Source organism: Stomoxys calcitrans, chromosome 2 (genome assembly GCF_963082655.1).
Source record: "Stomoxys calcitrans chromosome 2, idStoCalc2.1, whole genome shotgun sequence".
NCBI lineage: Eukaryota > Metazoa > Arthropoda > Insecta > Diptera > Muscidae > Stomoxys > Stomoxys calcitrans.
The window spans coordinates 45154672-45271750 of NC_081553.1; the positions used below are offsets into that span (position 1 = coordinate 45154672).

General features: G+C 38.1%; 1 protein-coding gene across 1 annotated transcript; it reads left to right on the plus strand.

The window, feature by feature from the left end:
• The first annotated feature begins 18766 nt into the window (after positions 1-18766).
• On the plus strand, positions 18767-109291 carry LOC106088176 (trithorax group protein osa). The gene is made up of 4 exons (XM_013253562.2): positions 18767-19241; positions 81137-81182; positions 101039-103409; positions 106400-109291. The coding sequence occupies exons 3-4, from the start codon at positions 101058-101060 to the stop codon at positions 108683-108685; spliced, it is 4638 nt and encodes a 1545-aa protein (XP_013109016.2). The 5' UTR covers positions 18767-19241; positions 81137-81182; positions 101039-101057; the 3' UTR covers positions 108686-109291.
• The last annotated feature ends 7788 nt before the right edge of the window (positions 109292-117079 follow it).

Here is a 117079-nt window from a genome sequence, read left to right on the forward strand (position 1 = left end):
ATAATGCAATAAAATGGTCATTGGTTATCCGATTCTCTCGAAATTTGGCAGAAAGGAGTTTCTAATGACACTCGACACCAGTGTCGATTTCCTTGAAATTTGCCACTGGTGTCGAGTGTCATTAGAAACTCCTTTCTGCCAAATTTCGAGAGAATCGGATAACCAATGACCATTTTATTGCATTATTATTGCAAATCAGACGAACATATATCTGAACCGATTTCTATGAAATTCACCTGTAATGTCGAGAGTCATAAAAAAAATCTTTCTGCTAAATTTCGAGAAAATCGGTTAACAAATGACCATTTTATTGCAGCATTACTGCAAATCGGACGAACCGATTTTTTTCCAATTTCAATAGACCGAAATTTCTAGGCCGAAAAACACGCCCATATTAAAATTGAAGACGATCAAATGAAAATTGCGACCTGTAGTTTGTACACAAATTAACATGGACAGACTGACGGACGGACAGACAGACGGACGGACAGACAGACGGACGGACAGACAGACAGACGGACAGACAGACGGACAGACGGACGGACGGACAGGCAGACAGACAGACGGACAGACAGACAGACGGACATAGATAAATCGAATCAGAAAGTGATTCTGAGTCGATCGGTATACTTATCAATGGGTCTATCTCTCTTCCTTTTGGGTGTTACAAACTATTGGTTGCCCAAAAAGTAATTGCGGATTTTTCATATAGTCGGCGTTGACAAATTTTTTCACAGCTTGTGACTCTGTAATTGCATTCTTTCTTCTGTCAGTTATCAGCTGTTACTTTTAGCTTGCTTTAGAAAAAAAGTGTAAAAAAGTATATTTGATTAAAGTTCATTCTAAGTTTCATTAAAAATGCATTTACTTTCTTTTAAAAAATCCGCAACTACTTTTTGGGCAATCCAATAATTCACTAAGTTATAATACCCTGTACCACAGTAGTGGTGTAGGGTATAAATAGAAGTTTGGTATCCTTATTTAAGGTGCGTAATCTAAGGGGGGCCGCGCCACCTCAAAAACCCGTAATATCTTATATATTGTATAAAAATCAATTTGTGTTTGTTTGTATGTTTGTGTGTTCCTTATAGACTCAGAAACGGCTGAACCGATTTTCTTGAAATTTTCACAAATCGTGCATAAAGTCCCCGTGCTGAAAATAGGGTACTAAATTTTTTTGATATCTGAAGGGGGGCGGACCCTCCCCCTTACCCTAATTTTCAGAAACGCCAGATCTCGGAGATGGGTGGTGCGATTAAAGCGAAATTTTGTGTGCTCTCATATAGTACCCTAAAATTAAAATTTTGGTATCCAAATTTTGGATGGGGTACCCAGGGGGGGCTGCCCCACCCTAAAACCCACCAAACATATATTTATAACAATCACTACAATATGGGATTCAAATGAAAGGTATTTAGGATAAGAAAACGTATCTGATATCCAATTGTCGGACCAAGTGATATTGGGACCACCCTAAAACATCCCCAAATCGGACATATTTACCGACCATGGCAATATGGGACTCAAATGATAGGTATTTGCGAGTAGAATACGAATCTGACATCCAAATGTGGGACCACGTTGCTGAGGGTCCACCCCTTTCCCAAAACACCCCCCAAACTGGACTTATTTACTGACTACGGGAATATGGGACTCAAATAAAAGGTATTTGAGTGTAGAATTAAAATCTGATATCCAAATATGAGACCAAGTATTTGGGGGACCGCCTCTCCCCAAAAACCTCCCCCAAAGGGGACAAATTTACGACCATAGCCACATGGGGCTCAAATGAAAGGTCTTTTGGAGTAAAGCACAAATCTGATCTCAATATTCGAGAAAAGTGTTTATGGGGCCACCCCACCCCCACAACACCACCCAACCCCCAAAACACCCCTAAATCGGACATATTTACCGATCATGGCAATATAGGACTCAAATGAAAGGTATTTGCGAGTAGAATACGAATCTGATATCCAAATGTGGGACCACGTTTCTGGGGGTCTACCCCCTTCCCCAAACAAGACTTATTTACTGGCCATGGGAATATTGGGCTTAGATAAAAGGTATTTGAGTTTAGAATTAGAATCTGATATCCAAATATGGGACCAAGTGTTTGGGGGGCCGCCTCTCCCCAAAAACATCCCCCAAAAGGGACAAATTTACGACCATATCAATATGGGGCTTAAATGAAAGGTCTTTGGGAGTAAAGCACGAATTTGATATCAATATTCGGGAAAAGTGTCTATGGGCCACCCCACCCCCCCAACACCACCCAAATAGTAAGTATTTGCTGACTTTTGCAATATGAGGCTCAAATAAGAGAGTTTTTAGAGTAGAAGACGAATCCTATATATTTTTTCAAGGCCAACTCACTGAGTGGCCGCTCATCCCCCAAAACACCCCTCAAGCTAGTCATGTTTGCCGAGTATGGAAATATGGGGCTCAAATTAAAGGAATGTGGGTGTAGACCACGTATCTGATATCAACATTTGAGGCCAACTATCTAACAACCCCCAAATAGGACGTATTTGCTCACCAAGACAATTTCGGTCTTAAAGAGAGTGGAACTAAATATTCATAGTTTTTAGGGTCAATACCCCAAACCGGACATATATGCAGACTTTTGCAATAAGGAGTTTAAATGTGATTAGAAAACGAATTTGACACGCAATTTTGAGGGCAATGGCAATATGGGGTTCAAATAAATGATATATTGGTTTTCCCAAAAAGTAATTGCGGATTTTTTAAAAGAAAGTAAATGCATTTTTAATAAAACTTAGAATGAACTTTAATCAAATATACTTTTTTTACACTTTTTTTCTAAAGCAAGCTAAAAGTTACAGCTGATAACTGACAGAAGAAAGAATGCAATTAAAGAGTCACAAGCTGTGAAAAAATTTATCAACGCCGACTATATGAAAAATCCGCAATTACTTTTTGGGCAACCCAATATATGAGAATAGAGCATGTTGCTGATATATTTTCCGGGCTTAGTGTTTGGGGGACCACTCCAATCCCCAAAACACCCCTAAATCGGACATATTTACCGACCATGTCAATGTGGAGCTTAAATGATAGGTATTGGGGGGGTAGAGCAAGGATTGATACCCATTTTCGGAACCAATTCTCTGGGCGTCTACCCCTTTCCCAAAATACCCCACAAACAGCAATATTTTAGTGACCATCGCAATATGGGGCTCAAATAAAGGTATTAGGGAGTAGAATACGAATTTGATATCCAAATGTAGGACCATGTATTTAGGGCATCACCCCTTCCCCAAAGGGTAAACATTTTTCGACCATGCCAATATGTGGCTCAAATGAAAGGTATTTGAGATTAGAGAACTAATTTGATAACCTTTTTTGGGGCCATGTGTTTGGGGGACGCCTCATCCTGTAAACTCCTCTTAAGCCAATGGCAATATGGGGTTTAAATAAATGATATTTTAGAGAAGACCACCATGCTGATATTTTCCAGGCCCAAGTGCCTGGGGGACCACCTCTCCCCCGAAAACATGAGAATATCGGTAGATCAATAAAGATCATATAGGATTCAGACAAAGGCACTTATATGGCTAAACTGTTAGTCAAGCTAGCATGGTATTTCACTATACGATCTTTAATTGTCGAAAATAAATATTCCAAGGAAACTTTTGTTCCATATAAAGTAAAAGAAGAAGGTGCAGCGGAGCGGGCCTGGGTCAGCTAGGGGAAATATAAACCAATAATGACAGTGGGCTCAAATGAAAGGTATTTGTGGCGAAATATCTAAAAGGCCATACCAGCACCCCCAAACAGGACTCATATCCTGACCGCGCCAGTATAGGACTCAGATAAAATAAGAAAGTGAAAGAAGGCGCAGCGGAGCGGGCCCTGCCCAGCTAGTTACAAACTAAATTTCGCAGTGTCCATGTATACTCACGAATAAGTTAGTGATGTTCTCGCAGCGATTTTAATACCTAAGCCTTTGGCACATTAGGCGGCATTAACAGAAAAAAAATCTGTTTTTTTCCCACACTAATCATTCGGTCTAATTAATTCCTTAAATGTTTGATATTATTTGAAAGAAAGACTTATATAATCCCCCTAATTGTGGTCTAAATCTTTACACAAACATGACAAATCACAATTACCTCAAAAACACCAAAAAAAAAAGAAAACAATACATAATACCTTCAATTGAGACCATTAACTTGACTACGATGAGCATTACATTGCAAGTAGTAGTATGACATTTTGTGACCGGTCCAGCCCAGTCGACGCAACATGAAAAGAAATTTAAATGCTTCCCCTCCTTACCGTCTTACACTGTGGGCTAATTGACCACCATTTAAAAAAAGGGAGTTTTGGTGGATCTCTTTGTGGTTTTTCGCCACACGAATTGTCTTTTTTTTTCGCCTTTGGTTTGTTGTTAAAACTTGAATAATATTCAATGACGACGAGCAGCAATGAAATTAAAACAAGTGCAGCTTTTGCAAACTCAATATTAGCTGGTGGCCTGTGTATGAATGGGAATAGTAACCAAAAAAACAAAAAAAATACCTTCAGTCCATTGTCATGGACAGACGACAGCAGATGGATAATGGTATGACCAACCAGACGTGGTCCCATACTACAGTGAAGTGATAGTGAAAGCGGAAGTCACCGTTATGATTGTTGCGACCGCAACAGCTCAATTCAATTCAATGCTCATCGCTGTAAGGTGGCGGGCAATGTCATCAAAGAAAAGTTCCCTACCAAAAAAAAAAAAAAAAAAATAAAGAAGACATAAACGAAAAAAAAAAAACTTAATCATTGGTGATTTAACAGTTTTTGTTGCGTTATGTTTGCTTAAATGCCAATTACAAATAACTTTTTTTCACAATGATTGGAGCATGTTTGTAACAAATTGAATGTGTATACCCAGAGGAGTGGATGCATGGTGAGTGTTTGATGGTTTGAAATGTAGGTTGTCAGCTTCGTCATCAAAACAAAAAAAAATTAAAACAATATACTAAAAGCAGATTAAAAATATGTTAAACAAGTAAAAAGTCAAAAAGTTCAGCCGGGCCGATCTTTGGATACCCACTAGCTCATGTATACACATTTCGACAAAATCCGGTGAAAATTCACCATTTATGAACCGGTACTATGATCCGATCTAGGCCGAACCCAGCAAGAGGGTCGCCGAGAGTCTAATGCAGTTCAATAATCCAAAATTTAGCGAAATCGGATAAAAGTGGGCCTAATGGGGGCCATCATAGCGCAGAGGTTAGCATCTCCGCCTTTGACGCTGATAGCCTAAATCCTGGCAAGAACATAAGAAAAATCAGTATACCCTAAAATTATATTGGGTTGCCCAAAAAGTAATTGCGGATTTTTCATATAGTCGGCGTTGACAAATTTTTTCACAGCTTGTGACTCTGTAATTGCATTCTTTCTTCTGTCTGTTATCAGCTGTTACTTTTAGCTTGTTTTAGAAAAAAAGTGTAGAAAAAGTATATTTGATTAAAGTTCATTCTAAGTTTTATTAAAAATGCATTTACATTCTTTAAAAAATCCGCAATTACTTTTGGGGCAACCCAATATATTCGGCAAAATATTGGTCTTTTTAGTAGCTATATCTAAAAATAAACCGATCTGAACCATATACAACATGGATGTCGAAAAGCCTAACATAAGTCAATGTGTCAAATTTCAGTTAAATCGGATTATAAATGCGTCTTTTTTGGGATCAAGACTTAAATCGAGATATCGGTCTATATGGCAGCTATATCCAAATTTTGATCGATCTGAGTGAAATTGAAGAAGGATGTCGAAGGGCCCAGCACAACTCACTGTCCCAAATTGCGGCGACATCGGACAATAAATGCGCTTTTTCTGGCCCCAAAACCTATAACCGAGAGATCGGTCTATATAGCAGCTATATCCAAATCTTGACCGATCTGTGCCATAATGCAGAACTATGTCAAGGGGATTAACCTAACTCAATTTCCCAAATTTCGGCGAATTCGGACAATAAATGCACCTTTTATGGGCCTAAGACCCTAGATCGGAGGATCGGTCTATATGGCAGCTATATCCAAATCTGGACCGATCTAGGCCAAATTGACGAAGGATGTCGAAGGGCCAATCATAACTCACTATCCAAAATTTCGGCGACGTCGGATAATAAATGCGCCTTTTCTGGGCCCAAAACTTTAAATCGAGAGATCGGTCTATATTGCAGCTATATCCAAATCTGGACCGATCTGGACCAAATGGACGAAGGATATCGAGGGGCCTAACACAACAAACTGTCCCAAATTTCAGTAAAATCGGATAATAAATGTGGCTTTTATGGGCCTAAGACCCTAAACGCCGGATCGGTCTATATGGCAGCTATATCCAAATCCGGACCGATCTAGGCCAAATTGACGAAGGATGTCGAAGGGCCAACCATAACTTCCTATCCCAAATTTCGGCGACATCGGATAATAAAAGCGCATTTTATGGGTAAAAAACTTTAAATCGAGAGATCGGTCTATATGACAGCTATATCCAAATCTGTACTGATCTGGGCCAAATTGACGAAGGATATCAAGGAGCCTAACATAACTCACTGTCTTAAATTTCAGCAAAATCGGATAATAAATGGGCATTTTATTGGCCTAAATCGGAGGATCGGTCTATATGGCAGCTATATCCCAATTTGGACCGATCTGAACCAAATTGACGAAGGATATCGACTGGCCTAACACAACTCACTGTCTTAAATTTCAGTAAAATCGGATAATAAATGTGGCTTTTATGGGCCTAAGACCCTAAATCGCCGGATCGGTCTATATGGCAGCTACATCCAAATCTGTACCGCTCTGGGCCAAATTGACGAAGAATGTCGAAGGGTCTAACACAACTCACTGTCCCAAATTTTAGCAATATCGGATAATAAATGTGGCTTTTATGTGCCTAAGACCCTAAATCGGCGGGTCGGTCTATATGGGGGTTATATCAAGATATAGTCCGATATAGCCCATCTTCGAACTGCTTATGGACAAAAAAAAGACTCGGTGCAAAATTTCAGATCAATATCTCTATTTTTGAAGACTGTAGCGTGATTTCAACAGACAGACGGACATGGCTAGATCGTCTTAGATTTTTACGCTGATCAAGAATATATGTACTTCATAGGGTCGGAAAGGGTTATTTCGATGTGTTGCAAACGGAATGACAAAATGAATATACCCCCATCCTTCGGTGGTGGGTATAATAAAGAAGACATATAATATCCTAAAATTATATATTCGACCAGTAGATATTTGTATATGAGTATATATAAATCGGAACCGACATTTTCGAACAGATCATTTGAAAATTGTTGTTACTACGGCCACATAAGTGCAAATACGGCGATAAATATATATGGAAGCTATATCCAAATCTGAACCGATATCGATGAAATATTGCAGATATGTTAAGATCGGCAACAAACAGTCCATGCCAAATTTTGTGCAGATCGGCTAAAAATTGTAGTTACTACAGCCATTAAAGTGGAAATCTGGCCATACTTATATATAGGAGCTATATCTAAATCTGAACCTATTTTGATGTAATTTTGTAGATATGTTAAGATCAGCAATAAAGCAATCCGCTCCAAATTTTGTGCAGATCGGTTGAAAATTGTAGTTACTACAGTCATTTTAGTGTAAATCGGGCTATACATATATATGGGAGCTATATCCAAATCTGAACCGATATTGATGAAGTCTTGCAGATATGTTCAGGTCACTAGCAAAACTATCCCTGCCAAATTTTGTGCAGATCGGTTGAAAATTGTAGTTACTACAGCCATTTAAGTGCAAATCGGGCTATACATATATATGGGAGCTATATCTAAATATGAATCGATTTTGATAAAATCTTGCAGATTTGTTAAGTTCGGTAACAAAACTATCCGTGCCCAATTTTGTGTAGATCGGTTGAAAATTGTAGTTACTACAGCCATTTAAGTGCAAATCGGGCGATACATATATAGGGGAGCTATATCCAAATCTAAACCGATATTGATGAAATCTTGCAGATATATTAGGACCAGTAACAAAACAATCCGTGAAAAATTTTGTGCAGATCGGCGGAAAATTTTAGTTACTACAGCCATCAAAGTGCAAATCGGGCGATACATATATAGGGGAGCTATATCTAAATCTGAACCGATTTTGATGAAATCTAGCAGATATATTAAGATCAGTAACAGAACAAATATGACCTGTAAATTGATTACAAGAATACATCACAGACGGAAATAGTTAAATTGAATCAGAGAGTGATTTTGAGTCGATCGGTATACTTATCAATGGGTCTAGCTCTTCTCCTTTTTAGCGTTGCAAACAAATGCACAAACTTATAATACCCTGTACCACAGTGGTGGTGTAGGGTATAAAAACAATTTTCAGGGGTAGTTATCCCCTCCTAAAGCTGGCGTCATTTGTGAGGTACTATGCCACGTAAAAACTTCTCCCCAAATAGGTGTCACACTGCGTCACGCCGTTAGGACTAGGCTATAAAGAGGAGGCCCCTTTTCATTGAGCTTAAATTTGGATCGGATATGTGAGAAGTTTTCCCCTGTTACATATTTAGCATAATCGTTGGAAGTCGTAACGGAACACTATGTACAAAATTTCAGGCCAAGCGGGTAATATTTGAAGCTTCTAGGGGCTCAAGCGACTTTTGGATGTTCAAACCAAGCAACGGTTCTCATTGCCTGAGATAAAATGTGCTAAGAGTTCATCTACAGAACGATAAAAAGATGGGCACTGAAACTATCCGTGCTGTTGTATGGCCCGAAGCATGGGTGATTGTAAAAGCAGTTGAGGCGGTACTCAGAGTGTTTGAGAGAAAAATTCTTCGTAAAATATTTGGTTGCCCAAAAAGTAATTGCGGATTTTTTAAAAGAGAGTAAATGCATTTTTTATAAGACTTAGAATGAACTTTAATCAAATATACTTTTTTTACACTTTTTTTCTAAAGCAAGCTAAAAGTAACAGCTGATAACTGACAGAAGAAAGAATGCAATTACAGAGTCACAAGCTGTGAAAAAATTTGTCAACGCCGACTATGTATATGAAAAATCCGCAATTTCTTTTTGGGCAACCCAATATATTGTTCAGTCTGCTTTAATGGAGAATATAGGCGTCGTAGGAACCAGGAGATGTATAATGATGATAGCATAGTTAAACACATCCAAATACAATGGTTGCGTTGCCTAAGTCATGTTGTCAGAATGGATAACGAAGCTCCAGCAAAGAAGATATAACTAAATCCGAATCCAAATGACCCATTTGCAATCCTCAACGACCTACATCAATAAGAAACTTAAAGCGGCTAGCTCTACGTGTTGGACCCCTATTCTGATTTTTAAAGGCGGACGGACGCAAGGACAGCTAGATGGACTTAGAATGTCAAAACGATCAAGAATTTAAATGTGCTTTATAGGGTCCCAGATGAATATTTCGAAGTGTTACTGTAACAAACGGATTGACTAGATTAGTATACTCCCAACCTATGATGGTGGGTATAAAAATCGTTTGTTTCATCTTCAATATATGTAAAAAAGTTGCGTGGCTAACTGACTGACTGATTAACTGACTGATTGACTGACTGACTGATTGACTGACTGATTGACTGACTGATTAACTGACTGATTGACTGACTGATTGACTGACTGATTGACTGACTGATTGACTGACTGATTGACTGACTGATTGACTGACTGTTTGACTGACTGATTGATTGATTGATTGACTGACTGACTGATTGGCTGACTGATTGACTGACTGATTGACTGACTGATTGACTGACTGATTGACTGACTGATTGACTGACTGATTGACTGACTGATTGACTGACTGATTGACTGACTGATTGACTGACTGCTTGACTGACTGATTGACTGACTGATTGACTGACTGATTGACTGACTGATTGACTGACTGACTGATTGACTGACTGATTGACTGACTGTTTGACTGACTGTTTGACTGACTGATTGATTGATTGATTGACTGACTGACTGATTGGCTGACTGATTGACTGACTGATTGACTGACTGTTTGACTGACTGATTGATTGACTGACTGATTGACTGACTGATTGACTGACTGATTGACTGACTGATTGACTGACTGATTGACTGACTGATTGACTGACTGATTGACTGACTGACTGATTGGCTGACTGATTGACTGACTGATCAATCATAGCCCAGAACAAATGGCTAAACCTAGAATCATGAATCTGAAAATTGGTATTGGGTCATACGCACGGGACAAGGTTGGATTTGGTGATATTCGTACTTTTAAGTACCAAAAAGTACGAAATGATACATATTTGCCCATCGCGAACGGAAAGGGCTAGAATTATGTTATGATGAAAAAAAAAATTGGGAAAATCGTACCGGAAGTGGGAGAAATAGTAAATTTAGAACCGCTATTGGTACTATTTGGTACTTTCTTTGAATTGAACTAGAACTAGAGAAATTTGGAACTTAGGTACACTATGGCAACCTTAATAGGGAGATTTTGGAAATGTGTACATTTAGGTACTAAAAAAAGTACCAAAACGGTACGAAATGGGTGAACTTTGTACAGGGCGGATTCGAATTTTGGATGCTCTCCACCACGGATATGTCTTATATTTTCAAATACAATGCAAATTTGCCAATGTGCACTCCGTTAAGGAACAGGTACAAACTTTTCAAAGGACTAACGGACATAGCTTTTTGAGTTTTACTATGATCAAAGACATATTCACTTTGAAGGATAGGAAATCGATATTTCAATGTGTTGCAAGCGGTACAAAGAAATGAATAAACCTCCTATTCTTTGATCGTGGGTATAAAAAGCAAAAGTTGGCTTCCCATATTCTAATACAATAGAACGCGCAGTGGAGCAAGCTGGTGTTTTATAAAACACCAAAAGCCCCACTGTTACCGCTTATTACAATTCGCGGCTCATACCCTTCACAGCGTTTAATTTATTATATTTGGTTTTCTCTGTATAATGTCTTACTTAAAAAAAAAAAAACACTTTGTGACGGTGAGATTTTTTTATTTACTTTGTACATTATACAACAATGACACCATCAACTTGAACGTTTTCGATTTACCATTAAACTGACCCATCATTGTAGTAAATTTGTTGAGAGTTGCGGATTACCCAGTTCATTTGTAGGAATATTGTGGGTTGAATCAACAGTATATCGCTATAAAACAACTTAAACATGTGCCTTATGTCGACAATGATGGGAGCAAATATTTTGACAGTTATACATTTTTATTGTATAAGGGGTTAGTAATTAAATTACATGCCTATTTAACCTTAATCTAAATTAAACAAATGGGATTTAATATTATTTCAAAGTAATTAAGTTATTTGAGTAATTTAAGTGTGGAAAAAAGACAAATTTGGACAACATTTAATATGGACATTAGAAATAAAACAAGTAAAAAGACGTTAAGTTCGGCTGGGATGAACTTTGCATACCCACCACCTCGGGTATATATGTAAACCACCTTTCGGCAAAATCCGGTGAAAATTGCATACCTTATGCCCCGTAGCAGCTATATCGAAATATGTTCCGATTTGGACTAAATACTAATAAGTACAAGTCATTGTTCAATTCTGTGCGTGCTAAGTTCGGCTGGGCCGAATCCTCTATACCCTCCACCATGGATCGCAGTTCTTTCCCGGTATCTCTTTTTAGACAAACAAAGGATAAAAGAAAAGAATTGTGCTAATTGAATTGAATGTTGTAGACTACAGCAGAAGTCTATGTGTAAAATTTCATCCACATCGAAGAAGAATTTTGCATTTTAGGGGATCAAGAAGTAAAATGGGAGCTGTATCTGGCTAAAAACCTATTCAGACCGTATGTTGGAGGTCATGGAAGAAGCTGTTGTAAAAAATTTCAACCAAATCGGATAATAATTACGCCCTCTTGAGGCTCAAGAAATCAAGATCCCCAATCGGATTATATGGCAGCTATATAAGGTTATGGACCGATTTGAAACATATTTGGCACCGTTATTGGAAGTCGTAATAAAACATCTCGTGCAAAATTTCAGCCAAATCGGATAAGAATTGTGCCCTCTAGCGGCTCAAGAAGTCAAGACCCCAGATCGGTTTATATGGCAGCTATATCAGGTTATGGGCTGACTTCAACCATACTGAGCACAGTTGTTGGAAGTCATAATAAAACACCTCATGCAAAATTTCGGCCAAATCGGATAAGAATTGTGCCCTCTAGCGGCTCAAGAAGTCAAGACCTCAGATCTGTTTATATGACAGCTATATCAAAACGTGGACCGATATAGCCCATTTACTATCCCAACTGACCTACACTTATAAGAAGTATTTGTGCAACATTTCAAGCGGCTAGCTTTACTCTTTCGAAAGTTAGCGTGCTTTCGACAGACAGACAGATGGACAGACGGACGGACATGGCTAGTTCGACTTAAAATGTCATGACGATAACAAATATATTCTTTATAAGGTCTTAGACGAATATTTCGAGGAGTTACAAACAGAATGACGAAATTAGTATACCTATGGTGGAGGGTATAGAAATAAACCGATCTGAACCACATACAACGCAGGTGTCGAAAAGCCTAACATAAGTAACTGTGTCAAATTTCAGTGAAATCGGATTATAAATGCGCCTTTTATGGGGCAAAGACTTTGAATCGAGAGATCGATCTATATGGCAGCTATATTCAAATCTGGACCGATTTGGACCAAGTTGCAGAAAAATGTCGAAGAGCATAACACAACTCACTCTCCCAAATTTCGGCGAAATCGGACAATAAATGTGACTTTTATGGGTCCAAAACCTTAAATCGAGAGATCGGTCTATATGGCAGTTATATCGGAGTATGAACCGATCTGGGCCAAATTGCAGAAAGATGTCGAAGGGCCTAACACAACTCACTGTCCCAAATTTCAGCAAAATCGGATAAAAAATGTGGCTTTTATGCCGATTTAGCTTATAGACCGATTTGAGCCAAATTGAAGATGAATATCGTTGTCCCAAATTTGGGCAAAATCGGACAATAAATGCGCCTTTTATGGGCCCAAGACCTTAAATCGAGAGATCGGTCTACATGGCAGCTATATCCAAATCTGGACCGATCTGGGCCAAATTGCAGAAAGATGTCGAAGGGTCCAACACAACACACTGTCCATTTCAGCAAAATCGGATAATGAATGTGGCTTTTATGGGTTTTAGACCCTAAACAGTCGGATCGGTCTATAAAACAGCTATATCCTAATCTGAACCGATCTGGGCCAAATTGCAGAAAGATGTCGAAGGGTCCAACTCAATACACTGCCCTAAATTTCAGCAAAATCGGAAAATAAATGTGGCTTTTATGGGCCTAAGTCCCTAAATAGGCGGATCGGTCTATATGGAAGTTGTATCCAAATCTGGACCGATATGGGTCAAATTAACAAAGGATGTCGAAGAGTTTTACGTAACTCACCTTCCAAATTTCAGCAAAATCGGATAATAAATGTGGCTTTTATGGGTCTAAGACCCTAAATCGGCGGATCGGTCTATATGGGGGCTATATCAAGATTTAGTCCGATATAACCCATCTTCGAACTGAACCTGCTTATGGACAAAAATGAATCTGTGGAAAGTTTCAGCTTAATATCTCTATTTTTAAAGACTGTGGCGTGATTGCAAATGGAATGGAATGACAAAATGAACATACCCCCATCCTTTGGTGATGGGTATAAAAAGCCCAGATGCAGTATAAAGTGCAATTTTTATTTTAACATTATTCGATTTAGAGAGAACAACAAGCCGATTACTGGCTAAGGTATATATCCATAGTGGAATGGGGCGGATTTATATCCCCACCCTCTTTTCATCCTATTCTAAACTTATCAGATTTGGCTCAATCAAAAGTCCAATGACCTCATATATCAATAAGTTTTTGAGCCTATCTTAGAGTCTTAGGCGATTGTGCATATTGAAATTGTTGCAAACCATACCCAATCCTATGGATAACGGTATGAAATAGAATTGAATGTTATATATTGAGAGATTTCCTTTCATTAAAACCCTAACTTACATTTTTAAAGGGATAATCAAAAGACTTAAGTAAAAAACTTTCAGTTTTATTCACCAAACTTTATGTAGATTTGAAACAGTTTTATTCGACAGTTCTATAAAGGAAATCTGTCAAATAAACCTATTTCAAATCTACATTGAGATTTGTGAATAAGGCTGTTTGTCCCTAGCCTTTAAATCTTTATGAATTTTATTATCAAAAAAATTAAAATCATACAATTTGACACTAAACTGGTAAATGTATCTGTCGCCTATGAGTCAAAAAAACTGTGAGCGATGAATCATGCTTAAATATTTAAAAATGTTGTAACTTTGCCAAACAATATCTTATGTAGTTTTTGTTTTTTCGCAGCAGCATTATGAAATTTCGAGTGATTATTTTGAATTTTGCATCTTTTTGCATATTCGCATTTTGCCTAAAAAAACATAAAAAATTGGATCAGTGATATTACTCATGAGTTATGACGTCACAAATAGTTTTAATGGCCATGAAGCATAAATCGCAAAGCAACCAGTAACAGAAATTATGCTTAAAATCGAGACATCTCTGCAATAAAACTTATAGGGTAGCATCATTTAGTTTATTTGAATAGGGCAACAATAGGCTAAGTTGACATTCTTCTTGCCGATATTAATCTTCCTCATGCCTCTATGGACATGAACCTAAGCCAGTAATCGACATGTTGTGCGCTCTAAATACTAAACAAAAGCGTGGTAAGTTCGGCCGGGCCGAATTTTGGTAACCCACCACCAAGGATTCTGCTATCTGCTATCTTATATATAAAAATCAATTTGTGTTTGTTCGTTTGTATGTTTGTGTATTCCTTATAGACTCAGAAACGGCTGAACCGCTTTTCTTGAAATTTCAAGAAATAATGATCATAATGATCCCGCGGTGAAAATAGGGTACCACATTTTTGATAACTGAAGGGGGGGCGGACCCTCCCCCTTACCCTAATTTTCAGAAACGCCAGATCTCGGGGATGGGTGGTGCGATTTTTGTGTGCTCTCATATAGTACCCTAAAAATTAAAATTTGGTATCCAAATTTCGGATGGGGTACCTAGGGGGGTTGCCCCAACCTAAAACCTACCAAACATATACTAAGACCAATCACGACAATATGGGACTCAAATGAAAGGTATTTAGGATAAGAAAACGTATTTGATATCCAATTGTCGGACCAAGTGCTAGGGGGACCACCCCAAGTCCCAAAACACCCCTAAATCGGACATACTTACCGACCATGGCAATATGGGAGTCAAATGAAAGGTATTTGCGAGTAGAATACGAATTCTGATATCCAAATGTGGGACCACGTTTCTGGGGGTCCACCCCTTCCCCACCCCAAACACCCCCCAAATAGGACTTATTTACTGACCATGGGAATATGGGGCTTAAATAAAAGGTATTTGAGTGAAGAATTAGAATCTGATATCCAAATATGAGACCAAGTTTTTGGGGGGCCGCCTCTCACCAAAAACATCCCCCAAAGGGGACAAATTTACGACCATAGCCACATGGGGCTCAAATGAAAGGTCTTTTGGAGTAAAGCACAAATCTGATTTCAATATTCGGGAAAAGTGTTTATGGGGCCACCCCACCCCCACAACACCACCCAACCCCCACAACACCCCTAAATCGGACATATTTACCGATCATGGCAATATGGGACTCACATTAAAGGTATTTGCGAGTAGAATACGAATCTGCTATCAAAATGTGAGACCACGTTTCTGGGGGTCCACCACTTTCCCAAAACACCCCCCAAACAGGACTTATTTTCTGACCATGGGAATATGGGGCTTAAATAAAAGGTATTTGAGTGTAGAATTAGAATCTGGTATCCAAATAAGGAACCAAGGGGACAAATTTACGACCATAGCAATATGGGGCTCAAATGAAATGTCTTTGGGAGTAAAACACGAATTTGATATCAATATTCGGGAAAAGTGTCTATGGGGCCACGCCACCCCCACAACACAACCCAAATAGTAAGTATTTCCTGACTATTGCAATATGAGGCTCAAATAAGAGGGTTTTTAAAGTTGAACACGAATCCGATATATATTTTCAAGGCCAACTCACTGAGTGGCCGCCCATCGCCCAAAACATTCTCTAAACCGGTCATGTTTGCCGACTATGGAAATATGGGGCTCAAATTAAAGGTATGTGGGAGTCGACCACGTATCTGATATCAACATTAGGGGCCAACTGTCTAGCGGACGTCCCACCACTATAACAATCCCCAAATAGAACGTATTTGCTCACCAAGACAATTTGGGTCTTAAAGAGAGTGGAGCTAAATATTCATAGTTTTTAGGGCCAATACCCCAAACCGGACATATTTGCTGACTTTTGCCATAAGGAGTTTAAATGAGATTAGAAAACGAATTTGATATCCAATTTTGAGGCCAATGGCAATATGGGGTTCAAATAAATGATATATAGATATATGACGTTGCTGATATATTTTCCGGGCTTAATGTTTGAGGGACCACCCCAATCCCCAAAACACCCATAAATCGGGCATATTTACCAACCATGTCAATGTGGAGCATAAATGAAAGGTATTAGAGCAAGAATTGATACCCATTTTCGGGACCAATTTTCTGGGGGTCTACCCCTTTCCCAAAATACCCCACAAACAGCAATGTTTTAGTGACCATCGCAATATGGGGCTCAAATAAAGGTATTTGGGAGTAGAATACAAATTTGTTATCCAAAGGTAGGGCCATATATTTAGGGCATCACCCCATTTCCAAAACACCCCCCAATATGTGGCTCAAATGAAAGGTATTTGAGATTAGAATACGAATTTGATAACCCAATTTGTGGCCATGTTTTTGGGGGACGCCTCATGGTTTTAACTCCCCTAAGCCAATGGCAATATGGGGTTTAAGTAAATGGTATTTGAAAGAAGAGCACGATGCTGATATTTTTTCAGGGTCAAGTATCTGGGGGACCACCTTACCCCCGAAAATACCCCTAAATCAGTCATGATAAGAGTATCGGGCTGAAGTAAAGTATTTTAAGAATGGAGTACACCTTACATCAAACCTTAAATTTGTAGACCAATAAAGATCATAGGGGATTCAGATAAAGGCACTTATATTGTTAAACTGTTAGTCAAGCGATACACTATTTTCGTAGCATGGTAAGATCACTAAAGATCTTTAATTGTCGAAAATAAATATTCCAAAGAAACTTTTTTTCCATTTAAAGTAAAAGAAGGCGCAGCGGAGCGGGCCCGGGTCATCTAGAGTTAATATTGGTTGCCCAAAAAGTAATTGCGGATTTTTCATATAGTCGGCGTTGACAAATTTTTTCACAGCTTGTGACTCTGTAATTGCATTCTCTCTTCTGTCAGTTATCAGCTGTTACTTTTAGCTTGCTTTAGAAAAAAAGTGTAAAAAAAGAATATTTGATTAAAGTTCATTCTAATTTTTTTTAAAAATGCATTTACTTTTTTTTAAAAATCCGCAATTACTTTTTGGGCAACCCAATATAAATAATTTAGGGTTTATGGCAATAAGTTTTGTGGTGCTTTTCGTTTTTCGGTCTTTCACATAATTTTGATAACTATAGGCATGTTTGTGTCTTAAGTCTTTTGTATTCTTCATATTGATTTGATTTGGTCATCAACTGATTTGACAGACCTTGAAACTCAATTATATTTGCTTTCTTACCAGCTCTATTATATATGGCAATCTAGTGTAAATTTAAGGCCAAAATATCCAGTGTTTAAAAATTTTCACACCTTTCTAGTTATTAATTTCCGTTTTTAATATTTATTACCTACCTATTTTGAAGTTGTGGAATATCTAATATCATCCCATTTATACTTCTCTATTAGATTTTAATATTTTACGATTTTTGGGGGAAAAATATACTTTTATACATTTTATTCGTTTTTTTTAGTTTTTTATTACTAAGCTATTTCACAAGAAAGTTCAGGTAGAATAATTTTAATTGCACTTTGTTTAGGTTTCTTTCAACAAGAAAGTTAATTATTATCTTCAAAAAAATAATTGAATTTATGAGGCATGAAAACGAATTTAGGCCTCAATTTTTTTTTGTGTTTCAAAATTTTTCATGGCATATTTCCTGAAAAATAAACACTTAATTTCGTTCAAAGTTTATTTTCAAATTAAATTTTTACGATAACTCTTCATTGATATTGCATTGTGTTTGCAGTTACTTCATTGGGGATATGAAGAGCTGGGCAATAACTAAAACCTCATGATGAAGTTTGACATAAAGCGCCACACCAACCAGTAGCTGCTGGTAACTCTGCCCAGCCGAAAAGGTGGTGGTACATTATTATGGCTTGCAGTTAAATCAAAGACAACAACGGCAGCGTTCAAAAATAGCCTGAGGCGTATGCGTCAACTGCAAAAATGCGGTATGGTATGGTGCGATGATATAGTGGGGAAGATTCAAAAGCAAAGGCAACAAAGCTGCTGTCGTTCCCCGACAACAGCAAAGCAGACTTAAGCATATAGCCTCACAGACACACACACACAAACACACTCACAGAAAATAAGCAAACCAAAACGTAATACAAACATAAAAAGTGGTGTGCTTTCTTTTTAGTAAAAAAACACACACACACACAGAAAACACATTTCTTCAGTTCGAAACTTACAAGTTTCATTCAGTACGCGACCATACGACAATACGGTCGTATTTGACGGTCTAAAAATTGCTAAAGAAAAAATAAACGAAGGAAAAATCATTACAAAAAAAACATCTAGAGAGTGAAAGAAAATTGGAGAAATAAAACGAGAAAAATATTGAGGAAAAACTTGAGATAAAATGTACGCATGTGGAGACTGCAAGAGCTAGAAGAGAACAAGAAAAAAAAAATCTAATTGAATTGCAATAACAACAACAACAACTAGTACAATAATTGTTAAATCAAGAAACGAAATCAAAGAAAACTAATCGAAACAACGGTAGTTAAATGCTAGTAAATGTCCGAGCAACATAGCGCTAATATTTAGATTGGCTTTAGGAGAAAAGTGTTATAATGGTGTTTATGATTATCAACAATCTATCAACTAAGCTATAAATAACGTCAGTTGCAGTCAATACCCCAAAAACTAAAACCAAGGATTATAAGCTGTTGACCGTCTCAAGAAAGCGAAAAAGGTAATAAACGTTGTTTTTTCTTTTCCTTAATTTGCAGAACTGTGTCAACCGTAAGTCAAAAAAAAAATGGCAATTACACTTGATGTGCCGCAAGCAAGTTTGTGTCTTAAGTCTTTTGTTTTGCCATGAGTTAAAGAATAAGGTACACTCGTATGACCTTCACCAGCAAAGAAATGTTAGTTTATCACTTGAAAAAGACATAATGAAGAAAAAGGGCTTGAAAACGAGCTAAATGAAAGGGATTTACAAGATGATACAAAAAACAAATTGGATTTTCTTAGAAATTGAATTTTTTACTTGTGAAATTCAGAGTCTATTGCATTATGCGTCTTGTCTTAGATTTGCATAGGGAAAAAAATAATTCATACCCCTTAGCATAATAGTCCAATGCATTGTCAAACTAATGTTATCGATATTTGATATATGCACATTGAATGGAATAAAAATATCATACTGCTAAATCAAGAATTGTAGGCTGAACTTGATGTTTAGATTGCATAAATTTTTTTCACATATGTGGAATTTTTCATCCTTAAGCTATGATCACTCTACACTTGATGTACTGAAAGCAAGTTTGTGGCTTAAGTCTTTTGTTATTCTTCTAGTTTAGTATAAATTGTGACAGTTAAACAATCGACTCTTTTCACTTCATAGACGATTTTGAAGGAAAATTGATATTTAAAAAACATTTCGTTATTGGGAAATAACAAATATTGCAAAGCACTAGGACGATTTTATTACCCTCCACCCTAGGATGGTGGTATACTAATTTCGTCATTCTGTTTGTAACTCCTCGAAATACTCATCTAAGACCTCATAAAGTGTATATTGGGTTGCCCAAAAAGTAATTGCGAATTTTTTAAAAGAAAGTAAATGCATTTTTAATAAAACTTGATCTTCTTCTGGATCTTCATGGCATTTTAAGTCGATCTAGCCATGTCCGTCTTTCTGTCCGTCTGTCCGTCTGTTTGTCTGTCGATAGAACACTAATTTTCGAAGGAGTAAAGCTGGACGCTTGAAATTTCGCACAAATATTTCTTATTAGTGTAGGTCGGTTGGGAGTGTAAATATGCCATATTGGTTCATATTTTGATATAACTGTCATATAGACCGATCTTGGATCTTGATTTCTTGAGCCATTAGAGGGCGCAATTTTAACCATTTAGGCTGAAATTTAGCTCGAGGTGTTTTGTTATGATTTTCATCAACTGATTTTCAGTATGCAAGAAATCGGTCTATAACCTGTTATGGCTGCCATATACATCGATCTGGGATCTTGACTTCTTGAGCCAATAGAGGGCGTAATTTCTATCCCATTTAGCTAAAATATTGCACGATGTGTTTCGTTACGACTTCCAACAACTGTGATAAGTGTCGTTCAAATCGGTCTATAACCTGCTATAGCTGTCATATAAACCTATCTGGGGTCTAGAATTCTCGAGCCTCTAGAGGGCGCAATTCTTATACGATTTAGCTGAAATTTTGCACCACGTTTTTTGTTATAATTTCCAACAACAGTGCCAAATATGGTTCAAATTGGTTCATAATCTGGAATAGCTGCCATATAAACCGATCTTGACTTTCTGAGCCTCTAGAGGGCGTAATTCTTATACGATATAGCTGAAATTTTGCACCACGTTTTTTGCTATAATTTCCAAAAACTGGTTATGATTTCCAAAGATGGTTCAAATCGGTTAATAATCTGTAATAGCTGCCATATAAACCGATCTTGACTTTCTGAGCCTCTAGAGGGCGCACTTATTATCCGATTTGGATGAAATTTTGTACAACGGCTTCTCCCATGACTTTCAACACACGTGTCAAATATGGTATGAAGCGGTGTATAGCCTGCTACAGCTCCCCTTTAAACCGACATCACTATTTTACTTCTTCAGACCCTAAAGGGCACAATTCTTATTCGAAATTTTACACAATTATGGTCCGAATTAGGCCATAACTTGATCTACTCCAATAGCATAGCAATGATTTTCTTTTATCCTTTGTTGGCCTAAAAAGAGAAACCGGGAAAAGAACTCGACAAATGCGATCCATGCCAGAGGGTATATAAGATTCGACCCGGCCGAACTTTTACTTGTTTCGTATGTTCTCGTTGGGATTTGAACCCAAGCGTTCAGCGTCAAAGGCGGACATGCTAAATTATGAGCTACATTCTAGCCTCGCTTGCATTCCAGTGACTTAACCAAGTTTCTTTTTAGCCCTTTTAGAGATCATACAAAATTTGTGAGAGGGGAGGATACCCATTCGTAACCGACACAAGGGAGAGATTCATTTCAGACTTGGCAAGTACATTGGCCTTTGCATTACCCTCTATATCCTTGTGCCCTGGCACACAGCACAGGATCAAAATATGATATTCCTGTCGACGCATCAGTAACTCCCGATAGCGGACCAGGACTTTGGATCTCACTCCCTTACAGATTAATGCCTTTAACGTTGCTTGACTGTCGCTAAAAATATGAATTTCCAATCGGCTGATATTAATAGACAACACAAGCGGCGCTGTTACAGCCCAGCCTCGGCTTGAAAGATGTTGCAATCATCCCTCATTCGTAAGGAGACATTGATATCGAGTTCTCTGCAATAGATAGCACACCCAGTTCTATTCTCCATATTCGACTTATCTGTAAAAACGTTAATGCCTGAAAACCTAGCCCGCTCTTTCTGCCACTCTGCCAGATTAGGTAACTTTATCCACAGTCCTCTATCCATCAAGTCAATTTCGTCTGAGAGACCGCCATGTCACTATCAAATATACGTATATAAGTCTCGCAGTTGACCCACGAATGAAGTCAAGCTGCGATAAGCTGTTGTTTTCCCTATAAACAAGTCCATAGGCTGAATTCCCAACATAACCTCAAATGACCCAATCGCAATTGTGCCCAAAACTGCAGACCCAAGTGCGATTCATCCATTTAAGGTTACGGACATGTGACATAAAATTAGTCATCGGTCACCAGATGTGGCAGCCATATGCCAGGACTCGCCGCTCCACGTCCGAGAACAACCAGTGCATAAGCCTGGGTCTCAAACCAAACTTGATCCAGCTATGTTCTTCTGTCTATTGAATTCAGCCAGAGTTTTTAAAAACGAAGATATTGAGCTGAAACTCTTAACAGATTCCGTTTTGTCCAAAGTCTGGTTAAGTTGGGCGATGGGCTTTATCGTTCTATATCGTGATAGAGCCCACACATGGGCCGATATCCCGATTTAAGGTCTTAGGCTCATAAAAGCTGTATTTAACATCTGATTTCGCTAAAATTTGACACAATGTTTTTTTTTAATATCCTCCACAACAGTAACGAATATGGTCCAGATCGGTCTGTCTTAGAACGATAACCCGATATAAGGTCCTAGGCACATAAAAGCCACATTTGTTACCTGATTTCACTGAAATTTGTCAAAAAGGTTTGTGTGAATATCCCCAGCAACCGTGCTGAATATGATTCAAACATATAGACCGATTGCTCAACTTAGGGCCTCAGGCCAATAAAAGATGCATTTATTGCCCGATTTCGCTGAAATATAACACAGTGAGCTGCGTTCAGATTTCGACGTCGGTGTCGAGTATGTTTTAGATCAGTCCATTTTAGGGTTAGCTACCATATAAAGCGATATACCGAGTGACGGTCTTTCACCCATTAACATTCCCCGATTTTGTTGTAATTAGGCAGTGCGTGAGATTTCTTTAACCCCTAAACATCGTCCCCGAATATGGTGCAGATCGGGCTATATTTGGATATAGCTGCTATATATAACGATTTCCGATTAGCGGCCTTAAACCCAAAAGACTCTTTTTTTACCACATTTCGCTGAAATTTTTAATGGTGAATTTTGGCGAGTTTGGTTCAGATCAGAGAATATTTCATATAGCTGATATAGGTTTTGAAGATGTGAGAAGTTTGTCCCTGTGATGTGTTTATATTATTGGGTTGCCCAAAAAGTAATTGCGGATTTTTCATATAGTCGGCATTGACAAATTTTTTCACAGCTTGTGACTCAGTAATTGCATTTTTTCTTCTGTCAGTTATTAGCTGCTACTTTTAGCTTGCTTTAGAAAAAAAGTTTAAAAAAAGTCTATTTGATTAATGTTCATTCTAAGTTTTATTAAAAATGCATTTACTTTCTTTTAAAAAATCCGCAATTACTTTTTCTTACTTGTTTGGTTTATAATATTGAAATTAAAAAATTAAGAACTACTAACAGATTCCCATCTTGAGAAAGTGGAAAACGCAATTAACTTTTCTTTTCCAAAAAAACACAAAACTGTGTGAACCACTACCCAAAAGCTACCAGTCACCAGCAAACAAGTTTGTGTCTTAAATCTTTTGTTTTTCTTTCAGTAAACACCAAGATATGACCTTCAAAAGTAAAACAATTTTATTTTTCTTTTGAACGATTATATTTTAAGTAAAATGTTTAGAAGACAACGAACTTAATGGGAATTTTAAAACAGGAACCGACAACAAAACGATTTCTTAGGAAATTGGGATTCTAATGTTTGTAAGATGAGCCACACTCTCTCTCTCTCTCTCACACTCTTTTTGTTTATTAGTTTCTTGGATATTTAATAACTCTTCTTGAGAAATGAGTCCATTGCAATTCAAAACTGTTATATCAAGTCTGCATTTCTTGGTTTTATGATTATGGCATTCGTGTTTTTACTCTATTTTTTCTTAAATATACCGCTTTCTTGTGGCCTTTTCCCATTTTTTTTCATAATTTTGCTTGCTTTCTTTAACATTTAGATAGTTGCGTAAGTTCCTCATAACAAATCAATTTGAACATACTTGTTGTGTGATAGCCAACAGTAGCAACATGAATGTTCGTGTTTAAAGAGTACTTTTTTTGGCATCATTGTTATGTAGAACAAGTAAAAACGCATTAAGTTCAGCCGTGCGAGAACTTTGTACACCATGGAAATATTTATTGTTTTGTATTATTATAACTCTACTATGTCCATATTTACATTCAAATATAGGAAGATTTGGATCATATTTAGTTCAGGTGTCGAGAATCCTTATATAAGTCAAATTTTCAAATTTCTGCAACACTGGGCAAGCCAAAGTATGATATTCCTGTAGATGCATCAGTAACTCCCGACAGCGGCCGCGGGGCTTGGATCTCACCACACGTATTGCTTAATGCCTTCAACGTTGCTTGACTGTCGCTAAAAGTATGAATTCCGATTGGTCGATTTCCATAGACGAAACCATCTCCGCTGCTACAGCCATCGCATACTCCTCTGCTTGAACGATGCTGCAAGCATCCCTCATCCGTAAGGAGACATTGCTATCGAGTTCGCTGCAATAGATACCACACTCTATTCGATTCTCTATATTCGATCTATCTGTAAAAACGTGAATGCCTGAAAACCTCACCCGGCCTTTTTGCCAAGGTAGTTGACGTTATCCACATTTCTTCACGTCCATACCTATCTGGAAGTTCGTCTGCAGGACCAATGTCTCACAGCTGGCCCACGAATCAAGTCAAGCTGCGACCATCTGAGAAGAGTCTTCTCCGAAGTTTCCCTTATAAACAAGTCCATAGGCTGAATTCTCAACATAAACTCTAATGACCCAGTCGTAGCGGTTCGCGTAGCCCTGGACACAAATCTTAATGTGACCCTATTCACCCTGTTAAGGTTACGGACATGTAACATAAAATCCATCACCGGTCACCACATGTGGTGGTCATATGCCATGACTGGCCGCACTACCGCCGAGAACAACTGGTGTATAAGCCTGGGTCTCAAACCCCACTTGCTCCCTACGAGGTTCTGATACGAATACAATGCCGCAAAGGCCTTTCAAATCTTTGTTCCAATCCAATTTGGTGTGTAGAATCACCCCTAAAAATTTAGCCGACTGTGACAACTGTAAAGTCACCCTCTGCAGAGGGGATAGCCCAAAAGCCGGTTAAAGTTAAAAATCTAAAATGAAGGTCAAAATATCCTTGAAAGTTAGGAAATTGACCTAGGGACAGACAACAGTGAACCCTCCGACAGTTTAGGCAACCGTTGCCGAAGTACAAGGTCCACAGGGACCTTGTACTTTTTGTATGGAATTTTATATGAAAACACATTTTCTTACATTTTTTAGACATTAATGGAAAAGTCTCTGGGGACGACTTTAACTGCCGGAGGGTTAAAGACGCAAAATTGCCTTACAAGGAGGGAAAATTGTGTCTGAGTCGAAAATCCTTTGTACGATAAAAAGTTTTGACTCCTTTACATCGCCAGGTCCTGATAATGTATCACCTGTTGAACTGCATGCTGTGTCCAACAGACTCGCTCCATGGCTTCGGGTCATATACTTTGCTTGCATCAGCATGTCGTTTATACCTGTGGATTGAGGGACGCAAAGGTTATTTTCATTATAAAAGCAGACAAAACTTTACCAAACGAAGGCGAAAGATATTCGTCCTATTAATCTGTCAACCTTTATGCTAAAGACTCAAGAGAGGTTGATAGAAACATTACGTAGGACAGAGATCCCTGGAGATAGCTTTTCTCGGCAACAGCATGCATGAAGTAAGGGTAGGTCTATTGAAACAGCCCTTCACCACCTAGTCGTCTACATTGAGGTCTTTCCCCCAGGGATGGCAACTTAGTGCTTTTCGCACTAGATTTAGTGCTTTTTAGGTCAATGCCAAAGGAAAAAAGTCACAAAGTGGACGCTTTTTATACCCACCACCGAAGGAAGGGGGTATATTCATTTTGTCATTCCGTTTGCAACACATCGAAATATCCATTTCCGACCCTATAAAGTATATATATTCTTGATCAGCGTAAAAATCTAAGACGATCTAGACATGTCCGTCCGTCTGTCTGTTGAAATCGCGCTACAGTCTTCAAAAATAGAGATATTGAGCTGAAATTTTGCACAGTGTCTTCTTTTGTCTACAATCAGGTTAAGTTCGAAGATGAGCTATATCGGACTATATCTTGATATAGCCCCCATATAGACCGATCCTCCGATTTAGGGTCTTGGGCCCATAAAACCCACATTTATCATCCGATTTTGCTGAAATTTGGGATAGTGAGTTGTGTAAGGCCTTTCGACATTATTTGTCAATTTGGTCCAGATCGGTTCAGATTTGGATATAGCTGCCATATAGACCGATCATCCGATTTAAGGTCTTAGGCCCATAAAAGCCACATTTATTATCCGATTTTGCTGAAATTTGGAACAGTGAGTTGTGTAAGGCCTTTCGACATCTTTCGTCAATTAAGCCCAGATCGGTCCAGATTTGGATACAGCTGCCATATAGACCGATTCTCAGATTTAGGGTCTTAGGCCCATAAAAGCCACATTTATTATCCGATTTTGCTGAAATTTGGAACAGGGAGTTATGTTAGGCCCTTCGACATCCTTCGTCAATTTGGCCCAGATCGGTTCAGATTTGGATATAGCTGCCATATAGACCGATCCTCCGATTAAGGGTCTTAGGCCCATAAAAGCCACATTTATTATCCGATTTTACTGAAATTTAAGACAGTGAGTTGTCTCGACATCCTTCGTTAATTTGGTCTAGATCGGTCCAGATTTGGATATAGCTGCCATATAGACCGATCCTCAGATTTAGGGTTTTGGGCCCATAAAAGCCACATTTATTATCCGATTTTGCTGAAATTTGGCACAGTGAGTTGTGTTTGGCCCTTCGACATCCTTCGTTAATTTGGCTCTGATCGGTTCAGATTTGGATATAGCTGCCATATAAACCGTTTTCTCGATTTAAGGTTTTGGGCCCATAAAAAGCGCATTTATTGTCCGATGTCGCCGAAATTTGGGACAGTGAGTTAAGTTAAGCCCCTTGACATACTTTTGCAATATCGAACAGATCGGTCCAGATTTGAATATAGCTGCCATATAGACCCATATCTCGGTTTTAGGTTTTGGAGCCATAAAAGGCGCATTTATTGTCCAATGACGCTGAAATTTGAGACAGTGAGTTGAATTAAGATCTTCGACGTCCTTCTTCAATTTGGCCCAGATCGGTCCAGATTTGACTATACCTGACTAGACTAGACTAGACCGATCTATCGATTTAAAGCTTTGGGTCCATAAAATGCGCATTTTTAATCCGATTTCACCGAAATTTGACCCAGTTACTTATGTTAGGCTTTTTTATTTTTGGATATAGCTACTGTACTTTTTAGTATTTGGTCCAAATCGGAACACATTTTTATATAACTGCTATGGGACATAAGGTATGAAATTTTCACCGAATTTTGATGAAATGTGGTTTTTATATATACCCGAGGTGGTGGGTATCCAAAGTTCGGCCTGGCCGAACTTTACGCATTTTTGCTTGTTTATTTTGCATCTGAAGGCTGCCTTGTAATTTATGACCAACCCTAACCAAATTCAACTTTTTCATTATACTCTTTTATTTAAATTTTCCATTATTAATTTCCCTTTTTACTGAATTTCGAAATCAATCACCAACATAAATTTCTTTCTAACCACACCTTCTTTTGACCAAAAACAACCAATATACTAATTGAATTATTTTCTCCAATCGACATTTATGGCAGGCACCAAACACACAGACACGCACGCTCTAAAACACACAAACGAACCCACTTATATATTTTTTTTTTATAATTCTTTAACAGTTTATAATTTCTTCATTAAAACCATTCAAGAGAAATTAATTTGCATAAAATTGTTAATAACTGAATTGTGTGGCATTACCATATTAAAAACAAGAACAACAACAACAACATCAACTCAGACATACCACACTCAGTTATTTCACATGTCTAGCTTGACTTCTTAGTCGTTTTGCCTTTCTTCGCTCACTTCCTTTATAGGGAATATTTCATGCATTCATACCAAACTAATGGAGACTACCTCCACACATTAAAAACCCAGCAGAAGTGCAAAAATAGCAATGAAAGTAACAGTGCGTGTTTGAAATTCTTATGATTCAGTTCAAACACATGAAGAAACGAAAATTGGTAAAAAAATAGAAAGAAATGAGGAAAAAACTTATTAGACAAACCTACCTACCTACCTACCTACTTGACTTACATCCAAGACATTTTAAAACGGCAGACAGCGGAAAATAAACAAACAAATGAATGTGGATACATTTAACAGCAGTGGCGTAGAAGAGGGTGTGACGAAGGGGGTATTGGTTTTAGTGGCCGTATGCTTTCTAGGGTTTCAGCCCATTTATGTTGTTCAAGCGAATGACCAAAGATAGGAATTGGATCCACCAACCCACCACTAGAACTGCTATTTTATCGAAGGTATTTTGGGTTAGTTAGTGGCAGCCTGTAACAATCAAAAATTCTTTGGAAATCAAAACATAAAATAGTGCAAATTCAAAACAAGTAAGGACGGTCTAAAGTCGGTCGAAGCCCACCTTTTGATACCCTACACCACTTCAAATATGCAGAGTAGGTAGTCGAATTTAAAATTTGCTTTAAATATCGATCAAAATCCGTGCATATAGTGGAGCCATAGAGTAAATCGCTGTGCAAATTTTTGAGAAGATCGATTCAGATCGGGAGATGCATATATGCAAATGCAAATTTTGTCCATGAACATTCCACTAAGGAACAGGGGCATACTTCTCACCTATCCATGAATGCAGTCCGATTCAAGTTTAAGCTCAATGATAAGGGGCCTACTTTTTATAGCCGAGTCCCAAAAACGTGCCGCAGTGCTACACCTCTTTTGAAGAGAAGTTTTACATGGCATAGTAACCTCACAAATGTTGCCAGCATTAGGAGGGGAAAGCCACCGCTGAAAATTTTTTCTGATGGTCTTGCCAGGATTCGAACTCAGGCGTTCGGCGTCATAGGCGGACATGCTAATCGGTTAACAAATGACCAAATTATTGCAATACTAGTCCAAATCGGATGAACATATATACTGGAGCTATATCCAAATCTGAACCGATTTTTTCCAATTTAAATAGGCATCGTATCTAGGCCCAAGAAAATGCTCGTGCCAAATATGAAGACGATCGGATGAAAACTGCGACCTGTACTTTGTACATAAATTAACATGGACAGACGGACAGACAGACAGACGAACAAATGGACATAGCTAAATCGAATCAGAAAGTGATACTGAGTCGATCAATATACTTATCAATGGGTCTATATCTCTTCCTTCTAAGTGTTACAAGAAAATTCTCAAAGTTATAATACCCTGTACCACAGTAGTGGTGTAGAGGCTCAAGAAGTCAAGATCCCAGATCGGTTTATATGGCAGCTATATCAGGTTATATACCGATTTCACGACATATTTCTGCAATATGACACAGATCGGTCAAGATTTGGATATAGCTGCCATATAGACCGACCTCGATTTAAGGTTTTAGGCCCATAAAAGGCGCATTTGTTGTCCGATGTCGCCGAAATTTTGGAAAATGAATTGTCTTAGGTTTTTCGCTATTATTTTTCAATATGGCCCAGATCGGTCCAGATTTGGATATAGCTGCCATATAGACCGATCCTCCAATTTAAGGTCTTGGACACATAAAAGGCGTATTTATTCTCCGATTTTGCCGAAATTTGGGACAGTAAGTTGTATTGAGCCCTTCGATATTCTTCATCAGTTTGGCTCAGATCGGTCCAGATTTTGATATAGCTGCCATATAGACCGATCTCTCGGTTTAAGGTTTTGCACCCATAAAAGGCGCATTTATTGTCCGATTTTGCTGAAATTTGGGACTGAGAGTTGTGTTAGGCAATCCGACATCCTTTTTCAATTTGGCCCAGATCGGTCCAGATTTGGATATAGCTGCCATATAGACCGATCCTCCGATTTAGGGTCTTAGGTCCATAAAAGCCACATTTATTGTCCGATGTTGTCAAAATTTGAGAGAGTGAGTTAAGTTAAGGCCTTCGACATCCTTCTTCAATTTGGCTCAAATCGGTCCTGATTTTAAGATAGCTGCCATATAGACCGATCTCTCGATTAAAGGTTTTGCGCCCATAAAAGGCGTATTTATTGTCCGATTTTGCCAAAATTTGGGACAGTGAGTTGAGTTTGGTCCTTCGACATTCTTCCTCAATTTGGCTCAGGTCCAGATTTCGACATAGCTGCCATATAGACCGATCCGCCAATTTAGGGTTTTTAGGTCTATAAAAGCCGTATTTTTTATCCGATTTTGCTGAAATTTGGGACAGAGAGTTGTGTTAGATAACCCGACATCCTTCTTTAATTTGGCCCAGATCGGTCTAGATTTGGATATAGCTGCCATATAGACCGATCTCTCGATTTAAGGTCTTGGGCCCATAAAAGGCGCATTTGTTGTCCGATGTCGCCGAAATTTTGGAAAATGAATTGTCTTAGGCTCTTCAATATTATTTTTCAATATGGCCTAGATTGGTCCAGATTTGGATATAGCTGCCATATAGACCGATTTCTTCATATAAAGTTTTGGGCCAATAAAAGGCGCATATATTGTCCTATTTCACCGAAATTTGGGACAGTGAGTTAAGATAAACCCTTTGATATTCATCGTCAATTTGGCTCATATCGGTTCAGATTTGGATAAGCTGCCATATAGACCGATATCTCGATTTAAAATCTTGGTCCCATAAAAGGCTCATATATAGTCCAATTTCACTGAAATTTGACACAGTCACTTATGCTAGGCTATTTGGCGTGCGTGTCGAATAGGGTTAAAAGACCAGTATTTTGTTATACACAATTGAACAATGACAAGTATTTGTATTTGTAAGTATTTGATCCAAATCGGAACATATTTCGATATAGCTGCTAAGGGCCATGAGATATGCATTTTTCACCGGATTTTGACGAAAGGTGGTTTACATATATACCCCAGGTGGTGGGCTAGGCCGAACTTAGTGCCTTTTTACTTGTTTTATCTTTAAAATCTTTCGTGATTTCCAAAAATTTTAAAATTAAATTTTTTTTAAATTTTATTTTTACCAAAATTTCAGAAAAAAATTAATATTATTAATATTATTTTTTTAATTATTATTATTATTATTATTATTCTTTTTTTTAATTTAAAGAAATAAACATTTGATTTTTTTTTTTCATTTTCAACATTCTCTTTACAAAATTAATTGCTACGCCACAGTAACGAATCTCATGATATTCACTGCCAATGCTATATGAACAGATAAGCAATTATGTTAAAAGCTTAACAACTTCAGCATCAAGACAACAACAATGTCTGCATCAACACCAGCTACCAGCTGAAAACAAAAAGTAAAGAAATGAAAAAAAAAAAAAAACGCTACATTCGACAGCATTCAACATTTGGCCATACAATGCCCAACAAAGTCACAGCTGTTTGGTGAAATTCATTTTCGTCTTCTGAATAATGTTTATATACCAAATGTATATAGTACGAGTATGTCTGAACGTGTGCTTATTTGTTTATCTAAGACAGCATATAGTGTTGATTTGTTGCTTTTTTTTGGAATTTTATTTACATTTTCTTTAGTTTTATTGGTTTATATGACATTTCACATTGCCATTTGTTTCAAGGGAAGTGAGGGCGGAGTGTTGCTTGATCAAAAATGGTCAAAGACACATGCATATACAAATATAAATTTCCGCTGTGACATTAACTATTTCTAAAATGCCCTTTAAAATATTTGAAAGTTTGTTTTTTTTTTCAAGAAATTTGCATTTTTGCCTTATTATGGGTTTGGAAGGAAAACTTTGTCGCTCACTTCTGATTGTTTTTTACCTATTTGATTTGAATAACAGCAAAATAAAATGAAAGTAAAGAAATAAATTATACTTTGGTATTTTTTTTTAGAAATGGGAAGTGTGTGCTTTTTTTGCTTTTGAACTAAAGACTTAAGTAACGAACTTGTGTTGTTCGTATGCTTGAACGGAAAAAGCAGATATTTCACTATAATGCTTTATTGTTAATGGTTGTGGCTTTAAAATTTTCACACAGATTTGGAAACATGCTTTTTAACCACAATAAAAGCTAAACTTTATATTTTATTAGCTGACCCGAGCCCGCTCCGCTGCGCCTTCTTTTACTTTATATGGAACAAAAGTTTCCTTGGAATATTTATTTTCGACAATTAAAGATCTTTTAGTGATCCTACCATGCTAACTTGACTAACAGTTTGATTTTAACAGTTTAACAATATAAGTGCCAGAATCCCATATGATCTTTATTGGTCTACGAATTTAAGTTTGGATGTAAAGTGTACTCCATTCTTAAAATACTTCATTTCAGCCCGATATTCTCATGATGTCTGATTTAGTGGTGTTTTCGGGGGAGAGGTGGTTACCCAGATACTTGGTCCTGCAAAAAAAAATTTCAGCATCGTGCTCTTCGTTCAAATACCATTTATTTAAACCCCATATTGCCATTTGCTGAAGAGGAATTCACAGGATGAGGCGTCTCCCAAACACATGGCCCCAAAATAGGTTATCAAATTCGTTTTCTTATCTCAAATACCTTTCATTTGAGCCAAATATTGACATGGTCGAAATATTTTTTCCCTTTAGGGGTGTTTTGGGAAAGGGGTGATACCCTAAATACAGGGTCCTACATTTGGATATCAAATTCGTATTCTACTTCCAAATACCTTTATTTGAGCCCCATATTGCGATGGTCACTAGAACATTGCTGTTTGTGGGGTATTTTGGGAAAGGGGTAGACCCCCAGAAAATTGGTCCCGAAAATGGGTATCAATTCTTGCTCTAATACCTTTCATTTATGCTCCACATTGACATGGTCAGTAAATATGGCCGATTTAGGGGTGTTTTGGCGACTGGGGTGGTCTCCCAAAATCTTAGCCCTGAAAATGTATCAGCAACGTGCTCCATTCTCATATATCTATATAACATTTATTTGAACCTCATATTGCCATTGGCCTCAAAATTGGATATCAAATTCGTTTTCTAATCTCATTTAAACTCCTTATTGCAAAAGTCATCAAATATGTCCGGTTTGGGGTATTGGCCCTAAAAACTATGAATATTTAGTTCCCCTCTCTTTAAATCCCAAATTGTCTTGGTGAGCAAAAACGTCCTATTTGGGGGTTGTTATGGTGGTGGGACGTCCGCTAGATAGTTGGCCCCTAATTTTGATATCAGATACGTGGTCTACTCCAACATAGCTTTAATTTGACCCCCATATTTCCATAGTCGGCGAACGTGACCGGCTTGGGGGGTGTTTTGGGGGATGGGCGGCCACTCTGTGAGTTGGCCTTGAAAATATATATAGGATTCGTGTTCCACTTTAAAAACCCTCTTATTTGAGCATCATATTGCAAAAGTAAGAAAATATTTACTATTTGGGTGGAGTTGTAGGGGTGGGGTGGCCCCATAGACACTTTTCCCAAATATTGATATCAGATTCGTTCTTTACTCCCAAAGACCTTTAATTTGAGCCCCATATGGCTATGGTCGTAAATTTGTCCCCTTTGGGGGATGTTTTTGGGGAGGGGCGGCCCCCCAAACACTTGGTCCCATATTTGGATATCAAATTCTAATTCTACACTAAAATACCTTTTATTTAAACCCCATATTCCCATGGTCAGTAAATAAGTCCTGTTTGGGGGGTGTTTTGGGGAAGGGGTGGAACGTGGTCCCACATTTGGATATCAGATTCATATTCTACTCGCAAATCCCTTTCATTTGAGTCTCATATTGCCATGATCAGTAAATATGTCCGATCTAGGGGTGTTTTGGGGGTTGGGTGGTGTTGTTGGGGTGGGGTGGCCTCATAGACACTTTTCCTGAATATTGATATTAGATTTGAGCTTTACTCCCAAAGACCTTTCATTTGAGCCCCATGTGGCTATGGTCGTAAATGTGTGCCCTTTGGGGGAGGTTTTTGGGGAGAGGCGGCCCCCCAAACACTTGGTCTCATATTTGGATATCAGATTCGAATTCTACACTCAAATACCTTTTATTTAAACCCCATATTCCCATGGTCAGTATATAAGTCCTGTTTGGGGGGTGTTTTGGGGAAGGGGTGGACCCCAAGAAACGTGGTGCCACATTTGGATATCAGATTCGTATTCTACTTGCAAATACCTTTCATTTGAGTCCCATATTACCATGGTCGTAAATATATCTGATTTAGGGGTTTTTGGGGGTTGTGGTGGTCCCCCTAGCACTTGGTTCGACAAATGGATATCAGATACGTTTTCTTATCCTAAATGCCTTTCATTTGAGTCCCATATTGTCGTGATTGGTCTAAATATATGTTTGGTAGGTTTTAGGGTGGGGCGGCCCCCCTAGGTACCCCATCCTAAATTTACAATAAATACCAAATTTTTATTTTTAGGGTACTATATGAGAGCACACAACATTTCGCTTAAATTGCACCACCCATCTCTAAGATCTGGCGTTTCCGAAAATTAGGGTAAAGGGGAGGGTCCGCCCCCCCTTCAGATATCAAAAAATGTAGTACCCTATTTTCACCAAGAAAATCGGTTCAGCCGTTTCTGAGTCTATAAGGAATACACAAACATACAAACTAACAAACAAACACAAATTGATTTTTATATATAAGATGACCCTAAATCGGAGGATCGGTCTATATGGCAGCTACATCGAAATCTGGACCGATCTGGGCCAAATTTACGGTGAATGTCGAAGAGCCTAACATAACTCACTGTCCCAAATTTCAGCAAAATCGGATAATAAATGTGGCTTTTATGGGCTTAAGACCCTAAATTGACGGATCGGTCTGTATGGGGGCTATATCAAGATATAGTCGGATATAGCTCATCTTCGAACTTAACCTGCTTATGGACAAAACAAGAAAATTTCAGCTCAATATCTCTTTTTTTAACGACTGTAGCGTGATTTCACCAGACAGACGGACGGACATGGCTTGATCGTCTTAGATTTTTACGCTGATCAAGAATATATATACTTTATAGGGTCGGAAACAGATGTTTCGATGTGTTGCAAACGGAATGACGAAATGATTATACCCCCATCCTTCGGTGGTGGGTATGAAAAAGTGATTTGTCAAATTTTGCAATATCTTTCGTAATTTTGTAATTTCGTAAATAAGTTATAGCTAGGTCCATCATTAAAAAACATGACTGAGATTTTAGATATTATAAAATAATAAGCTTGGATGCCATGATTTCATTAAAGGCGGTTTTATTTAAATTAATTTAATCAAAAACTAACCATTATTACATGTCACATCTGGTAACTCAAGCAAAACAATAGACAACCCCATGTTGGTAAATTTAAATACAAAACAAATGAATATTTGGAAATATTCAAGATTTTCCAAATACGTTCGGTATCTTGCTTTTGCAATAGCTGAAGATAACTTAAAAATTAAACAAATAAAAAATTTAAAAACTATTTCGAGGAACCAGAAAAAGAAATTGTACATAAACTCCAAACATATTCAACAGCAAAATGAAAAACATAAAAACGAAAGTAAGCAAATTAATTTACATACAATTTCTTTTCTTTCAATGTCTTCAATTATAGAAAAAAAAACAGTTATTGTCATTGTCTGGTGGCATTAATTTTTGTAAGTCCAATTGCAATTTTACCCTGACATTGTTTTTGGAACGCTTATAAGAATTAAACAATTGTACACACACACTAATACACACACACACACAAAGAGATACAAACAAACAATCAAGTTGATTGTTTTGTGGCATTGTTAATGAATGCCTTAATTATGGTAATTTAAACATTACCAGATTTAAAACTTGAAAAACTCCACAGGTACATTTGTTGTCAGTAAGTCAGTCAATTTGACTGTCTGTCCCACTCCCTATCTCTTTCGCTCTCTCTCTCGTTTCAAGCTTTTCTTAATTTTCATAATGTAGCCATCGTCTTTGTCATTTACTACAACCATGGTGTGTTGCCTACTTTGTAGAGTAATTTCATGTGATTTTCCACAAATGAAAGAGAAGAGCAGAAACAAATATGAAAAATAAATACAGTACAAGAAGAAAAAAACACACATCCACATTACACAGCGGTATTTCTGCCACTTTATGACACATAAATGGTAACAGCACGCAATATGAAAGTGCTTATTTGAGTGCCTATTTGTTTTTTTCTTTTCTTTTATTTTATTTTCTTTATAAACAATTGTATAGCTGTTTTTGTCCTCTTCTTGTTTAAATCAAATTATGATTCATAATTTACACTACGTTTTCGGAAGAATCATGATTAATCAGCGATGATTATGTTGTCGCGTTACTTGTGAAAACATTAAGCAAAAGAAGTAGAGAAGATGAAGAAGTGGGGAAAAATAATAAAAAAGTGTAATAATGTGACAAGAAAATGAAAGTGTTTGCCATGTTTGTAAACTTGGGTTTTTTTTCATAGATGATGCAAAAATAACAAATGATGTGGTTAATCCAATAATTCTCAAAATAAAAGGGAAAATAAAACTGGAAATTGCCAGACTGTATCACAGTATGTCATTTAAAGGAAAGATTGAAGACACAAGCGTCATAAATCAATATATGCTGAAGGCTATAAAAGACTTAAGACACAAACGCTGCATTAAATTTCTCACGGCAATAGCGTAGCTATGAGGATTTGCATATTAATGGCTAACATATTTTTTATGCTTATTTCCATGGGTTTAGAACTATTCATTTTGTCATTTTGTTTGCACACTTCGAAATATAAATGTTTATACTTTACAGTGAAGAGTAAATTTAAGATTATATATCCTTCTGTATATATTCAAATCTGAACTGGTTTTGAAGAAATTTAACAAAGATTTACGTTTGAGTAAAAATTCAGTTCTTGCCAAATACAGTAAAAATTGGTTAAAATATTAGTTATAAGAACCTTAAATTGAGGAGATTTTAATGAAATTGGTCCTCACTTGAGCAATTTTTTGAAAAAACAGTAAAGAGAGGCAGAAGTCGAGCGATGTCGTCTTTATAAACCCTACACCTACCCTATACGTAAAAAGTGGGAGCTTTATCTTATTTTGAACCAATTTTGATGGGCCTCGGCGGATGTTTTCAGATGGGCTATAAAACAACTCTTAAAAGTTTTCGAGTAAAACACATATATTCAAACTGTAATAACAACTGTTGACAAATGACAATATTATTGCAAATTACATCAAAATCTGAATCGATTTTGACCAAAATTAATAGATATTGTGGTAAGCATCGAGGAAAGCGTTGTGCACAATTTTGGTAATATTGTTCAAGAAATATGCGAGCAGTGGTTTTGGAAGTGAAAGTTGGGCGGTAACCATATATGACAGCTATATCCATATCTGAACCGATTTTTATGAAATTCACCAGTAATATTAGGTTGAAAAGAGGGTGCAGATATTAATCTGCCCCATGCCACAATGGACATACGCCCAAACCAGTGATCGTCTTGTTGTGCGCTCTAAAAACTATAAAGTAACCTCTAAAAAGAAAATTTTAATTTAGGAATTTCCGTAATATTAAGAGCCATAAGAAAATCCTTCCTGCCAAATTTCGAAAGAATCGGTTAACTAATGAGCATTGTATTGCAATATTTCTCAAAATTGGGCGAATATATATATGGGAGCTATATCTAAATCTTAACCGATTTCAACCAAACTCTACAGATACAGATGTGGAAGTCGTCGAGGAAAGCGTTGTGCTAAATTTTGTCAAGATTGGTCAATAAATGCGCTTGCGGTGGCTGTAGGTATGAAAATCGGGCGATATATATGTATGAGAGCTATGTCTAAATCTGAACCGATTTCTTTGAAATGCATTAGTAATGACGAGAGTCATAGGAAAATCCGTCTCGCCAAATTTCGAGAGAATCGGTTAACAATTGAAGATTTTATTGCATTATTACTCAAAATCGGACGAACATATATAAGAGAAGTTATATCCAAATCTGAACCAATTTTTTCAATTTCAATAGGTTTCGTCCTACGCCATCAAAAATATATGTACCAAATTTAAAGACAATCGGATGAAAATTGCGACCTGTAGTTTGTAGTTTGTACACAAATTAACATGGACAGGCAGTCAGACGGGCATAGCTAAATCGAATCAGAAAGTGATTCTGAGTCGATCGGTAGACTTATCAATGGGTCTATCTCTCTTCCTTCTGGGCGTTACAAACAAATGTATGTATAAATTATAATATCCTGTATCACAGTAGTGGTGTAGGGTATAAAAAGTGCCGAAAATTGTGACTACTACGGACTACGATGCATACATATATACAATACAATATAGCTGACCCGGGCCCGCTCCGCTGCGCCATCTTTTACTTTATATGGAACAAAAGTTTCCTTGGAATATTTTTTTTTTTCGACAATTAAAGATCTTTTAGTGAAATACCATGCTAACTTGATTAACAGGTTAACAATATAAGTGCCTTTATCTGAATCCCATATGATATTCATTGGTCTACGAATTTAGATTTGGATGTAAGGTGTATTCCATATACTTCATTTCAGCCCGATATTCTCATGATGTCTGATTTAGTGGTGTTTTCGGGGGAGAGGTGGTCCCCCAGATACTTGGCCCTGAAAAAATATCAGCATTGTGCTCTTCTCTCAAATACCATTTATTTAAACACCATATTGCCATTGGCTGAAGAAGAGTTTACAGGATGAGGCGTCCCCCAAATACTTGACCCCAAAATAGGTTATCAAATTCGTTTTCTAATCTCAAATACCTTTCATTTGAGCCACATATTGACATGCTCGAAATTTTTTCCCCTTGGGGGTGTTTTGGGAAAGAGGTGATGCCCTAAATACATGGTCCTACATTTGGATATGAAATTCCTATGCTACTCCCAAAAACCTTTATTTGAGCCACATATTGTGATGGTTACTAAAAAATTGCTGTTTGTGGGGTATTTTGGGAAAGGGGTAGACCCCCAGAAAATAGGTGCCGAAAATGGGTATCAATTCCTGCTCTACCCCCAAAACCTTTCATTTAAGCCCCACATTGTCATGGTCGGTAAATATGCCCGATTTAGGGGTGTTTTGGGGAGTGGGGTGGTCCCCCAAATTCCAAGCCCTGAAAATATAGCTCTATTCTCATATATCTATATATCATTTATTTGAACCCCATTGCCCTCAAAATTGGATATCAAATCCGTTTTCTAATCTCATTTAAACTTCTTATTGCAAAAGTCAACAAATATGTCCGGTTTGGGGTATTGGCCCCAAAAACTATGAATATTTTATTCCCCTCTCTTTAAGACCCAAATTGTCTTGGTGATCAAATACGTCCTATTTGGGGGTTGTTATGGTGGTGGGACGTCCGCTAGACAGTTGGCCCCTAATGTTGATATCAGATACGTGGTCTACTCCCACATACCTTCAATTTGAGCCCCATATTTCCATAGTCGGCAAGCATGACCGGCTGGGGGGGTGTTTTGGGAGATGAGCGGCCACTCAGTGAGTTGGTTTTGAAAAAATATATCAGACTCGTGTTCCACTTTAAAAACCCTCTTATTTCAGCCTCATATTGCAATAGTTAGAAAATACTTACTATTTGGGTGATGTTGTGGGGGTGGGGTGGTCCCATAGACTCTTTTCCCGAATATTGATATCAAAGTCGTGCTTTACTCCCAAAGACATATCATTTGAGTCTTACATTGCTATGGTCGTAAATTTGTCCCCTTTGGGGGATGTTCTTGATGAGAGGCGGCCCCCCAAACACTTAGTCTCATAGTTGGATGTCAGATTTTAATTCTACACTCAAATATCTTTTATTTAAGCCCCATATTCCCATGGTCAGTAAATAAGTCCTGTTTGGTGGGTGTTTTGGGGAAGGGGTCGACCCCCAGAAACATGGTTCCACATTTAGATATCAGATACGTATTCTACTCGCAAGTACCTTTCATTTGAGTCCCATATTGCCATATTCGGTAAATATGTCCGATTTAGGGGTGTTTTGGGGCTTGGGGTGGTCCCCCGAGCACTTGGTCCAACAATTGGATATCAGATACGTTTTCTTTTTCTAAATACCTTTCATTTGAGTCCCATATTGTCGTGATTGGTGTAAACATATGTTTGGTAGGTTTTAGGGTGGGGCAGCCCCCCTAGGTACCCCATCCAAATTTTGGATACCAAATACTATATGAGGGCACACAAAATTTCGCTTAAATCGCACCACCCATCACCGAGATCTGGCGTCTCTGAAAATTAGGGTAAGGGGGAGGGTCCGCCCCCCATTCAGATATCAAAAAATGTAGTACCCAATTTTCACCACGGGGTCATTATGCACCACCTGTGAAAATTTCAAGAAAATCGGTTCAGCCGTTTCTGAGTCTATAAAGAACACACAAACATACAAACAAACACAAATTGATTTTTATATAAAAGATTTCTCCCAAGCCTCTTTGTTGTCTGTTCCTAGGACAGAAGCAGTAAATTCTTTGCTTCCTTGTATTGGAAATTCAAATTGGGCCATAAGATGGACGTAGAACTGCCATATAGACCGATTAAGCTCACAAAAGTCGCGTTTATAACGCGCTTTATCTGAAATTTGCAACAGTTTGTTGCACTAGAAGGCACCGTAGCGAAGAGGTTAGCATGTCCGCCAATGACGCTGAACGACTGGGTTCGTTTATAACGCGCTTTGTCTGAAATTTGCAACAGTTTGTTGCACTAGAAGGCACCGTAGCGCAGAGGTTAGCATGTCCGCCAATGACGCTGAACGACTGGGTTCGAATCCTGGCGAGGACATCAGATGGTTTAGCGATGGTTTTCCCCTCCTAATGCTGGCAACATTTGTGAGGTACAATGCCATGTAAAACTTCTCTCCAAAGAGGTGTCGCACTGCGGCACGCCGTTCGGACTCGACTATAAAAGAAGGCACCTTATCATTGAGCTTAAACTTGAATCGAACTGCACTCATTGATATGTGAGAAGTTTGCCCCTGTTCCTTAGTGGAATGTTCATGGGCAAAATTTGGAATTTTTCAGTTGCACTAGGCATCCGTACCGAATAAGATCTACATCGTTGTATTTATTGCCTGATTTCGATGAAACTTGAAATGTTTATGAAATTTTTGAGCTTTTTTTTAATTTTTTCTGCTGTCCCACTTTCAGCCGATTTTATGCTGTTACAGCATACATTTTTGCTGTTTCTACCAACAAGTTTTTCTGTGCGGGATACCATGAAATGTCACCTGGTGCAAAATAAAAATTTTTTGATAATACTGATATTTTGCACAATCTTGACACAGTCATTTTTATAAAAGCCATTTATCATTTCTCCACCATTTCCTCAAGCCAAAATAGATAATCAAAAGAAAAAAAATGTCTAATAGTTTCTCAGTTATAAGAAATGAACATTCTAATAACAAGTGAAACCAACATCCATCACAGCATGCTACAGCCACATCATTGATAATAAATCTCTCAAATTACCAAACTATGTATATGGGTCAAAACATAAAAAAATCTTTAACCAACATATTGTACATGGAAAAGAAGCCACAGTACTAGAACTCTTTAAAAAAAATATATGGAGAAAAACTCAAGAAATTTTGCCGGTCGATAGCTTGCAATGCACTAAAAATCAAGTGACCATAAAATAAAATACACTACACTAACACACAGTCACTCTCATAGCAACCACATTTATTTTGTAGAGTAAAGTCAAACCCATGGTAACGAGAATAGACAGCAGGCGAACAAATGGATAGATAGATGGGCAGACGGACGGACAAAAGACTTTTTCCTAAACCACAAAAAAAAAACGAGAACGTGACTTTAATAATAAATCCAACAAGACGGATAAAGTAAAACGTAGAAAAAAATTCAAAAAAAAAGACAAAAATATTTTCGAAGAAAGAAAAATTATTTTAACACATTTTTTGGGTTAAGCAAATAGTGAAACTAAAATCTCTCACCAGCATTTGGGGTTAATCAAAGCGATTTATTAAAATTTAACAAAAAAGTCATAGAACAAAATTGCATAGACCAGTCATATATAGTATTCATATGCTACGTTGAGTTTTGATTTTTCCAAAAAGGAAGTGCCATCGTTAAAACCTCAACTCTGGGGTACACCACACCATTGGGTGCTATATGCACCCCTATCATTATTTTGGTTCCTCACCATGAGTCGTTGATCGATTTTTTTTTTCTCTTCAAGACAAAAAAGGAAGTCACACTTTTTGACCAAAAACCACATTACCTCCAAGACAAAAAGAAGATTTATTGATTTTGGTATTTGCCTTAGTGCCGAGCTGAGTAATGCATGAATGAAGCCGGGTCTTATACCTTCACATTCAAACTGCATTCAATACTTTCTGCTCTGAAGCATGACTTCCAAAACAAAAAATCCGTGTGATGGCCTTAGCGGTCAAAGACAGAAAGTGAAGTGAATAACGACAAAAAAAACCAAAACGCAGAACTTTATGGCCAAGTTTACAACGATAGCTTATCGTTATCGCCATCATTACAATCATGGATGGCCATCATCATAGATGGATGGGGGCTTGTTTGTTTTCATGTGCCAAAACATGCATGTAATTGCTGACATAGTTTTTCTTTCTTAACCATTCAGTGAGGGGGGGCAACATGGTCAATTTATTTTGTCGGTCTTGACGTTTGCCACAAGATAATTGACTTTTTGCTCTTTGCTTAAATATGGTAACAAGTTCTGTTATACGATATAATGGTGCGTCAGTTGGAATAGAAGTGTTAATAGTTGCTAGAAACGGAAGAATGGATAGCAAGGCTTTGTTGGCGGGTTACAATGATGATAATAGGAATCAACATTTTCTCAGGTAGTTAATACCAATCGGTTTTGTTATTGCTTGCATTTGGAATAGAAAAGCAAAACATAAATCCTTTAAAAAGTTTAGGCAAAATGTGGTGTTGCCTAATGCATTGGGCAGGCTAAAGTTATTCCGATTTCAAACCGACCAGGGTTCTTGTCAGACTGAAATGCCACTAAAAGTTTTCATGCTTCCACCTACTCGCCGAGGTCACCATGGCGCAGAGGGTAGCAAGTCCGCCTATGACGCCAAACGCCTGGGATCAAATCCCGGTGTGAACGGCAGAAAAATGTTCAACGGTAGTTCGCTCCTTACTAATGCCGGTAGCATTTGTGAGGTATCATGCCATGTTAAAAGTTTTCTACCAAGTGGTGTCGCTATGCGGCACGCCCTCGATTTTGTTGTTGTTTGAATTTGGAATAGAAAAGCCAAATAGAAATCCTTTAAAAAGTTTAGGCAAAATGTGGTGTTGCATAATGCATTGGGCAGGCTTCCGATTTCAAACCAACCAGGGTTCTTATCAGAGTGAAATGCCACTAAAAGTTTTCATGCTTCCACCTACTCAAGGAGGCCACCATGCCGCAGAGGGTAACATGTCCGCCTATGTCGCCAAACGTCTGGGATCAAATCCCGGGGTGAACATCAGAAAATTTTTCAACAGTGGTTCGCTCGTTACTAATGCCGGCAGCATTTGTGAGGTATCATGCCTATGAGCTAGATGAGACTTTATTTGAATATAACTGACATGTATACTGAAGTCCCTATTCTAGGACCCACAAAAGGCATATTTGCTGCCCAATTTCGTATGGTTTAGGTGGAACCATGTTTGAAAATAGTTGTTATAGACACCGATCTCCCGATTTAATTTATTAGCCGCATAAAAGAGGCAAACATTTCACCAACATTCTATACATTGAGTTGTATTAGGCTCCTGCACATTCTGAATATGGTGCATACCAGACCCTCATTGGATATAGCTGGCATAAGACTGATAAACATTTGGAACAGTGAGTTGTTTTGGAAACAACAGTGGGTTGTTTTGGACCCCTCGACGTCCCACAAAGTTCGGTCTATATTTCAATTTATCTGCTATGCGGGGTCGTAGCCAGAATTTCATTTCGTAGGCCCCACCCCCTGGATACGTCGCTCAGTGGGTAAGAATCGGAAAAAGCAAGTAAAAAGGCGTTAAGTTCGGCCGGAATATATGTGTTTTATAGGGTCGGAAATGGATATTTCGATGTGTTGCAAACGGAATGACAAAACGAATATGCCCCGATCCTTCGGTGATGGATATAACAAGTAAAAGCTTGCTAAGTTCGGCCGGGCCGAATCTTATATACCCTCCACCATGGATCGCATTTGTCTCGGTGTTCTTTGAATGACTTTTCCAAGTATATATGAGCTACATGAAGTTATTGAGCGATATGCACAGTACTTCTCATGGCTGTTAGATGTCATAAAAAAATACCACCTGCAAAATTTCAAGCAAATTGAGTAATAATTCCGCACTCAAGAGGCTCAGAAAGTCTAATTGGGAGATTTGGCTACATGGCAGCTATATCAAGCTATGAATATTTAGACTATACTTCGCACAGTAATTAGAAGACAAACCAAAACACATTGTGCGAAGTTTCAACCGAATCGAATAAGAATTGCGCCCTCTAGGGGCTCAAGATGTCAAGATTCTAGGTCGGTTTATATGGCAGCTATATTAGGTTATGGACCGATTTAGACCATGCTTTGCATTTCAGCCAAATCGGATAGGAATTGCGCCATCTAGAAGCTCAAGAAATTTAATCGGGAAATCAGTATAATGGCAGCTATATCTGGTTATGGACCAAGACCCAAGGTCGGTTTGTATGGCAGCTATTTTAGAACATGGATCGATTTGGCGACGGAAGAACATGGCTAGGAAATTTCGAAATATTACAAAGATAACTCTTTGACATTTGAAATGGTTAGAGCAGAGATGTTGTCGAGATCTTTTATAAAAAATTTTAAGTCATTAGCTGGTCCGGATGCCTTTTGGCAGGGCCCTAAATTTGGTCCATTGGCGTTTTGAAAAATTGTTCGAGCTACCCAATCTTTATTTTTGTCCTATTTTGAAAAAAAAAAAAATCTCCTTAGGATATACAATATTCCCACTGGTTTCGGGGATACTCGACTTTTTTTTTGAAATTTGGGCCGAGTTTGCCTTCGTATTTTGAAATTTACGAAGGTATTTGTGATTCGAATACTTATGAAAAGTACCATGTAGCGTTTGGTACGGATCGTTTTATTATCTATCAAAATCAGTTCAGCATTATATGTCCAATATGTAATACTTCCACGATTTCGGCGAATTTAAAGTGTTGGGTAGTATATATACCCTATAACTTAGACCAGGATAATAAAAGATACCTATAAAACTGGGCAAATCCTGGCAAAATTGTAATGATTACAGCTCTATAATGTTAACAGGACAATGCGTGTATTTGGGAGCTATATCTTAAACTGAACCGATTTTGTAAATGTCACTTAAAATGTTAACAGTCATAAGAAAATGCTACATGGTATTTTTTACGAGGATCTTACATACCCTCCACCATTGATGCCAACTGAGAAATTTTTTGAATAATTTTTAGTAATAGTGCCTTAAATTGGATTAAGAAGTCACATCAGAAGATCGGAAGATTCGAGATCGGTTTTTATGGCACATATATCAGGTGATGGACCGATTTCGACCATACCTGGCAAGGTCGTTGCAAAATCTTAATCAATTTGATTAATAATTGCGCCCTCTAGATCCTCAAGAAGTATAATCCGGAGGTCGGTTTATATGGAAACTACTAGCTGACCCGGGACCGCTCCGCTGCGCCTTCTTTTACTTTATATGGAACAAAAGTTTCCTTGAAATATTTATTTTTGACAATTAAAGATTTTTTAGTTAAATACCATGCTACGAAAATTGTATATCGCTTGACTAACAGTTTAACAATATAAGTGCCTTTATTTGAATCCCATATGATATTTATTGGTCTACGAATTTAAGATTGGATGAAAGGTGTACTCCATTCTTTAAATACTTCATTTCAGCTCGATATTCCCATTATGTCTGATTTAGTGGTGTTTTCGGGGGAGAGGTGGTCCCCCAGATACTTGGCCCTGAAAAGATATCAGAATCGTGCTCTTCTCTCAAATACCATTTATTGAAACCCCATATTGCCATTGGCTGAAGAAGAGTTTACAGGATGAGGCGTCCCCCAAACACATGGCCCCAAAATAGGTTACCAAATTAGTTTTCTAATCTCAAATATCTTCCATTTGAGCCAGATATGGGCATGGTCGACAAATTTTTTCCCTTTTGGGGGTGTTTGGGAAATGGGTGATGCCCTAAAACACGGTCCTACATTTGGATATCACATTCGTATTCTACTCCCAAATACCTTTATTTAAGACCCATATTGCGATGGTCAGTAAAAAATTGCTGTTTGTGGGGAAATTTGGGAAAGGGGTAGACCCCCAGAAAATTGGTCCCGAAAATGGGTATTAATTCTTGCTCTACCCCCCAACACCTTTCATTTAAGCCCCACATTGTCATGGTCGGTAAATATGACCGATTTAGGGGTGTTTTGGGGAGTGGGGTGGTCCCCCAAATTCCAAGCCCTGAAAATATAGCTCTATTCTCATATATCTATATATCATTTATTTGAACCCCATTGCCCTCAAAATTGGATATCAAATCCGTTTTCTAATCTCATTTAAACTTCTTATTGCAAAAGTCAACAAATATGTCCGGTTTGGGGTATTGGCCCTAAAAACTATGAATATTTTATTCCCCTCTCTTTAAGACCCAAATTGTCTTGGTGATCAAATACGTCCTATTTGGGGGTTGTTATGGTGGTGGGACGTCCGCTAGACAGTTGGCCCCTAATGTTGATATCAGATACGTGGTCTACTCCCACATACCTTTAATTTGAGTCCCATATTTCCATAGTCGGCAAGCATGACCGGTTGGGGGGGTGTTTTGGGGGATGGGCGGCCAGTCAGTGAATTGGTTTTGAAAAAATATATCGGACTCGTGTTCCACTATAAAACCCTCTTATTTGAGCCTTACATTGCAATAGCCAGAAAATACTTACTATTTGGGTGGTGTTGTGGGGGTGGGGTAGCCCCATAAACACTTTTCCCGAATATTGCCATCAAATTCGTGCTTTACTCTCAAAGACCTATCATTTGAGCCCCATATTGCTATGGTCGTAAATTTGTCCCCTTGGGGCATGTTTTTGGAGAGAGATGGCCCCCAAAACACTTGGTCTCATATTTGGATATCAGATTCGTATTCTACACTCAAATACCTTTTATTTAAGCCCGATATTCCCACGGTCAGTAAAAAAAGTCCTGTTTGGGGGGTGTTTTGGGGGAGGAGGTGGACCCCCAGAAACGTGGTCCCACATTTGAATATCAGATTCGTATTCTACTCGCAAATACCTTTCATTTGGGTCCCATATTGCCATGGTCGTTATATATGTCCGATTTAGGGGTGTTTTAGGGGTTGGGGTGGTCCCGCTAACACTTGGTTCGACAATTGGATATCAGATATCCTAAATCCTAAATACCTTTCATTTGAGTCCCATATTGTCGTGATTGGTGTAAATATATGTTTGGTAGGTTTTAGGGTGGGGCAGCCCCCCTAGGTACCCCATCCGAAATTTGGATACCAATTTTTTTTTAGGGTACTTTATGAGAAGACACAAAATTTCGCTTAAATCGCACCACCCATCTCCGAGATCTGGCCTTTCTGAAAATTAGGGTAAGGGGGAGGGTCCGCCCCCCTTCAGGTATCAAAAAATTTAGTACTCTATTTTAACCTACAAACAAACACAAATTGATTTTTATATGTAAGATTCAAGTCATGACTATATAAGTGCCCACCGTCTGGCTTTTGGGAAATCAAGATATCCAAGTTATTAATAAAATTTGACACGAAAATCTATAATTTCCGCTTATTTTCATTATATTTTAATTTATTTATTTTTGTGTTTTTTTTTTCAGGTATTATATTAAACATTTGCATTAGATGGTGCATGTAAGTACGCTATTTTAACAACAAATTTATAACAACTTTTCTAAACTCATTAATTAACAACGCACTTAAGCCGTTTAACAGTAAAAAGAAAGAAAACTCTATGTTTTAATCATGTATTAGTTACTAATATCACAATTTCCTCAGATACAGAAAAAATCGAATAAGTTCGTGTCTTAAGTCTTTTATACCTTACAAGAAAGAACATTTTTGGTAAAGAGATTTAATTTCTCAAAAACCATACGTTTTTTGGTTAGAAACCCATCTTTCATAAGACAACTTCTTAAACATAGCATGAGAAATCATTTTATTACGTGAAAACAATTTTAAACACAAACTAATTGGCGTTTTTAATAACACACAACCATTATTAAATAACATTAATGGTCAAAGCTCTGCTGGAGTAAGGCAAACAAAAGATGAGTTTTAAGGCCACAATTAACGCCAACAAAAATTACCAAGCCTTAACAAAAAACAAAAGAAAACAGGTGACGAAGACATATTAATTCTTTGATTTCTTTAACCTAAGTGACTTGCTTCAGTCAGCAATGGAGAACAGACAGACAAACGGCCTATATGTGAATGGAAGATCAAAACAAAATACCAAAATCCACCTTCTTTTTCTATGTGTGTGTGTGTGTGTGTGTTTGTTTAAAGCTTTCTTGTGAGAGTCATTGGTGTCTTGGGAGTTTTTTTATTCAACTCATTCTATATAACTTTAAACAATTTCCGATATGGGAAGGTTGATTATGCGCACACATATAGGTGTGTTTATTTATATGTATAGCAACATGACAACACACATACATACATGCTCGTAAATGGTTGTTGTATTTCATACATATCATTTACAAAAGTTAACCAGAGAAGCTACTTTCACTTTTAGCCGGTCGCTCGATGGTGGTCACAATCTAAACAGAAGTATAGACAGCCACCAAAGAGACGAGTCACAGCACACAGCCTTGAAGAGAAACAAAGAGAGAAAAACTGTAATTTCTTCTTTTTTACTGTATTGCCAGTAAAGCCTTGAACATCTCATATGATTACCGATCATAAGTATGCACACATACTAGGGAATAAATAATACGGCTACATACTTGCAGTTGGTAAAAAAGGCTTGCATATGAATAAAATGTGTGGTTTCTTGTGTGGTGGGTAAGTGCAGGTCGGTGTTTTACGTGAGGCTGATTTAAAGTTTTCTTAGTCAAGCCAATTGGTAGTTGCTGCAACTTGCATATTGTGCTAAAACAGTCTTGTAGGGGTGAATTAATACTGATTTAGTGTTATTTGACAAAAGGTAGGGAGCTATGGCAAAACCTAGGAAAATTAAACCAAAATTTTGAATTTATATTAAAATTTGGACAACATTTTGTAAAGAAATTATATTTTCCTGCATTTTTGAGGTTATATGTCTGCCTATGACGCTGAACGCCTAGGTTTGTATCCTGGCGAGACCGTCAGAAAAATTTTCAGCGGTGGTTTCTCTTAATGCTGGCAACATTTGTGATGCAAAGCTTCTCTCCAAAGAGGTGTCGCACTGCTGCATGCCGTTCGGACTCGGCTATAAAAAGGAGGCCCACTATCATTGACCTTAAACTTGAATAGGACTGCACTCAGTGATAGGTGAGAAGTTTGTCCCTGTTCCTTAGTGGAATGTTCATGGGCAAAATTTGCATTTTTACATTTTTGATATATAGAAGAACACTTTTTAAAAAAGGAAGTAAAAGCACAACAAACAAAATAAAAGTTCGCCTTGGCTGAATCTTATGTACCCTCCTCCGTTGATCGCATCTGATAGGTTTTTTGAAAAATTTTTGGTAATAGTGCCTTATATTGGCTCAAGAAGTCAAATCAGAAGATTGGTTTATGTGGGAGCTATATCAGGTGATGAACCGATTTTCACCATACTCAGCAAGGTTGTTGGGAGTAATAGGAAAACACCATATGCAAAATCTTACCAAATTCGGTGAATAATTGTGCCCTCTAGAGGCTCATGGAGAATAATCGGGAGATACGTTTATATGGGAGCTTTTTCAGGTGATGAACCGATTTGAACTATACTTGGCACGATTGTTGCAAGTCATAACCAATCATCATATGCAAAATCTCTCCCAATTCGGATAATAATTGCGCCCTCTAGAGGCTCAGGCAGCATAATCGTGAGATCCGTTTATATGAGAGTTTTTTCAGGTGATGATCCGATTTGAACCCATACTTGGCAGGGTTGTTAGGAGTTATAAACAATCATCAAATGCCAAATCTCTCCCAATTCGGATAATAAATGCGCCCTCTAGAGGCTCAGGCAGCATAATCGTGAGATCCGTTTATATGAGAGTTTTTTCAGGTGATGATCCGATTTGAACCCATACTTGGCACGGTTGTTAGGAGTTATAAACAATCATCAAATGCCAAATCTCTCCCAATTCGGATAATAAATGCGCCCTCTAGAGGCGCAGGCAGCATAATCGTGAGATCCGTTTATGTGAGAGCTTTTTCAGGTGATGAACCGATTTGGACCCATACTTGGCATGGTTGTTAGGAGTTATAAACAATCATCACATGCCAAATCCCAATTCGGATAATAATTGCGCCCTCTCAAGTCACAAAAAAACATTACATGCAAATCGGATAATAAATGCGCCCTCCAGAAGGTCAAGAAGTATAATTGGCAGATCGGTGTATATGGGAGCTATCTGAACATGAACCGATTTGGCCCATTTACCATCCCAACCGATCAACATTAAGAAGTAAATGCAAATTTTGTTAATTTTGCCCATGAACATTCCACTAAGGAATAGGGGCAAACTTCTTACATATCAACGAGTGCAGTTTAATTAAAGTTTTTAAGCTCTGTAATAAGAGGCCTCCTTTCTATAGCCGAGTGCGAACGTCGAGCAGCAGTTCGTTACCTCTTTGGAGAAAAGTTTTTTTCACCTTTTTTAGTTTTTTAGTACCTCAAAAATGTTGCCAGCATTAGGAGGGGAAAACCACAGCTGAAAATTTTTATACCCTCCACCTTAGGATGGAGGTATACCAATTTTGTCATTTCGTTTGTAACTCCTCCAAATATTCCTCTGAGACCCTACAAAGTATATATTCCTGATCGTCATGACATTTTAAGTCGATCAAGCCATGCCCGTCCGTCCGTCTATCGAAAACAAGCTAACTTTCGAAGGAGTAAAGCTAGCCTCTTGAAATTTTGCACGAATACTTCTCATTAATGTAGGTCAGTTGGGATTGTAAATGGGCTATATCGGTTCATGTTTTGACATAGCTGCTATATAAACCGATCTTGGATCTTGACTTCTTGAGTCGCTAGAGGGCGCAATTCTTATCCGATTTGGCTGAAATTTTGCAAGAGGTGTTTTGTTTAGATTTCCAACAACTGTGTTAAGTGTGATTGAAATCGGTATATAACCTCTAGAGGGCGCAATTTCTATCCGATTTGGCAGAATATTTGCATGAGGTGTTTTGTTAAGGTTTTCAAAAACTGTGCTAATTGTGGTTGAAATTGGCCATAACCTGATATAGCGATCATACTTACCGATCTGGGGTCTTGACTTCTTCAGCCTCTAGAGGGCGCAATTCCTATCCGATTGGGCTGACGTTTTGCATGAGGTCTTTTGTTAAGATCTCCAACAACTGTGCTAATTGTGGTTGAAATCGGTCTATATAGCTTTCATACCAACAGATCTGGGGTCTTGACATCTTGAGCCTCTATAGGGCGCAATTCCTATCCGATTGGGCTGAAATTTTGCATGACGTGTTTTATTATGATTAAGTATGGTTCAAATCGGTCCATAACCTGAAAAAACTGCCATATAAACCGATCTGGGTTCTTGACTTCATGAGCCTCTAGAGGTCGCAATTATTATCCGATTTGGCTGAAATTTTGTCCAACGACTTCTCTCATGACTTTCAACATACGTGTCAACTGTGGTCTGAATCGGTTTATAGCCTGATACATCTCCCATATAAACGGATCTCCCTATTTTATTTCTTGAGCCTCTAGAGGGCGCAATTCCTATACGATTGGGCTGAAATTTTGTTTTGTTAAGATTTCCAACAACTGTGCTAATTGTGGTTGAAATCGGTCCATAACCTGAAATAGCTGCCGTATAAACCGATCTGGGGTCTTGACATCTTGAGCCTCTATAGGGCGTAATTCCTATCCGATTGGGCTGAAATTTTGCATGACGTGTTTTATTATGATTAAGCATGGTTCAAATCGGTCCATAACCTGAAATAGCTGCCATATAAACCGATCTGGGTTCTTGACTTCATGAACCTCTAAAGGTCGCAATTATTATTCGATTTGGCTAAAATTTTGTCCAACGACTTCTCTCATGACTTTCAACATACGTGTCAACTGTGATATGAATCGGTCTATAGCCTGATACATCTCCCATATAAACGGATCTTCCTATTTTATTTCATGAGCCTCTAGAGGGCGCAATTCCTATACGATTGGGCTGAAATTTTGTTTTGTTAAGATTTCCAACAACTGCGCTAATTGTGGTTGAAATCGGTCCAAAACCTGAAATAGCTGCCATATAAACCGATCTGGGATCTTGACTTCTTGAACCTGAAATAGCTGCCATATAAACCGATCTGGGATCTTAACTTCTTAAACCTCTAGAGGGCGCAATTATTATCCGATATGGCTGAAATTTTGTACAACGATTTCTCTCATAACCTTCAACATACGTGTGGTCGGAATCGGTCTATAGCCTGATACATCTCCCATATAAACCGATCTTCCTATTTTACTTCTTGAGCCCCTAAAGGGTGCAATTATTTTCAAATTAGCTGAAACTTTACACAACGACTTCCACTGTGGTCTCCAACATTTAGTTAATCCGAATAGATCCGAATCGGACCACAACTTGATATTATAGCTCTAATATCATAGCAATTCTAAAAAGGCATACCGGGAAAATAACTCTATTAAGTATGAGGCCGCCACTGCGGCTATGAGACTTAAGGAGATGCGAGAATGGTTTGAGGGAGGGAGCAGCTCATCGCGGTGTAATCGAGGCGACGATAGGGAAACCTAGAAGGATGGGAAGAAGTTTCCGATCGGATACCTGAGACGACACTTAAGGTGGAGTGCGAGGCAATGCTGTCAGCGACACAGTCTTGGACTGGCGGAACCCTAGTATTGCCATCTGGAAGATCATGTTACACGGATGGATCAAACCTAGAGGACACTGTGGGTCCGGGGGTCAACATTGAGAACCCAGAGATTGAGATCTGTTTTTGACTGCCTAACCATAATACGGTCCTGCAGGTGGAGATTCGGGCGATCACGGAATGTGTGCGTTGGTGTGGTGGAGGGTATATAAGGTTCGGTCCAGCCGAACTTAGCACGCTTTTACTTGTTTCTGATGGTCTCGCCAGGATTTGAAACCAGGCGTTCAGCGTCATAGGCGGACATGCTAACCTCTGCGCTACGGTGGCCTCCAACGTTAAGAAGTATTTGTGCATAATTTCAAGCTGCAAGCTTCGCTCCTTCGAAAAATATCGTGCTTTCGACAGACGGACGGACACCAAGATCAAGATATATATCCCTTACGATTAATAATTCGATGTGTTACAAACGGAATAGCGATGTTAGTATGCCCCCAATTTTTTGTGTAGGGTATAACAAAAATATTTGTAGGCTTTAGGATTTATTTTTTTAACTTTTATAAAATTTGTCTATTTGGGCTCTTCTATTTTAATCTTTAAAACTTTGTCGTGATTTATCGAACATATTCCACCTCGAGATCATTTAAATTTAATGCTTTCTATTCAAAGAACAGCCTTGCAAAGAACTAAAAGTTTAGTTAGAGTGTAAAATGCAAATTTTGCCCATGAACATTCCACTAAGGAACAGGGGTAAACTTCTCACATATCAATAAGTGCAGTCCGATTCAAGTTTAAGCTCAATAACAAGGGACCTCCTTTTTATAGCCGAGTCTAAACGGCGCGCCGCAGTGCGACACCTCTTTGTTGCCTCACAAATGTTGCCAGCATTAGGAGGGGAAAACCACCGGTGAAAATTTTTTTTCTGATGGTCTCGCCAGGATTCGAACCCAGGCGTTCAGCGTCATATGCGGACATGCTGACCTCTGAGCTACGGTGGCAAGAGTGTGCTGCTGTCAAAAATACTGACTGACACGGTGCATCGCGATTTCATCAACATCTTTGTCAAATTGACTAAGGTGCTCTACATACCCAACGACTATGGAGTGCGGTGTAGAGCACGCTTTTATACTGAAAATATTTTTTTAATAAAAGTGTGACAATATTTAAAAAAAAAAAAACTTAGAAAAAATTTCTATATAAATAATATTTTGACGAAATCTTCTAAGAAATAAATTTAGCTGAGGTTTGAAGTGGTTAATTTTGATATCCTTATATGGCCCATTGGGATTAATCCACCTTATATCTCCTTTATACGCAGGTTTTATTTCGAATACCTTCTCCTAGATTAGCGTATCATTGCTATGGCATTATTAAAGCCTTGAGCCAGGCCGGACTAATTCCTCCAAGTGTCCGATTTCTACTACTAGACATGGGCAAAGGAAATGAAAGCTTTCTACCAGTATGTCAGTGCTATGACGCCATCGGCACATATTATCATTTCGAATGCCTATGGGAAGTAAATGAAATCTCCCCAATCTTCATTCATTTACCCAATGCTGTTGCTTTTGCCTTTGACTTTGCTCAAGAATTATTTATGGCTTAACAAATTTGTGCCTCAAGTTTAAACTGCCCACCATCAACAGCACACTTCTTCGATCCCCATCCACCACACTCTATAAATGAAAGTAAACTCGAGAAATTCCAATGATACCATCTCTCACGAAAGGCAAGCCCATTTTTTTTGCATTGCTGTTAGTCCCCCACTTGTTTTTGTTTTTGTTTTTTTTTTCAGGAGGAATTTATTTGGTAGCATTTTTGTTAAGCCATTTATACAACAAACGACAGACTTTATAGAAAAGTTGTTCCACAAGAATTTCGTTCGAGTTTCTTGGAGTTAGTAACCTGTCATGTTGCAAACGAAAAAAAGTGGAAGTAATAAAAATGTTAATAACTCAAGATTGGCAGTTTGTCTTTTGTTGACAGGCAGCGAAATTTTTGCTATTTTTTCCATTTTAATTTTAAATTAATTTTTTATTTATTTTTTTATAATAAACTTGTGTCAAATTTTGAGGATTTATTGCCATTAACATTTGGCCTTACTACGACCTCTGAGGTTAATTTTAAAAATATGTTCATATTTTATAAAGTGGAGATTTGAGAGAAAAGTTTTATTTTTTTTTTTTTTGTTATTCGAAAATAATGATTAATCAGACTCTGATGGGGGTCGTTATTCGTCCAAACAACATCCGGTATATTTATTTCTGAACCGTTGTTGATGTACTTCGGATTGGTTTTTAGATGGGTACTAAAAAAATCAGTACCAAAATCGTGCATCGATCGGGACAATATGGGATTCAAATGAAAAGTATTCTGGAGTAGAATACGAATTTGATATTAAAAATTGAGTCCAAGAACCAAGCGGGCCGACCCGACTCCAAAAACCACTTCAAATAGAATTATTGGACGATCAGATGGAATTCAAATGAAAGCTATTCGGGAGTAGATTACGAATATGGTCTGGAAGGAGCAACAGCCTATATAATTTTTCATATCAGAAGGGGGGGTGGACCCCAAAAACACCACTCAAACCAAAAGTGGAACGATCAGGACAATAAGGGTATCAAATGAAAGATATTAGAGAGTAGAACACGAATATTAAGAATTAGGTTCAAGTACCCAAGGGGCAACCCCAACCCCAAAACACCCCTAAACAGACATATTGGGCATACATATCAATATGGGACTTAAATGAAATGTTTTCCCGAGCTAGTTACGAATATGACATAAAGAATGAGGTCCGAGTAATAGGGTGTCGCCCCACCCCCAAATAGGCATATTTGCTATATGGGATTCAAATGAAAGGTGTTTGGAAGAAGATTGCGAATATGACATAAAAAATTGTGTTCAATTATCTACAATAGGTGGCGCTTTACCTCCTCAAATCGCCTCAAAGAGGTTAATTTACCTATTAAGACTAATAGGGATTAATACAAAGTTTTTGCCCATGAACATTCCACTTAGGAACAGGGCAAACATGTCACATATCAATGAGTGCTGTCCTATCCAAGTTTTAGCTCAAAAGATAATGGGGATCAAGTAATAGATTTTTTTTTTGAGTGGAGTGCGACATTCAAATTTGTGCTCAAGTGGCAGGGCGTCCCATAGACACTCCTCACCGAACGGCTGTATAGACCTATCATGACAATATGGGATTAAAATAGTTATATGCTGTTGTGGACTGAGAATCTGATATCTTTATTCTGGTCATATGTCTTGGGAACCATCTCACCCCAAAACAGTCGATCAACCATAATGACACAATAGGATACTGTGTGATTTAATTAATTTAAGCACAAACAAGTATAAAGGCGTTAAGTTCAGGGTATTCAGGTGAATACCCACCACCTCGGGTATATCTGTAAACCACCTTTCGTCATAATCCAGTAAAAAATGCCTAATTTATACCCCAATAGCAGCTATATCGAAATATGTTCCGATTTGGATCAAATTCGGTACGGACATTGTGTGGTCTAATGAGTACAAGTCAATAAATTTTGTAGAACAAAATATTGGTCTTTTTGGTAGCCATATCCAAAAATAGACCGATCTGAACCACATACGACACGGACGTCGAAAAGCTTCACATAAGTCAATGTGTCAAATTTAGCGAAATCGGATTATAAATGCGCATTTGATTGGTCCAAGACTTTGAATCGAGAGATTGGTCTATATGACAGCTTTATTCAAATCTGGATGGATCTGGGCCAAATTAAAGAAGGATTTCAAAGGAACGATGGCTGGAACACAACTGTACCAATTTGCGGCGAAATCAGACAAAAAAAAAGTGTGCCTTTCTATGGGCCCAAGACCTTAAATTGAGATATGGGTCTATATAGCAGTAATATCCAAATCTGGACCAATCTAGGCCAAATTGAAGAAGAATGTCGTAGGGCCTAACACAACTTATTGTTCCAAATTTTGACAAAATCGGATAATAAATGTGGCTTTTATTGGCCTAAGACTCTAAATCGGCGGATCGGTCTGTATGGGGGCCGTATCAAGAAATAGTCCGATATAGCCCATCTTCGAACTTAACCTGCTTATCATCCTATTCAAGTCTGGCCCGAATCGGTCCATAATTTGTTATACCTCAAATAGCAAAGCAATTCTTATCTATTATCCTTTGTTGCCTATAAAGAGGTACTGAGCAAAGAACTTGAAAAATGCGATCCATGATGGAGGGTATATAAGATTCGGCCCGGCAGAACTTAACTCGCTTTTACTTGTTCTTCTTAAAAAAATCTACCAGAGGGGGGAACTGGAGGGAGGGTATGTTGCATTTTGCTGTCTTCATTTATATGTAACTTTGTGATATACAATATATGGCAGTTTCCTCCAAATATATAGTTGACCCACCCTGGTGGGTTTTGAACCAGGACGTTCATAAAAATATTTACCCTTGGAAGGTTGAAGCCACATTTATTATCCGATTTCGAAGAAATTTGGTAAAATCTGTTGTGGTAGGCCCCTCGAGATTCGTGTTCAATATGGCTCAGATCGGTCTATATATAGATATATGTTGCGGCCATGTATATCGATAACCCGGTTAAAGGTCTTGGGCCCGATTTCGCTGAAATTTCGCACAATGAATTGCGTTAGGTCCATCTACATTCGAAACAATTATGCTTAAGATCGAGCTATATTTGGATATAGCTGCCATATATACCGATCTCCCTATTTATGTTCTTGGGGCCATAAATGCAGCGTTTATTACCTGATTTAGCTGAAATTAAGCACAGCGAGTTATATGAGACAATTTGCGTTAGGCCCCTCGACATGGCTAAGATCAGATAATATTCGGATATCTCTGCATTATATACCGATCTCCCGATCTAAGTTCTTGGGCCTATAAAAGTTGCATTTATTGCAAGATCTCACTTAAATTTATCATATTGAGCTGTGTTAGGCCCTTTGACGTCTGTGCCTAGTTCAACTCATTTCGGTCGATATTTGGATATAGCTCTCATATATTCCGATTTCCCAATTTAAGGTCTTGGTACAATAAGATTTAATTCACCCTTACACATACTTCCTGAATATGACAGAGAACGGACTATTTTTATACCCTCCACCATAGCATGGGGGTATACTAATTTCGTCATTCTGTTTGTAACACCTAGAAATATGCGTCTAAGACCCCATAAAGTATATATATTCTTGATCGTCATGTCATTTTAAGTCGATCTAGCCATGTCCGTCCGTCGGTCCGTTCGTCCGTCTGTCTGTCGGTTTATAGCTGCCATATAAACCGATCTTGGGTCTTAACTTCTTGAGCCTCTAGAGAGCGCAATTCTTATCCGATTTTATTGAAATTTTTCACGTAGTGTTTTGGTAGCACTTTCAACAACTACGCTTAGTATGGTTTACGTCGGTCCATGTTTTAATATAGCTGAGATATAAACCGATCTTGGGCCCTGACTTCTTGAGCCTCGAATTCTTATTCGATTTAACTGATATTTTGCACGTAGTGTTTTGGTAGCACTTTCAACAACTACGCCAAGTATGATTTTAGTCGGTCCATGTTTTGATATAGCTGCCATATAAACCGATCTTGGATCTTGACTTCTTGAGCCAATAGAGCGCGCAATTCTCATCCGATTTGGCTGAAATTTTGCATGAAGTGTTTGGTTATGACTTCCAATAACTGTACTAAGTATGGCGTAAATCGGTATAGAACCTGCTATAGCTGCCATATAAACCGATCTGGGATTTTGACTTCTTGAACCTCTAGAGGGCCCAATTCTCATCCGATTTGGCTGAAATTTTGTACAATAGCTTCGCTCATGACCTTCAACATGAGTGTCTAATATAGTCTGAATCGATCAATAGCTTGATACAGCTCCCATATAAACCTATCTTCCGATTTTGCTTCTAAGTCCCAGTGAAACAATTCCCAAAAATGTTGAACTTATTTCACTGCACAATAAGTCATAAAATGTAGTGATGTTTTTGGGGACTATTTCACTTTTTCTTTGGGAGTTATTTCATTGTGATTTATTTCGTTTAGCCATCGGTTCTTCAGTGGTGGATTTTTCACTGGATTTTCCGAAATGTGGAAAAATGTATCCCTGGAGGAGGGTACATAATGCCTTTTTCACTTTTTTATAATTTATTTGCCCTCCGGTTGTTTCTATGCATTTCATTGATAACCTCTTCATGAAAAATGTAAACGCATCTGTTTTCCAGGTTTTTTTTTTTCGTCGAGAAAAATCCCCCATTTCCCATTGTTAAAAATAAACACTCGTTTTTGTTAGCGTTTGTTTACCCCGCCCTCTATAAGATTTTTGCATATTTTGAATAATGAATCATGTTCAAGTTAATGGTCATTGGCAGTCACACCGCTAGCATTCATGGTAAGAGGTATCTGCAATTTTTTGTTGCCTTGTCCCAGGTAAGCCGGGCGATCTGCCAGCATGGCTGGCGGTCAATCATGTTTATTCGTTAACATTCAAGTGCAGATACCCTGCCACAGCCATTTTATCCCACTGAGTCATTGGATTTTCGGTGTAAGAAAATATTCAAGCAATTTAGGTTTTTTTCGGTGGTGGAGTCTGGTTGATCTTTCTTTCATCGTTGCCAAAAAAAAAAAAAAACTATGGTGTGTGAGGATGGTTTTGTTAGACATATTTTAGAGTGCGGCGGCATGTCTGCCTACCGAAATGCCTGCTTGGTTATCTTTCGTGTCATTCATTCAAATCTTACTTAATTTTGGAGTTGAATAAAATTACAAAATTATTTGTAGTTGTTTAAAAGACACTGAGAGATATGTGGGGAAATAAATAAAACTAAATGATTGAATAGAATAGCATTTGGCCTGAGTTACTGCACTTAGATCCACCATAGAGGCACTGTTATGAATGCTGGCCCTCTGCGGCTTTGAAAACTATAGAAAAAAACCCTTAACAAAATACATATCGTCAAAAATTGCCACCTAAATTCGCTAAGGACCATATGACACAGGATATGCACCACAATTGAAGTCAAAGTTATCCTTCGTCAACTTGGCCCAGATCGGCCCAGATTTGGATAAAGCTGCCATATAGACCGATCCTCAGATTTAGGGTCTTAGGCCCATAAAAGCCACATTTATTTTCCGATTTTGCTGAAATTTGGGACAGTAAGTTGTGTTAGGCCCTTTGATATCCTCCGTCAATTTAGATCAGATCGATCCAGATTTGGATTTAGCTTCCATATAGACCGATCCTCCGATTTAGGGTCTTAGGCCCATAAAAGCCACATTTATTATCCGATTTTGCTGAAATTTAGGACAGTGAGTTGTGTTAAGCCCTTGGACATTCTTCGTCAATCTGACCCAGATCGGTTAAGATTTGAATATAGCGGCCATATAGACCGATCCTCCGATTTAGGGTCTCAGGCCCATAAAAGCCACATTTATTATCCGATTTTGCTGAAATTTGGGACAGTGAGCTGCGTTCGATATACTTCGTCAATTTGGCTCAGATCGGGTCTTAGGGTCTTAGGCCCATAAAAGCCACATTTATTTTCCGATTTTGCTGAAATTTGAGACAATGAGTTGTGTTAAGCCCTTCGACATTGTTCGTCAATTTGGCCCAGATCGGTTCAAATTTGGATATAGCTGCCATATAGACCGATCCTTCGATTTAGGGTCTTAGGCCCATAAAAGACACATTTATTATCCGATTTTGCTGAAATTTGAGACAATGAGTTGGGTTAAGCCCTTCGACATCTTTCTTCAATTGGGCCGTGATCGGTTCAGATTTGGATATAGCTGCCATATAGACCGATCTCTCGATTTAGAGTCTTGGGCCCATAAAAGCCTCATTTATTATCCGATTTTGCTGAAATTTGAGACAGTGAGTTGTTTTCGGCCCTTCGATATCTTTCTTCAATTTGGCCCTGATCGATTAAGATTTGGATAAAGCTGTCATATAGACCGATCTCTCGGTTTTAGGTTTTGGGGCCATAAAAGACGCATTTATTGTCAAATATCGCTGAAATTTGAGACGGTAAGTTGTGTTAGGCTCTTCGACGTGCTTTTTCAATTTGGCCCAGATCGGTCCAGATTTGGATATAGCTGTCATATAGACCGATCTCTCGGTTTTAGGTTTTGGGGCCATAAAAGGCGCATTTATTGTCCGATTTCGCCAAAATTTGAGACAGTGAGCTGCGTTAGGCCCTTTGATATCCTTCGTCAATTTGGCCTAGATCGGCCCAGATTTGGATATAGCTGTCATATAGACCGATCCTCCGATTTAGGGTCTTAGGCCCATAAAAGCCACATTTATTATCCGATTTTGCTGAAATTTGGGGCAGTGAGCTGTGTTAAGCCCTTCGACATCCTTCGTCAATTTGGCCCAGATCAGTTCAGATTTGGATAAAGCTGTCATATAGACCGATCTCTCGATTTTAGGTTTTGGGGCCATAAAATACCCATTCGCTGAAATTTGGAACAGTGCGTTGTGTTGGGGCCTTCGACATCCTTCTTCAATTTGACCCAGATCGGTTCTGATTTGGATATAGCTGCCATATACACCGATCTCTCAACTTAAAATTTTGGCCCCTTAAAAAGGACATTTGACACAGTGAATTATTGTATGTTAGGTTTTTCGACATCCGTGACTATATGGTTCATATCCGTCAATATTTGGATATGGCTACCAAAAAGACCAATATTTGATTCTGCAAAATTAAACAATGACTTGTACTTATTAGACCACTCAATATTCGTGTAGAATTTGGTGCAAATAGGACCATATTTCGATAAAGCTGCTATGGGGGCATAAATTATGAATTTTTCACAGGATTATGACGAAAGGTGGTTTACATATTGGGTTGCCCAAAAAGTAATTGCGGATTTTTCATATAGTCGGCGTTGACAAATTTTTTCACAGCTTGTGACTCTGTAATTGCATTCTTTCTTCTGTCAGTTATCAGCTGTTACTTTTAGCTTGCTTTAGAAAAAAAGTGTAAAAAAAGTATATTTGATTAAAGTTCATTCTAAGTTTTATTAAAAATGCATTTACTTTCTTTTAATAAATCCGCAATTACTGTTTGGGCAACCCAATATATTCCCGAGGTAATGGGTATCCAACGCCTTTTTTTTTGTTTAACATAAAATCCAAATACTCTCCCCCATTTTAAGATAAGATGCCTCCTTTAGCCAATATATCAGTGGTTCTAGCCTAGTGAACTGCAATGTATGTCGAGGGCTCTAATACACCCCACTTTTGCATCGTTCCTATTTTTACCCTCTCTAATAACTCCACAGATGTATTTCATGCCGGTAGATTCCACCAGTCGACCCTCCCCCATTTTTAGATAAGATGCCTCCTTTAGCCAACATTTCAGTGGTTCTAGCCTAGTGAACTGCAATGTATGTCGTGGGCTCTAATACACCCCACTTTTGCATCGTTCCTATTTTTACCCTCTCTAATACCTCCACAGACGTATTTCATGCCGGTAGATACAGGCTTAATGGGTTGTTTCTTCTTCTTTTCCTTAATTTTTTCCAGTGTATCTTATTAGTCAGCCTTTTGGCCAATGGTCATTCCAGGTTTGCCGCATTACAATTTTTTCTTTTCTCAAGTTTATGTGTGTAAAGTTCAAGTTGCTGTTGATATTTTTTTTTTTTTTTTGTTAACAGAAATTTCACTTTTCATGAGACGTGCGTAATCTTCCTCTGTCTGTAAGCTAATTTTTTATTTCATGAGATTGAAAAGTTTTTTTTTTTTGTTTTTTTTTGGTTGCTTTTGCATTAGCCATGACTAAAGTATGTGAATTTACCAATTTGTTTTAAACACTGCCTTTTTTTGATTTTATTAAGTTAACTTCATTTTGTTATTGTAATTTCACTTAATTTTTTTTTTTTGACCAGATTTGGGATATGTCAATAAACTTTTTTGTACACTTAACCTAAATTCTTTATTGAACACGTGAAATTAATAATTTCACATATTGCCGCATGATAGAGATGGCTAGGTTGGAATTTCAGTCGGTAGGCTGTGCTCAAATTGATTACCAGTTTAAGTCTAAATTCCTTCTTTTCCCACTGACGTATTTTTTAGTTTATATACGCTATTAATTAACACTTTCTACACATATTGAATTTTTTTTATAATGTTGCTGTGGTTTTTGCATTTCTCTATGGTCATTCTGCGTTGTTGTTTGTTATCATATATTTGGTAATCAAATTGATTTCATTGGCCATACTAGTGACACATTGACCTCAATTACCTTTTATTTGCTTTGAAGAAGTTCTCTATTGCTAGAAAACATAGTGTTTAAGCTATAAAGACTGCTGCTGGCAGTTTTAACGTCTAAGGTACTTGAGGAATGGCTCTCAATGAAATTAAAGTCAAGTGGTAGTAATCATTATTGGAATTTTGAATAAAGTTATTTAATGGTAAAAGGGCTTGACCTTGCGTCATGAGCCGATTTAAAAAAATCAAAACATTAATGAAAATTATTTCCCAAAAACAATCCTAGGAAAACAAATTTTTGCGACTATTTTAATAAATTTTCATTTTTGATCATAAATAAATTCATTACATTTTTACGTTCACAGAAAAATTGGTTCTTCCTAAAAAAAATATATAAAAACTTGGCTCACTGTGTTGCCAAATCGAAATATCTTGGAAATAATACAGGAACTTTTGAACAGACAGAGATATGTACATCTCTATCCTCAATGTTGAGGTGTTCTCCAATAAGTATGCAAAATTTGGGGACGCTAGTGAGTCCAGAAGCTAATCCATGGGGTTAAAAGTAGGTCACCTCGGCTTGATTCTTTTTATACTCTCCACCATAGGAGGGGGGTATACTAATTTTGTCTGTTTATAACTTATATTCGTCTAAGACCCCATAAAGTGTATATATTCTTGATCGTCATGACATTTTAAGTCGAACTAGCCATGTCCGTCCGTCCATCCGTCCGTCCGTCTGTCGAAAGCACGCTAACCTTCGAAGGAGTAAAGCTAGCCGCTTGAAATTTTGCACAAATACTTCTTATTAGTGTAGGTCGGTTGGGATTGTAAATGGGCTATATCGGTCCACGTTTTGATATAGCTGCCATATAAACCGATCTGGGATCTTGACTTCTTGAGCCGCTAGAGGGCATAAATCTTATCCGATTTGCTGAAATTTTGCATGAGGTGTTTTGTTACTTTTGTTACTTGACTTTCAACAACTGTGCTAAGAACAATTCAAATCTGTCCATAACCTGATGTAGCTGCCATATAAACCGATCTGAAATCTTGACTTCTTGAGCCTCTACAAGGAGAAATTCCTATCCGATTTGGCTGAAATATTGCATGATGTGTGTTGTAATGACTTCCAACAACTGTATTAAGAATGGTTCAAATCGGTCCATAACCATATATAGCTGCCATATAAACCGATCTGGGGTTTTGACTTCTTGAGCCTCTAGAGGACGCAATTATTATCCGATTTGGCTGAAATTTTGCATGAGGTGTTTTGTTATGACTTTTAAAAACTGTGCCAAGAATAGTTCAAATCGGTCTATAACCTGATATGGCTTCCGTATAAACTGATTTGGGGCTTTGACTTCTTGAGCCACTAGAGGACGCAATTATTATCCGATTCAGCTGAAATTTTGTACAAACGCTACTCTTATGACCTTTAACATACGTGTCGAAAATTGCATGAATCGTCTTATAGCCTAATGCAACTCCCCTATAAATCGATCTCCCTATTTTACTTCTTCAGCCCCTAAAGTGCGTAATTCTTACTAGATTTGGCTGAAATTTTACACAATGACTTCTACTATGGTCTCCAATATTCAGTTCAATTATAGTCCGAAATGAACCATAACTTGTTTTTTTTTAAGATAGAGCTAAAACTCCACAAAAAACATGCTGATATGTATAGTAACCGCTAACCGTTTTGTGAGACATAGGAAAATTTTAGTTAAGGATCTTCGGTATTTCTGAAGATGTGAGACTATATGTAAACCGATTGAAGATTTTTTTACATCGTTAGAAAGGTTACAAAATTCAACGAGCATTTAAAACAATATGCGCAAATTGTCCCTTTCTATTAAATGTTGTTCCCTTCAGAATGTAAAATTTCCACAAAAAAATCTAGCAAAAGGCATAAAGTTCGGCCGGGCCGAATTTTGGATACCCACCACCTCGGGGTATCCCTTTCGTCCCCCCCTTTCGACACAATCCGGAGAAAATTCGGCTCGGATATTGAGTGGTCTAATTTCCACAAAATCGGGTAATAAATAAAGCTTTTATGAGCTTCAGACCCTTAGTCGGCTCATCGGTCTATATGACAGCTATATCTAAATACAGTCCGATCTTTACCATATTTGGTTCAGGTGGCGGATGGCCTAAAACTACTTACTGTTTCAAATTTCAGCGATATCGGATAAAAAAATAAAGCTTTTATGGGCTTCACATCCCTTATCTGGAGATCGGTCTGTATGGCAGCTATACCTAAATATAGTCCGACCTCAACCATATTAAGCTCGAATATCGGGAGGCTCAAAACAACTCACTGCCTCAAATTGTCAGCGAAATCGGGTAATAAATAAAGCTTTATTTATAACGGTGTGTCTGTCCGTCCGTCTGTTTCAATCACTCTACTCCCTTCCAAAATTGAGATATTGAGCTGAAATTTGAAATTCCCGATAACCGGCCCAAATATGTTTCAGATCGGACTATATTTAGATATTGCTGCCATATAGGCCGATGTGCCGATAAAGTGTCCGAAGCCCAATAAAGCTGCACTTGTTAACCGATTTCGCTGAAATTTTAAACGGTCTGTAGTTTTAAGACTCCCGACACCCGACCCAAATATGGATGAGATCGGACAATATTAATATATAGCTGCCATGTAGACCAATCTGCCAATTACGGGACCAAAATATATTCCACATCAATCTTCAAAGATATAGCTGTCATATAGTCCGATCTTCCAATCTAGGATCATAATCGCATGAAAAGCGAATTTATTACTTTATTTCGCTTAAACTGTTGCTTGTGTAAGAGATCTCGGGACATAAATAAAATATCATAGATACAATCCCCTATTTAGATATAACTATGGATATGGTAGTGAAGTTATAATAAAATAGGATGATTGTTATATACGAGGTGGTGGATATCCAAAGTTCAGCACGTTCGAACTTAACACGTTTTTACTTGTTTTATTTTTCTTATTTCGAAGAGGACTAACGAACGGTCGAATAATGCTGCGGAAGTCTGGATTTCAAACCACCTCTGAAAAATTGTTCTGTCGTTCTCGCCAGGATTCGAACCCAGGCTATTAGCGTCACGATGACCTCCAGTTAGAAGCTCCTATATAGAAATTTCTTTGCTTAATTGGGTATGACAACATATTTGTTCCAGTAGCAGAACTCTTCTGCGCTCCTTCTCCAATTACTTCGAGATGTCTTTCTTCACTTGATCCGTCGCATTTTTTGGTCTTCCGCTTTTGCATGCACCACTATGTTTACCTTCAAAGGACTTACTGTGTAAAATTCCGCGAATTTGGCTAATAAGTGCGACTTGTTTGAGACCACTAACTTAAATCGAGAGATCGGTATATATGGCAGCTATATCCAGATATGGTCCGCACTGGACCATACTCCGCAAGGCTATCGGGGTGTCCAAAACAACTACTACTGCTAATAAATTTCCCATGAACATTCCACTAATGAACAAGGAATACTTCTCTAATATCGATGAGTGCTGTCCGATTAATGTATAAGCTCAATGATAAGGGGCCTCCTTTTAATATTGCTGAATCCTAACGGCGTGCCGCATAGCTACACCACTCGTAGAGGAGGTAATCTTACAAATTTAGGCAGCATTAGTAAGGGGAAACTAACTGTGCCAAATTCTAGCGAAATCAGCTAACAAATAAGTCTTTAATGGAGTCAGGATCTTAAGTCGGGAGAACGGTCTATAGGAGAGCTATAATAAGATATAGTCCGATTTAATCCATCGGAAAAAAAATGAACTGTGCAAAGTTTCAGATAAATATATTAATATTTAAAGAGAGTGATTTCAATAGAAGGACGGACCACCATATGAAATGACGGGCAGTTTGAAAATCGTACACACATCACTGGATCGTCTTAGAATTTTACGAGGATCAAGAAAAATATACCTTTTAGAGCCGGAAATGAATATTTCGATGTGCTATAAACGGAATGACTAAATGAATACATCTTCGTTCAAAATTGAATTCCCATGACAATTTTCTGTCAAATTACCAATGGCACCTTTGTTAAGATACATTACATTTAAACGCAACATACTTAAAACCTATGAAAAATACGGAACATAATGAAGCCAGCACTATTTGTTATCACAAACTGTATCTACATGTTTTCATTTACACATATATTAACGGTATATTTGGCAATTCACCTAATCAACAAATGAACGACATTATTGGCAATATGCAAAACTGTCTCACATATCACCCAACTACTTGTAACGAAGAACACATTCCACTGTTAATAATAACACCTACACGTTTGTTATGAAGACAAGCGCCAACTTCGTGTGTGCCACTGACATGCAATTTTATTGCACTGTAATCCCAAACGGAACGATATAACCAACATTGCAATGTTTAATAAAAAAAAAATAAAGGTATTAAGAAAAGGCTGTGCACTTCCGAGAGCAAGTCTTAAAAGCTAGAGAACTTTGCCACTAGTTTTGTAAAATTTTATATATCTTAAGTTTTTCATTATATAAACAAAAGACTTAAGAAACGAACTCGTTAAAATTTTCATAGCTTTTCGATAGTATAAACAAAGGTTGAAATCACACAGAGAGAAATGGAAGCGATGTTGACACATGAAGAGATATTGATCCAACGGCTGCAGGAATTGGCTTGTGGTAGCCAAACTTCAAATCCAATATGCCATTTCAATTTGGATTAAAGTTTGACGCTGCAAATTATCAAGCAATGAACTAACTGTAGGCCCGACAGACGGGAGGTTAGAGAGTAATACTACGGTATTGAAAATAGCACTCGCCTCGCTAGAAACGAATATCGAAGGCGTTTTGTCTGTGATCAAATCCATCTGTTGCCTGACAGTTTCTTTTCAGTAATCAATTAAAATCCTTCAATTTCATTCTCATGGTCATTAGCTCGACTCACTCCCTTTAGGTGAAATAATGTAAATAAACAAAAGACTTAAGAAACGAACTCGATAAAATATTTTTGTTTTGTATCATTTGGTATGGCAGCCATGCAAAAAACTTCTCAACAAAGAGGTATCGCCCTGCTGCACGCCGTTCTAACTCGGCTAAAACAAAGAGGTCCCTTATCATTGAGCTTGAAACTTGAATCGGACAGCACTCATTGATATGTGAGAAGTTTGTCCCTGTTCCCTAATGGAATGTTCTAGAGCAAATTTGCATTACTTCTTATTCATGTAGATCAATGGGAATTGTTAATGGACCATATTGGTTTAACGGTCTTTCAAATTTGTATTCTTGAGTCCCTAAAAGCTTAAATTTTTGCCCAATTTGTGCAACTACCTCATCAAATAGGGCCCAAAAAGTTTCATAAGCAGTGTTGCCGTTTTTGGTAGGTTCCTACCAAATTTTCGTAAATTCTGAAATGCGGCTTTTTGGCGTTCAAACTTCACCTGTTCAATGCCTCCAATCGGAAAACGATGCTATATGGCAGCTGCATACAAATTTGTTCAGATTCGGTCCATTCTAAGATGTTGAGGGGTATATACAACTTACTGTAACGGCAAAAATGGAACATCGATTTTTCCAAACTCGGCACGGTTGTTTTTCGAAATTGGGGCAAAAATACGACTTTTATGAACTCAAGATTTTTTATCGTGCGATCGGTATTAAGGCTGTAGAGTGATTTGAACAAACAGACGGACGTACATGTCCAGATCGTCTGTAAATATAAAGACGAACTAGTATGTATACTTTGTATGGTTGAAAAATTAACAATTTGATGTATTGCAAATGGAATAGCAAAATGGTCAAATCTTCAGTGGTGTGTATAGAAACATATAGAGCAATTTTTGTAGAATACTTGGTGGGTTTTGGTCGGGTTTGGTAAGATTTTTCTTAAATTTTGGTAGAAAATAATATTCTTGAGTTCATAAGTAGATATATGATAAACCCATCCCACTGTGTGACTAATTGATCCCCTGGAAGCTTTAATTATTTGTTCGCTTGGTATCTGCTCAATAATATTTTTCAAAAAAATTAATAAAATATACACACGACTTTAGTAGCGAACATGCTAAATTATCTGTCTTGCCAAATTTATTGAATCTATGCCTTGCCCAATTTACAGAACGTCTGTCTTGCTAAGTTTATTGTACGAAAAACAAAAGACTTAAGAAACGAACTTTATTCAATACATCTGACAAATTTTAAATTTGAGTTCTAAAGAGAATTTCCAAGTTATAATGAACGTAGTAAGATTTCACCATTTGTAAGTTTCTAAATAAGAACAATTGAACTAAGAACCATCTCAAAACAGTTTCAATGCTATTTTTAATTTAATCTCCATAAAAAATAAATGATTTTCCACCACGATTTTTATACCCTACGCCACCAATGTGGTACATGGTTTTATAACTTTGTGCATTAGTTTACAACGCTAAGGAGGAGAAGAACTAGACCCAACTATAAGTATACCGATCGGCTTAGAATCACTTCCTGATTCGATTTAGCTAAGTCCGTCTGTCTGTTTGTCCATGTATTCTTGTAATCAAGGTGCAGATAGCATTTGTTGTCCGATTTTCATAAAATTTTACAAGTCCCATATATATCTTTCATCCGATTTGACCTATTAAGGCTGTAGAAGCCACAACTTTTGTCCGATCGTTATCAAATTTGGCATAAAGAGTTTTTTATGACTTCCCAATATATGTGATTCGCTATGTCAATAAAATCGGATCAGATTTAGATATAGCTGCTATATATATCTTTCATCTGATATGCCTTTTAAAGCTGGAGAAGCCACAATTTTGGCCTGATCTTTACCAAATTTGACATGAAGTGCTTTTTTTGGTGTCTTAATATGTGTGTAATATTTCATCAGAATCGGATCAGATTTTGATATAGCTCCCATATATATCTTTATTCCGATATGGTCTTTTAAGGCTGTAGTAGCCACAATTTTGGTCTGATCCTTACAAAATTTAGCATGAGTAGTTTTATTTGTTGTCTCGCGTGTGCGAAATTTCATTAAAATCGGATCAGATTTAGATATAGCTTCCATATATATCATTCAGCCGATATGGCCTTTAACGGCTGTAGTAGCCACAATTTTTTTCTGATCCTTACAAAATTTAGCATAAGTAGTTTTATTTGTTGTCCCAATGCGTGTGCGAAATTTCATTAAAATCGGATCAGATTTAGCTTCCATAGATATCTTTCATCCGATATGGCCTTAACCGGCTGTAGTAGCCACAATTTTGGTCCAATCTTTGCAAAATTTTTAATCGGAGGTTTTATTTAACGTCTTAATACGTGTGCAATATTTTCTGAAAATCAGTTCAGATTTAGATATAGCTTCCATATATATCTTTCATTCGATATGACCTTTTAGGCTGTAGTCGTCATAATTTTGGTTCGATCTTTATTAAATTTAGCGTGAGGTGTTTTATTTAACGTCCTACCACGTGTGCAAAATTTCATTAAAGTCGGTCCAGATTTAGATATATCTCCGATATGGCCACTAAAGTCTGTGGTAGCGCCATTTAAGTCCTATCGAAAAAAATCTTACAAGGTTCTGTTCAGTTTTTCAATAGTCTGACTAGATTTCAACATAGATTTCATGTATTGAAAGTAGTATGTATGTAGGGTATTATTGGTTGCCCAAAAAGTAATTGCGGATTTTTCATATAGTCGGCGTTGACAAATTTTTTCACAGCTTGTGACTCTGTAATTGCATTCTTTCTTCTGTCAGTTATCAGCTGTTACTTTTAGCTTGCTTTAGAAAGAAAGTGTAAAAAAAGTATATTTGATTAAAGTTCATTCCAAGTTTTATTAAAAATGCATTTACTTTCTTTTAAAAAATCCGCAATTACTTTTTGGGCAAATCAAAATAAAGTCGGCTCCACCCGACTTTTGCCTTTCATTACTGGTTTGGTCTGCTTTTTTGGTGTTTTTTAAGATTCTCAGTAAACAGTTAGAAACTTGGCCATTACTAAATACCGGATTTTTATGCAAAATCGAATTTTTGACATACATTACTTTCCTAATGTGGTGGTATTTTGCAATAAATTTTATTTTTGTAAACATAAAATGGCTTCAGAACTTCGATTCTGCGTTCATAAAATACCAACGCATGTAACTCAAATAACTGATGGCAAAATTTCGATTTTGCATAAAAATCCAGACTCTAGCCATTACATATAACCAGAAAACATTTATTCAGTTTTTTTGGAAGAAACTGCATATGAAGCACGCAATAGCCAATTGCCCAAAACTAAAAACAAATTCCATGATGAAATCTACGGATTATGTTTCTTCATCTGAAAATTGAATATATACGAAAAAATGTCTTCACAAAAATCAACAAAAGACTTAAGAAACGAACTCATTATAATTTTCTCCATAAATGTCCCATTCAAATTCCACTGTGCAATTGGCAAAATACGTGCATACAGCACAGCCATTGCCAATGATTACAATTGCATTCGCAAATTGAAATGTTGACAATTTATTTGTTGTTAATTTTGTGTGTGGTATGACTTCAATTTTCTTTGACTCATTTACCAGAGAATTGCAAGAAGACACGCACACACACACACACACACTTACCTGCCAGTACAACATGTTTGTCATTTATTGCTTTGAGCAGGCCGAGATACGATAACCGACACACAGACAGAAACAGAGACACAAAGATATTGTCACATGTCCAATGTGTAATATGTTAGTAGTAGCACATGTCGCGGCAGAAGCATTTGTACACATGTATACATTGCCACATATTGTGGCATGTACAAGTGCATATAACTGCTGCATATCGCTCTTAGGCAGACAGAAGACAGACTAAATGAACGGCTAGCAGCAACTGGTCTTCTGCATTATCATGCAGCACTATATGCCGAAGAAGAAGAAGAAGCAGCAGCAAAACAAAACAAAACAGAGTAAGGTTTGCACTTATTTCTTCAATGGCAGTAGTCGTTGGATGGAGCGAGCTATCGTTCCATCGTGGTTATGCCATGTAAATACATTCGCTTACTACACGCATAGACACAAATAGCCCAAGAAAAGCCAAACGAAGCGTCGACGCTGCAGACAACAACTAACAAACTAGGCAATTGGGTCACAATTTAGGAAAACTCGTTTTAACAGCTCATAAATATTGTATAGCCTGTCACCATCCCCAAGCCAAGAGAGTGAGTGACTGTCTAACAGTCTGATGATTGAATGAAGAAATGAATGAAAATAAACAAAAGCTCTCCCCCACACACCTACCTTTCTCTAAACCGTTTTCAAAGCCGCCCAACTTCACTCTTACTGTTTGGCATTCATGCGTGTTCTGTGGCACATAAAGATGGATTATGCTATCGTAACAGCAACTTACCACTGTAAGAACAATTGCTCATTAAAGTTTGTTCAATGGTTTAATGATATTTTTCTCTTCATCATTTCCTTATGGCCATGTCAGTTTTAGGGCAAATGTCTTAAAAACACTCAAGAGGTACAGAACATTTGGAAGTTTTTCTGCTTTGGTGAATAAGCGCAATTTTGTCAATCATGGCATTTTGCAGATTGACCTATTAACCTAGTTTTTTTGTATAAAATATACCAGTGATTATTCAAACAAAAACAAAAGACTTAAGAAACGAACATGGAATAAGAGCATACAATCTCTACATGTAATCTCATAAGGGTAATTTCCCTAAAAATAAATGTTGGTAGTTACAATCAGACGATAACATCTCAATTAAAGTCTAATGAAAACAAATTATTTTTATTGCAAGAGTTAGGGATCCATCACTTCTTATTGATTCCTATATATTTTTTTGTCAACATTATTTCTATGTGTCTAATCATTGACCTTCAAAACAGAGGGAGCTAAAAACAAGTAAAAAGGCGTTAAGTTCGGCCGGGCCGAACTTTGGATACCCACCACCTCGGGTATATATGTAAACCACCTTTCATACCGAATCTGGACCGATCTGGACCAAATTGACGAAGGATGTCGAAGGGCTTTTCGCAACTCACTGTCCCAAATTTCAGTTAAATCGCATCATTAATGTGGCTTTTATGGGCCTAAGACCCTAAATAGGAGGATCGGTCTATATGGCAGCTATATCCAAATCTGAACCGATCTGGGCCAAATTGACGAAGGATGTAGAAGGGCCTAAGACAACTCACTGTCTCAAATTTCAGTAAAATCGGATAATAAATGTGGCTTCTATGGGCCTAAGACCCTAAATCGGAGGATCGGTCTATATGGCAGCTATATCCAAATCTGAACCGATCTGGGCCAAATTGACGAAGGATGTAGAAGGGCCTAAGACAACTCACTGTCTCAAATTTCAGTAAAGTCGGATAATAAATGTGGCTTCTATGGGCCTAAGACCCTAAATCGGAGGATCGGTCTATATGGCAGCTATATCCAAATCTGGACCGATCTGAGCCAAATTGACGAAGGATGTCGAAGAGCCTAACACAACTCCCTGTCACAAATTTCATCAAAATCGGATACTTAATGTGGCTTTTTTGGGCCTGAGACCCTAAATCAGAGGATCGGTCTATATGGCAGCTATATCCAAATCTGAACCGATCTGGGTCAAATTGACGAGGGATGTCGAGGGGCCCAACATAACTCACTGTCCCAAATTTCAGCAAAATCGCATAATAAATGTGGCTTTTATGGGCCTAAGACCCTAAATCGGATGATCGGTCTATGTGGCAGCTATATCGAAATCTGGACCGATCTGGGCCAAATTGACGAAGGATGTCGAGGGGCCTAACGTAACTCACTGTCCCAAATTTCAGCAAAATCGGATATTAAATGTGGCTTTTATGGGCCTAAGACCCTAAATCGGCGGATCGGTCTATATGGGGGCTATATCAAGATATAGTCCGATATAGCCCATCTTCGAACTTAACCTGCTTATGGACAAAAAAAAAAACTGTGCAAAGTTTCAGCTCAATATCTCTATTTTTGAAGACTGTAGCGTGATTTCAACAGACAGACGGACAGACGGACAGACGGACGGACATGTCTAGATCGTCTTAGATTTTCACGCTGATCAAGAATATATATACTTTATAGGGTCGGAAATGGATATTTCGATGTGTTGCAAACGGAATGACAAAATGAATATACCCCCATCCTTCGGTGGTGGGTATAAAAAGTTTTTTGAATTTTTGAAAAGTTTTGCCTGAAGTTACTTTAAGGGTGCTATAGATTAGAAAAATATGGCATTAGACACAAATTGGGAAATACTGGGTTGCCCAAAAAGTAATTGCGGATTTTTTTTAAAAGAAAGTAAATGCATTTTTAATAAAACTTAGAATGAACTTTAATCAAATGTACTTTTTTTACACTTTTTTTCTAAAGCAAGCTAAAAGTAACAGCTGATAACTGACAGAAGAAAGAATGCAATTACAGAGTCACAAGCAGTGAAAAAATTTGTCAACGCCGACTATATGAAAAATCCGCAATTACTTTTTGGGCAACCCAATATTTATGTCATTACATAAAGCTCTAGTGAGTTGACACTCTGTATATATTAACCTGATTTTCAAGCACGAAAAGTTTCTTTCCCTTCCAAAAACGATTTCCTGGATTTTGGTGATCGTCGTAAAACACACACTTACCTCAAAGACCATGAATATATCCTTAAAGCGATTGCGTCAAATTGACCTCACAGCGGCAAAACATGATAATTAGCTGCACCAAATTTCAACATCGAGATATTCAAAGATAAAAAAAAAAAAACAAGTAAAAGCGTGCTAAGTTCGACCGGGCCGAATCTTATATACCCTCCACCATGGATCGCTTTTGTCGAGTTTTTTTTCCGGCATCTCTTCTTAGGCAAAACAGGATATAAGAAAAGATTTGCTCTGCTATTAGAGCGATATCAATATATGGTCCGGTTTGGACCACAATTAAATTATATGTTTGAGACCTTTGTAAAATGTCAGCCAATTCGAATAAGAATTGCGCCCTTTGGGGGCTCAAGAAATAAAATAGAGACATAGATTTATATGGGAGCTGTATCGGGCTATAGACCGATTCAGACCATAATAAACACATATGTTGATGGTCATGAGAGGATCCGTCGTACAAAAATCGGATAATAATGGCGACCTCTAAAGGCTCAAGAAGTCAAGGTCCCAGATCGGTTTATATGGCAGCTATATCAGGTTATGAACCGATTTGAACCATACTTGGCACAGTTGTTGGATATCATAACAAAACACGTCGTGCAAAATTTCATTCCAATCGGATAAGAATTGCGCACTCTAGAGGCTCAAGAAGTCAAGACTCAAGATCGGTTTATATGGCAGCTATATCAGGTTATGGACCGATTTGAACCATACTTGGCACAGTTGTTGGATATCATAACAAAACACGTCGTGCAAAATTTCATTCTTATCGGATAAGAATTGCGCACTCTAGAGGCTCAAGGAGTCAAGACCCAAGATCGGTTTAAATGGCAGCTATATCAGGTTATGAACCGATTTGAACCATACTTAACACAGTTATTGGATATCATAACAAAACACGTCGTGCAAAATTTCATGCCAATAGGATAAGAACTGCGCACTCTAGAGGCTCAAGAAGTCAAGACCCAAAATCGGTTTATATGGCAGCTATATCAAAACATGGACCGATATGGCCCATTTACAATACCAACCGACCTACACTAATAAGAAGTATTTTTGCAAAATTTCAAGCGGCTAGCTTTACTCCTTCGGAAGTTAGTGTGCTTTCGACAGACAGACGGACGGACAGACGGACGGACATGGCTAGATCGACATTAAATGTCGCGACGATCAAGAATATATATACTTTATGGGGTCTCAGACCAAAATTTCGAGTAGTTACAAACAGAATGACGAAATTAGTATACCCCCCATCCTATGGTGGAGGGTATAAAAAAATCAAAAGGATCATTGTGCAATAGAGGCCTTCACTCAGCGTATAAGAAGATCGGGTACAATCGAACCGTGAAGCAAACATCGATTTTGATCATTACCTCGTTACAGCAAAGGTTCGCACACTTCTAAGCGTAAGCAGAAATGTACTAACTCTCACTGCACAGAAGCCGGAAGTCAGAAAGCAAAAGCAATTTAAAGAAAGCACTTCCCATTCCGATGACAAAGTGGCGCAATGGCAAAGAATTGCACAGTCCATTCGTATTTGGATATCAAAGGCCTTCGCCAAGGAACCCTACCTGTCCTAGACCATGACATTGTCCCAGAGCATAACAAGTAAAAACGTGTCAAGTTCGGCTGGGCCGAATCTTGAGCACCCATCACCATAGATTCCGCTAAAAACTTACTAAAATTGGCTATGACAGAACATTTGCCCCATTAGCCGAACTTAAAAAAGCGTTCCAAAAGCCTCGATCTTCTGCGCACCCTCTAAAATCTCAGACTAAAATTTATCCTTATTTATTCAGTTTCTATTTGAATTATTGCGTAACAATCAAATCGGGAACTGATTGCGGCTTCTTTGGCCTCAAGAATTCATTTCGAGGTATTTAAGGAGGCCTATATCAGTACACTTACAGAAAAAAGTCTGCTGAAAATAGCAACCATTGTCTGCTGACTGTTAGTTGCTATTACAACAGTAGTTCTGCTATTACAGCAGTAGTTTTCCATTTTCAGAACAACAGACCTATTGCTGAAACTCTGTTGTTTGCTGAAAATGGCTGCTGCTTAATTTAGGATTGTTTTTTTAGAAGAAATAAAATGAAAAAGAAGATTTTTGGAAAGCAAATAAGGAAGAAAAGGTTTCGGTCACACACTCACACAAAAGGAAAAACTTTTCTTGCTGCACACATGCATCAAGTAGGTATGAAACACTTGTGCGGCATTTCCTTGTTTAAAATACATTTGCACTGTTGTTCTTCTACATTAATGAACATCAGACATGGATTGTTGTAGTTGTGTTAAAAGGCAAAATATCAGAAAAACCAAACAAAATGGACTTCCTCGCGGACATTAAAAAGTATAATACGTAGATAGACTAAACAATTTTTTTGGCAAATTAGATTTAAGGAATTTTCTTGAATGGCATATTGACCAATCGGCAAATGGTCGTATGTGTCTCTCAAAGGTAGACCAAAACAAATTTTGAAACAGCCAGATATAAGGAGGTTTTTGACATTAAAAAAGGATAATACGTAGATAGACCAAAACATTTTTTGGCAAATTAGATTTAAGGAATTTACTTGAATGGCATATTACCCAATAGGCAAATGGTGGTATGTGTCTTTCAAAGGTAGACCAAAACAAATTTTGGCACAGCCAGATATAAGGAAGTTTTTGAATGAGACCAGTAGGCAAATGAAGATGTGTGTCTCACTGGCTGTTTACATTGCATATGGTTTTTTACACCACGACTGTGGTACAGGGCATTATAACTTAGTGCATTTATTTGTAACACCCAGAAGGTCTATCTCTCGACCCATTGATAAGCATATCGATCGACTCAGAACCACTTTCTGATACGATTTAGCAATGTTCGTCTGTCAGTCTGTCTGCCTTTTCATATAAATTTGTATACAAAGTACAGGTCGCAATTTTAGTCCGATCATCTTCAAATTTTGCACAGGAATGTTTTTCGGCCTAGAGACAAAGCCTATTGAAATTGGAAAAATCGGTTCAGATTTGGATATTGCTCCCATATATGTGTTCATCCGATTTGAACAAATATTGTAATAATGTGATCATTGGAAACCGATTCTATCGAAATTTGGCAGGAGAGATTTTCTGTTGACTCTCGACATTACTGGTGAATTCCATAGAAATCGGCTCAGATATCGCACGATTTTCACTCCTAGAGCCACTGCAAGCGCAGTTATTGCCAAAATTTTGTACAACGCTTTCCTCGTGACTACTAGAGGGTGATTTTTGAAAAACTATAGGAAAGTTTTTCAAAAACATATAAAATTTACAAAAACTGGACCGATCTGAGGCAAATTCAGATTTATACCTTGACAATATATTTTGGGCGACTTAATAATTTTTCCTATACTATTCTTGGTACTATTTGGTACTTTCTTTACAGAAGGGGACATATTTCTGAAATTTAATACGCAATTATTACAAAATTTCATGGTCCTATAAACCGTATAAACTACCTAGGTATTTGGAAATCCTGCACTTAAAAGGGGTATCAAAAAGGAGGATAGCGAAGCGGACCACCGGGATGCTATTTCTTATAATAAAACTGTTCATTGAACGTCTAACAAAGATCTGGCCTAAACAATCATATGCCACTGTACTTGTTTCAACTTTCTTCAGGGAGTAAAAGCACGAAAAAAACTAAAGATTTCCTAGAAGGAATGTTGCTAGAGATGTTATTACAATTTCACTTTTGCGATACGAGCATGCCAATTTGTACATCATTTAGGTGGTTTAGTTTTGGGGTGCTTTGTCTATTGACATGTAACAGGTTTATCTTTATGACAAAAAATAATTTTCAAGCTCTTAACTACAGTTTATTTGAGCATGATATATAAAAGTAGCCTTGGGGGGCTATCGAAGACTAGGATGTCTTGTGAGAGAAGAAATATGTTCACTAGACAATATTCTTGTTGCGGAAAACTCTAAATGCATTTGCATATTTGAGTTTTAATTGCTTATAGAGAAATTTTCAATAAAGAATGGCAACGAACGAGTTTGTGCAACAATTAGGCAGCATTCACTTGTTCATGTTCAATGACAAGAACATAGAGGTGACCAATAAAAAATCATGTGAATTTGTTAACATAAAATTGTAAATTGTTTTATGGAAATTGAAAACGTATAGATTTTTTAAAGAAAATTTAAAAAATTAAAAAAAAAACAAAGTTCAAAAATGTAATAATCAAAATTATGTAAAAAAAACATGTAAAAAGGCGCTAAGTTCGGCCATGCCGAACTTTGGATACCCACCACCTCGGAAATATATGTAAACCACCTTTCATCAAAATTCGGTGGAAATTTCATACCTTATGTCCCATATCAGTTATATCAAAATATGTTCCGATTTGGACCATATACTAAAAGTACACTAGCTATATCTAAAAATAAACCGATCTGAACCATATACGACACGGATGTCGAAAAGCCTAACATAAGTCACTGTGTCAAATTTCAGTGAAATCGGATTATAAATGCGCCTTTTATGGGACCAAGACCTTAAATCGCGATATCGGTCTATATGGCAGCTATATTCAAATCTCGACCGATCTGTGCAAAATTGAATAAGGACTTCGAAGAGCCTAACCAAACTCACTGTCTCAAATTTCAGCGACATCGGACAATAAATGCGTCTTTTATGGCCCCAAAACCTAAAACGTAGATACCGGTCAATATGCCAGCTATATCCAAATCTGAACCGATCTGGGCCAAATTGAAGAAAGATGTCGAAGGGCATAACACAACTCACTGTCCCAAATTTCAGCAAAATCGGATAATAAATGTGGCTTTTATGGGCCTTAGACCCTAAATCGGAGGATCAGTCTATATGGCAGCTATATCCAAATCTGGACCGATCTGAGCCAAATTGACAAAGGATGTCGAAGGGCCTAACGCAACTCACTGTCCCAAATTTCAGCAAAATCGGATAATAAATGTGGCTTTTATGGGCCTTAGACCCTAAATCGGAGGATCGGTCTATATGGCAGCTATATCCAAATCTGGACCGATCTGAGCCAAATTCACGGAGGACGTCGGAGGGCCTAACACAACTCACTGTCTCTAATTGTACCAAAATCGGATAATAAATGTGACTTTTATGGGCCTAATACCCTAAATCGGAGGATCGGTCTATATGGCAGCTATATCCAAATCTGAACCGATCTGAGCCATATTGATGGAGGATGTCGAAGGGCCCAACATAACTCACTGTCCCAAATTTCAGCAAAATCGGATAATAAATGCGCCTTTTATGGGCCTAAGACCCTCAATAGGAGTATCGGTCTATATGGCAGCTATATCCAAATCTGGACCGATCTGAGCCAAATTGACAAAGGATGTCGAAGGGCCTAACACAACTCACTGTCCCAAATTTCAACAAAATCAGATAATAAATGTGGCTTTTATGGGACTTAGATCCTAAATCGGAGGATCGGTCTATATGGGGGCTATATCAAGATATAGTCCGATATAGCCCATGTTCGAACTTTATCTGATTAAGGACAAAAAAAGAATCTGTGCAAAGTTTCAGCTTAATATCTCTATTTTTGAAGACTGTAGCGTGATTTCAACAGACAGACGGACGGACATGTCTAGATCGTCTTAGATTTTTACGCTGATCAAGAATATATATATACTTTAAAGGGTCGAAAATGGATATTTCGATGTGTTGCAAACGGAATGACAAAATGAATATACCCCCATCCTTCGGTGGTGGGTATAAAAACAATAATTTTCAATAAAATAAAATTCGCTTAAAAAGTTTATTTGTATTTTTTATGAGACTGCCACCATTATATGTTTATCTAAGAAATATTTCCTACATTACATGGGCTGCACTTAAGAATACAGCCACTGAAATGTGTAGTTGTAAAGTTGTCGCTCCTAACATATTTCTTGTGAATGTCATTTCCAATATTTCTTTATATGCGAATACATTCTCTTATGCTATTGGATATAAAATACTTTAATGTATGTAAAATTTGTCTTCCTAGCATATTTCTTGTGAAAGTTATTTTCGATATTTTTACATTCCACCGTATTACGATTTTTAACACAAATTTTATTTTTTTACTCATACATATTAATTTTCTTCCTTTTCCTATTTCAGATTTAACACGGCACAATAAGAAAATTGGAATTGTCTAAGATATCAGGTAATTATAAATGAAATGAAATAAATTCCAATTGGTCGCTTCCTATTTCCTCTTTAAAATTTCTCACATATTCCTGAACTTTTGCATGCAACTGTCCGTCTGTCTGTCCGTCTGTCTGTCCCATGCCAACCACCTAACTACCTGGCTACCTACCTTCCTGGCCATCTGACACAGAGACATGACCATGTCGTTTTCCATTCGCTTCACTTATGCGATATTAATGCCGGCTGTCGTTGATTTTTCATTGGGTTTTGATTTGGTGTTGGTGTTGGTAATGGTGGTAGTGGCTTTAATTTTAATTTCCTTTTCGTTTCGCCGACAACTTTCATTTTCATTAATTTATTCATATTCAAGAAAAATTTCTAAGAAATCGCGGATGATGATGATGATGTAACGTATTCTTATTATGTATTTAAGCCTCATGTTATTTAGTTCACATCTCTTTCTTTTTATGACAAGAGCTAAACAAAAGACTTAAGCCACAAACTTTTTTTTCTCTTCATTACAAATTCATACTACTCTTAAAGGGGTTTTTTTTTATATAGCTGACATAGTTATAAAATATGGTTGCATAAATCTGACATTTGAAAGTAAAATGTTGAGTTCTGCAATATTTTATAAGGTCGCTTATAAACTTTATCGCGTTTTAAAGACAATCACAAATTTTGCAAAAATTTCGCACAAGATTCTTTTATAGCATACACCACTACTTGTACCACAGTATTCGTAGGGTAATTTAATTTTGAGGATTTTTTATACCCTCCACCATAGGAACATATATTCTACAATAGATCGTCTTGACATTCTAAACCGATTTAGCCATGTCTGCCAGTCTGTCTGTTGAATGCAGGCAAATTTTCGAAGGAATAAAGCTAGACGCTTGAAATTTAGCATGTATAATGTAGGTCGATTGGGATTGTACATGGGCTATATCAGTCCATATTTTGAATAGCTGCCATATAAACTTTTACCGGAGCGGAGCGGTTTCCAATCTCCAAATATCCTCTTCTTAGAGAACAGATTTGTACCAATTTTAACGACTTTCGTCCGAAGGTCAAAACTAGTGAAAAAAAGCTAAGTGCGGTAATACATAGCTAAGAACATAGTCCAGATCGGACCACATTTGGATATAGCTGCCATGTAGACCGATCTACCGATTAAGGTTCTTAAGCCCATAAAAAGCCGCTTTTCCTTTTTCGCTGAAATTTAGAGCAATGAGTTCGACCAGATTTCCTGTTGCCCGAACCAAATTTAGTCCAGAATGGACCTGACATGGACACGTACATGGAATTGTACTAGGACACCCGATAGCCGAACCGTGTAAGGTCCATATCAATCCACATTTAGATATAGCTGCCATATGTAACGATCCTCAGATCTGGGATCTTAAGCCATAAAATCCTCATAAGAAGTAAGGTTGGATGATCTGTTTAATTGGAGAAATAGACACGGATTCAGACCATACTTGGCATGGATGCTGGAGGTTGTAGGAGAAATTATTATGCAAAATCTCAGTCAAATCAAATAATGATTGCGCTCTCTAGACGCTTAAGAAGTAAAATCGGGAGGTCGGATTAAACGGGAGTTGGAGATCGTAGAAGAAATTATGCAAAATTTCACCGAAATCGGATAAGAATCCGCTCTCTAGGGATTCAAAAAGTACAATCGGGGGATCGGTTTATATGGGGCTATAAACGGTTATAAACCGATTTAGATTATACTTTACAAACATGTTGGAGGCCATAAAAAAAACCGGTTTGCAAAATTTTCGCCCTCTCGAAGGCGCTTTTTCAAAGTTTGGCGTAGTATGACCATCAGTTCTATGGTGGATTTATTAGGTCATCGATTTTAGATTTCTGTAGATCTTAATCTCTTACAGAGAACACTGAAATGCAGTTTGTGTGCGATACGAAAGAAACTTGTTCTTCTGGCCGGCACGGGACATATCATGCAAATATGGGTTTTTTCTCATCAGATGAAGCAAACGAGCTGATGGATAGATCCCATTAACAATTCTCCACCGATCTTAAAGAATCCAGCTTACAGCCCATCGATTCCGGCTGCCTTGATGTTCTATTGATGTACTGCTATGCTGACATTATTTTGTACCCTCTTCAAGGGAATAGATTTTGGGGTAACCGCCACTATGGACGTACATCCAACCCAGCTGTTGGGTCATTTTTGTGAGCTCTAAGTACCGAAAAGTAATCTGAAAAAAACTTTATCGGCAATCCGTGTTGTCCACAATATCCCTGATTATTCTCCATTCTATGCCCCAAGTTGGTTAAAGTGTGGCATCGTATCCACACCCAAGTAACAGAGTTGGTTAGGCTCGCATTGGCATGGGAAATGCTCCAAATTTTCATCATCTTCCCCATATGTCCCACATTTGTAGGTAGTATGTAGGCAGTATGGCTTTCGGCATCATAACAGGACACCTAGGACTACGGACGCACTTTCGTCCAATTTCTGAGCCACACTACACATTTCATCACAGCCACAGTAGTGGTGCAGGCTACAGTTTGTGGTTTTGTAATAAATTCCATATAATAAATAAATACTCAACTGGATTCCTTAGATTCCTAAAATACTCAACTGGATTCCTTAGAAAACACTACATTAAACTTTGGACTACATAAAACACTTTGATGTGTTTGATGACGATCGTTAATCGATTAAGACTCCTGGAGATCTCCATTCTCTTAAACTCACATCTTTCTTTTCCTCTCTTCTATCGCCTTTTCTCCCAATATTTCTCCTGGCTCCTTTATACTGACTGCAGGTTTGCGAGGTTTTGTTTTCTTGGCTTTAGTAAGATTTCGTCATTTCTGGTCATTTCATGGGTTCTTGGGGGTAGTCCTTGGTACACAAATACGAATTTCGCAGCATTTTTCATAAATTGAACAATGATTGGCTACTCTGCTGATATATTATCGATACAAAGATTGTTTTTTTTTTAACACCCTGGGTAAATGCCTTCCCCTTGTCACATTGTTGGGCCAAACATATTCTTCATATATTGCCTTCAGATAATTCTATTTTTAAACTCACTCACCGTCCCACCGCCTTTTTCCCAGCCACCATGCAAACTTGTCTACGCATTCAATTTTCTTTCTATTATCTCTTACTTTGATGTTTCAATTTTGAAGACAGCATCTGAAATGAAAGTTGGACTCCTACATACTGCCTGCTGTAGTGAAAATAACGTTGTAAATAGACAACACTCTTCAAGGCTAAATGTAATGCTGTGTAAGGCTTAAAAGTGACAAATGTTGTTTTGTTGTTATTGTTTCTATTGTTGTTATTTGTAACGTCAATGTTTGATTGTCTTGGCCAATCGTTTGATCGTTGATAGATCTATTGATCGCTTGCTGATCGATGTTGTATGTTGGTGGTGTCGGCGGTATCGATGACGATAATGATGATGGTGATGATGCCGGTGTCACTAACATTGTTTCGTCTCTTCAATATGTTATTTATTTATGTTTACTGTTTTGCTGAATTTGTCGCGCACATAAAGTTTGCATTTTGAGTGTCAGGTGTTGCGTATATGGCTATAATGCGACAAGTGTTTAAAACACACTTTCGTTGAGGAATTATCTCCTTTTTCAATTTACACGTAATAATATGTCAAATGTTCACTTTGCTGATGCGATCAGCCGGTGTGTTGCATATAGTCCCATGTTATATGTCTTCGTTTTTGTTTTTCAAAGATATGCCAAATGTTTTGGTATCTCAAGAAAGAGGAGGTGTATTACATATTTCTATGTTGAATGTTATATGGCATTTGCAAACATTTCATTTGGAGATTGCTCTCCAGGCAGCCTAATCGAGATTAGGTTAGGTTAAAGTGTCCATTCATATGAATTCATACTTATTTAGAAAATTTTCTTAATTTTGACACTACAGTAGCGATAGGCCAAATATTGTGGTGATAGTCGCATCCGAGATTTTCAGAAGTCAGAAGGAAGACCGAAAATACTTTCATGCCGACACATCCACTTGCAAAGGCAAAGAATGAACATTTTTGCCAGCTACTGGTATCCATAAAACCAATCCCTCATGACGGTACAGAATGTATGCGGTATACATTAGCCAGTATGAGGTCAGGGTAGTAATACACCAACGCAGCAAGAGTAGCAAGAGACTATGGATTACCAGCTGCACTATTTTCGAGCACTATACAGTAAAAAAGTGAAGATTTAGCAACACAGCCAATTTTTCGAAATACTGCGGTGACCAACTTTATGGGCCTTCCAAAAGGCGACCCAACAACCTAGGGCCTTGAAATTGTACACACCATCTCGTTAACACCTCAACTCTAACCATTTCAAAGAAATATCTCTACCCGTTCGCACACGGCATATTTTTTTACTAATTTTATTCGAGGGTGATCAATAAACCGTATTTTTGAAATAACCGGGTTTCAAATGATAAGCTTTTTAAAAAACCGGTTTAAGTTTTGGAGATTTTTAAACCGGTTATTTTTTTTATAAAATTAAACCCTTTCAAAATTTTATATATAAACCTTTAGACGAAGTCAAAATTCGACTAGCATATACTGTTTTTCAGATTCTGAGACAACAATTCTTTTGCTCGATGATCTCTTAACTCTTCCTGAATTTCATCATTCCGTTTGTAAAATCTCGAAATATTCGACTAAGACCCCATAAAGTGCATATATTTTTGATCGTCATGACATTTTAAGTCGACCTAGCCATGTCCATCCGTCTGCCTGTCGCAAGCACGCTAATTTTCGAAGGAGTAAAGCTAGCCGCTTGAAATTTCGCAAAAATACTTCTTATTAGTGTAGGTCGGTTTGGATTGTAAATGGGCCAAATCGATCCATGTTTTGATATAGCTGCCATATAAACTGATCTTGGGTCTTGACTTCTTGAGCCTCTAGAGTGCGCAATTCTTATCCGATTGGAATGAAATTTTGCACGACGTATTTCGCTATGATATCCAATAACTTTGCCAAGTATGGTTCTAATCGGTCCATAACCTGATATAGCTGTCATATAAGCCGATCTTGGGTCTTGACATCTTGAGCCTCTAGAGTGCGCAATTCTTATCCGATTGGAATGAAATTTTGCACAACGTATTTTACTATGATATCCAATAACTTTGCCAAGTATGGTTCTAATCGGTCCATAACCTGATATAGCTGTCATATAAGCCGATCTTGGGTCTTGACATCTTGAGCCTCTAGAGTGCGCAATTCTTATCCGATTGGGATGAAATTTTGCACGACGGATCCTCTCATGACCATTAACATACGTGTTTATTATGGTCTGAATCGGTCTATAGCGCGATACAGCTCCCATATAAATCGATCTCTCTATTTTACTTTTTGAGCCCCCAAAAGGCGTAATTCTTATTCGAATTGGCTGACATTTTATACAGGTCTCCAACATATAATTTAATTGTGGTCTAAACCGGATCATGTCTTGATATCGCTCTAATAGCATAGAAAATCTTTTCTTATATCCTTTTTTGCCTAAGAAGAGATGCCGGGAAAAGAACTCGACAAATGCGTTCCATGGTGGAGGGTATATAAGATTCGGCCCGGCCGAACTTAGCACGCTTTTACTTGTTTTCGAATTATTTTTTATTTCCTTAGTAAAAACAAGTAAAAAGGCGTTAAGTTCCCACCACCTCGGGTATATATGTGAACAACCTTTCGTCAAAATCCAGTGAAAAATGCATACCTTATGCCCCATAGCAGCTATATAGACATATCATCCGATTTAGACCAAATGCTTATAAGTACAAGTCATTGTTCAACCGAGAGATCGGTCTATATGGTATCTATATCCAAATCTGGTTCGATCTGAAATTGAAGACAAACATCGAAGGGCCCAATACAACTCACTGTCCCAAATTTCGGCGACATAGGACCGATCAGGGCCAAATTGAAGAAAGATGTCGAATGGCCTAAGGCAACTCACTGACCCAAATATTATTCAACAAAATCGGATAATAAATTTGAGCCTAAGACCCTAAATCTGAGGATCGGTCTATATGGCAGCTATATCCAAATCTGGACCGATCTGGGCCAAATTGACGAAGGATATCGAGGGGCCTAACATAACTCTCTGTTCCAAATTTCAGCAAACTCGGATAGTAAATGTGGCTTTTATGGGCCAAAGACCCCAAATCGGAGGATCAGTCTATATGGCAGCTATATCCAAATATGGACTGATCAGGGCTTAAATGACGAAAGATGTCGAAGAGCTCAACACAACTCACTGTCCTAAATTTCAACAAAATCTGATAATAAATATGGCTTTTATGGGCCTAAGACCCTAAATCGGAGGATCAGTCTATATGGCAGCTATATCCAAATTTGGACCGATCTGAGCCAAATTGACGAAGGATGTCGAAGGGCCCAACGCAACTCACTGTCCCAAATTTCAGCAAAATCGGATAAAAAATGTGGCTATTATGGGCCTAAGACCCTAAATCGGCGGATCGGTCTATATGGGGGCTATATCAAGATATAGTCCGATATAGCCCATCTTCGAACTTAACCTGCTTATGGAGAAAAAAAAGAGTCTGTGCAAAATTTCAGCTCAATATCTCTATTTTTAAAGACTGTAGCGTGATTTCAACAGACAGACCGACGGACAGGTCTAGATCGTCTTAGATTTTTACGCTGATCAAGAATACTTTATAGGGTCGGAAATGGATATTTCGATGTGTTTCAAACGGAATGACAAAATGAATATACCCCCATCCATCGGTGGTGGGTATAAAAAGACGGATCGGCGGATTAGTAAGTAGGTGGAAGTTGCGGTTGATGGCTATTTTGAGGAGCTAGATAGTTCTTACTGCAAACAGGGTATCCAAGCTATTGAAAATCGCTGGAAAAGGTGTATCAAGCTAGTGTGTTTTTGAGCATGCGCGCCATAAAATATGTGAATCAACATTTCCCTTGTTTTTGAGCTTCTTACCTGTAGCATGTGTATATTGTGCACCAGCATAATTAGGCCTTTAGGCAAATTGCATGAATGCCTAGAAGCGGTTGGTATTATAATGAAAATACCAAAACATAACAATAAAATCATTCAAAGATGAAGACGAGACCATTAAAATATTTCTCCAGTAATTTGGCCAGAGAAACCATAAAAACACAACAACAACAAAAGGCATTTATAGTATTTTTTTAATGCTTATGTTTCATTCACTTTTCATTTCGATTGACTGTTTCGTGAACGTGTTTGACTGTCAAAATGTTTTGAAATCAATTGGAAGAGCCGCATATTTTCAATGTCAATCTTAAAATGTTGTTGGTTTTTTTTCGATTTTTTCATCTTCGCTAAAGATTAAAGCAAAGTGGTGGCGCTTTTGCAAAGACTTTTCTGCAACGGCCTTTTTTTGTTTGCATGTCCAATTGATGGCCTTTCATTGATATTTGCTCCTGTTCAATGTCAATCAATCATTGGTTAATTTCTAATGTTGTTGTGGTTATTGCTATAGCTGTTGTTGCTGCTGCTGCTGTGTTTGTTGTAATGCTTGTTACAAACAATTTTCATTTTCATTTTTCAATTTTATTTCATTTCTATTCCTAACGCTTTAAGGCATTTTATATTTAATCTTTGACTTGCATGGCCTTTTCATTTGACTTTCATCATTCATGGTATGAGAGATTTTTCTTTTCAAATGCTTACATACATACAAATCGTTTGAAGTTTCTTATTTGCTTGAAGGCTGATGATAATGATCCGAGATTGATTGCAATTATTATTGATTTTCTACGAATTTTTTCCATATATGGCACATACTTCAGTATTTTATGAGTTTATTAATTCCATACTTTGGATATAAAGTTATTGGTAAAATCTAAAAAGTATGCCCTCAGTCATAATTCAATCTGTGGATAATATTTTATAAATTTCACACTCTCCGATAAAAAGCCACTAGAGGCATATTTACGATTTTTCGGAAATTTGGTAGAATATATGAACCCAAAAAGCCTTGAACGCATATGGAAGATAACAGATGGTGTATAATGGTCCTGTCAGTACTCTGAGATACATTGTTTTTCGATGTCCAAAGGGAGCGGAGCCTCTTTTTGTTATGCTATTTAACAAAAATGCCAAAATTCGATAATGGCTGTTGTGATTTAAATGAATTTTCGTTGGGATCCTGGTACACCAAAAAATCGAATCTTATATATAAACAAGTTAAAAGGCATTAAGTTTGGCCGGGATACCCACAACCTTGGGTATATATGTAAACCCCCTTTCGACACAATCCAGTAAAATCCATTCAATCCATCCATCCATCCAATCCAAATTTAGCACAGACATTGAGTAATCTAAAACATCTAAGTCACTGTTGAATTTTGTATTTCAAAATTCAACAAAATCGGGTAATAAATAAAGATTTTATGAGCTTCAGACATATCGGCATATCTTCTTATATATAAAAATCAATTAGAATCTGATATCCAAATATGAGACCAAGTGTTTGGGGGGCCGCCTCTCCCCAAAAACCTCCCCCAAAGGGGACACATTTACGACCATAGCCACATGGGGCTCAAATGAAAGGTCTTTTGGAGTAAAGCACAAGTCTGATCTCAATATTCGGGAAAAGTGTTTATGGGGCCACCCCACCCCCACAACACCACCCCACCCCCACAACACCACCCAACCCCCAAAACACCCCTAAATCGGACATATTTACCGACCATGGCAATATGGGAGTCAAATGAAAGGTATTTGCGAGTAGAATACGAATCTGATATCCAAATGTGGGACCACGTTTCAAGGGGTCCACCCCCTTCCCCAAACAGGACCTATTTACTAACCATGGGAAATGGGGCTTAAATAAAAGGTATTTGAGTGTAGAATTTGAATCTGATATCCAAATATGGGACCAAGTGTTTGGGGGGCCGCCTCTCCCCAAAAACATCTCCCAAAGGGAACAAACTTACGACCATAGCCATATGGGGCTTAAATTAAAGGTCTTTGGGAGTAAAGCACGAATCTGATATCAATATTTGGGAAAAGTGTCTATGAGGCCACCCCGACAACACCACCCAAATAGTAAGTATTTGCTGACATTTGCAATATGAGGCTCAAATACGAGGGTTTTTGGAGTGGAACACGAATCCGATATATATTTTCAAGGGAAACTCACTGAGTTGCCGTGCATCCCCCAAAACACTCCCCAAGCCGGTCACGTTTGCCGACTATGGAAATATGGGGGTAGAGCAAGAATTGAAACCCATTTTCGGGACCAATTTTCTGGGGGTCTACCCATTTCCCAAAATACCCCCCAAACAGCAATTTTTTAGTGACCATCGACATATCAATAATCGGCACAAATAATGGTATTTTGGAGTAGAATATGAATTTGATATCCAAATTTAGGACCATGTATTTAGGGCATCACCCCTTCCCCAAAGGGTTAAAATTTTTCGACCGTTCCAATTTGTGACTCAAATGAAAGGTATGTGAGATTACAAAGCGAATTTGGGGCCATGTGTTTGGGGAACGCCTCATCCTGTAAACTCCTCTTAAACCAATGCCAATATGGGTTTAAGTAAATGGTATTTTAGAGAAGAGCCCGATGCTGATATTTTTTCAGGGCCAAGCATCTGGGGGACCATCTCTCCCCCGAAAACACCACTAATCAGACATCATGAGAATATCGGTCTGAAATGAAGTGCTTTAAGAATGGAGTACACCTTACATCCAAACTTAAATTCGTAGACTAATAAAGATCATATGGGATTCAGACAAAGGCACTTATATTGTATTTCATTTATATTGTTAAATTGTTAGTCAAGTTAGCATGGTATTTCATTAAAAGATCTTTAATTGTCGAAAATAAATATTCCAAGGAAACTTTTTGTTCCATATAAAGTAAAAGAAGGCGCAGCGAAGTGGGTCCGGGTCAGCTAGTATGTAAATATAATCCGATCTGACCCATGTTTGAGTCCGATGCTGGGAGGCCTAAAACTACTCACTCAACCTTTATCGGGAGATCGGTCTAAATGGCAGCTATATCCAAATATAGTCCGATCTGAACCATGTATAGGTCGGATGTCAGGGGGCTTAAAATAACTCACTGTTTCAAATTTCAGCGAAATCGGGTAGTAAATAAAGCTTTTATGTTCTTCAGACCTTTTATCGACAGATCGGTCTATATGGCAGCTTTATCTAAATATAGTCCGATCTAAACTATATTTGGGTTAAATATCGGGAGGCCTAAAATTACTCATTGTTTCAAATATCAGCGAAATCGGACAAAAAATAAAGCATCTATGGGCATTAGACCCTTTATCGGCAGATCGGTCTATATAGCAGCTATATCCAAATATGGTCCGATTTGGCCCGTTAAAGAACTTAGGCAGAATGCATCAAAAATACGTGTCTATGCCGTATTTCAGCTCAATATCTCAATTTTTGAAGGCGGACGGACATAGCTAGATCGTCTTCGATTTTTACGCTGATCAAGAATATATATACTTTATAGGGTCGGAAATGGATATTTCAATGTGTTGCAAACGGAATGACAAAATGAATATACCCCCATCCTTCGGTGGTGGGTATAAAAAGTTTTTTTTTTATGTTTTTCTATTTGTAATAGAAAAATAGTAACCTACGCTCTGCAATTCTTTAAAATGCCCGCAAGCAGCAATTTTTAAAATTTTTATTTTTATTGAAAAAGAGGTCATATGTTTACCTAGTTTTAATGTTAAATTTTGTCTAAATTTGATTTAAAAAATAGTTTGAATAGTATTTTCTACAAAATTCATGTTTTTTTTAATTCTTTGTAACGAGAATCTTTTATCAAATTCTTTCTTTCAATTCTTAGTTTTTAGGAGAGAGAGAGAGAGAGAGCGACAAGGGGAATTGTTCCATTTCTATTCGTCTTAACTCTTACACAAAACTCTCTTTCTATCTCTCTCTGCACCAACATAGAATTACCGCAAGTAAAATTGTCTGGTGTAAATCACGATAAAGACTAAAAATTGACGTGCTTATTATCTTAATTTTCACCTTAAGGTCATATAAGGTCACTAAGTTATAGCAAGCATTACGTTTATTTTCATATTATTATATTAGACCATTGATATCAATGGCAATGTTGATATGCAAAACAATCCATCCATCATTTTCATTAATATCAATAGCGTTAATTATACGCACCCCTGTGCTGTATATAAACAATTCAAGTTTGCAGCTTAAGTCTTTTGTTTGCACGTGTGTTTGCATTTCTGTTTATTTCTGGTGTTAAACAAAAAACCTGTCCCAAAAAGAAAAAAAAAACTACAAAAAACGAAAACTAATAATCCAGACTAATAATATAAACAACAAATTTCACTTTTCTTTTCTTTTTTGTCATTTGTTATTATTAGTGTCGTTGTGTTGTTGTTGTTGTTGTTAATGTTGTATTTACAATACAATATGAAATGACTTGGCTTACTCACTTGGTGGCATTAAACAAATAAAAATGCTAGCGCGTGCGTTTGTACGCATGTGTTTATGCGGGTCTTTGCGTGTATGTGTGTGTGTGTGCATATATCATTGGAAACTCATTAGGCAACATTGTAAAATGTATGACAAACATGAAATGCAATGAATTGAAATAAAAATAAAACAAGTAAAACATCATAAAACTTACAACACCTGTTTGTTAGGTTTTGGTATTGGGTCTTAGCAAAAACCACTTTATGACCACCACCATCACCATTGGCAAAATGAATTCCTTAGACATATGCCATAAAACAATTATAAATTATATTGAAAATCAATTAAAACATAAATATTGAATAAATCAATGGAATTATGTTTATTCTGATCCATAATCAGTAAATTGTAGATAAATAAAACAATTTCTGTAAATTACCATTTAATGGACAATTAACGAGACAAATCTTTGTTTGCTCTTTCTCAGGCGTAGTTTGAGATAGGGTGAGTGAGCGGGGTTCATGGTTATGTCTTTGTTTTCTCATAATAATGTTGTGACAAATTACACATTTTAATACATTTCTATTTGAGATGCTAGCGCAACTTGAATCAATAAGAGTTGACATTTATTAAAAAAACTTCAATGAAATTCTGTAAAGAAATATTTTAATGAAGCTTCTCCAAAAAATATTTTAATGCAATTTTGTCTAAAAACAAAAATACATGCATTGGGAAAAAGTACAGCTAATAGACAGGGTTGTCGAGCGTGGTTAATGTGATAATTGTATCATAGATGCCATTTTAGCCATTAATACGATTCAAATACAACATACCAACGCACGGCCCTTGAAGCCATATCACCTAATATGGTTCAAAAGTCTTCTTACAAAAGACCAAACGCGTCCCATAGTGGTTGGTGTGTGTTGCTATCTTTGGCTTTCCTTTTCCATTTGCATCTCCGATTATTGAGCTCGTCTCGAAAGAGAAACAAAAATTGTAAAATTTAATTATCTTCACCCTAAAAGGCAAGTAATTAAAAAAAAACAAAACTTCAATGAAATTTTCCTTAAGACTAAATTTCTAAGAAATTTTCTTTAGGCAAAAATTTCATACAATTTTCTTTAAAGACAAAATTTTCATAAAATTTTCTCTAAAGACAAATTTTCATAAAATTTTCTCTAAAGACAACATTTTCTTCACAACATTGGAAAAGAGGTCCTCTTCTGATAAAAACGCATGTTCCACAGAATATGATTAGGCTAATGGAGACATATTTCCGGCTTTAATGCAGAAGTAGGTCGACTATCTGACGCCCCATCTGCCCGTCATTTTCACAGCGTGCCTTGGACTTCCATATACTCTCAATCCTGGCAGGATGTAAAGGTTGTATTTATACCCAAGCCCATCAAGGCATGTTATGGCATACAAAGGCCTACAGACCTTAGGTTCTCTCTACTCAAAACCCTGAAACATATTGTGGATACCATGATAAAGAATAGGACATCCAGCGACCTGCTTAAATACAAAAAGCATGCCTATGCCAACGAAAAGTTGTTGGAGAATGCCATGCCCGGGGTTGTGTGTAAAATAGAAGAATCCTTCGATGCCAAGACAAATATATTGAGGGTATGCATTTACATCTAGGGGGCTTTTAATAATGTGCGGACCATTACACTGATCCATCCAATGCTTAGATAGGTACCGAGTTGACCAGGTCCTTAGAGAATGGATAAACCATATGCTAAGAAACATAGGATCCATAAAATGTGAATGGGACATGGCATGCCACAGTGGGGCGTTTTATCGCCAATGTAATGAGTGACCACCATAAATAACCTATACGGATGCTGACTAAGGAGGGATTTGAAGGCGTCTGCTTCGCTTACTATGTTATAATACTTCTAAGGAGTAAGGATCCGAATTAGATATGCAGATGGGCCGAAAGGGTCTTGTAGATGATATACGACTTAGCTAAACCCAGGGGTTTCAATGTTAACCCAGAGTTGATTGAAATCTGCCTATTCACGAGAAAGACGAAGGTGGGCTAATTTGACGCACCACGTTTCCTCAATAGAACGATTTCGATAGCAAATAAAGGTCAAATACTTAGGAGTGATCCTAGACAGGCAACTGAGTTGGAAGTGTCGCATTCAGGAACGTACCGGCAAAGCTCACAGTTGTTGTGCACTATGCAGACGGGCCGTAGGCTCGAAATGGAGACCGAATCTGAAGACAGTCCACTGGCTCTGCAGGAGCGTTATTAGACAAATACTTACTAACGCCTCAGTAGTTTTGAGGACTGTGATGGAGAAAAAGTGCAACATAAGGACCATACAACAGGTTCAGATAACATGTTCGCCTATGCGAAGCGATGAGGACAACACCCACTAGGACTCTGGACACTGGGCATTATTCAAGATATCCCTTTCTATTCAAGATATCCAACCCATGGGTTCCTGGGCATGAGGGGATTCCAGGAAATGAGAGGGCGGACGAGTGCGCCAGAAGGGGTTCGTATGCGCCGGGCGGACCAGTCATCGGTCTTGCCTATGCGCCATATGTCGAGCTGCGGAACGCAGTCGGACTGCGAAGGCACTATGGCCGGTCATCGACCAGAGGAGGACGAGGGAGTTGCTGGCGTTCGATAAGAGGTCGATGAGTACTTTGACATGGGTCATAACCGGACATTGTGCTATAGGCCGCATGGCGGCGCGCATGGGAATACCGCACGATGACTTTTGTAGGATTTGCCTCAATGAGGATGAGGAGGAGACTATAGAGCACTTGCTGTGTTCATGTCCGGGTCTGCGGAGACGTAGGCTCTTTTTTTGTGGGAAGCCGTTTCTTCTGTGATCTGGTTGAACTTACAAACGTACCTCTGGTATGTCTCCTGAGGTTTGTTGAGGGAAAAGGATGTTTCCGACGGGGGGTGCCACAAGCTCCGCCGTAGGCAGATCCGTGCTTGCGTAGGGACAGGCGGTTCTTCACCCCCGCTCGGGTTCTCCACTCCTTCTGTCTTTTTCTTTTATTCGTGTATAACCTCTAGTACGAGGTCATATATTTTCTTTTTCTTCTCTTTCTCTCCCTAAGGTACCACCTTTGGTATGCAAACCATTCAACCTAACCTAAACCCATAGATATACAGATTAAATATGAGGCTGCCACGGCGGCTATGAGACTTAAGGCGATGGGAGAATGGATAGAGAATAAAAGCAGGTCATACCATCGCGGTATAATCGAGGCAATGATAGGAAACGTGAAAGGAGTGGAAAAGGTTTCCATTCTGAGACCTAAGACGATGATTGAGGTCGAGTGCGAGGCACTGCTGCCAGTGGCACAGCCTTGGATGACGGAACTCTGGTATTGTCATCTGGAAGATCATGCCACACAGATAAATCAAAGATAGAGGGCAGAGTGGACCTGGGGTCTACATTGAGAACTCAGGGATTGAGATCTGTTTTCAAATACCTCACCATAATACAATCCTGCAGGTGGAGATCAGGGCGATCACGGAATGCGTGAGGTGTAGCCAGCTTGCTACAATTTGTGTTTGTTTGTCGGTTTGTTTGTTCGTTCCGGCTGAACCGATTACCCTGAAATTTTTACAGATTGTGTAGGTTGGCCAGGAAGGAAACATAGGCTATATAATTTTTTGATATCGGGAGGGGGCGGACCCTCACCCTTAGCCCCAAAGTACTACCCAAATGAAAGGTATACCAGAGAAGAGTACGATTTTCATTTTCATTGGGCCCAAGTACATGGGGGCCGCCCCAGCCCCAAAACCCCTTAAAATATGTTTAATTGACGATCATGATCATATGGGACTCAAATGGAAGGTATTCGGGAGAAGATTACGAATATGGACAGGAAGGAGGAATAGACTTTATAATTTATTGATATCGGAACGATATATATATCAAATGAAAAGTATGCGGGCATACAAATTCATGTCGATGTATAGGAGAGTAGAATAAGAATATGGTATTAGAATTTGAGTGTAAGTTCCCATCGGGCCGCCACAACCCCAAACAAACATATTGGATGTCAATGTAAATACGGGGCTCAAATGAAAGGTATTCAGGAGTAGATTTCGAACTTGGCATACAAAATAAGATCGAAGTATAGGGAGTCACGCCACCCCCCAAAAACCCCCAAAATAGGCATAAAACCCATTATGAATATATGGCACTCGGCTGAACTGATTATCTTAAAATGTTCATAGATTGTGTAGGTTTGTCGAGAAGGAAACATAGGCTATATAATTTTTAAATATCGGATTGGGGCGGACCCTACCCCTCACCTCTAAGAGGCCAACCATAACCAAAAGTGGTCCGATGGACGCAATATGGGTATCAAATGGAAGGTATTGGAGACTAGAAAACGAATATTGTATTAAAATTTGGGCCCAAATACCCAACGGGCCGTCTCAACACCCACTCTTAACAAATATTTTCGAAGTTTATGTCAATATGGGTCTCAAATGCAAATTACTAGGCAGTAGATTACAAATATGGCACAAAACATTAGGTCCAAGTAATGGGAGGTCACCCCATCCCCAAATACCCCAAATGGGCATATTAGCCGACCATGGCTATATGGAACTCATATAAAAGGTATTTTGGAGTAGATTACAATTATGAAATTAAAATTTGCGTTCAAGTCTAGGTGGAGCTTTTCCTCCTAAAAATGCGTCAAATAGGTTAATTGCCCTATTATGACAATATGGGACTTAAATAAAAGGTACTTGAGAGTAGAAAACGAATTTGATATCCAATTTTAGAGCCAAGTGCTTGGGGGTATGCCCTAAAGCATCCCCTAAACTGAACTTCATTTACGACTATGGCAATATGGAGCTCAAATCAACGGTACTTGGGAGTACAGAACGAATTTGATATCTATTTTCAAGGCAAAGAGTCGGTGGCCGCCCCAGCCCCAAAACACCCTTCAAACGGCTCATATTTACCGACTATGGCAATATGGGGCTCAAATTAAAGGGATTTTATATCCATATTTGAGACGAAATGTCTGAGGTGCCATCCCTCCCCTAAAAAGCACATCTCATTATACTAATTTGTAAAAACTTTATGCGATTCGTTCGGCTTTTTTTTTGCACCAAAAACAAAACTTGGTTTTTTATTGTATGGGCCAGGTGCCAAGGGGGCCGACCAAAACATGACAATGGATATATAGAACAATCACGACAATTTAAGAGCTCAAACGAAAAGTGCTTGAGATAAAAAAGAGAATTTAATATACAATTGATGAGCCATGTGGTTGGGGAGCCGTCCCACCCCAAAATACCTCCCTAATCTAATCTGGGTGTAGAGTACGAAATTGATACTCATTTCCCGGACAAAGACTCTGAGGTTCACCACACCCTCAAACAGAACTTAGTTACCGATCATGCCACTATGGGGCTCACATAAAATGTAATTGCTAGTATAGCACGAAGCTTATATTTACTTTCAGGGCCAAGTGTCTGGGTGGCCACCCCAACTCCGAAATACCACCTAAATGCATTTGGGAGTAGAGTAAAAATTTGCCCATGAACCGAGCAGGGGCAAACTTCTCACACATCAATGAGTGCTTTCCGATTCAAGTTTAAATTCAATGATAAGGGACCATTTTTATAGCCGAACGGCGTGCTGTAGTGTGACACCTCTTTGGGTAGAATTTTTTACATGACCATGCTTGGCATGGTACCTCACAAATGTCGCGGGCATTAAGACGAGATAATCACCGCTTTTAATTTTGTCCGATGTTCTCGCCAGGATTCGAACGCAGGCTTTAAGCGTCAAACGCGAACATAGGCTACAGTGGCACAAATTCGATATCTACATTCAGGGACAAGTGTCTCCACCACAAAAAGATACCAGGGAGTTAAAGAAGGCGCAGCGGAGCGGGCACGTTCGGCTAATTTTCTCTAAAGACGACAAATTTACTTTAAAGACAAAATCTTCATGAAATTTTCACCAAAGACAAAATGTCCATTAAATCTACTTCCATGGACAAAATTTCCATGAAATTTTCTCTAGGTACAAAATTTTGAGAAAATTTCCTCTAAAGACAAAATTTTCGTAAAATCTTTTCTAATTACAAACTTTTCATAAAATATTTTCTAAAAACAACATTTTCGTGAATTTTTTTTTACACAAAATTTTCATCAAATGTTCTCTAAAGAAAAAATGTCCATGAAATTTTCTCTAAAGACAAAATTCCCCTGAAATTTTCCCTTAATACAAAATTTTAATAAAATTTTCTTCAAGGACAAAATTTTAAAGAATTTTTTCCTAAAAACAAATTATATGTAGCCCCGTACCGTTATATTGCCATTATTTGTATGAGCTTTACAAAATCAATTGAAATCATTTGAAATGAATTTCAAATTGGTTTTGCCTTATTGTTGGTTTTACCATTTTATGTCAGCTATCAGCATGTGGTAGCATCTATGTTTGGCTAAATGCGTTTCAGTCTTGTTTTCTGAAAAAAGCTTCACTCAGTTTTGCCACTGGCCCATTGTGGATGTTGTGGAAAACAGGACAAAGAAAAAATAAAGAAAAGTGTTATATATTCACTATGAATGCGTACGCTTATCGATCAATCTTTTGATTTGTTTCTCTTTTTCTTGGCTTAGTTTTTTCTATTTTATCGATGGCTTTAATATTTTTCAAAAGCCGTATGCATGGTGAATGAAGCACACACAACAACAACAACAGTGCGCATAATAATAACAATTACAATTTTACAATAACTTTCCTCCTTGCGTATTATTTAATCAATGACTTAATGAAAACATGAGAAATGAAAAAAAAATATTTATATAGAAAAGAAGACTAAAAAAAAAACGATGAAGACATTGTTGGGATTGAAAACATAACGACAAAATGATTTGGATGAATGCTGCTTTGGTTTTGGGAACCCAGTAAATAAGATTAATTGTCTTTGATGTTCCTCTATTTGTTGGTATTTTTTTCCTCCTCTTTTCTGTTGTTGTTGCATTAGATAACTTTTGTTGTTAACTAACTGTGATGTAATTTTAATTACTATTGTGATGGTGGTGAAGAGGAAATAAATTAGGCATTGGAATTTATTGACATTGTATAGGAAGATTTGGATAAAGTAAAAAGGTGTTGAATTCGGCCGGACCGAAATATGCTCCGATTTGGACAAAAAACTTATGAGTACAAGCTACTGTTCAATTGTGTACAACAAAATATTGGTCTTTTAAGTAGATATATCAAAAAAATAACCGATCTGAACCACATTCGACAGGGATGTCGAAAAGCCTAAAACAACCCACTCTCCCAAATTTCGGCGAAATCGGATAATAAATGCGACTTTTATGGGGCCAAACCTTAAATCGAGAGATTGGCCTTTATGGCAGCTATATTCAAATGTGGATCGATCTGAGCCAAATTGAGGAAGGATGTCAAAGGTCCTAACACAACTCACTGTGTCAAATTTCGGCAACATCAGACAATAAATGCGCCTTTTATGGGTCCAAAACCTTAAGTCGAGAGATCGGTCTATAGGCAAATCTAGACCGATCTGAACCAAATTAAAGAAAGATGTCGAAGGGCCTAACATAACTCACTGTCCCATATTTCGGCGACATCGGACAATAGATGCGCCTTTTATGGACCCGAAACCTTAAATCGAGAGATCGGTCTATATGGCAGCTATATTAAAATCTGCACCGATCTGGGCCAAATTGGAGAAGGAAGTCGAAGGCCTCAATACAACTCACTGTCCCAATTTTCGGAGACATCGGACAATAAATGCTTCTTTTATGGGCCCAAAACCTTAAATCGAGAGATGGGTCTATATGGCAGCTATATCCAAAACTGGACCGATCTGTGCCATATTGCAGAAGTATGCCGAGGGGCTTAACTTAACTCACTGTTTCAAATTTTGTCGTCGTCTTAAGTTGCATAGCCCCAGTGGCTGCCTAAATCTGCCTATGTCTATGGGTCGGACATCTAGAACTGTCTAATAGGCGTGACTATTCACCTTCTCAGCAAGTCCCTGGAGGTGACCATTCCAGTTTAGTCTCCTAACCAAGATCACTCACAAGTTTTTGACCATTTTGGATATTGAAATCGTTTTGTTGAGAAATCGTAGGTCTTCCAAATGGCACACCTTCGGCTTCCTTGTTAACAGGCAGATTTCACTCGTTTGTTGTCGTTGTTGTCATAGCCACATTTTCATGTGGAGATGGCGATCCTCGTCAAGCTCCTGTAGGTGAACAAGGACCGATCGCCGAGGGAACGTGGTGGCCATTGGTTATATTTAACATCATAGGCACCTAATTTATAAAATTTCATTTCAGAAAAACTTTAAAAGTAAAAATAAAAAAGTAGGGTCTAATTTAACATTTAAAATATTTGTTCTAAATAATAAGCACCCCTCTCTCTCTTTATTTTATTTCAGACAATCATCCCCCACCATTATGATTAAATTCAAATTAAGGCTACTCATAGCCTTTGCCCTGTATCTGGGCTCAGCTGCCGCAGTACTCTCATCAGCTCAATTACCAGTCGAAGCACGAGGTGGCGTATCCTCAGAGGAAGAAGATGATCCCATAATATCCACCAGTTATGTTTTGCCAAATCAAATTTTCAATGATGGAAAACCCTACTATGCCGGCAAGGATCCCATATCAGGACAATTGGATTTCAATGTTAAGAAACCAGCCGGTATAGAAACCTCAGCAAATGAGGTTATAGATCCCAATGAGAAGACTGTCATTAGCTCCTCGTCACCCAATATACATGATTTTCTCAATTTACCCGTAAAGTATTCATCATCGAAATTTGTGTATCCTCTGGTTTCAAGTTCCTATGCGAATTTGAAATATCAGGGCAGTAACAAGAATTACATAACCAATAAAAAGCCAACACAAGTGGTGCAGGCAACATCGGCGCCCAACTACTTTACAGCGAATTATTTCACAGTGCCGACAACAAAGTTGGTGCCGGTGCAGCCCACGGGATCGACTTCCAGCAGTAGCAGTACATCAACAACTTCGACAACATCTACCACTAAGAAACCAGCAACAACTTCTACTTCTACATCTACTTCAACATCGACCTCAACCTCTACATCGACTTCAACTTCTACAACGTCCACCTCTACCTCAACCACCTCGACAACCAAAGCTCCAACTCAACCAAGCGTGGCCACCTCCTCAGCCAAATATACCACCTCGAGTAAGAGGACTACCACCACCACCACTCCAGTACCAAAGACTCTAACCACACGCAAGAAGTTTGTGCCCACCAAGAAATATAGCCCTGCCAGCACTACATCAGCCTCAACCACACCAATGCGCTTCCCCCAACAGGAGAGCTATAATACAACCAAACCCACCAAGTCTACCACAGCTGCCGCCTTCAGCACCCATCATCCAACTCCTCAGGCAGCTATATTTCCCACTGAACCCTCGACCACCATGAATTGGTATCCAGCTCCACCAAGTTCAACCAGCACCAGACAGCCCATTATGTTCACCGAAGATCCTACAGCCCCACCAGCATTTAGCCCCATTCCTAGCAGTACTCGCATACCTAATCTCGATCCAGCCGATGTCTATCATACTTTGGATCAAAAGAATATAGAAAACAAATTCGATCCTAGACCATCCATGACTTTGGCGGATTTATTCAATAGCTTGGCCGAGGAGGAGTCGGCAGTGGCAGCTCTCAGCAATCCCTCACACCAAGGACTTGATGCCCAAGGAAATTTAATGGAACCATTGGATCCCTCTAAACCCTCACCATTCGCCATGCAACAAAACCCGGCACAAAGACCACCACATCCATTGGCTCCAACGAAACCCACTTTTGGAACCACAAGTGCACCTCTCCACATGCAACAGCAACAACAACAACAGCAAGCACAAGTCATCTCTGGCAGCCAGGAGAACTTTAACAACGAATATGTCTCATATCAGGTGCAGCAACCCAATATAATGCAATACCGACCAGCCCCAGGGGCTATCAACAATGTGGTCATATCGCCAGGGCAACATTCTGCCTCATTTGTTTTAGGCAGCCAACAACAAGTGGGCACCAACACTTTTGGCAGTGTAGAGAAGGAGCCACTCTTCTCCAAAGATCATCCTGTACAATATGGCACAGTGATCAATGAAGACATAAGCACTTTAAATAGAAAGCCACAAGCTCCTAGTCCACCAGCTACATATCAAGAAATGTCAAATCCTTCACCCACTTCCAACTTCCATCAAAATGGTAACTTTGCCTCAGAGTCAGCAGGTTCCTCCTACCCCGAACCACCACCAGCAGCTCCTTTGCCTTATCAACAATTGCCTTTGATTGGTTCGAATCTAAGGACTAAAACTCCGGCTCATAAACCAATACCACCACCGCCGCCACCATCAAACCAACAACAACAGCAGCAACAACTACCCACCCTAACAGGAACTGGAGTGGGTTCGGTGCAATCAGTCAGCCCCCAAGAGAATTCAGACAACTCTTTCACATTGGATTCCAATCAAAATACCAAAGAGCTATTGGTCTCCACCAACATTCGTTTCCCAGCCAATGATGAACAATCGGCAGAAATTCCCTCTTTACCAGTTGCTAATGGGCCACCATCTGGACCACAGGTCAATGGGCATGCTCAGCCCTTGAGTTTGCAGCAAATTCAAAATGCCAATACTGTTGTATTTCCCAAATCCGAAGAAGGCAATGGACCCTCCCTCTCCATGGCCGAGGGAAATGGTGGTGTTCAAATACAGAAACATGAAGTTCTCACCATGAGTCAGCATCAACAAAAATTGGTATGGTCTAAGACAAGTATCACTAAAGTCACTAACAACCAATAATGGTTAAGTTCGGCTAGGCCGAATCCTTTAATCAAATCTTATAGCATGAATTGCTGTTGTTGAATTTTGTAGACAGACACCAAACAAATAGGAGAAGAGGAGAGATAATAAGGTCGCATACAGTTCTGCTTAGTATTCAGTTTAGAACTCGTCAAAATTTTGCAATTTTAGATGAATACATTTTGTGATTTATTAAAATTTCTTAACAAACTTTATCCGAATTGAAATTTGTTTTTATCAAAATCGGATTTTCATACATATCCGACGTTTGTAAAAAATTTCAAAAATTTTCTTTTTACCAAAAATTTCGTCGAAATTAGATTTTCGTAGAAATGTTTGTTATTGGGTTGCCCAAAAAGTAATTGCGGATTTTTCATATAGTCGGCGTTCACAAATTTTTTCACAGCTTGTGACTCTATAATTGCATTCTTTCTTCTGTCAGTTGTTACTTTTAGCTTGCTTTAGAAAGAAAGTGTAAAAAAGTATATTTGATTAAAGCTCTTTCTAAGTTTTATTAAAAATGCATTTACTTTCTTTTAAAAAATCCGCAATTACTTTTTGGGCAACCATACATTTTGATCTTCGGTAAGAATCTGACAGAAATTGTTTTTTGGAAAAGTTGTCGAAATTTGTTTTTTTTTTTTTTTTTTTGAAAAATTTGTCGATATTTGATTTTTAAAGAAAAATCCGTCAAAATTTGATTTTCAGAGAAGATTTTGTAGAAATTTTATTTCCATATAAAATTTTATCGAAATTCGATTGTGTAGAAAATTTCATTGAAATTCGATTTTTATAGAAATTTTATCGAAACTTCATAGCAAATTTGGTCCAAATTCGATTTTTAAGAAAAAATTTTTATAACATAATTGGCAGACAATTTCGTCGAAATTTGATTTTTATAGAAAATTTAGCCCAAAATTTTATTCAAATAGAAAATTTTTTCAAAAATATATTTCATAGAAAAATTTTTCGAAATTTGATTCTCTTCAAAAATGTAATCGAAATTCGATTTTCATAGAAAATGTTATCGAAATTCAATTATGTAGAAACTTTCATAATAATTCGATATTCATAGAAAATTTGGTCAAAATTCTATTGTTATGAAAAATTTGTAGAAATTTGATTTTCTAGACTACTTCGAAATTTGTTTTTAATAGAAAATTTTATCAAAATTTGATTTTCACAGAAAATTTTATCAAAATTTGATTTTCATAGAAAAATTTTTCAAAATTTAATTTTAATAGAAAATTTTGTCAAAATTTGATTTTCACAGAAAAATTTTTTGAAATTTAATTCTCTTTGAAAATATTTTAAAAATTCGATTTTCATTGAAAATTTGATCGAAATTCGTTATGTAAAAAATTTCGTCCAAATTCGATTTTCATAGAAAATTTTGTCGAAATTCAATTTTCCAAAGATTCTTCGCCATTTGATTTTCATAGAAATTTTGGTTGAAATTTGATTTTCACAGAAAACTTCGTCAAAATTTAATATTCGTTGAAAAATCTCGTTAAATTTTGATCTTTGCAGATAACCTAATCGAAATTAAATTTTCACAGAAAAACTCGTTAAAATTTCATTTCCATAGAAAAGCTCACCAAAAATTAGTTTTTATGGAAAATTTCGTCGACATATTATTTTTTTAGAAAATTTCGTTAAAAATTTCTTGCCACGCAATTTTCGTCGAATTTTGAAAGCCGTAGGAAATTTCTTCGAAATTTAATTTTCATAGATAATTTTATCGAATTTCGATTACCAAAGGATTTTGACAAAATTCAAAATTCGATTATCATAGAAAACTTCGTCGGAATTCTATTTTATAGAACATTTCAACGAAATTCGATTTTCGTAAAAAAATCGTCGAATTTGATTTTTTAGAAAATTTCGTCGAATTTCGATTTTCATTGAAGCATTTATCGAAATTCGATTATTGTAAAGAAAATTCGTCAAAATTTGATTTCCAAATAAATTTCGTCGAAATTTTATTTCATAGAATAAATTTTCGAAACTTCATTTTTATCGAAAATTTTGTCAAAATTTAATTTTGATAAAAAAATTTATCGAAAATCTTTATGTCGAAAATTTCGTTAAATCGATTTCCATAAAAAATTGATCGAAATTCGTTATGTAGAAATTTTCATCGAAATTCGACTATAAAGAAAATTTTGTGGAAATTCGATTTTCCAGAACATTTCGTCGAAATTCGATTTTCATAGAAAATTTTATCGATATTCGATTTTTGTACAAAATTTCGTCAAAAAAATCGTTTAAAATTTTATTTCTAAAGAAAATTTTTTCAAGATTTCATAAAAAAAATTTCGGAATTTAATTTTCGTCGAAAATTTTGTCTTCCATAAAAAATTTGAGCGAATTTCATTATAAAGAATATATCATCGAAATTCGACTATTTACAAAATTTAATCGAAATTTGATTTTCATAGAAAATTTTGTCAAAATTCCTATGAAATTCGAATTTTATTCATAGGAATTTTATCGAAATTCGATTAAATAGAAAATTTTATCGGAATTCTATTATGTAGAAAATTTCATCGAAATTGGATTGGATAAATTTTTTTTGTAAATTTTTGTAAATAGAGAATTTCGTCAAAACTAGATTTTTATTTAAAATTTTATCGAAATTTGAGATCGTTGGTTTTCTTGGCCCAGCTGAAACCAATTGGCTTTCGAATTTTTTTTCGAAATGAGATTTTGAAAACAAAATTTGACGAGTTTTAATTTTTACCAAAAACTTATAAAATTGTTCAAAAATAAAATTTATAAAATTGGTTTTAAAAGTGATTTTCAGGAATGGATTAAAAAAATATTTCTTCGAAATTTGGACAAAAAATGACTTTTTGTGTTTTTTCTTAAAAAAATTAGTTTCTTTTTTTAAGTTTTGATTTTTTTTTAATATTTATCACGTTTTTTTTTTCTCTTTTCCATAGAACTTCCCACCCTCGAATGAACCGAATACACCACCTACCCATATGGTGCCACCACCCCGCTTCCCACCGCCACTGCCCAACAGTATTAACGAACACGAGCTGCAAAAACCAAATCGTCCTCATCCCCCGGCTGGTCCTCAATATCCTTTCAATGAATACACACGCAAGCCCATTCCGGGCATAACTCGTCCCAACCCAGACCGTCATTTGCCCAATATTTTGCCACAATTCCGTCCCAGTTCGAAAATTTCCAATGGTCATCCACAACAGACAAACTTCAATCAAGAGCCAGGCAATATTCTAGTAACGGGACCTCAGCCACCACATCCAAAGCGAGGGCCAAATTCGGGGAATCCACAATTTTCGCATCGTCGTCAACCTTTGGGGCAACAAAATCGTTATCCACTCAATCGCAATGTAGATTATCCATCGGTGGGACCACCACCACCACCGCCAGGAGCATTGGGCCCCCATGACATAGCCAACAGAAGAATCTATCGCGTGTCTCCTTATGGAGGTCAGGGCTTGCAATATTTAGAACGTCCAGGAGCTTATCCACGTCGTCCTATGCCACATGTCCTAAGACCTTCGGAATCACTGAACGTGGAACGCCATGTTGCAATGCCTCCTCCTTTGGAAAAGTTACCTGCCTTTGAGGAGGAAGATTTGGTCATCAATGATCCTCCACAACCAATAACGCCCAGTAAGGAATCCTCCCTAATGAGTGAGGCCAAATTGGAACCTGTGGTAACTTTGCAAATGTTACAGTCCCAAAAGAAGGCGGTCTCCTTGCCCAATGATGATACCGGAGCTGGTGAGATTCAGGTACCCAGTTTGGAAGAAAGTGAAATGGAGACTCTGGCGGAGAGTGCCACCAATCAAAATGGCCTATATGTGGTATATCCAGTGCCAGGAAGTGGTGATAAGAAATCAGAGTCCGAGGATGAAGAAATCGCCGACATTAAAAACTCCTTGCCGGCAATAGCTCATGTGGAGCCTCCCACGGGTAGTGAATATCAAAATACTCCCTTCTCGGTCGTACGAGATCAACAACAGGAGCCTATTTTGAAAAACAAAAAGCCTCTCTCGCTGCAACAACACAAACAACAACAGCAGCAACAACAACAACAACAACAAAAGGGACAAACAGCCAAAGATTCTTTCCCCTATCCCATAGAGAAACCGGATCCCTCGTACAGCGAACTGAATGCTGCTGCGCTAGCAGCACCAGCCAAGGTTCCAGGTGTGCTTATAGCCCCCAAAATTATAAACGGAGCCCTTGGCACGGGAACTGAGGCACCCATTGCCATTGCTTACACCCCCACTGAGTCCAGTATGAATTTCAAACTAATGCAACAACAACAACAGAAATATCAACAGCAGCAGCAGCATGAATATCAACTGCAATTGCAACAACAACAGAAACATCAGGACCAACAAATGTACTCCAATGTGAATTTGGCCACACCAGTCATCAAGGAGATACGACACTTTGCCCAGACGGAGGAGGCCCTAAATGGCCATGATTTCGATTTAAGAGGTCAAAATTACGAAAAGAATTTCATGGCTCCCTTCTATCCAAGTGTGAGTCTGGATGCTGTCACCAGCACCAATCATCCTTCGAATAATTGGAATGTCTTGAAAACTTCTACGGGAGCCCCATTGTATGAGAAAAATAATATCGACCGTTCGGATGTGAATGGTGAGAGTAACTCCCCGGCTCACAAGGCAGAGGAGAAAAAGCAGGAGGAAGAGCAAATGACCACACCAAAATCCTTTGAAATGGATAAATTTCAGCCTGAGTTACAGGGTGGCTTTAAACCCATCTATCCACCCGGCTACAAGTTGGCCAATGAGGATGAGGAACAAGAACAACTTCAAAAGCATGAAACCAATAACATGCCCTTGGCCTTGGCCAGTCGTATGGAACTGCACCAGCATTTGACCACTTTGGGAACGTCGTCAACAACATCCACCTCCACCACCACCACCACATCAACCTCTACCACCACAGCCAAGCCTCAACGGTTAGAGGAAGCATACGAAACAACTACCCCCAAACCCATTGACCAGGCAACAGTGGTACCACCTACGAAGCGCATCAAATCCAAATTTGAGACCAGTTTAGCTGCCCTGTTGTTCGGCGATGAAGAGGAAGAACTGGAGCCTGTCGAAGTGCCCCGCAAGGAGGAAGAGGAGCCTCAGGCCCGCAAAGAACCAACCAAAGCCATGATGAGTGGTCCTAGGAGTATACCACGCATGGGTCCACGTAATTTGAAAATATAAATAAGACCCTCAACTTCAATTAGGCCTTCTTTCTTTTCACAAAAAAAATCTAAACTTAAATTTAGTTTTTATTTATTTTATAGGAGAAATATTTATAACAAAAAAAAAATCAAATATACTTAGTTTTAAATTAAAATTAAGCAGCACCACCAGAAGACATCCTTGTAAGGATATACTAACAAAATCTCCCTCCTCCTTACATACCATATTTTGCAAAATATTTTAATTTTTCATTTCTTCAAAACGTGTGTTGAAATCTGTTTTTTTTTGTAAACAAAAAATAAATCCCTCAAGGTGGCAACTCTTGCGAGTCTAATTTGAAATTTTCCTTTAAAAAATACATAAAACACTTAAATGTATGAAGAGTTCCTCATCCTGCACTCTTGGTTTCTCATTAGACTCGCGATTTGTTGAACCTTTTCAAGGCAATCAACGTCCCACGTCCATCACATTCCATACTAGTTCATTTATTTATTCTCTTTGATTGTTTCATTCATAAGCTAAGGCAAGTTAAAACATTTGTTAGCAACAACAACAACAAAATATTTTTAAATAGCTATTAAACGAAACTATGAATTTTAATAATTAGAAATATCAGAACTGTTAACAAAAGCAATTATTTTTTATATAAACGATTAAATATATTTCTATATATATATATTAGTATGATTAAATCATTATTGTATGTAATAAAATGTATTTATTTACAAAATATGTGTAATTTCACATTCGAGTATATTGTAATAAACGATTTAAAGAAAAACATTTGAATTGGATATTATTAATTTTTATATTCATTTTGTCATTCCGTTTACAACGCATCGAAATATCCATTTCCGACCCTATAAAGTATATATATTCTTGATCAGCGTAAAAATCTTAGACGATCTAGACATGTCCGTCCGTCTGTCTGTTGAAATCACGATACAGTCTTCAAAAATAGAGATATTGAGCTGAAACTTTGCACAGATTCTTTTTTTGTCCATAAGCAGGTTAAGTGCGAAGATGGACTATATCGGACTATATCTTGATATAGCCCCCATATAGACCGATCCGCCGATTTAGGGTCTTAGGCCAATAAAAGCCACATTTATTATCCGATTTTGCTGAAATTTGGGACAGTGACTTCTCATAGGCCCTTCGACATCCTCCGTCAATTTGGCCCAGATCGGCTAAGATTTGGATATAGCTGCCATATCGACCGATCCTCCGATTAGGGTCTTAGGCCCATAAAAGCCACATTTATTATCCGATTTTGCTGAAATTTGGGACAGTGAGTTCTCTTAGGCCCCTTGGCATCTTTCGTCAATTTGGCTCAGATTGGTCCAGATTTAGATATAGCTACCATATAGACCGATCCTCCGATTTAGGGTCTTAGGCCCATAAAAGCCACATTTATTATCCGATTTTGCTGAAACTTGGGACAGTGAGTTCTCTAAGGCCCTTCAACATCTGTCGTCAATTTGGCTCAGATCGGTCCAGATTTGGATATAGCTGCCATATAGACCGATCCTGCGATTTAGGATCTTAGGCCCTTAAAAGCCACATTTATTATCCGATTTTGCTGAAAATTGGGACAGTGACTTCTCTTAGGCTCTTCGACATCCTTCGTCAATTCGGCTCAAATCGGTCCAGGTGTCGATATAGCTGCCATATAGACCGATCCTCCGATTTAGGGTCTTAGGTCCTTAAAAGCCACATTTATTATCCGATTTTGCTGAAATTTGGGACCGTGAGTTCTCTTAGACCCTTCGACATCCTTCGTCAGTTTGGCTCAGATCGGTTCATATTTGGATATAGCTGCCATATAGACCGATCCTTAATTTTAGGGGCTTAGGCCCACATTTATTATCCGATTTTGCTGACATTTGGGGCAGTGAGTTGTGTTAGGCCCTATGACATCCTTCGTCAGTTTGGCTCAGATCGGCCCAGATTTGGATATAGCTGCCATATAGACCGATCTTCCGATTTAGGGTCTTAGGTGCATAAAAGGGGCATTTATTGTCCTATGTCGCCGAATTTTGGGACAGTGAGTTAAGTTAAGTCCCTTGACATACTTCTGCATTATGGCACAGATCGGTCCAGATTTGGATATAGCTGCCATATAGACCGATCTCTCGGTTTTTGGGCCATAAAAGGCGCATCTTTTGTCCGATGTCGCCGCAATTTGGGACAGTGACTTGTGTTAGACCCTTCGACATCCTTCTTCAATTTCACTCAGATCGGTCTAGATTTGGGTATAGCTGCCATATAGACAGAACTGAAATTAGACACATTGACATATGTTAGGCTTTTCGACATCCATGTTGTATATGGCTCCGATCGGTTTATTTTTAGATATAGCTACTAAAAAGACAAATATTTTGTTATACACAATTGAACAATAACTTGTACTTATTAGTATCTGGTCTAAATCGGAACATATTTCGATATAGCTGCTATGAGGCGTAAAATATGTATTTTTACCGGATTTTGACGAAAGGTGGTTTACATATATACCCGAGGTGGTGGGTATCCAAAGTTCGGCCCGGCCGAACTTAACGTCTTTTTACTTGTTATAATTATTAGGTGTGTTATAATTATTAGGTCTATGCCCCACGAACACCTTGCCTCAAATTTCGTGTCAGTTGCGTACTTTACTCCCAAAGTTCATTCATTTGATTTCTTCATTGCCCACGATAAACCCACATGTCCGTTTGTGCATTATTTTAGGGGCTGATCTTCTGATCTCCTAAAGTACTTTACTCCCAAAGTTCATTCATTTGATTTCTTCATTGCCCACGATAAACCCACATGTCCGTTTGTGCATTATTTTAGGGGTTGCAAGTCAAATCCGTAATCTACTCTCAAAATCCTTTCATTTGTTACCCATATTATTATTTTCGTGTCAGATGTCAGTTTGGTGAGTTTTATGAGAGGGAAGCCTTCCCCAGTGTCTTGTCCCCAAACATGTTTTCAAGTCATTATAAAAATGCTTCAATTGGCCCAACCATCCCGAGAATATGCGTTTTTGAAAATTTTGATAAGGGGAAGGGACCACCCCCTTCAGATACTATTTTCATCGGAAATTTGCGCTATTTTCTAGCACTCACCCAGACGAAATTAAGGCATAAAGATCACTCTTGGTGTGAAGAGGCGCTATAAGAATGGGTGTTTGAAAATTCGTACTAAATGGGGTAAAAAGTAAAATTTGCCCATGTATAGAGATGGGCGATGGGTGAGTACCCGGGTATTTGCCCATTTATACCCAAAAGCTGGGTATTTATAATTTTGCAGATATCTTGGGTATACAAAAATGTTCCAAACAAATTTTGATGATTTCGTATTCTTTGTATATAAACCTGATCTTCTGATCTCCTAAAGTCGGATTTTAATTTTATATAGACCGATCTCTCCAGACTCTTGAGGCAAGTACCCGGGTATTTAGCCATTTATACACAAAAGCTGGGTATTTATAATTTTGCAGATATCTTGGGTATACAAAAATTTTCCTTACAATTTTTGATGATTTCGTATTCTTTGTATATAAACCTGATCTTCTGATCTCATAAAGTTGGATTTTAGTTTTATATAGACCGTTCTCCAGATCGATCTCTCCAGACTCTTGAGGCAATGAATTGGTAATTTTTCATCCGATTTCGATGAATTTTGGCACAGTGAGTTCTGGTAGACCCCTATTCATTTGTGTGAAGTGCGGTTCTGATCGAACTATATTTGGATATAGCTTTTAGACCGACTACCCGATCTCCCGATATAGGGTATTGAGGCCATAGAAGATCCATTTATTACCTGAATTGGATGAAATTTGGCACAGTATAATCTGGTAGACCCCTACCCATTCCTGTACGTACAATACATACCGCATTGACCCGATTGGTAAGGGCTGCCGCCTCAATATACAGCACACTGTTCCATAATGGAACAGGGCAAATTAATTGACATTCGTGGGCAAATTTGCAATAATAAATGCTAATTTGGATTAAGCTGTTATTTGGTTTCCAAACATGAGTACTTGCATATGCAGACGAGGCAATACTTGGAGTTTTTGAGAGAAAGATTCTCCTTAAAATTTTGTAGACCAATTTGCGTCGATAGACAATATCACCATCTTATAAACCATGGATTGTCTGACGACGCACAATGGGAGAAAATCGAAAAAAAACTAGTACAAAATATGGCGTGTGAGAACTGCAAGAGGTATCTCTTTGAAATATGCAATGGTTAGAGCTCAAAGTCCTAGGTTGTCCGGGCGCCAGGTTTTGGCAGGCCCCTAAAGTTGGTCACCTCGGTATGCCAAATCTTCGTTTGTGTTCCGATTTCCAAAAAGAAGAAAGTGTCATTAGAAAACCAGAACTAAATTCTGCCCGAAGTTTTTTACAAAAATTCCCAAAATAACCCTTTCGGGCAAAGATGGTTTCAAAATCGAAAATTTTTAGTAAATTTTCTGTGGGGGGCCACAAATATCGTAAGGTGCAAAAGGTTTTTGCATGGGTTTAGTGGACATGGAGAAAAAAAAGCATTTACCCAAATGGCGGATCTGGGCTTTGGAATTTAAGAATTTTATAATAAAAATTTGCTTATTTTGAAGTACATATAGCACCCGTTTAAGTTGACATTTCTTCTTCAAATTTCTAAGCTCAGCTCTAACCATTCCAAGTTTCAAAGAGATATCTCTATCCTTCCTCACACGGCATTTTTTTTTTTATTTATTTTTTTTTTTTTTTTGGTGCGACGTTAGGTTTGATTAAGTGGCAGTCTGCCACAAGACTCACTTAAACGTTTTCATCCATTGTTATACCACGGGAACAGATAAAGGAAGATGTCTTCTAGTTTCTTCCGTTTAACCATCTTGCGAACGTTTACTTCAGCTAAATCAGACAGGTTCTCAAACAAATGAGAACCTGAAGTGGAACACCTTCTGACTGCCAGTGGTGTTCCATAATCTCTTTTTCTTCGATGTCCTCACAAATGCAAATTTGCCCAAAAACATTCCATAAAGTAACAGGGGCAAACTTCTAAAATATCAATGAGTGCTGTCCGATTCAATTTTGAGCTCAATGAAAAGGGGCCTCCTCTTTATAGCAGAGACCAAACGACGTACCGCTGAGCGACACCTCTTTGGGGAGAAGTTTTTACATGGCAAAGTACCTCACAAATGTCGCCCACACCAAGAACAGAATTTTGAACTGTTCAGCCATCTTGTTGAGAGATCTGCGACAGTCGAAGGCGGTTTTGTGTTCAGCAATACGTTCTCCAGGGATTTAATGGCTATTTATGCCAATCATCGTTATGACATCATGTGATAGCCATTCCACCACTTCCTTAATTGCAAGGATCTCCGCTTGATCTTTTCGATATGGCCAGTTCTTGATCTTTAGAGTGCACCCCAAAGGCCACCTGGTCGTCGAATTTGGAACACTCCGTATAGAAGTCTATGTAACTTCAATTACTAGTGATATCGGAGTTCCAATTGGTTCTATCAGGAATAGTGATACAGTAGTTTTTATCAAAAAGCGACTCAGGTAGGGTGTAATCCACACTGCCTGGAATATCGGACATTATACTTAGGATAACACAGTGTCCGTAGCAGCCACATGACCAAAGTGAAAGCTCCCTTAGCCTCACCACAGTGGTCGCAGCAATTTGTCTAGCCACAATGTCCAGAGGCATTAGATGTAGCATTAAATTCTGTGCATCAGATAGTGTCGCCCTCAGTGCGGCTGTGATGGATGGACTTTTGAAGGGCCGTTCTCCAGACCACAACACCATATAGCATTATAGGTCTGACAATTTCAGTATTTTTCTCCCATGGCTCTCTTGCTGCTGTATAGGACAAGAGTTGCCTTTCTTGCCCTTTCCAAAAGGTTGGATTTGAAATTCAATTTCCTGTCCAGCAAAACACCCAGGTATGTTAAGCTTTTTGTGAATGTCTCCTCCCAAGGAGTCAGGTGCCACTGTAGTTATCTTGTATCTCCTGCTGAAAATAACTACTTCTGTCCTGCAGGTGAGCAAGCTCGATCTGGTCCAAACGACCGATCGCCACGGGAACAGGGTGCCATCGGTTATTTAAAGGCACAAATAACTCACCTTGGCATATCGAGCATCATAGGCACTCAGTATTTAAGCAAGAACCGGTGTTGCCCGGCCTCTTACTGAGACTCTTCACTCGATACCACTGATTGTTCGCGACTGCAATTACAAGTGCATACTTTGTTTGCAGCATTACACTATCCGTCACATGTATGCGCTAACGAAGAACAGCACACAGATCAGAGCTCAAAGTTTCTGCCCATGTGATGCTCATAGTTATACCGTGCCGGGTTGCCTCGCCTGATGGTCGGTGAACAGTTTTAAGTCACATGTACGCATTGACGTAGCCAGTTGTACGCATCGGATCGACCCGATGGAAACCTCCATCGGAAAGGGCTGTCGCCTCAGTGTACGTGTTCGTCCTTTTTCGTCATGGGAGAGGCACATCCCGGAGTACCTTCTCCGTACGCTTCTGGTCCGTGCCGGGATTGATAAGAACTCCGGACGCTGGTTCTGTTCGGTTTGCCAGAACCGCCTCCATCATCGGTCGGCGTCTGTGAGGTGTAACCGATGCATGGAGTGGGTACATTTCCGATCTTGCTCTGGCCTTACATCACTACGGGAGTATAGTCACACTGAATATGTTGCAAAATCCTGAGCGAACATAGACAACAGTGGGTCACAAGCGTCGTCGCCTCCGCGTCCTCGTCGTCGGACTATGTAACCCCCCGCGCTCTCCCGTGCGGCAACATACGCAACAGCAGCATGCGAGCGTCAATAATGCGAGGCTAGTGCCGGGAAGTATATCATTTTTGCAATTGCATTGCAACGGTCTCCTTGGCAAGATCGACGAGATTGTGGAGTCGGAAGAACATATTGGTTGCAGCGATCTAAGAGACAAAGTTGACCACCACCTGTAGCTTCGCTCAAGGAATTGAGGTGGGGGATTGGGCTTCGTGATATACCATTCCGTGCAGTAAAGACCCATTTCGCCTGGCGCGAGTGACCCCTACATGGACGGTATGAAGATAGCAATCAGGTTCGGTACTGCCGAGATAGAGCTATACAATGTGTACATACCGTTGGTTGGTAGCTGCGTCCCAATTAATAGCCAAGCTTACAAGCCCGACATAAATGGGCTACTATCTGACCATAATCGTCTGGTTATACGGAACTTTCATGGCATTCTCCCCTAGGGAGCGACCAGCGGGGCAGAGCACATTGAAGGGTCCACGTTTTGCACGGAAAATGAAGAAGCCACCACTACGATTACGAGGAGATGTAGCAGCTCGCCAGACATTTCCACTGAATCCCTGACCTCCTGAGTCACGTATCCTGGTAAGCCGTCATTTCTTTGGGATCAGAATCAGCGTGCTGAATTTGGAAATTAACAGGGTAGTCAACGAACATAAGCAGAATTTGTGGCTGGAACACTTTAAGCTTTGTAGCTTAGGTACCGGTTTAGGCAAGTTGTGATCTACTGTTAAGTCACTCTCGAACCCCTGTAGACGCGACGACAGGACCTGAGTAACTTTTGGCGACATAACCGTGACTTATCCGAAGAGGTGCGCCAGGTTGTTCAACCGTCAATTTATTGTACATCCCGAGAGTGACAGGGCTAGGAGGAGAGCCATTCGTCGTTGCCGTGGTCTCTGAGCCAAAGAGCAGCCATCACAATTTTACCGGGACGAAGTTACCCGATTTTGTTGAAATTTTGAAGGCGAGTTTGCTCCAGATCGTAGACTCATAATGGCGCATGCTCCGGTGGTTGTTGTTGTAGCCTCAATTGAATGTGGAGATAGCGATCCACGCTAAGTTCCAAAGTTGAGCATTCACGTCTGGTCCATAGGACCTATCGCCGTCTGAACATTAGGGCCATTGGTCATTTAAAAGCGCCAATAATTCGCCTTGTCATATCAAGTATCACAGTCACTAAGTACTTTAGACGGTGCCGCCCGGCCTCTCATGTTCATTCGTACCGGATTTTAACTTTTTTTTATATATACCCAAGGTGGTACTTATCCAAAATTCGGCAGGACCTAACTTGTTGTTGCTTTTTTATTTGTTTTAATTTTTTTTTTTTGCTGTAGCACCCCCCAGGAAAATGTCTAGCTACACCAATGCATGTACGAATACAGAATCTGAACAGAGTAAATAGAGTCGCTTCAAGTTTTGAATCGAGTACTATGGAACCACTGCAGCAGAATCATTGATGTTATGTTGAGCTGTTTCTACCCAAAACAGAAGAGAGGACTCCTCTCAGATTATCGCAGCTTTACTAACTTCGTAGAATACTGGAAAGACACACGCTTATTTTGGAAAGTATCACTGTGGACTGTCAGACGAGACGAGCAAAAGAAGTTG

Bases quoted from the DNA above. Each gene is read 5' to 3' on its own strand.
- LOC106088176 (XM_013253562.2), top strand. From the start codon at position 101,058: ATGATTAAATTCAAATTAAGGCTACTCATAGCCTTTGCCCTGTATCTG. The intron at 103,410-106,399 runs GTATGGTCTAAG...TCTTTTCCATAG, and splicing joins GTCAGCATCAACAAAAATTG to AACTTCCCACCCTCGAATGA.